General features: G+C 36.2%; 9 protein-coding genes and 2 long non-coding RNA genes across 14 annotated transcripts; 2 read left to right on the top strand and 9 right to left on the bottom strand.

The window, feature by feature from the left end:
• Window positions 1-9,397: 9,397 nt before the first annotated feature.
• Window positions 9,398-11,884, bottom strand: LOC137405435 (uncharacterized). The gene is made up of 3 exons (XR_010979756.1): window positions 11,845-11,884; window positions 10,840-10,994; window positions 9,398-9,423 (listed from the first exon to the last, which is right to left on the bottom strand). It is a non-coding gene; the product is annotated as an uncharacterized lncRNA (long non-coding RNA).
• An 8,314-nt stretch (window positions 11,885-20,198) lies between these two features.
• Window positions 20,199-27,363, top strand: LOC137403536 (uncharacterized). The gene is made up of 4 exons (XM_068089481.1): window positions 20,199-20,299; window positions 21,169-21,291; window positions 22,208-22,394; window positions 27,245-27,363. The coding sequence occupies exons 1-4, from the start codon at window positions 20,243-20,245 to the stop codon at window positions 27,313-27,315; spliced, it is 438 nt and encodes a 145-aa protein (XP_067945582.1). The 5' UTR covers window positions 20,199-20,242; the 3' UTR covers window positions 27,316-27,363.
• Window positions 27,364-36,382: 9,019 nt separating this feature from the next.
• LOC137404284 (uncharacterized) lies at window positions 36,383-39,331 on the bottom strand. Of its 3 annotated transcripts, XM_068090470.1 has the most exons (5): window positions 39,209-39,331; window positions 38,528-38,764; window positions 37,540-37,627; window positions 36,925-36,981; window positions 36,383-36,592 (listed from the first exon to the last, which is right to left on the bottom strand). In XM_068090470.1, the coding sequence occupies exons 1-4, from the start codon at window positions 39,266-39,268 to the stop codon at window positions 36,926-36,928; spliced, it is 441 nt and encodes a 146-aa protein (XP_067946571.1). In that variant the 5' UTR covers window positions 39,269-39,331; the 3' UTR covers window positions 36,383-36,592; window position 36,925. The 3 variants fall into 3 exon arrangements, 2 of the variants coding, with proteins under 2 accessions (XP_067946571.1, XP_067946570.1); XR_010979659.1 differs by having other exon boundaries at window positions 36,925-37,627; XM_068090469.1 differs by having other exon boundaries at window positions 36,383-37,627.
• A 25,186-nt stretch (window positions 39,332-64,517) lies between these two features.
• LOC137403612 (large ribosomal subunit protein uL18-like) lies at window positions 64,518-67,324 on the bottom strand. Its single transcript, XM_068089584.1, has 7 exons — window positions 67,252-67,324; window positions 66,818-67,006; window positions 66,559-66,741; window positions 66,186-66,340; window positions 65,441-65,549; window positions 64,927-65,084; window positions 64,518-64,683 (listed from the first exon to the last, which is right to left on the bottom strand). The coding sequence occupies exons 1-7, from the start codon at window positions 67,252-67,254 to the stop codon at window positions 64,587-64,589; spliced, it is 894 nt and encodes a 297-aa protein (XP_067945685.1). The 5' UTR covers window positions 67,255-67,324; the 3' UTR covers window positions 64,518-64,586.
• Window positions 67,325-70,014: 2,690 nt separating this feature from the next.
• LOC137404467 (synaptotagmin-1-like) lies at window positions 70,015-83,826 on the bottom strand. Its single transcript, XM_068090679.1, has 9 exons — window positions 83,792-83,826; window positions 80,956-81,171; window positions 77,950-78,319; window positions 77,151-77,295; window positions 76,846-76,987; window positions 76,046-76,261; window positions 74,642-74,768; window positions 71,153-71,298; window positions 70,015-70,560 (listed from the first exon to the last, which is right to left on the bottom strand). Exons 2-9 carry the CDS (start codon window positions 81,136-81,138, stop codon window positions 70,345-70,347), a joined length of 1,545 nt encoding a protein of 514 aa, XP_067946780.1. The 5' UTR covers window positions 81,139-81,171; window positions 83,792-83,826; the 3' UTR covers window positions 70,015-70,344.
• A 2,624-nt stretch (window positions 83,827-86,450) lies between these two features.
• On the bottom strand, window positions 86,451-93,715 carry LOC137404335 (glutathionyl-hydroquinone reductase YqjG-like). Its single transcript, XM_068090530.1, has 9 exons — window positions 93,604-93,715; window positions 92,165-92,236; window positions 91,109-91,290; window positions 90,887-90,974; window positions 89,458-89,647; window positions 89,189-89,282; window positions 88,577-88,712; window positions 87,046-87,140; window positions 86,451-86,741 (listed from the first exon to the last, which is right to left on the bottom strand). The coding sequence occupies exons 2-9, from the start codon at window positions 92,226-92,228 to the stop codon at window positions 86,646-86,648; spliced, it is 945 nt and encodes a 314-aa protein (XP_067946631.1). The 5' UTR covers window positions 92,229-92,236; window positions 93,604-93,715; the 3' UTR covers window positions 86,451-86,645.
• A 3,685-nt stretch (window positions 93,716-97,400) lies between these two features.
• LOC137404276 (glutathionyl-hydroquinone reductase YqjG-like) lies at window positions 97,401-104,906 on the bottom strand. The gene is made up of 9 exons (XM_068090458.1): window positions 104,787-104,906; window positions 103,021-103,092; window positions 101,965-102,146; window positions 101,743-101,830; window positions 100,311-100,500; window positions 100,042-100,135; window positions 99,375-99,510; window positions 97,955-98,049; window positions 97,401-97,691 (listed from the first exon to the last, which is right to left on the bottom strand). Exons 2-9 carry the CDS (start codon window positions 103,082-103,084, stop codon window positions 97,596-97,598), a joined length of 945 nt encoding a protein of 314 aa, XP_067946559.1. The 5' UTR covers window positions 103,085-103,092; window positions 104,787-104,906; the 3' UTR covers window positions 97,401-97,595.
• A 4,203-nt stretch (window positions 104,907-109,109) lies between these two features.
• Window positions 109,110-117,457, bottom strand: LOC137404278 (glutathionyl-hydroquinone reductase YqjG-like). Its single transcript, XM_068090460.1, has 9 exons — window positions 117,318-117,457; window positions 116,070-116,141; window positions 115,013-115,194; window positions 114,798-114,885; window positions 112,418-112,607; window positions 112,150-112,243; window positions 111,057-111,192; window positions 109,705-109,799; window positions 109,110-109,400 (listed from the first exon to the last, which is right to left on the bottom strand). The coding sequence occupies exons 2-9, from the start codon at window positions 116,131-116,133 to the stop codon at window positions 109,305-109,307; spliced, it is 945 nt and encodes a 314-aa protein (XP_067946561.1). The 5' UTR covers window positions 116,134-116,141; window positions 117,318-117,457; the 3' UTR covers window positions 109,110-109,304.
• LOC137404118 (dentin sialophosphoprotein-like) lies at window positions 112,745-114,328 on the top strand. The gene has a single exon (XM_068090271.1). The coding sequence runs from the start codon at window positions 112,745-112,747 to the stop codon at window positions 114,326-114,328; it is 1,584 nt and encodes a 527-aa protein (XP_067946372.1).
• A 5,130-nt stretch (window positions 117,458-122,587) lies between the features above and the next one.
• Window positions 122,588-141,296, bottom strand: LOC137403990 (glutathionyl-hydroquinone reductase YqjG-like). Of its 2 annotated transcripts, none has more exons than XM_068090143.1 (9): window positions 141,158-141,296; window positions 138,920-138,989; window positions 138,654-138,835; window positions 138,013-138,100; window positions 126,330-126,519; window positions 126,035-126,128; window positions 124,881-125,016; window positions 123,895-123,989; window positions 122,588-122,951 (listed from the first exon to the last, which is right to left on the bottom strand). In XM_068090143.1, exons 2-9 carry the CDS (start codon window positions 138,981-138,983, stop codon window positions 122,856-122,858), a joined length of 945 nt encoding a protein of 314 aa, XP_067946244.1. In that variant the 5' UTR covers window positions 138,984-138,989; window positions 141,158-141,296; the 3' UTR covers window positions 122,588-122,855. The 2 variants fall into 2 exon arrangements, with proteins under 2 accessions (XP_067946244.1, XP_067946245.1); XM_068090144.1 differs by having other exon boundaries at window positions 141,036-141,165.
• Window positions 130,071-130,619, bottom strand: LOC137403992 (uncharacterized). The gene is made up of 3 exons (XR_010979641.1): window positions 130,564-130,619; window positions 130,359-130,450; window positions 130,071-130,226 (listed from the first exon to the last, which is right to left on the bottom strand). It is a non-coding gene; the product is annotated as an uncharacterized lncRNA (long non-coding RNA).
• Window positions 141,297-141,527: the final 231 nt, after the last annotated feature.

Below are 141,527 nucleotides of genomic sequence, written 5' to 3'. Positions count from 1 at the left end.
TTAAAATTTGTCAGTCGGTGTGCTTATTACGTCAAAATAACAAAGACGCCAAAATATCGCCCCCCAAAAATATTTTTCAAACGCCCGAAAGAGACACGATGACTGATTTCTCTCAGTTCAGCAATTCTCGTGTGTAAAATGGTAATATACTTTCCCGCTAAAACCAGTAGCAAAGTTCGAGTTACAATCTCTTCAAACAAAAGGTCGACAACTTCTCTTAACCTGCTAACAAAGATCAACTTCATCACGAAAACAGTATTGAAGAAAGTTTTAAACAGACTCGCTTAAAGTTATAGCGAAAGCGAAGACTGAAACTAATAAGTGATAAAATTTTAGTGGTAAAATGTTGAAATTCAGTAAAATAGTTGAAAATACATCTTAAAGCTTAACTTTAAGTGTGTGTGTTTAGTAAGCTAAACTTATTTAAGGCAAACTCAAAATTTTTGTTTTCGTGTGTCTGTCTTGAAAGTAAGAACTCTCTACAGTACATTATAATGTTACATTTTATTGTAGATCATAACTACTAAATACAATGAAGTTACTGTAGGTAACTATAGTTACTAAGGTTAGCATATTATTTTGTTACTAATTTTTAATATGTACAGCACTTATATAAAGTTTTGATGATTTTTACCGAGGGATGTTTGCATTATATAATTACTATGGTTTCTCTACCTCTACATACGATTTTTCCATCATGCAATGCCAATCCTAGAACGGATCAAAATCGTATTTTGAGGGTGCACTGTATTGTGTTTTTAACAATGATTTTGATATTAGAATAACAAAAACCAGTTTTGAAGACACAAACACTCGGCATGCAAGCTCCAAGGTGTGCATTCTTTCAAACTAGCAAAAATGTCCAACTTCAGTTATCTATGGAATTTGTCATTTATCCTTTTATATTACTGCTCTTCACCATCCAAAACCTGCCACTATCTTTAGCTCAGAAATGTTAATAAATCAGTGTATTAGGGAAAAACTGACAGTAGGGCTATACACTTTTAGCTTTGAATAATCTTGTTGTGCCAAAAGCCATGTGCCGTTATAAATACTGTCTGAAAGAACCAGCTGCCAAGAGCACTGTTGAATTACAATACATTACTCTTGCAATTCTAAAAGCTTGATTTTAATTTTTTATTTTCTGTCAAGGAACTAGTTAGCACAGCAACTAGAGGTATATTTTGTCACATCATGTAAGTAATCCCAACTCCTGCAGCTACTGCTAATATTCCGCAGGACATAGGTCCAGGTCCTGGTAATCTGCTTCGTAAAGGCAAGACTTTTGGTGGGTGCACTGGAGGTAAGCTGCCCTGTTAATATACGACCAAGCATTAGAGTAATTAAAACACAATAGTCAACATGCAGACTTTATAAATTCATAAGATATGTAATGCATCAGAACATGGCTTCAGCATTGTTTGATTTCCTAGTTCTACTTTGGTTAATAGCATCAGAAAGCTACATGCTCACATACAAGCAAGGGCAAACAAGTTTAGTGACCACAGCTATAAAATAATCTAAATCCAAGATTATATAGAGCTTATCATTCAATGTGTAATCAATAACTACCCATAACTGTAATGACTAAATGACCTAATGGTGATTGTTTAGTTTTATATTGTTGGCGGGTTATATTGGAAATAATTCGTAGATACTGAGTGAGTAAGTATATAGTCAGAAGTTATTTGTAGTACCAAATGATCAGTGGGATTGTAGTTAGTTCAACAATTGTAAGGTGTTAGACTAGTTATACTATGATAGAACAGTTTCATAAAGTGTGACTAGTTACATAATATAACATATTATGTAACTATAATTAGTCACACTTTGTGTGACTAATTATATAATACATGGTGTTCAATGTTCAGCCATTGAAAACCTGTAAAAAAATTTCAATTACAATTTAGTCCAAAATTGTTTACAGGTTTTCAATGGCTGAACAGGGCATAAGTTTGATGAGTTCACTTTAACTGTCTTATCAAAATATTTTTTTATTGTGGCCCATTTTTGGCACGTATCAACTTATTCACATTTGAAACATAATATGTTAGCTATTTTTGTATTTACTAATTTATCTAATTGAAGTTGTGTCAGAGTTGCATCTTCTACAAGCTTACCCATTCTCCACTAGCTGTTATCCATTCTTCAAACAGATTCTCTTTGAAGTACTGACAACACCAGGTTACTGCGGCATCAATGCTAGCGTAATCTTCTTTCATCATGGCGTCTTCTGCCAGTTTTGCTGTCAGAACTAATACCTGTGTAGCAGGCAGATGTAGGGTTAATTATGACACAGCAGCAGGAGCAAAATGACACCGGAGCAAATTGCGACCGTCTGATTAGTAACTGCAACTTTTCATTGTCATACTAAGGTTACCTTTTGTCTCCAGCAGCCATGATTATTGGCCGTATTGAGGTAACAAGTGCTGGTGCTAAGGTAAGCAACAACTACCGGTTTTTCAGCATTTCAACTCATTTTTTTCATCACTGTTTCAAATACAGAATGTAAAATCACTCATAATTTTTAGATCTTTAATAAATATCTACATTGCTTAGATATAAAATTATTAACGCTTCTGGCAAATTTGATAAATACTACCAGGCGGTACAAGTTGAGACAATTCAAGTGGGGTGAATCTTGACATTGTTTCAAACCCGCTAGAGTTAATCGCTTGAATACACTGCTTCCAAGTCTTTAATTTTTGTAGATTAAATAATATTAAAGATAGGCAAAACAAACAAAAAATGAACAAAAGTAGTAAAAATGCAAAGGAAAAGCTTGAGTTAGCCTGCAAGCTGATGGATGAAGGTGGATTCAGTTTGAGGGAGATAACCAAAAATGCAAATCTTGATAAATCTTGCCTTTCAAGGCTAAGGAAATGGAAGTCTGTAGGCTATAGCACTGCAAAGAAAGTACCGTAAAACCTGTATTTGAATGCCACCTTTATTTGAACACCATCTCTATTTGAGTGCCACAATGGGAAAAGGGTTGAAACATAGAACTTCACCCTTTAATTGAACGGCACTTCTATTTGACAGCCCCAATTTGACATTCTTGATCTTTACGAGCCCATAATAGCAAGTGATCAGTAGAAAAATGTCCATAAAACTACTAATAATGACTCGATTACATCAATAACAATTAATTTGTTCACTATTTCTGTTTGTATCGAAGTCTGTTTTCCAACTCCAAGTATTAACGGCTTTTTCGTTAAAACATTGAATGCAACACCACAAAAATAATTAGTAACTGTATCGTTCTAACAGTAGTTCATGGTTTAACGCTGTTTTGAAACTTTGATGTATGTGAAAAAGGTTTTGCGCATTTATGATGGAATCTGTGTAACTAGATATTTTGAGGCTAAAAATTTGAGGCTGTTTTGATTACATGCGGTTTCTCTTTATTTGCATGAAAAGTGTAAATTAAAGCTAGTTAATACGTTAAAGTTTTGCTCTGCTAAACAATTGTTTGGAAGCTAGTATTGACTAGCTCAGCTGTGGGGAAGGAGAGTTGAGGTCAGAGGTCACTGTGGAAGGTATTGAACAGCCAGAAGAATATGAAATGGTTTCAAACAAAAGCAACAATCAGAACTCAACTGGCCGAGCAAACGATGGTAATATTTTTGTTTTTAAAATTCTAATTTTCGTTCTGAATGTATTACAAATATGATTTGCTTGTCTCTTGAATATACATTTGTAATATTTGATAAATTATTATTACATAACTAGAAGCTTGCAGGTTTATAGCATATTATTTGATAGCATCATTGTGGTTATATAAACTCGGCTTACAATGGATCGAAGCTCATGGCTCCCCTTTTATTGCGCATAAAAATCTAGTTCTGGCTGTAAACTAGCAAATATATGAATGAGTTCAATGAGCATCTATGTAACCTTGTTAAATATGGTTATAAAATGAAAATATGCCTTCAAATTTATAATGAACTAACAAATTTGGCAGCTCCAACAAATTGCAATTCAGGCTATAAGATCATCGTACTGTAGGTTAATTGCAAGTAATAGATATCAACTAGTAAAGACATGTATCAGCTTCCCCTTGCACATTTATTTAAAGATCTATGGCAAATTGGAGGTAAGTCAGCAAATTACTTGCATCCAAAAGGGTTCATGTCACTTTGCCCGAAGGAGAGTGAAAAATATAGGCGATATTCATTTTGTCCCTGGAAGAGTTAAATTTATTTTCTGAAAGTTCTGATGAGGTGTTTGAAAAATACAACCCCAACCTTTATTTGAGCGTCGCCTTTAATAAAGCGCCCCTTTAGAAAAAAAGTTGAAAAATGGGGCGCCATGGCGTTTAAATAAAGGTAATGCCAGAAAATGAATAAAAACACTGCTATTGTTGTTAAGGAGAAAGAGGTAGAGGCCATTTTCATAAAATGTGTTGGTTGTGATTTTATATAGCCAGAACAAGAAGACCAATATATTTTTAGGGTTCCCAGTTCAACTTGTATTGCCCCCACCCCACCCTTGCCCAGGCACATCTTGTAGTAGCGTTTGATATGGTTTTAGACATGGTCAATTAACATGGCCTTATCAAGAATTACTTATTCGCTCTATAGGTTTCTATCTGACGCTGTGTAATCACCAGTTTTTTATGACACTGTAAATAGTAGTATAAATACTCCAAATATTCTTTACTATAGTTTTATAATTTGATATTTTTCAATAAACAATTATGACAGTTTGTTCTGCTCATGTTAACATTGTCCAACATTGCTCCCATAATCTGTATCAACTTACCATAACTTGGGGTGCCTGTATCAACCTACCTCAACTTTGGGCAAGTTGAGACAAGTAGAGGTCAGAGTAGAGGTCAGTTACAAACATTGATGCAAAATTTTAAATAAAAATTGAAAGGTTAACAAAAAACATTTAGTAAATTATTTTCTACCCATTTTGACATACTTAACTATAACCAAAGCTAAAAGCAGTATTAAAAAATATAATTTTTTAATCAACTTGCCCCGTTTCTCTCTATAGATATACACTGCCTCGTAGCAGCATGTTAAGTTGTAAACTATAAACTACATGCCAGAACAAATGAAACTTGCTGAAGAATGTATTGACTATGGTAATATGAATTCGTTTGTTGGAACCATGTTATGCAGCAAAATCTGCTATTCATTTCAGGCTGAAATTCAGGCTATCAGAATCATTGCATTGCCTCGTGTAACCTGATAAAATGTACACTCCTGTTTCACTACTAACTTAAAAACATCAACATGTTAAGCCTGGTTCCCATATCGGCTGCGAGATCCCGGCGATAATCTTGTCCAGCAATACACTCGCGGCACTAGGGTCGGCGGCTTCTGCTCACATAAAGCTGCATCACTAATAATCGCATAAAAATGTTCGCTCGCCATGCCGTTTCGAAAATGCTAACCTTCACCTGTACAGCGCATTTCGGAAAGGTTTTGCCTGCGGCTCTTCACGAACGTTGAACAGCGCTGAACTTTTGCGTTGACCGCCGGCAACTACTGGCGGTGCTCGGCGCTTAGGTTCACATTTCACCGCTGATAGCTTTGCGGTGGTGTCGCTAGCGCTTGCTGTTTATATAAGAATGCTCTTGCATGTAATTTCTTCCAACATGCTAGTTCAAAAGTTTCAACTAATTTCAATACATTTACAGAGTAGCTATTGCTTGTTCTAATAAAGCAGCGACAATTCATACATAACAACAACAAGAGATTTTACTTTGCACGACAATCTCCACTCATACATTGCAAGCTCGCTCTTACATATTGGAGGTCTGAAAACACGTTTAAAGAGAAGTATTATTAAAATTACCAGTGAGCATTACAAGTAGCGTTGTTTTACATTCTGTTTAGCGTTACTCAATAAACTCAGAAATTTAGTTATCGGTCTTATCTAGATATTTTATACATGAAGTTGGCATACTGAGGTTTCATCGTTCAGCTGTCACTAATGCTTGAGTATAGGCATACATCACGGCTTACTTGTAGCATCTAGATATCTTTAATAACCAGTGCGAACGTGCATGTACATCTTATCAAATTAGTAGGACACCAGTTTTAGTGAATATAGATTAGTAGGACACCAGTTTCAGTGGAATATAGATTACAAATACTTTGCTTTTTAGCGTGATTTTAACGGAGTGTTTCACATTTTTGGTGGAATAAAATCTATGCTCAGCTATGAAGTTATAATTTCATCATGATTTTGTGGCATATTCCTTGGTATGACCCTGATGAGTAGTGAATTAGCTTAGTTACTAGGCGTAAAAATATTGTTTTTCTGCTAAAGTTGATAAGATGCTAAAGATGTAGAAGCCTGTCGCAGGCTGTATGACCCACCAATGCTAATCGTCCCCATGTGATTTGCTTGTCTTCAAACAGTGCGTTCAGCCAGTCATTGTAGCGGGTCTGCGCTTTGTCACTACCAACATTTATGCATTCTACGGGTTTGTCTAAAAACATTCTGTTAGCATGGTCGCTGTCTATCCGGTTACCTGCAAGGAAAACAAAAATCAAGTAGAACTAGAAATCATATTACAAAATGATTTCTCATAAATTTGCCTTTCTATTTTCCAAGCTTTCGCGTTTTTATTTGAAAATAGTTTACAGTTAATCAGTTTGCTTACCCAAATCGGCCAATATTTCCCCAGGTGCAGATGTGGTTAACTTTCCCACAAATTTAAACATCTGTCTGATAGCATAGACTTTATGGTCTTTTAGGTTGAAGCCCTTGTTTTCTAATCTACAATTTCATCATACCCATGCATGTGGCATCTTGTCTAGCCACAGAAGGTATACAATACTGCGAATTGCTTGGGCTCAAGGTATTACTATACAAGTTGTAAGTACACTAAAAACAACACAGTTGCCTATCTTCAACACCAATTGTCTGGCATTACAGATAAATACAACATTATGAATGCCGCATGCAAATAATGCAACATTTCAATTTTGCTCAAGGCAACTAAAAAAGTCATGTTATTCGTATGCAATTGAGTAGGGAAAATGACTGTCATTCTGTTTGACTCTGGTACATTCAAACATTGTATACTAACAACTTGCACCTAAACCATCTACCTTTTTTATGTAATGTTGTTTATCATACAACAGTTGACATCCGGGAAGTACTTTCTCCCTAATCATAGGATTGCATATCACTTCATACACTTTCTATAACTAATGCGTACGTACTACTTGCTAAGGTATAACTGATACCAGTGTCTTATAGATAATAGACTATAAACTCTAGACCTATTAGTATGAAGGTATCTTTATTGTAGTAAACAAGTTTTTAAAATTTATAAAAGGAAAGATTTTCTGACACTAGTAACACAACAGAATCTATCAATAGGCTTGACAGAAAGATTTCTGTCTGCACACAGCGATCTTAAATGATATCTCTTGTGCATGGAGCTGTAATAAAACAACATGAGTTCTTAACATATTATTGATTTCATTGATTGGCGAGCTTGAGCACTTTTTCCAACATGCATGCAGTTCATGTGAAAAAGCCAACGCCTACTCTTATGTATGATGTATGCCCCTTCGCTCTATCATGCATGTATGACTAGACATTGCTCTCCTAAGTGTTGGCTGATGTTGCTCTACGAGAAAACTCCAAGTAACATTCTAATTCTATTGAATACCTAAATTGATACCGGAGAGATGATATGTTTGGTATTCATGTCAACTTCATGTAGTTTTGCATCTACTGTAATTGCAGGTATCGAATATTTTGTATGATACCTTTTATATTTGTTTGATGACTCGCTTATAAGACAGATGGACTGACATGGCCATGTTCGATGAGGTACTAGACTAAGTTTTTAACTCTGCAATGATAATCTTAGTTTGTATGAGCCTGAATAGTAAAATGCTTATACCTACCTATAGGCTATGTAGTGTATAAGGATGTCTCTTGTGGTGGATACATCCAGCACGTTGCACGTCTCTTTGTTCACTTGGACATTTTTCAGAAGTTTAGCACTTTTCTCACAAAATGCGCTCAGTGGAGTAGTTTCTACTCGGTCACACCCGTCTCTCGGTGGCTTCCTACAGGATATACCATCTTCTTTGCCTTGAGACTTCAATTTCAGACACGCGGGAGGAGGTTTTGGAGGACAGTCCAAGTTGACTGTCCTGTTTGTGACGTCACCACAGGTTTCTAAATCGCTCATGTTTCTTTAAACTCAAAATGTTAGTGAATTCGGATAATGTGCTGCGAGACATTCATTACATTCCATGTAGATTGGTCACAGCTCCTGCTGGCAGCAGCATGGCAAAGATTATTATACTCAGGCCCAACCTAACCCACTTTTGAAAGAGTGTATTTAACTTAAGCAAAGGTTTTTGCTTTCCCTTAGATAGATATGGGAGATTTTCCTATAGTAGAATAAATCACCCCTATGAGCTCTGTGTTGCTATTCATTTCAGTGTGAGTTGCCTTCTTTTTATGAGCCATGGAACTGGAAATTATTTAAGGTCTTCTCAGCTCTCTAGTAAAACAATATCCTAAGTTGTTTGATAGGTTTTTACAATACATTTTATATAGAGAAAACCTAGCACAAAATATTCTTTAGACAAAGGACGATTTTTAGATATCTTTGGCGTGGGTAGTCTTATTTCAAAGGTGCAAACCATTGCCACAAAGTGAGCATAGGTTTGTAAAATTGGTGGTCAGGGCCGACACAGCCGACTTTTGACAATTATCAAAGTGACCGCTATATAAGATTCTGTTTAATAGTTATGGTAGTTCAGTGTTGACGGTTGATGCTGTGACACAATAATTTACATTTAAATATGCCCTTTTTTGTGCTTTTGGTCTATTGGGTATCACAAATATTCAATTCTATTCATAGGTAGGTTTTTACATGAGAATGCTTCACGGAATCATTTTTATTACAAGTGACAAGTAACAGAATAAACACATTTATTTGGGGCCTCGGAGTATGTAGTAGGCTGTTACTATCACTCCTGAGAGAAGAATTAGCCCCATGGACAGACTTGCTAATTCCTTCTTCCACTCCTGTTTTTGGCAGTCTCCTTCTTTGAGGTTCTTTATTTTGTCCTACATAAAATATTAGTATAATTAATGGACATAACCTTTATTATTTCTTTTGTTTTTTTCATGGCAGTTTTTTCATGTGATCAACATCATTGTAATGTTTGGTCTAGAACTATGTCAGCAAACATGCAGATATCACAAATATCACTGAGACAGGTTTGTATGGACTGTCTTGTCAGCCCAGATATGCTTCCAAGTATATGCTACTGCGTAACTTACCCATCCTCCATTTGCCTCAATCCACTGGTCTACGAAGTTCTCCTTGAAGTATACCTCACACCAGTCCACAAGGTTTCTTACTTGTTTCGTACAGTTCAGTCTCATCGCTCTCACTGCTAACCTTCCCGTGTATATCATTACCTATGGAGAGAACATGGTTTGTTACTAAGCAGGCTATAGTCTATTCTGAGTTGTATGATAGCTCCGATGAAGTCGGCAGGCATGTGATGCATTGTTACAATTGACTGTATTTTGGAACTAAGTAAATATTTTGTACATATAATATTCATTTAAATTTTATCAATTAAGTACAGAAAGTTTGTTATATAATTTTTGTAGATCTGAAAAAAAAAAAAATTTTTTAACGGTCAAGGCAATGGTGCTACAGCCAATTTTACAAAAGAAAATGTTTTCAGTTATATTATAATTATAGTTATATTACTGTTATTATTATATTATTGTGCATTTAGGGAGTCAAACTGGATATGAATGGTTATCATTTCCACTTACGACGGCTTTAGTTGATTTCCTGCTTATCCTTTTATGAATGTTTTCGATATGTTAGCCATATTAGAAATAAAAATTTACACTTTTCTTTGTCTTCTTAAAAACTGCAATACTTTTTTAACTGAAAAAAATTGACTCGACATGTAGATTGTATTACAAATTATGGAAAAAGGGTGTTCCTTTGCTTGACCAAATTGTTTTATTTGTAGAAAACTATTAAAAGTGCTAGTCATGAATTCTAGCACTTTCTCTAACTGTTGCCATTGAAATAATGAAAACGATTTGCTAGTTGTTCATCAAAAATAGCAGGCATGCTAAAGTTTTACAGTAAAGGTGTGTAAGGGTGTCTTTTGGTATTTTCTACGCATTTGAGGTATTTGGTATACAATTAGGTTACGTATGCAAGAGGTGTTCAGATTCCAATTGTGTTTGTCTCACAATTTGAGGAGAGCTTTGCCGTAATTGTAGTGTATGAGAATGTATGATAACCGCGCCAGCTAAGGTTCATTACCAGTGGATACACGCACACAGGTCAATAAATGTATCAATAACAGTTATGCCGCAAGATCTTTATAAATATTCTGATGTTTTGAGGCTATCATAACCAAACAGTTGTCCTATAATGAACGCATTTCGTGTTCTAAATACATGTATGTTTTGAGTTATTTGCAGGTCATCGTTGTAGTAATAGCAGTGTCAGTCACATATCACTGAGAGTGGTACTTAGAATACAACTCCAAATTACTCCAATACGTAGATAACTCCGATATCCCGCCAAGCATTAGATGAAGCAAGTTTATGAATACACATATGACTAATCAATGATTATCATTTATCACATACAACATTTGCTGATAGATTATTATTGGTCTTTCGTCACGCATTCCCATCCAGAATAAATAAAAAATGAATTAAACTTCAATGTACAAGCCACTGTATCAGTTTTCATTCTAACGATGCTCAAGAACTAACAGAGGGGCGATATGGCAAATTGCGAGTTGAGTTAATCTATTTTATCATTACCATTAGCCAAATCATGCTCATGCTCACCAATATTATGCGGCCCCAGTTGATCATTTTGTCCTCAAATATCTTGCTCAAAGTATTAATGTAGTTGGACTTGGCGTAGTCATCGAGCACGTCAAACTGCTGCTCTGATAGGTCTAGGAAGGCAGCATGATAGATGTTGCACTCCATTTGCTTCCCTGTAAAATTATTCTGCTGAATAAATATTTGCAATGACTTATTTAAGCAGCGTTATCATAGTTTTGTTTGGCCGTCAGAGAATTCCTTACTTATTTTTATAGCGTCCACAATTTGTAACAGTTCTTCAGACATGGTACAGCCTTAATTTCAAATGATAGTTGTATGCTATTAATGACTACATTTATGGTAGTAGCCAGGGTCACTCACTGCTTCAGACACCATGAGTCAGTGGAAGCGAGCTGTTAGTTAATTATATGAAACCATTCTGGAGCTTTAAAACCAATGGCTTGTCTAATTGTCTTTTACCGATACGAATTTGTTGACAAGATGTAGGTAGCAGTTCAACTGTCATACATGTCATACAATGATCTGTTACAAATATTTTTGAACAGAAGAATAGAATTTGTGCATCCAAAATATATTGGATACGACTCAAGTTTTGTATATTAAAAGTAATGCTTTCAAATATACAAACAGTAGCAGTCATAGTGGAACTAGTATATCTATAGTAGACCATTTTATAAAGTAATTTTAATGTAAGTTAATATTCATAACAGCAAACAAATTTTACATGTTTGGTGGCAGTAGCAAAGGTTTGCATTTGTTAATCAATACAATGTTGTCTACTTCATATTCTACACATTTTACCACTAGAGCATTAAGTCCCTCATTGTACACGTTACTATCGCCTAGAACTAAAATTGTTTATGGAAGCCCAATAGCTTTATGTAATGGCATCACCTTGAAATGGTTAGTACCAAGATAAATGCATATTTTAACTTGCCAACAGTAATTTAGGAGTTTGTAATTGTGCTACCATGTACTCAAGTTGTATCAGGACATACTCACCAACCCAGCGTAGCTCTTCCATTCCTGGTGATTCACCGAGAGGCAACCCAACGAACAAGTCTCTTATCTTGTTTATCTTAGTCCCACAGAATCCTTGCTCATAGAGTCTGTGTGAACACCACATTTTAATCAATTGTTTGTGACTTATTAGCTAATGAAACATGGAGTTATCCTCTCACATCTTATCCTTCATTTTCGCATAAAAGTCTGTTGTTAGATATTCTAATTTCGTGTTTAAGATTATTTAGAATTTGTTGTCTGGACTTCTACTATTGAATGGACTTGAAAAATCTAAAACCATGCGTGTTTGATCAACTACAGTATATTAATGTACCGTAAAACCTCTAATTGAACGTCATGGCGCTCTATTTTTCAACCCCTCCTTTCTGGTGGCTGACAATTGGAGGTGGCGTTTAAATAGAGGCTGGCGTTGTATTTTTCCAATGGCTCCTCAGAATTTTGGGAAGATAAATTTAGCGCTTTTTTGGGCGATGCGAATGCCACCTATATTTTGCCCTCTTTTTCCGGTGGAGCGATGTGAAACCTGTTAGATGCAATAAATCTTCTAGCTTACCTCTAACTTGTCAAAGATCACTAAATAAAGTTTGCATGGGAAGCTGAGCGATATCTACCAGTTGCTACCTATTGCTTGCAATTAGTCTGCCATGATATCGCCTGTGCCTTGCTTTGCTATTTGTTAGAGCTTTCAATTTTTTATTTTATATCTATATTTATTAATGTTGAATAAAAGCTCATTGCATTCATTGATATGTTTGCTACAGTTTGTAGCCAAAAATTAGCTTTTTATGTGCAATAGAAGAAGAGTTATGAGCGTCGATCCATTGTAAGCCGTGTGAAGATAACCACCAGGATGCTATTAAATAGTATGCTATAAATCCGCAAATTTATAAGTTATGTAATGATAATCAATCAAATGCTACAAATATATACCGTAGATATATATTCATGAACAAGTGACATAAACGAACCCTACTTATATTACATGCAGAAACGAAAATTAATGGAATTAAAACAAAAATATTTGCATCGTTTGTTCGGATAGCCGCGTTCTGATTGTTGCTTTCGATGGAACAAACATCTTCTAGTTGTTCTGTACCTTCCACAATGTCTTCTGACCTCAACACTTTTGCACTGCTGAACTAGTCGATATTAGCGTTCAAACAGTTTTTTTGGCAGAGCAAAACTTTTACGCATTGCATTTAGCGCAAATGCAACTCATAAAAGTTTTGCTCGCTAAACGTAACCTTCGCACCATCTTAAATGTAAACCGTTTTTTATATACAAGTACTTCAAACTATCAGGACTGTGTTAAACAAGGAACTACTATTAGCCTGAGGCGGCTATTAATTACTTCTATGATGTTGCTTACAAAGTTTTAACGAAAATAAAATGAGAAGCTTCAGAATTGGACATGAAGAGAATTAATTGTTATTGATGTAAATAATTCATTATTAATACGATTTTGTGGACACTTTTCAACTGATCAATTCATTTTATGGGCTCGTAAAAATCAAAGAATGCCAAAGTGGTAGTCAAATGGAAGTGCCATTCAATTAGAAAGTGGCGCTCTATTTTTCAACGCTTCTCTCAGGTTGGCGGTCAATTGGAGGTGGCATTCCGTTAGAGGTTTTACGGTATTTGTGTTCAGCTACATGTATATATAATTATTCAGTCAGTGTGTCAATAGTAATACGGTTTGACCAATGATGTATAAGTATTCTAGCTAGGATGAGTTATCAGTATATTCAACAAGATTGCATTAAATAATTTCAAGCTGGTTTCGATTGCAAGTATGACTGAACGGTTTTGTCACTATAGCAATGAACTTACTTTGAATGAGTTCCTGAACCTGAAAAATTATAATATTAGCTTGGAAAATACTAAACCACCCATTGCTGTAGACTTCCGGAACTCGTGCTAATGTTTTGCTTTGTCTAATTTTAACTAATGATTAGTATTCTGTATCAGATGTAGTCCAACAATATCTCTCTAGTAGTCAGCTATTATAACTAGTAACTTGTATCAGATGTAGTCTAACAATATCTCCCTAGTGGTCAGCTAATATAACTAATAACTAGTAACTTGTATCAGATGTAGTCCAACAATATCTCTCTAGTAGTCAGCTATTATAACTAGTAACTTGTATCAGATGTAATCCAACAATATCTCTCTACTAGTCAGCTAATATAACTAATAACTAGTAACTTGTATCAGATGTAGTCTGACAATATCTCTCTAGTAGTCAGCTAATATAACTAATAACTAGTAACCTGTATCAGATGTAGTCCAACAATATCTCTCTAGTCGTCAGCTATTATAACTAATAACTAGTAACTGTATCAGATGTAGTCTAACAATATCTCTCTAGTAGTCAGCTAATATAACTAATAACTAGTAACTTGTATCGGACGTAGTCCAACAATATCTCCCTTGTAGTCAGCTAATATAACTAATAACTAGTAACCTGTATCAGATGTAGTCTAACAATATCTCTCTAGTAGTCAGCTAATATAACTGATAACTAGTAACTTGTATCAGATGTAGTCTAACAATATCTCCCTAGTAGTCAGCTAATATAACTAATAACTAGTGACTTGTATCAGATGTAGTCTAACAATATCTCTCTAGTAGTCAGCTAATATAACTAATAACTAGTAACTTGTATCGGATGTAGTCCAACAATATCTCCCTTGTAGTCAGCTAATATAACTAATAACTAGTAACCTGTATCAGATGTAGTCTAACAATATCTCCCTAGTAGTCAGCTAATATAACTAATAACTAGTAACTGTATCAGATGTAGTCTAACAATATCTCTCTAGTAGTCAGCTAATATAACTAATAACTAGTGACTTGTATTAGATGTAGTCTAACAATATCTCTCTAGTAGTCAGCTAATATAACTAATAACTAGTGACTTGTATCAGATGTAGTCTAACAATATCTCTCTAGTAGTCAGCTAATATAACTAGTAACTTGTATATCAGATGTAATCTAACAATATCTCTCTAGTAGTCAGCTAATATAACTAATAACTAGTAACCTGTATCGGATGTAGTCTAACAATATCTCTCTAGTAGTTGTCATCTTTTCTCTTGCTCGTGTTGCCAATCAGCCCTGCTGATAATATTGCTACAATGGAGCCTTAAGGTTTCTTCTCTTTAATGGTGCTGTACTATTGAAATTGTTGTGCTCTATTCTGGTATGAGCGTGCAGTCTGATTGTTGCATAGCATGAATGCATTAGTTCACATTGAAACTTTTTACCACTTTGTCGCAAGCTATAAGGGTAAACTTGTCAAAGGCATGTATAGCATGAGTCTCTCATCTCCCCTTTTGCATTTCAGCATTCCTTAGCTGCAGCAAACCACTTCGTAACAAAGATACTATGGTTTTAATACAAACATGTACATTTGCATTCCCTTTTGCCAGTGCTACAATCAGACCTGTATTCACTGGTAGCAAGTTGGGGCGGCTAATGTTAGGCGACTAGTTATGAACACCTAGGGGTGTGGAGGGGCGGTGTAAGCCCTCAACAGGTTTTTCTCATGTAGGGCCTCAGCCGGGCCTCTCATGTGAAGTTTTAAAAATTTTCATCGGAAAGTATCAACATTTTTCAATTTTTTGAGATTTGTTTTGTTTTAGGTGATGTGACTGACGAGACGTTTTTAAATTAAAATAGGCAAAACTTGACTGCTGTTAAAACGCTCAGAAAAAAGACATCTTTTTCTTTTGAGCATTTTAACAAAGATCAATTTTGCGGATTTTATTTTAAGTTCATTTGGAGGTTTCCACGCTTTCGATGGGACATGGCCAAGTGGGTGTTTAGTAAAGCTTGATCTTTTGCAAACCTTTATAAAAGTCGTTAACAAGAGTATTTTGCCGCTGATGATGATAATAATGACGCCTAAGAACTACTAAAAGTTTATGTTTGTCTCTATGGCTTGGAATGAAGTGATATTCTACAGCGATGAAAACCGTGTTCATGGCCGTTGGGCAAATAACTTTTCGAATAAATGATGTTGAGGCCGAGTTATCTGAAGCAATTTATCATTGCGTTGGAACTGACCAAACAAATCCGTTCGAGTTAACCTTGTGTTTGAGATGAAAGGTTACATTTTATCCGAGGGTGAGTTATCCGAGTTTGACTGTACTTAGCCGTGAGAAATTCCCAAAAAGTTGGGGCGGCTCAGCTGGCCAGCCGCCCCAGGGAATACGGGCCTGGCTACAATTGTAATGTTACGACTATCAGCCTTCCTGGTACTGAAATGAGTAGGCAAAGGAAACAAACTAGTGGATACTTGAGATGTGGGGGGTCAGGTCAGCTTATTAAGGCAATTTCAAGTATTATTGTTTAGAATGTTTAAATTCTTGTAACACATCCAACTTGTTATATCATTTAATAGTTACAATATAATACTGTTGGTTTAATAGTAACATAAAAAGACATAAAATTCTAACTGAGCAGGAGATAAGTGTAAGTGAGCTTGTCATCTATCAACCATCCCAACCTGAATTATGCAAATATATGTATATACCCTATTTTTGTTTTATATTTTGGGTAAGTCATTGTGTGAGCTAGGCGTTAGAAAGTTTGTAGCATGCTGGGCGATGCTGCTTTAGATAGGCCTACTGCTTCACTAATCAAAACAAATTTGAGAACTTGCACCTGTTCGACGCTTTACATTACATGGATTCTCCTACGCAATATGATATAAAAACTTTGCATAAAATCTTTACACCAAGTGAATTTTGCGTTATAGATAGTTTACATTATATGAGCATCTACTGTATTGGTAAACTATGCCAAACAGGAGGGTATCTGGTATGTGCAACCACTAAATCGTCAGCAAGCTGCCTTTTGCCAAACAGCCAGTGTAGCAATGGCTATAAATACAGTGCAGGGACTATAACAGGCATTTAAATTTGATACAGATTTGCATTGCCATTATAATGGTGCAATTGTCAAGCTTTGATATATGTTGTGATGAGAAGGTAAACTTTGGTTGCTCATGAAAAAGCATGTCTTAATTGCTTTTGCAGCTCTCTATTTCCACGGCTGCCGGTTATGTTTTAACTTGACTTCATTGATCCTATAAAATAATTTAGACAGATTTCAACCTTCAACTCGTGTTCTTATCACTTATCCTTTTAGGAAAAAGAATTCATGTTCCGAGGTTGAGATGGCTCCGATGTTGAGATAGGCCTCGCATAGCAATTGTCCAAAGACTATTGCTTGTCACTTGATACCAGTAAATCATACCGTAATTCATATATAGCTTACGATTTTGCATGTCGCTCGTCAACAGATGAAATTAATATTCTGCATATTTGCTGCCTTTATCAGTACTATCTAAAATATAATGCAGATAATTTCAGTTTGGGTGAAAAACTTTTATTGGTGTTTATTGGTGTTAGTTATCTGCTCAACCTATATCATCACAATCTTACATCTGTCAGTTCCCATAGATAGCACTTTAAAGAACTGCTCTTACATTGACTCTTAAGTTTATAGAATTCAAAATAAGGATGAATGTCTTTCTCTTTCTCATTGTCCTTGGTGCTGTCAGAGCGGTAAGAAACTTATTCTTTTAGTTTCTCTGATTAGCTATTTGTCTCTTGAGTGGCATGGAAAATTGCTGATTAGACTGAAGACAGCGACTGGAGTCTCGGTAACAGTCTCATCTAGTGCTATAGCAGCCTTTGCTTGAATGGAATATAGTACAGAGGCAGTGGTAGGTGATGTGAGACTGAATAACTAGCTATACACAATTTGACAACAGAGAGCAGGTGATACCTCACAAAGTAAGAAGCAGTAACGAATAGCTCAGAAATTATTCATCTCAAGGAACTACTCCACACCAACCAATAAGAAGTAGTCATCATACATGTGCATAATTAGAGCCTGTGACCACTATATACATGTATTCTATTAAGCAATATTTAGGTCTTCCAGAATTCTGTCTATCTAAACAGATACCAAAAAATAAAGTAGTATTTCTTTTATAAACTGTGTCATGCCATCAGAGTCTAGTTACAGTGCAATTATTCAATATCGTATTTGTATTGTATATATTCAATTATAATAATATATTAGGAAGATTTAAAATGGAGCTCTCCAGTAAGTATTCAAAGTGCAAAAATAATTTTTGTGGTGCTCTACAAGCGAGTTGTCATCAAGAATGCTATCAAGCGAGTGTATCATTAGTTGGTCGCCATTTGTTAGAAGAGAAAGTCGTGCTCCCTGTCATTCTTTAATTTATAAGGCAGCTTTTTGCTATTAGTCTATAGGTGAATTTCTCCGCTTTCCAGCTGGCTATTCTATTCAGCCGCAAATACAACACTTAAAGTTATTGATGATGTCATACAACTAACTTCAATAAAAACCCGCTAAATATTTGTACCGCGTCAGCATAGGGCTGGAATAAAAACTTCAGTAACTACGTGTAATTGTTCTCAAATTACAACGACAAAATTTTTTTTATGATTCTGAAGCACATTCAAACTTCCCAGTAAACTCGGCACAAAGCATTAAGAATTTTACTAAATTTAAGAGCTGAATATAAAAACTTAAATAAAAGTAGCAATGAAAAAGTAAACAACTCGGCAGAAATCCGCTCGTATAACTGAAGTTTTAATCCTATTTTAATGCATTTTATCACTCAACATAACTTTTTATGTCAAAATGTAATACACGTAAGTCTTAATCAAATTGAAGGCCAAATATCGAAACTTGCATGTATCAAAGAATAATAAAAGTTAAAATAAGAAATTAAATACCTCATACACACTCATATCACTAAAAACCACATACATGTTTCCTTCTTAGAATACTTAACAACTTTCATTGGCGGATTTGGTAAAAAACATTGACAAACTTTAATAAGTTTGTGATGGCTCAAAGTCAAGTCACATGCTACCTAACTTTATTAGTGTTCAGGCATCAGTATGACCTGTACTGACCCACTGCCTATGGCGTTTACAGTTTGAATAATAGTAGCCTAATAGTTGAGACTAGTAGTTGAGACAACTCCTAGCATTCACTTGTAACACCCAATTTTATGACTAGCCGGAGACGTGGTGTTTGATGCTCTCTTGAATGCTCTACATAACAGTTTTATTATAATCAAACCAGCTGCATTCTGTGAAGCTGCTTTTGATTTCTCTGTGCCTAGAGGTATTTGCATACATTACGCATACAGGTTCAAGCAGCTCGCCTCTCTTAGCTTTGTAGGAAGTACTGCACTGTTTTAAGTGGAGGTACATGGTGGTATGTTACAGCTGAGCAGTGGCTAAGGGCACGTTTCCTTATACAGCATAAAAAAATTGTAAATTAGATTTGTTCGTGAGTCATCCTCTAATCAATAGAGTGACTATGGTACCATGTCAAACTCTTATTACCGGAAGTGGTATATGGAGGATAACTCCCATGTCTAGACAAGCAGGCATAAAAAATTGCTTATGGCATACCCTCATTCAATGATGGACCCTCCACATATGTTCTATTCTGGAGTGGGCATATAGGGAATCCAAAACCACCTAAACCTGGTGCTTTCTGTACATTCCCTGTGATTATACACAAACCACCTAAACCTGGTGCTTTCTGTACATTCCCTGTGATTATACACAAACCACCTAAACCTGGTGCTTTCTGTACATTCCCTGTGATTATACACAAATTAAATTTGCGCCTTTTATCTTCTGACGCTAATTTTTGTACTCTCGTAGTCACTAAGGTCATAAAGAGAGGCTAAAAACTTGATAGCTCAAATCAGCTAAAATAGAGACAAAGATTTAAATACGGTGTATTTGAAACTTTGCGCATTTTCTTACTTGCCATAGTTGGAATCAATATTTAATCAAACTGTTGATGTCATAAAAATGGAATGAACAGGTCTGTTTCAGCAATTGTGCGAAGAAATAGATCTGTAACTAGGTAGTGAACTGCAATATCAATCTGTGACACAAACCGCCCAAGTTTTTGTGAAGACCTATCCAACTGGTTGTAGCTATTGCTTGTTCAAATTTTTTAAGTCCTATCTTAAAAGCTTGTGAGTTTTATATTAAATTTTTCTTTGCTGATTGCGGCTGACAGATAGTAAATATCAAATAACGTTAGGATGGAGCTTTATTAAACAAATTTAATCCGGGTGACTTATATCAAATGTGAGCAAGAAGTTTGGAAGGCAAGTGTGAGACCAATGTAGAAGTTTCTAGAAGTTAGTTAAGTGCACATTTATGTCTTTAGTAGATATTTGTCTCACACTGTTTGTCCGTCTTTTACCACTTAGCAAGGAGGTTTCAATACAGCACATGAGGAGAAGAAATGGATGATAGACTCTTGTGGTGGCAGTGAATCAGTGCAGGTCGATGTGTCGATGGGCTTTGGCTATGTGAATTCCCCCAAACTTACTGTACTCATTGATTATAATACAGTGAGTATACAAGCAGTGTCAAGTTTGATGCAATGCTAACATATTACATGCTGATACATTTCTGTATCAAGTCTATTTGTGTTGCAGTTTATATGTTCATATTACTACTAGTAGTTTATACGTTCATATTACTACTAGTAGTTTATATGTTTATATTACTACTAGTAGTAGTTTATATGTTCATATTATTACTAGTAGTTGATATGTTCATATTACTACTAGTAATTTATATGTTCATATTACTACTAGTAGTTTATACGTTCATATTACTAGTAGTAGTAGTTTATATGTTCATATTACTACTAGTAGTTTATATGTTCATATTACTACTACTAGTAGTTTATACGTTCATATTACTACTAGTAGTTGATATGTTCATATTACTACTAGTAATTTATATGTTCATATTACTACTAGTAGTTTATACGTTCATATTACTAGTAGTAGTAGTTTATATGTTCATATTACTACTAGTAGTTTATATGTTCATATTACTACTAGTAGTTTATATGTTTATATTACTACTAGTAGTAGTTTATATGTTCATATTATTACTACTAGTAGTTTATACGTTCATATTACTACTACTACTGATAGTCTATCCATTCATACTCAAAGTGGGCTTATCTTATCACATTATCTTGGTATAGACAACTAGGCTTATCAACTGTATTCTTTAATAATCCTATAAAGTGGCAAACTAGAGTTGTAGGTTTCAGCTGAAGCAGGTAGCTAGAGCTTGCTATTTAACATACCATGTGATGGAATAGCATGCCTCACAAACAGGTGCATCTTCGCTGTGAAAGCATATGCTGAGTTGTGTAAGGATGCATAAGCTAATAAGATCTCGGGCTTCCTTCTCTACCTAGAAAGAAGCAGCCTTCAAGTTCCTTACAACCTCAAGATGTCTCGTAGTGTCCCTCAGCAATACCAGTCTATTTGCTAGCAAGGCAGATGAGCTCGAGATGAATGCAGCGCTTCTGACATTTCAGGTTGGTCCTATCACTATATCAGTACTGGTGGACAGTGGGCAATAGTTGCTTTGTCTGATACTACAACTATCTGTACTGATTGACAGTGGATAATAGTTGCTGTGTCTGATACTATAACTATCTGTACTGGTGGACAGTGGGAAATAGTTGCTTTGTCTGATACTATAATTATCTGTACTGATGGACGGTGGACAATAGTTGCTGTCTGATACTATAACTCTCTGTACTGATGGACAGTGGACAATAGTTGCTGTCTGATACTTCACTATATCAGTACTGATATCACTATGAACAGTTGTCTGAATATGGAGAACTCCTAAAAAGTTAAGCTCAAAAAATTGGCTTATACAGTTGGCAATCTGTCAAACACCCTTTATATTATTGTATTGTTAAAAAAAGATTATAAATACATGGACATGTAGAGCTAGTTGGTCAGTTTTGAAGTTGTCTGCTCATCCACATAAATTCCCTATAATCTTTATAACAAACAAAGCGAGTCACACTCTTCCTTTTATACTTTCACAATTTTATGAGTTCATGAAATAGTTTTTAGAAATGTTTATTTTGTTTTTATATAACATGTTATTTGTATGACGCTATCGATTTGCTCCACAATGATTTTTGATAAGTTATACATGATGTATGATGAGGCCACTCTACTGTCGCTCGTCTGTGTTACATGCCTCATAAAGGTTAGCTGTGGTAGAGCTGGCCTTAATTTCGTAGCCAGGTTGCTATAAGCTATGGTAGAGCTGGCCTTAATGTCGTAGCCAGGGTCCTATAAGCTATGGCAGGGCTGGCCTTATTGTCATAGCTAGAGTTCTATAAGCTATGGCTTAGCATAAATGGCGATATGGAATCCATCTATTTGCGGTGTTGACACTCATGAGCATTAGGATTACGTGTTTATGTGTAGCACAGCCCAATTGATTCCTCCACGTTCAAGAAGTTCAAGGTTATCCCTACATCTGACAATATTAATCCAAATACTCACTTCAATGAGCAATCGAGCGCAGACAAGATTCACAGTGACCTCATCATAGAGAGCTGTGAAGGTGTCAAGGTCATTGCCACTGCCATAATTCAGCTTATAAATGATAATGGTGAGTTTAAATCCAGATCTTTGAACACTTTATTCTCATCTTAGGATACATGCGCTGTATATCACAGTTATTACAGACATGTCTCTCGCAAACAGACGGCTCGCTCTATCCTACCTTGACATGAAGTTAGCTTGACTAAAGTGCTTTCAGATTCCTTGTGACTTCAGGAAAAGGTACCCGATTCCTTGCACCAGCGCGAATGAGTAAGCGATTTTTAATGCTAGCAAAAAAGAGTACACAACTCCTCACACCACTGCGAAGGGGTACATAATATCTTACGCCAAGGTGAAGGGGGCACACAATTTTTTGCTACAGCATAAAGGAGTACACAATTTTTTATGCCAGCACGAAAGGGTGCAGAGTTCCTCACACTAGCACAAAAAGGTACAGCCATACCTCTACATACGATTGCCCCAACATGTGAGTTTCGCGAGATATGAGCTGACTATCTAGCAAGTTTCTTTCTTGAGATACGAGTAATCTTTAAGATACGAGGCAGCTGTCGATGGCCATTATATGGCTAAGTATGCGAGAGGCCACTAAAGAGAACAGCATCGCTCGGTCTTTCTCTTCAAATCAGTTTTTAAAAGTTTGGCTAAAGGTTAAAGTAAACCCGAGGCAAACGCGGCCAACCAGAAACAGATAATAAAAAGTAAGACGACAAAATTAAAGTAAGTTTAGTAAAAAATTTAAACTCAGCTTCAAGTGTGTGTTTAGTAAACTAAACTCATTTAAGTTAAGTTCAACGTTTCTATTACGTAGCGTCACAAAAGTTTAGTGTACCGAACATGTTGCTCTCAAGTCTCTCTTAGACTGTCATTATCTACAACGCCTGTCTCAAAGGTAAAAACTCCATAAAGTAGGGTACATAGTGATGTTACATTTTATTGCAGATCATACAACTAAATAGGTACTTGTTACATTTAGCGCATGTAGGCTTAGTTGATTACAACAATTCAAAACACAATTTCCTACCATAATATCCTGTTTAGGTTTTTTGCATAGTATGCTCATGGATTAATTTGTACTTAAATATATTACATATCTATAAGAAATAGTGCCTTGAGATGCGAGGAAATTGACAAACGAGCTCAGTCCGTTAGTGTCAGAGCGTTTTTAATGTCATAGCTCAGCTCTGACATTAAGCTCATATGTTGAGTTATGAGTTTACGCGATTCCTTACACCAGAGCAAAGGGGTACATAACTCCTTACGTCAGTGTGAAGGGGTACATTACTCTTTCCACTAGCGTCAATATGAACATAACTTCTTCCACTAGCGTCAATGGGTACATAACTCCTTACACTAGCGTCAATGGGTACATAACTCCTTACACTAGTGTCAATGGGTACATAACTCCTTACACTAGCGTTACGGAGTACACAACTCCTTACACTAGCGTTATGGAGTACATAACTCCTTACACTAGCATTAAGGAGTACACAAGATGGTACACGTGAGACATTTTTTAGATTCTAATCGAGTATTCCTCACATTTTAAGGAAAATTTTAGTAGAAATTTTCTTGTTTGGTTTACTTGGTATTCCTTGTGTAATAATGAGTACATCCTTTGGTAATAGAGTCGAGTTCGCTTCATTAATAGTGAATAACCACTTGTATGACACAAAAGCCATAACCTGAGCTCTTTACAATTATTTCAATGTTTATGGGCTACTATGCTTGAACGCTTACCTTATGACGAACCCGTTTTGTGTGTGCTAAAAATTTTGATTTGTTTGTGAATCATTGCTAATGTATTTATTGCATCTGTCACACGACGCTCAAAATGGCATGGAAAGGATAACTCCAACTTCATGGATACCAACAAGTAGGATCAAGGGAATGCTGATCACATTCTCCATGATAGATACTTTCTAAATAATTTTCCACACGCATTCTCCATAGTATCTTTAATCAAACTTTCAATTATAGCTGTTGTCTGCTGTTGCTGTCATTGCTGCCGTGTTCTACGAACGATGAATAAAAATAATACTAGTTGATTAGCTAGTAGAACAGCGAGTAAACGAGCTTGTTTAACCGAGCCATCTGTGTTTTAGCTGAAACTCTTGAATGTCATTTCCATGAAATGATGTTATAAGGAAAAGTAAAACAAAGTAAACAGCAAATATAGAATCATTTGAAATGAAGTCCATAGCGTTTGACTTGTTAGATGCAAGTGTAGAGATATAAGAAGAAAAAAATCTACTAAGTTGTTTTAATGTAGGAAAGTTGGACTTTTTCTTTCAGCTGTCTTCTCAAAAAAACTCAAACTCAAATAATATTGATTAAAGCATTTTTTAAATAACCAGTTTTCTCTGTAATTTAAATTGTGTAAGCTTCCATAATATGCTACAAAAATATCTTTAATAAATTGTATATACATTTGTATTTGTACTACGCGAAGTGTACAGTCATACCTCAACATACAAGTTTAATGCCTTGTAGAACTGAGCTCATATTTCAATTTGCTCGTGTCTCAAGACCCTATCTCCTATACATGTATAAAATAACTAAATGCAAATTAATCCATTGCCTTACTATGAAAAACCCACCTAAAACAAGATATTACGATGGAAAAATGTGTTTTCAATTGTGATTCAGTACCTATGCTCACAAATTCGTGAAACACATACCTATTCAGTAGTTATGATCCATAATGAAATGTAACATTATTATGTACAGTAATGTATGGAGTTCTTACCTTCGAGACAGACGGTAGTTGCTAATGGTGTGAGAGAGACAGTCATAGTGGCTAAGGGCGGTGTGAGAGAGACAGTCGTAGTGGCTAAGGGTGGTGTGAGAGAGACAGTCGTAGTGGCTAAGGGCGGTGTGAGAGAGACAGTCATAGTGGCTAAGGGCGGTGTGAGAGAGACAGTCATAGTGGCTAAGGGCGGTGTGAGAGAGACAGTCGTAGTGGCTAAGGGCGGTGTGAGAGAGACAGTCGTAGTGGCTAAGGGCGGTGTGAGAGAGACAGTCGTAGTGGCTAAGGGCGGTGTGAGAGAGACAGTCGTAGTGGCTAAGGGCGGTGTGAGAGAGACAGTCATAGTGGCTAAGGGCGGTGTGAGAGAGACAGTCGTAGTGGCTAAGGGCGGTGTGAGAGAGACATGACAGCAACCCGTTAGCTGTACTAGACTTTTGGTGACGTTACGCAACATAACATAAACTTTGAATTTAACTTAAATGAATTCAGCTTATTAAACACACACCTGAAGCTAAGTTTCAATCTTTTACTAAACTTAACTTTAATCTTGTCATCATCTTAATTTTTACTATCTGTTTCCAGCTTGGCACTTTTCCCCTCGTTTTCACTATAACTTTAGCCAACCTTATTAACAGTTTTCTTTTAAATCGATTCGACGAGAAAGACTGATCGATGCTGTTCTCGAAAGCAGCCTCTCACATCCTCAGTCATATCCTTGGTCACATCCTTGGCCACATCCTTGGCCATTTAATGGTCACTGAGAACTGGTTCGTTCGCTCATATCTCAAAGGTTACTCCGTATGTCAAGGCAGAAATTCTTGCTCAAAATTCTGCCTGTATCTTGACTTTCATGTGTGTTGGGGCACTTGTATGTTGAGGTATGAATGTACGGTATGTGAAAGCATGGATGGATTGTTTGCGAAAAACTGCTACAAATGTTTTATCCTGCAAATTCCTATATTTAACAGGTTTTATTATTATGAGCTTTAGTTGTCAAAAAGCTTTTGGGTGTTTTGATTTATTTAGACATAGCTATAGTCTAGTAATCTTTTTTTTCAAGTATGTACAATGTATGTATAAAATATGTTAATCGGTTAACTCCCTACAAATTATATTCCAGGGTAAAAAATTCAACCGGTTAGGCACCAGAACTGCGAGGTTCACGAGCACATACTACATGATGCGTTAATTTCATTTGACTGTTCCAGCGGTCGCTTCTTGGATTCGTTTCATCCTATGATAAAACTTGAAGCTGTGAACGCGTTGCCTGCTTGGAAAATTTCGTTATGTTAAACTATTATAGAAGCCTGTCGACCTCATATTCTTGTCATACCTCATCACTGAATAGTTCCATTAGCAATAATGCTTAAAGTATTCGAAGGAGGTAGGAATGTTTGAGTAATGCAATGAGATGCAATGGTACCACTGCGTACATGTGTGCTCCCAAGCTGAACAGGCACGCGCCAGCCAGCTCATGACAGTTGCTTTCAGATGTGGAAATTCTGTCAAACATCAACGATAAGCTTTGAAGGTTACCTTGGTGATAGCTAGTTGAATTATAGGCATATAAGTAAATATGTAAAAGTGCAATTTTTTGCCTGTGTAAAAAAAACATCACTTTTCATTGTAAGTAGCTGGAACGATATTCACCACAGCAAATGCCTATATTGGTGATATCTCTATCTCTGTTTCTACTCAACCATCCAGAGTATTGTACATTGAGTCCTTATATCATGTTTGTAGTTATGACCTGTCTTTGCTTTTTATCAACTCTATCCTTCTTTTCATTGTTATGTGGAAAAAAATTCACCCGAACAGAAAAGTATAAAATGTTTCAAATGTGGCCACCAATGATAAGGTTTTAAAAATAACCGCCATCATTGAATCAATTCAATTTTATCTTTAAAAGATTAAAACAATAAGACATTTAATATCTTGTGAGACATTTTGTAAAACTTGATGGTATAACTAGTCCTTGCTTATCATTTCCTATCCTTATTCTCATCCGTTTTCTGCCTTGCTAGATGACTGCCTTGCTAGATGACTGCCTTGCTAGATGACTGACTTGCTAGATGACTGGCTCGCTAGATGACTGACTCGCTAGATGGCTGACTTGCTAGATGACTGATATTCATTCCTTTTTTTAACAGATGATGAGTGCACAAGCCTTGACCAGTTTCACTGCATCCTTAAAAACAAGATATGTGAGAGTGTGAAGTAGCCACTGCTCGTCTGATGTCATATCTGTACTTTGTCTGCCAGACACTAGGTGTTTTGATTCTAATAAAGTATTATATGAATTATATCCGCTACCGTGGCTAAATCTGTTCAAGTAAATAAGCAGAGGAGCATAAGTTGTTTGCAATTTTTTTGTATTTTATTAATAAAATTTGCGCTTTTTTTGCGATTTTTTATGCCTTTCCTAGATCTCATCGCTTCACTTCTTTCTTCAGCTCTCAATTGCTCTCATCCATTTATCTTTTCCAGTTGTACAATGTCCATCTTCCTTCCACCTCCATTACCTCCAATCAGTGTTGTAAGCGTTGTTGAGGCTCTTTTGCCAGGGGCTGCTTGAAACTCTAAAACACGACAGTATATGCAAGACATGTTAGTAGGTCATATGATCCTATGAAATGTTAACAGGTCATGTGATCCTATAAAATGTTAACAGGTCATGTGATTCTATGAAATGTTAGTAGGTCATGTCATCCTATGAAATGTAAACAGGTCGTGTGATTCTACGGAATTTTCGAAAGAGTCTTTCACCTACCTCACTGCCTGTCAGTTTAATAGTGATAAAACCATAATTGCTCATTTCTCAACATAACATCCGCTTACATCATCTGAATTATATCACAATTTATAAATTATTGTCATATTCTATAAATGAATGTGTTTTCTTCTAATTACTGTTCACTCCTCTGATATAATCTCATCCGTAGTGTGAGTAAACATAACTTATCTCCCTGAGCACCTCCTAAGGAAACACTGTAAATGGTCATTATGTGAAAACGACATTTAGCAAAGCCAATTAAAATGGTACTTCATTTATATATATAACAAATCTTTCTGCGCTAGCTTGCCTAGTTACAGTAACAATATATAGTCAAGTCTTTACTTACAATCAACTCAACATATGAATTATTCAACATACAATTGTGACAGTAACAATATATAGTGAAGTCTCCTTCCAATCAACTCAACATATAAACTATTCAACATACAATTGTTACAGTAACAATATATAGTCAAGTCTCTGCTTACAATCAACTCAACATATGAACTATTCAACATACAATTGTTACAGTAACAATATATAGTCAAGTCTCTGCTTACAATCAACTCAACATATGAACTATTCAACATACAATTGTTACAGTAACAATATATAGTCAAGTCTCTGCTTACAATCAACTCAACATATGAATTATTCAACATACAATTGTTACAGTAACAATATATAGTCAAGTCTTTACTTACAATCAACTCAACATATGAATTATTCAACATACAATTGTTACAGTAACAATATATAGTCAAGTCTGCTTACAATCAACTCAACATATGAATTATTCAACATACAATTGTTACAGTAACAATATATAGTCAAGTCTTTACTTACAATCAACTCAACATATGAATTATTCAACATACAATTGTTACAGTGACAATTTATAGTCAAGTATCCGCTTACAATAACCTCAACATATGAATTATTCAACATACAATGAAAAATTTACATTAGGAGTTATTTGCAAAAAATTGCCTTCGAAATTTTCTGACAAATGTCAGTTTTATAACCAGAAGGGAAGAGGCTGGTAAAAACTAAGAATACAAAAAACATATAAACTGGTTTAAATTGTAGCTAATCTAACTGGAGTGAGTTACACTGCGTATCTTTATTACCACTTCACTGAGCTGTGAAGTTCTTTTTCACAAATTAGTTCGTGTGAAAATTAGTTCTACTGAATGTAAAAACTAATTTTCACAAATTGATTTTTACATTTAATATTTTATGTAGTTTTATATAATGATACCATTTTAATAGTAGGCCTATGTTTAATTACTTGAATCATTGATTGTTAGTTTTCCGGCTATGGAGCGAACTAAACAAAGTGTAGTGCATTCTTGCGTCAATATTTGGTCTGGCATAATACGAGTTTAATATTAAGCCGGGTGCGGGAGACCCTCGCCATACGACATTAATTCCTTTTAGTGTTTGCATCGTAAGGCAAAAATGTCGAATAGAGTGATATAGAAACTCATAGCAATTATCTAATACAACACCCCCTTGTAAAAACAACAAAATTTTATATACAAGTACTGTACATATTCAAAATTACTAACAAATTAGTATATTAACCTTAATAACTATAGTTACCTAAAGTAACTTTAATGTATTTATTGGTTATTTTTCAAAAATTTTCATTTCATTCACACAATATCAAGCATTTACGAAACACGAAGAATGCTGAACTTAGAGAGAGCGAACATTGTATCTCTTTCAAGCATTTTGGGAAAGATTTTAGAGAATAGCATATTGGCATCTTCCTGATTTCAACATATTCAGCACACTGACTGCCGAACTTGAAGTTCGAAATACATTTTTGTTTATGTCATATGGCGGAAAAAATGCCACGAGAGGATGAAAAAACCGTAAAACAGGGACGCCGTAACCCGGAGGTGCACTGCACTAGAAATAATAAACTTCACATGTAAAGGTTTGACTAAACAGCATAAGTTGGGCATCACAAGTTGAATCTTGTGAGCCACAGAATGACACATTTAAGTCACACAGAATGACTTGAATGATGTGGTTAGGGGTGGGCATCAGTACATCGGTATAGCTTCCAGGCGAGTTGTTTGCAACGTTAGATGTTTCACTCAGGAGCACCAGAAGATCAGATCTGGCGTATTTCCTGTTTGATGTAGAATTTAATGACTTATAAAGCAAAAAGAAACATCCATATAGGATTTAGTTGACCAGAATGGCCAACAAAACCATGATGATGATCAGCATGGCTCTCAGAGCTAGATGCTGTTGTTAGCATTGCTAGATACATGTACATGTATGTAAAACAGGTTTATTGTCATGAAACCATGTTAATCCAGTCAACCACATTGCTTCTGCCTTCTCAGGTTAAGATTAACAATTCGGTGATTTGCCATGCATGAAATGGTCATATTTATATGAAATGGTCATGCATAAAATGGTCATGCATGTAATGGTCTGGTTTAAAATGATCATGTATAAAAGGGTCTTGTATGTTGGACTATTCATTGGACTATCAGAGTTGGATTATCCATGCCTAATGGCCATATATAAAGTGACCATGTATGTATTGGCCATGTATGAAATGTTCATACATGAAATATCAGCAAGTTGTTCTAGACAAAAATGAGGGAAATTTTTGGTCAATCGATATAAGATCAAACTAGATATCACTATCAATAAGTAAGATTTTTTTAAAGTCAATAAAACCTGCTGAAAGGGATTCCAGAAATAACCGAAGACTTTTAACACTCAAGTAAGACCAAGTTACTAGACTTAATATTGCGGCCAGAATTTGTACGATTCATATTACTAGTTAGGTATGCTATGAATTTAGCAAGGCATGGGTGACTGGGGCGAGATACATTAAAAGTTTATATATACTAGTATCGATGCTATTTAAATATAATACTAACTTTCCACGCTGTTATACAAACATGAAAATAATTGATAGCAACAGAATTTTGAATACAACTAGTAAAGCCTCAAAACTATTTTTGAACCGATCAAGTTAATACTGTCTCAATAGTTTGTATTGTATCACCAACAGGTTTGAGTTTTGTAGGTAAAGTTGTCTATATTATAATTAACTACAATACTTTGCTGTTTCACCGTGGCTTACTACTCCGCTGTGTTGTAGGTGCAAAATATGTGGAAATATGATTACAAGCTCTTAAAAGCTAAAAAATGAACAGTTAATCGCCGCCATCATGAAACTGCCGTAGATTAGAATCTCTTTCCAAAACGGCTCAAATGGGACGTAGTTGTACAAGATGGTTCCTGTTTACACTTTCACGCAACCTCATTTGTAGAAATATTTTCACAAATATACTTCACACATTCAATAAAACCATGTACAGCATATTGTTCTTACGTGTCTATTTTATCGTCATTGTAATGCGGTCACTTTCAGCACTGATATCTTATAACCTATCGTGAAAATTCGTTTAAGATTTTAACCTTAGCTCGAAGGAGTACATATCATTGTCTGATAATCATGACGAGCCTGTTGGTCACCTGTGATAATCGAAAATCGTTGCAGAAATTATTTGCTAAGCATGGGTCACATGATCAGATTACGACTAGACGATAAGACCAAGCCGCAACAAAACTGTCAAGTAGCGAGCATCTATATTTGATACGGGGTCTTCGGTAAAACCAGAAGTGTTTGTCATAAACTAGTGCTACGAAAAGTTTAATATTGAGCTTTATATTGGCCTTTCAATTTACGTGAGAACATCATGTGACATTACATCCCACAAATGTAATGACTACGTCAGAGAAATAAATTGATTCCAATCTTCGGTGGCTTTTCGTTTTTGAGCTTTTAAGAGCTTGTAATTACATTTCCACATACAGTGAAACTCAGCTAACTCGACCTTCACGGGACCGAGAGAAAGTGTTCGAGTTATCAGGGCGTTCAAGTTATGAGAACACTGTCACAAGTGCATGTATTATTGTATTTATCAGTACATATACAAACTATATATAAATCAAAAGCATTGATTGCTTGTTGCAAGTTAAGGGACCTCTCACCTCATGTAATGTTTTAACAATTTTTATCAGAAAGTATAAATATTTTCCTTTTATTACTTGAGATTCATTCGTTTGTTTGTTTTAGGTAATGTGACTGTCAGGACGTTTTCAGATTAAAATAGGCAAAACCTGATCGCGGTTGAAACTCTGAAACGGTTGAATTATACTTATAATACTAAATGTAGAAACAGAAATTAACGTTTTTAAAACAAAAATATTTGCATCGTTTGCTCGGATAGCTGTGTTCTGATTGTCGCTCTCAGAAAAAAGGCATACATGTATTTTTCTTTTGAGCGTTTTAACAAAAACCAGTGTTGCCGATTTTTCTTTAAGTTTATCTGAAGGTTACCTCACTTCTCCTTGCTTTCGGAAGGCTATCCCCAAGCAGATGTTTGGTAAAATATGATTGTTTGCAAACCTATAGAAAAGTCGTTAACGAAAACATTTTGCCGATAGTGGTAATAATGACGCCTAAGAACTACAAAAAGTTGTTGTTTATCTCTATGGTTTGGAATAAAGTGATATTCTAAAGCGATAACAACCGTCTCGGTAGCCGTTGGGCAAAAAAACTGTTCGAGTTAACCAAGTTGTGGTCGAGTTATCTAAAGCAATTTATCATTGCGTGGGAACGGACCAAACAAATCCGTTGAGTTAACCATGTGTTCGAGCTATTCGAGGGCGAGTTATCCGAGTTTCACTGTATTTTGCTCCTACAACACAACAGAGTAAGACATGGTGAATCTTTTGATACCAAATAACTGTAATTTGAATTTTGTTGCAAGTCAACCTTTAAGAGGTGTTTTTCAATCAGACCTACACATGATCGATGGAAGTTAGGCCATTCTGTGGGTGCCACTGATGACAGTGGACTATTCTCTCGCTTATGTCACCGGTGTCAAAAGACTATGAAGCACTATGAGCCACTGTAAGAACTCTTATGAATCACTGTTTTTCATTCTTGCAATAACTGTTCCAGCACGTGCCAGTGGGAAACTTCTACTCACCATTGATAACTATTTCCATTCTGTTTCCTAGAGTTTCCGTGTGTCGCAGCCAAAAATGTTAATGATTATTTATCTGGTTAACTTTAGCACTGAGTAATAACAAGAATATAGATATAGAAAACCTGTACGCTAGTCTGATGTTGTTGACATAAAATATTTTGCAATTACCAAATGATTTTCTACTAGATGAATTCTTCAGCGGACAACTAAAGATTTATTTGCGTTTGTAAACATCAAGTATTGTTGTAAAGAAGCAGTTCCTTTGCCTGTCATGGTAATTATAGTAAATTCAACAGCTCAAAATTGTGATAGGTATAAAATTAGAATTATCAACGTTGTTATCGCGTTCATCCTTTAAAAAACTACAGCTTAGTGATATTAAAAATAGAGAACTGAAGCTATGAAGGCGAGGTGTGGCCGTACTTACAGTTTATCATTCCTGAGTGTGAAAAGGATGCTGATGATGAGTAGAAGGCCTATTAAGATCCTCATCCCGTAGGACCACGTCGTGTCATGGTACTGCTTGATAAAGTACTTGGAGGTAGCCGTAGATAGGTTGGTGAGCAACATCGCACTCATGTTAGTTATCACTCTCGCCGAACCGTCAGCCATGTTCTCACAGGGAGATCTGTTTCTATTTCTGAGAATAGGAGAAAAACAGCAGTCAACTTCGCATGTCCGAGTGGTTCGAAGCGGTGTGGAGGTTTGACTGTTGATTGGTGTGAAAGATTGAGATTTCAGCTTTGGAGATTTTGAGCGATGTCTTGAGGAGGCTGGTGGTGACCTATTTCGAGATCTTGACCTAGATTGTGATGAGCCTGGTCGGCATGTTCTTTTATTAAAAACCATTTTTCTTGCTACCAGCTGCTTATTTAATAACTTTCCTTCGGTGATCTTAAATTCCTTTTGCTATGAGGCATGCTAGCTATGTATGTTAGTCATTACCTTGTCATGACTCGAATGCCGATGAGCAGGCTTAAGTGTGCATTGTTAAACACTCATAAACTCACTCTGAGATTTGTTAGTTGCGTATGCCTATCACCTTGAATTTTAGTCTCGACTCCGCAATGATAAGGTTGACTTTTTATGTAAAAAATATTTATATTTCTAATAAAATTTAGATTTTTCTTACCCGTTCTCTCAATGTTATTTTCTCTTGTAACAAGTAAAAATTAATTACTCTTTGTCAAATCATTACAGAATACTGGCGGCGTTCATTACGATTGCTTAAAAAAGCCCACATGTTTTTTTTCAGTTTTGCCCTACCAGCAAATGTTGGGCGGTGCCAGTTTTTGAACTAAAACCAGCATTTACAAGATGATAAAAAACTTAAATATTGTAGGCTATCTCTTCATTCTATATGAGTTATGATCTTGCATTACAATTAAAGCTCATCCTAATCAAATTAATCTGTAATTAATCATTTGCGCATGGATTACATTGTTATTTACTCCTGGATAGTTTAAGCAGGGCTTTCTAAACTTTTTAAAAATGTGAGTAAAACTAATTCTTGTTGAGCTCCTTTAGAATCAGTTTCTATTAAAACTACTATTAACGCAAAAGAATAGCCCTTTATTACCACCAGGTTCGACGCGATAACAAAGTTGTGTTGATAAAGTTGTAATCTTATGATTACCTACATCGGCAGCATTTTAGATTACTTTTTATAATCTTTATTTTGCTGTATATGAAAGCTTATGTACTTTCTTATGGCTAAATCTATATACATGTATATAAGTCTCAAAGTTTGTGTGTCTGTATGTGTGTCCATCGGTTTGTTCGGCTATAGCTACTAAAATCTTGGACTAAAAAGCTCGCTGCATGCTGGGGTTTGCCGTTTCATCTCCATCATAGAGATTGCAACCACAATCTCTATGATGGAGATGAAACCACGCATTTATCTATTGAGCTATACAGTCCTTAGCATTTTATCCCTCTTATCATAATATGATAAGAGGGATAGAATAAGAGCTATAGCCAGTATATTATACCGTAGGCACACGCTAAATGTGCACTTTTGATTATTAACTAAAATTACCTTTTCTTTTGTTGCTTTTTGAAATGATGTGAAAACTAATTTTTTGCTCGTATTAGGCCTACCTATTTTTTTAATTTGTAATTTTCAAATGTGCCGTTTCAATTTCAAATGTGCTGTTTTACTTCTATTTCCAGTTTTTCATAAGGTTTTATTGCTAAATCAGTAAAGGCTAGTACTTTTCACGCAGACAATTGTAGTATCTCGAGTACGAATAGCTTCTACATTCTCTCTCCATTCGGTCAAACAAAGACAGTCTGATTTCTCATTTTTACATTTGTACCAGTATCGGGAGATACCAGTATCATCGTATTGAAAGTTTGGATGGATAGCTTCTACTGGAACAGTAACCTTTTTTATACACACACTTTTATGCACGAATTGTTATTATTAATTCAACATATTCAGGATTTTTATTTTGTTTTCTCATCTGATATTAATTGTATCATTACCAAATCATCTTTTATTGTTTTTGTAGCAAAACAGACTTAATTTAGCTATTACTTGCTAATTGTTTCACATTTAAATTTAAATAAACACGTTTACAGTTGTTTTATTTTATTTCTTAATTTATTTGACCTGCCCAAAACATTTTCTTTGTGATATGAATTTTGAAATTTACAGTTGTTTGACAAAGCTTGAAAACCTCTACTGTTGTTTTGTTTTTTCTATTAATTTATTTAAACTGCACAAAAGCCTTTTCTCATGATATGAAGTTTGAAAGTTAGAATGTTGTTATATGTTAAATAGAAATAACTTTTCTGTGCAAACTTTTATTACCCAGGCAACGCCGGACATTTAGTAGTGTTAATATATAGTAGGACTATTTATGTTCATTTTCAGTAAAAAATTGAATAAAATTTTATTAAATATACACTAATTGCACTAAGAAAACAAAGTTTATTTTAGTTATATTGGAAATATATCTGCTTTAGCAAAGATTTAAAAAATCAACAAAACAACTTGGAAATTATATCTTATGGAAGTGTACAAATAAATGCATTGTTAAGAATTTCATTTTGTTAATTAATTTTCTGCTAGCATTCATTTTATTTCAGTTTAAATTATTTTGTAATTTCAATCACAGCTCAAAACTAAATGGAACTGAGTGTTTTTGGTTGCTGCTTGTAATAAGTTCCGTGGGAGGAGAATACAAGAACTAAGAGATCAAAAGTTCATAACTACTGTAGATCTGAATACTGATTTTATCCTCAACAACAAATCCCAGTTACTCGGGACAACGAAAGATAAAATGGCTGGGTCTGAGAATTTTGTGAGAGACAAATGCTGATAGAATTATGTTAGTTTTCTAAACTATAGATAGCACCAGCAACTACAATGCGGAGCTGGTAAAAATTGTGGCTATCTACATGTATTCCGACTCTTTGAAATCTTATGCAGAAGATTGGAATCTTTAACAAACATGAATACAACCTGTATCTCAACGAAACACAACATTTTTATTTTATAAATAAGGCAAACAACATTTAGTTTATAAAAATAAATATAGATTGTTGGGAAATGATTTGTTGTTCATGGGGTGCTTCGATTTGAGTATTTTAATAGTTTCCAGCAGACTAGCGTGTCAGTTCTAAGCCTGCCATGAATTCTTGCACCCCTCAATGGTTAGCTTCAATACGAGTCACTTGGACTGAAACAGAAAAAGAAAGAATAAGAATGTTTAATTATTGTATTTACTGTAATATTTTTTTATAAAAGAACTATTCAGTTTTCTAGTTCATTGCTAGTCTAATACATATAAATTACAATAAATATATAATGTATTAAATTGAATTTTATAATATAAAAATCATACCACCGCAAATTTGGTCTACTAGATGTAACAATTTGCATTTTTGTATGAAAATTATTGAGAAGCATAATAGTTTAATCACAGCTGTTAGTCATGCAGTCTGTCAACTATAAAAGGAGGGCGTGGAAGGCAGAGTGCTATAATAACTGTGTGATATTGTAGGCTTGTACCTTAGTTAAACACAATGTCAAGTCTGCTGCTTCCCGTCTCGACAGCGGTAGGTGCCTCTAAAATATAAGTAATAAGAAGTATCAGCATGCAGTCCTGATAGCAGCCACCTTCCAACTGTTGCCAGCTATCGCATTGAACATTTATCAAGATAATGTTAACTGAGCTGAACAGCTTTAAGAGAAGTGCTGAGATTGCTCTAGCCAGGGGTATGATTAAATATCCTCGTGTTCCTCAGTGGAAGTGATTCAGCTATTGGTGCTAGTGTGAGTCTGGCGCAAGGCTGTGTGAAATGATGCAGTTATGGCACCGAACGTTTAGGCCATCAGGAAGCCAACACTGGTCATGCCTATAGATTACTCACAATCAAGAAACTGTCGAAATTACTGGAAGTGGTTTTTCTTCGTGTGAAATACTGGCTGACAAATATTAGATGAAACCAAACGTAACACAAAAAACCTGAAGCGAAAGAAAATGAATCTCCTTGCATAACATTCTTTAGAGGATTTGGGTCATGAGTCAACATGAGGTCAACAGTGTCCAAAATTAAACCTCTTGTTCTTTGTTTCTGGTGTAAGAGAAGGAAATTGTTACAGAACAACTGTATACACTCTCACCTGTCGGAGATGGTGTCGTCTGATGTGAATCCACCGATATCGCCCCTTCTTCTAGGTTGATTGTGAGGGTACCTTGAGCTCCAATATTCTGTAAGTATTTAGCAACATTTTATCTTACGGACAAGGAGTATCACGGGTTGACAGATGTCATCAGCAGCCAGTTTTCAGCGAATTATTCCAGGAAGTGGTATTAGTTGTCTTGTTCTCAAATTTAATATGGTTATTTAGTACTGGTAGATTAACTAAACATCATACTACTTATGTTGCCATACTCACAGCAGCCTCAGAAACAGCAAATCAAAAGTAATTTTACTCCAACTTATCCTAAATATGTAGACTAAGAAAACCTCTAATTGTAGAGTAGTTCAAAATGGCAACACAGAAGATTTTTACCTACGAACAAATCATAACAGAATATTGAAAGACACCCTGAACATAAATTGCTGTGTCATCACTGCTGGTTTGATCAAATACTCGCACTGGTGGATATGAACTAGTTCACATGTTTTGAAATCACTTTGCTTTACTAAAATTAATACTTATAGTAGCAGATAGAACTAGTAAGCAAATCTAAGAATACCAACCAGTCATTTTTTCTACAATTATTTTTAGAGGCAAGAAATGACTCTACAATTTATAATCTAAAATGATATTAATATAATCTTAACAGCTGATAAAATATCTACTTCTTATCTACTTCATATCTATCTCCTATATACTTCATAAATCTTTTTATGTACACTAAATGTCTATGGTTAGCTCACACGTCTATTCTGTCGTGGTCATCTACACTATCAATGACAGTCTTTTATAATGATATATGGCTACTTTATCAACTACCTTGTAAACTACAGATATTTTTATTCAAATGATTCAGTTTCTGCGTGACAGTAAATAATACTGTTGGACAAGGATTTCTGTTGCTATTTTAACAAGATAGGAGCTACACCGTCTAGCATAGCATAAACTTTGTATATACAGCACTTACAGGCTTTGCTAGAAGTGCTCGTAGCTTGGCAATATCTAGTTGAAGTTTTAGGAGAGGCTGGTCAGCTGGTGCAGGCGTTGTAACGGGGTTGTCCGATCCTTGACCCGAAGTGCTTCCATATCTTGGTACCAGACTAGCGTGACTCGAATCACTCGCAGCTTGTTGCAATCCATTGCTTGACTCGTAGTTTGTCGTTGGCTCTGTCGGTCGCTTCAAGGCATCAAGGTCGAGAGTAAACTGCGGATAAAAAGTGTTACAGTCAGTTATGTCAGTTACAGTCAGTTACGTCAGATGTTATCATCTTATAAACACTAGTTTCAGTTCGAAAACTGGTATCATGCCATATTTGCTAGTACAGCAAATCTGAAGAGAAACATGAAAAATCATCACCTTCATCACCTCAGTTGTATCAATTTTACTCAGGAATGCAAATGTAGAGAAATTAGGGTTAAATATACCAGAGAACGGATAACTTTGCTCAGTAAATAAATTATAACTGACTATGAGAACAGTAAATAAAATATATTGTATGAACAAATAGAACTCTGCTACAGCCCATCAGAGGTTACTCCAAGAACTCTGAGGAACAACCTAAAGCAGGTGCCACCGAATACTCAGTTCCTTGCAAGATGCACCTTCCTACACCGAAGGCTAGAGACTAGAGATAGCTTATAAACTCACTGGTAGGAAGCTGGCTGATGCTATAGAGATGAGTGCAGCTAGAGCTATTGTCCTCAACATTCTGGAGTTTATCTTGAACTAATCCTGCGCGGCAACACTGGTAAATCAACTTACTGAGATCTTAGAGATTTAAGGTTGATGAAAAATTCCAAGGATTTTTATATCGAGTGGACAAGAGATTCAGAGTTACGGTTCACCACACACACACACATACATACGTGCTACTCATAGCACCAGAGTACACCATTCACCAATAATAGCTTTTGGTAACGTCATATCATAATGATAATATGTAGAACTATATATATATAGTTTGTTATGTGTACAAACATTATATATAACAAGTTATATCTAATGTTACCTAATAACATTATATGTTGATACACATATTTTCAAGATCAAATGTGGAAAACAAAAAGGTTATGCCTTTTCTTGGAACGATATCAGCGCTCAGTAGACTACACTCATCAGGCTGCCAGTGTATAGAGCTTAGATATTGTCTCAGGAACTAAATATTGTAGAGTCTAAATTACCCATTCAACATAAAGTATCGATGGATGGCAGTAATTGTGTTACTATTCTATGAGCTAATCTGCAAAGGTAACAGCCATCTGTGTCGAATTTACCACAACGGCAGCCCACCTGATCTGGGTAGTAGGTGTAAGGAGAGCCATTTAGCGTTCATTGCTGACACATTATCGTGAACCTTTATATAATCTCCCACATTATATCGCCAGTGTTTAAAAACATCAACAAAATGTTCAGCATTTAAAAGCCACATTAAAACAAATTGGTTTGAAGCAAAAATATTGAGACTTGAGAGAAAGAAATGGTCAAGGATAGATATCTGTGCAAAGTTGACTTTCCATGAACCAAATAGTTGACATCATAATTTGCGACGTGAAAGTATGAAGAATGCTAGGACTGCCCACCATTGTTACCAGCAAGATCCTGACAGGACGAGCTCAGTGCTCATATGTTACCTCTGCCAAATGCTCCAGGCAGATACCCCTGTCAGATACCAGTGTCTGATGTCTCTGCCAGCTACCGCTGCTAGATACCTCAGCCAGTTACCTCTGCCTGATAACCCTGCCAGTTACTACTATTAAATACCTCTGCTAGATACTACTATAGAAAGCTAAATGATTACATTATTAAAATAATTCTACAACAAACAAAATTTCACAATCTCTAATGTTTACATTTTTAGTCTATGAAGTGGGGTTATTACTTCGGCTAGTGGGCTAACTTGGAGCTATATGATTGGCTAATCTTGCTCTGCTTTGAGATGTCTTTTGCATAGATGGCTCTGTATGACGTTCACGCCATGGGTGTGCCTACCTCTAGCAGTTGTGGAAGGATAACAGATGGCTGGTTGAGCTTGCATGTGAAACCGCAAGGACGACTCAACCTGTCGTGTCAAAAACTAGATGTATGAACTGACAGGTACAGTTGAGTACATGGCTGTACCTCCAATCTCTGAGTAGGTAGTAAAATGCCACAGCTAATAATATATTAGACAACATCAGTTACCAAAATAGCTAATCACTGGTTCAACAGTTTATGGTGCGCCATTCTAAACAATTGTATATACATGTATTTACTAACCCACTTCCTGTTGTTTGTGCTTCAGCACGTAGGCAAATATCAGAATCGCCACTTGCTCATTCCAATATCAATTTACATACATGCGAATCCTAAACACATTATAAAGACTAAGTGTATACATATACGGTATATTCATAGTGCTTATGATAATTCCCTTCCCGAATAGACCAGGAGTGACTTAAAGCGTTACTGTTAGAATTTCCTCGCGTGTCAAGTTATGCTATTATCACAACTAGTTTTTAACTTGCTACAAGACTGTGATAGCCTTTGATGAGTGTCCAAAGCACCCATAGCAAGCAGACTAATTCAGTTATATATTATTTATAGCTATTAAATAACTGTTTTATCGCCTAACCTACCAGAGTTGCAGTAGCACAGGCATGCACATTCCACCTACGGCTAACTCTAATACAACTATCATACGGCTGGTTAATTTATGGTGAGACCAGCCCATAAATTTTCAGCAGCCATACTGAAAATAGAGCAAGGATTAACTGAAGCGCATGCTTCATCGTACATTTTAATACAGGAATATTTTCATCCAATATAAAGCTGCCAAACCAAATCATCCAACCTTCCACTAAGCATCATTTAAAGAAAATATACGGCCATATTACTGTTGTAATGTTACAGTAAGCCCAATATCTTTAACAGAAATCTTGCAAGTTAGTTTTAGATCTGTAAACCTAAAAATTTGTTTTTAGATTTTAGTAGCAAATTCATTTGTGTTACAATGTGATTATAATGCGGCTTACAGCTTGTGTTGGGTTGTTGAAACTATGGTTCTATCAGTAATCTACTGTCTACGATACAGGTTTGATCGAGAAATGGTCAATACATTGAGATATCAATAAAAATATAGCCATGGACCGACATTGTATCAGCAAAATTAACTGAAAAAACATGTGTAGATCAATACAATTTGAAAGGTCAATTCTGTCAGGAAAATATTTTACATGGAAGAAATCCAATCCTAAAAGATCAGTCCGACTGTAGCAGAAAATAGCCGTGACGTCACAAAAACAATAAATTTGGCAAGCAAGACACACAAGTGGACACACAAGGCTGAGTTATGTATTGTTGCTACTTGACACGCCCGTTTTGTGACAGCTACAATTATTAGTGAATGAGAGATTGTGGATTAGAGTATGGAGAGTCACTCTTGTGAAGTGATAAACCAACTGACAAATATCACAACTTTACATTTTACCAAAATCCATCTTTCAGAAGCCGATCATATTTTATTGGTAAATAATGGCTAATAATAGGAGCACTCAACAGTGGCTAACAGGGGGAGTACTCAACAGTGGCTAACAGGGAGAGCACTCAACAGTGGCTAACAGGGGGAGTACTCAACAGTGACTAACAGGGGGAGTACTCAACAGTGGCTAACAGGGAGAGCACTCAACAGTGGCTAACAGGGGGAGTACTCAACGGTGGCTAACAGGGGGAGTACTCAACAGTGGCTAACATGGGGAGTACTCAACAGTGGCTAACAGGGGGAGTACTCAACGGTGACTAACAGGGGGAGTACTCAACAGTGGCTAACAGGGGGAGTACTCAACGGTGGCTAACAGGGGGAGTACTCAACAGTGACTAACAGGGGGAGTACTCAACAGTGGCTAACAGGGGGAGTACTCAACGGTGGCTAACAGGGGGAGTACTCAACAGTGGCTAACAGGGGGAGTACTCAACAGTGGCTAACAGGGAGAGCACTCAACAGTGGCTAACAGGGGGAGTACTCAACGGTGGCTGACAGGGGGAGTACTCAACAGTGGCTAACATGGGGAGTACTCAACAGTGGCTAACAGGGGGAGTACTCAACGGTGACTAACAGGGGGAGTACTCAACAGTGGCTAACAGGGGGAGTACTCAACGGTGGCTAACAGGGGGAGTACTAAGCAGTGGCTAACAGGGAGAGTACTCAATAGGCGAATTAGAGAATTTACAGCAAACCAGGTGATTGTTATATTTTTTAAAAGAGACGGAGGAAAAAGAGCAGCAAGACTCACACAGCATGGCTATCATGTACTAAGTTTCTCAGTTTACAGCAAGTTACATTACCTTGCTCACTAAATACTTCACTAAGAAACTTTACATGTAGTATCATTAATTAAACTACTAGCCGCGTGCCCGGCATTGCAAGAGTAATAGAATAGCTACCTAATGACTGAGTAACTTATCTGGAAAACTAGATTTTTACTAAAATATTTACTAAAACGATGCCCATGTTTTGGGCCGGCTGAACAATCGTTACGCGTAACGGTCGACAGTGCTAGCAAGCGCTTCAAGCAAGAGTGTCTTAACCAATGTAATGACTATTTGACCAATGAATCTATTGTATTCTGTGTAGCTAATTGGTTAAGTTTGCTGCCTCTAGATCTGGAGGTCTGAGATCAAATCCAGTGCAGTGCGGATTTTTCATTGTTAGATTTTAAATGCTAAAACTAAACACATGGTTCGACAAAAAGGTAAAAAGAGAAATACTGAGAAATATAGACTTAGATCAAAAAATTATTCCAACTTTCTAAAGTCCAACAGTCCAACCTAGAAAAGCTCATTTTGAAGCTGGCTATTCAAATGCGTCACTTGCGAGGTAAGACATGCTCACGAGCTGGTACTTGTGTCGTCGACCTCTTGCCCTATGTAGTTAGGCTAATGAACTGTGGTGCTCTTCCAAGGCAATGATCCTAATGCACTGAAGGTATCCTGCTATGCACGCACATCAGGTATATTACTCAATGATATGCTTGCACTGGTGGTTGTGTAGAGCTCATTGTTTCTTGCTGGATAGAACTACTCTCTTGTCACAAAAACCAACAATTTTGACCACGAATTCGGCAAACTGAAATAAACTTCAAATATCATCACACACGCATGCATTAGTGCTACTAAATGAACATGAACACTTCAAGCACATCCTTCTAGAAAACTGTTATAAAATTACTAGTTTTAAAACCATTTCAATAAATTTGGCTTTTTTTGTTGCTCCGAGGCCTCACTAAATAAGATTTGTAGCGTCATATAGAGGAAAAGTAATAAGATGGTACACAGGTCAACAAGCTGTTGGTATCAATCACAGGATTCGCTCTTCGCGGAGTGGCAGTACCAACAGCAGACTCTGAGCTTATCCGCCAGCGCGGCTTATAAAATGTCTTATCATTATGTAGTGCGTGACCATGGCTTTCTCTGCTGCACACATAAAACCCTATAAATAATGCAAGCAAGTCTCACTGATCCATCTAATGAACAAGGCTGTATCAGGTGTTCTAATGAATAATACCAACCAACCGAAATCTAGCAACGTCACACATTCATTAAAATATTTTACTCGTACAAGCATATTGAATTACCTAGCACAAACTGTGAACATTGTGTATGCAGGTATACGGATTAGAGACAGATTAACACAGCAGGATAAATCTATTTTTCAGTCTATATGATGGCTTTCCAAGCACAATTTGGAAGATTCATTAATAGATGGATTAGTAGTCAACAGCAATTTCACTTCTCGAATCATGACAAAACTCTAACAATGAAAACATCCCAGTTGTGCTAGTACCTGCATGCCGAGCCTAAACACGAAGTATTAAAAATAATCAAAAATGCTGTTTTAAAACATTATTTAACCTTAAAAGAGCATCATAGCAACATCCAACTTAGTAAATGCACTGGAACCAGTCATCAATTTTGAAGAGATAACCTTTTCATTACTTATTATATTATATATGCATTTAATATATTATATAAATTATGATTTACTTACTTTTACCTGCAATATAACCAATATACAGAATCATTATAATATGAATGAACAGTGTATTTAATATCTTGAACAACCAACTCAAAAGAAGCACAAATAAGAGTTGGTCTTCTTCAATCAACAAAGTTATATAAAAACAGACTACGAGTCAATGCTCTCTTATTGCAGCTACCAAGATGGTGTTCAAAGGACAAAAATTTATATTTACTCATTAGGATTTATGGGTCAGACTCAAATATTCACCCTTCGATCTGAAACTGAGCCATGTTCAGGTAATCTTTCTCTATCGTGTGGACATCCAGGATTACTGCACTCACTGGCCTTCAAGCTTCAAGGATTAACCATTTTTAACTTGTCGGTACATTGAAACTCATATATCATATAAGTACTACCGATATTTAACTTTTCAAACGGACAAGTTTATGCTTCTCGTTATATTTATTCTTTGAAAGACTTTTTTATGGTTTGAAATAGTAATTGTCCAAGGTTTTATCTGGTTTGTATTCACAACCACAGTAATTGCGACATTATTTAGACAGGACATGAGAATAAAATATCATTTACTGCAATTTGAAAAACAAATTGATTACTTGGAATTGGTGAACAAACAATTGGGAATTTAATTGGAATTTGGTGAACAAACAGGATGTTCGAATAACCAGTTCGCTACACAATGTATTCTACATATGCTTCAGCTTGACAATCATCTAGGACTCATGTATGATCAACTCATCGACCGATGATCACTTCCACTTCACAAATCTTAAAGCTTATCACATAAAATTTGGCTCAACAGATAGTAGTTTCTAACATACGGACAGAAGGTTTTTGAATCAGTCTTTCGGAAGTCAGTATACAAAGTGTATGGTAGGCCTATGTGGGGCCTACGTAGTCCTATGGGATGGTTTGGTTCGATGGTGCTCAAATAATATTAAACTGCACACATTCCTTTTAGCTTGGTAACCATGGACACCAACAAGAAGACTAGTTGCTAGTAGTGGTAATAAGGAAAAATCAATGGTTTCCTTCTCGATAAGAGATCAAAAAGAATGAACAAACATTTTTCAAGCTGTTCAAAACAATGTAGACTGGCTAGGAAAATAATTCAAAAACCGACAATATACATAAATTGAGATTAATATGTATCAATCTTTAGCACAGAAATTTACAATTCACAGCAATTTCTCTGATTGAAGCTTGCTGTATGACTTTTATTACATACAATTTATTAAAAAGCTGGGAACCTGCTCTGCAGCCATGTTTGCTAATGAATCTCTATTTAATAACACTTGATAAACATTTTCTCAGAAGGGGATTGATTCTCAAACCCTGCCACAAAACCAAGCTCCCATACCAAGACGGTTCAGTTTCAATAATCAATTGTGGGTGTCTGCATGTATCGACCACGATCAAACTGTTTGTTGAATAAGAATGTTGCAAACATTAAGACTTGACAAAATGTATGAATAATAATTATAACTGTAACACAACTGATGTGAGCAGTGTAATGGGATGGAGGACTTGTGCATGGCAAAATGACTGCACACATATTTTATGAAGATTCAAGGTAAATGTGACGAGAATTTCTATTTCTCGCTAGAGGAATGATAACAATGCACCATTTATATTTGTAGAAACTTTTTCATTATACTAGCTCTTCTGAACAGCACTGCAATTCATGGATAGAAGAAATCATTGGCATAGAAATATTCGTTTGTCAGCTAAATGCGACAAGACCGGTAAAGCATTCCAAATGATTGTATCTTGCACCAAAAAGAAATTAATTTTCATGATTAAAATGAAGTTAGTCTGTCCAAATGATGTTCACAAAATGCGTAGACTACCGCTAAAACACCTCTGTTGAACATGAATACCATGCTAAGACCCATGGGAGTATTGATAAAGCTTGTGAATTATTGTTTCAACTCGCTCCTATGTCTTATCAAGAGATGAGACGTGATGACCGAGATGATCCTCTAGCCAACTTTGTACCTCCATCCTTTAAGCCAACCTACATGCTTGAGACATGTAATGACCTCTAAAATAAATGACTTGTGCCTAATTGCAGCAAGTTACACATGTCTTGGACATACATTTGGATTGTCTGAAAAAATTTAGTGGCAGTATTAAAATAAACTAATAAAGAAATCAGTAAAAATCAGCTGAACAGTCGTGGGTTTATGTGAGTTTCGATGAGAATATTTTACTCTTCTATCATCAGAACATTCCGATTTCTCTGCATGTGTGGAACATTGAAAGTAGAAAGAAAAAACCTTTTATTTATGCATGTAGAAAATATAAATAACATAGCTAAGTCACAATGCAAGTGGAAACCAAATAAACTAGCACTAAAGCCAGCCTGTAAATTCGACGTGGCCCGAGGCACAAAGAACATGCTTGATTCCATCGCACGGCGGTTTAGTGATGGCTGCGATCAACTGTTCATTTTTGAGCTTTGAAGAGCTTGTAATCACGTGTCCACATACTTTGAACCTACAACACAGCAGAGTAAGACATGGTGAACCTTTTAATACCAAATAACTGTAATGTAAATTTTGTACCAAGTCAACCTTCAAGGGAAACATTTTGCTTGGTTGTACATGTATGTACATAAGTAAAAAATGTACTTACTATGAAGTGACAAGGAGCCAAATCGAATTACTTATCCTTTATAATCATATCAGGGCAGAATAATCAGCAGCACCCTACATAACAAAATGAAGAAATCTTAGAAAAGCTGCATCCATCACTGTTCTATTCTCTGACAAGTCTGAGTAAACTATGAATCAGTTAGTACCATGTCATCAGCTGTTCAGAGAGCTGGGTTTAGTAGCAGGTTATAGATCATCACAATAGTCGATAAGAATACTAACACAGTAGTGATGTCTACAAACACCCACCTGGAGTAGTAAGGTATCATCTCAAGATATCCTGTAAGCACAAGAAATCATATTAGTAGTTTGTTCTTGATCATACATACAACTGTCGACACACGGTTCAATGGTCAGGTGTTCAATACTCAGTTCATATTCATTCAGAGTGAGCTAGTTTTATCATCATTTTGCAAATAGGTATGTCAGTAATGAAATTGAAAAACGAGAATTTAATGAGATGATCTACAATGAAGATGCATTCATTGGAAGTTAGAATTGGAATCACTTCACAATCAGTTAATTAATCACAATCTATTTACAAATAGAGATCATTTGGGTAGTTCATTCGTGAAGACACCAATACTATCTGGTGAAACTAGTGCAAGACTAGATCTTGAGTGACAAACTCCTGTAAAATATTTCATTCTTAGAGTTAAATAACACATTGAAAGAGTAATAGTATTGGAATCGGGAAGAGAAGATGCAAGTGAATGTAGCCATTTTATCAGCCTCAAACTTTACTTAGCTCTATTACTTAGGGAAGAATTCCCAAATTATTATATATATCAAACAAGGGAAGTTTTCGCTTTACCGGTAAAGTATACCCAAACAATAATTGACAGGGTGAAATTAAAAGATTGCGACACGAGGTTTTTTAACAACTCTTTATAGGAATAAATTCTTTATGCTTGTATTGATACCATTACACCTTTGAGAGATGAAATGTTAAAATACCCACCGACTATACGTAAGTAATGCAGGTATGCAATATTTCATACATATGCGTATAAAAAGGAAATGTGAAAAATTGGGTTTGTAAATTCTCAGACCAACTGATAACTAGTGATTTTGAATGTGCTGTTATAACAATAGTTTGCATAACAATTTGTTGCAATGCAACTTTGACAAAACCAAAACATTACTCGTCTAATACTGAACTTTGACGCCTCTTGAGCTATTACAATTACACAATGCTATTGGCGAACATGGATAGAGCGAGCGCGTGCAGTAGACTATATATCCCTAAAGGTTGACTTGCGATGTGTCATAAGTGACCGGCGTCATAAACGAGAGAATAGTCCGCTGTCATCAGTGGCACCCACAGAATTGCCTAGCTTCATCGATCATGAGTAGGTCTGATTGAAAAACACCTCTTAAAGGTTGACTTATAACAAAATTCACATTACAGTTATTTGGTATCAAAAGATTCACCATGTCTTACTCTGCTGTGGTGTAGGTGCAAAATATGTGGAAATGTGATTACAAGCTCCTAAAACGAAAAACCGCCGTAGAATGGAATCAGTTTATTTCTGTGACGTTGTCATTACATTCGGTTAAATTTGGTTATTGTTTTGTCACGTGATGTTCTCACGTGAATTGAAAGGCCAATAAAAGGCTCAATATAAAACTTATCGTAGCACTAGTTTATGACAAACACTTCAGGTGTTACCGAAGACCCCGTATCAAATATAAATGCTCACTACTTTACAGTTTTGTTTCGACTTGGTCTAATCGTAATCTGATCATGTGCCCCATACATCGCAACTAATTTCTTCAGCGATTTTCAATTATCACAGGTGACCAACAGGCTCGTAATGATTATCAGACAATGATATGTACTCCTTCGAGCTAAGATATAACTGTAATGTGAATTTTGTTGCAAGTCAACCTTCAACATTGCGCCGCCATAGAATTAATGGAATGACGATGTATCCATAGCTTGCTAACAAAATTTTGTTTTAGTGAGGAATATCAGGCTATCTTGCAAAAGGTTCTTCGAAGGCTTGAACAGAAAATTATACATGAATAATGTAGTGCTCAAAACATTTTTTGAATTTGGTAGAGTTGATAGTTTCTACAGAACCACGATGATAAAACTTTACACTTGCCATCAACATGCGTTACTAATTACCGCGCTACTGCAAGCAGGCCAAATAACTGTAGGTAAAATTGTCTGCCTAATAAAACTCTTTAAAAAATGTGTAAGCTCCGCCCGCTAACATACCTTAAATGAAGGTGCCTAGTGTACTTGATATCCATAACAATTGGTCATGCAATAGTGGTATTTACTATTGGATATCAATGAAGCAAAATGGGTTCGAGCTCATTCTCCGTGAAACTGCATTCCAATTATAGATTAGCCCTCCTACAAAACGAAATGAAGCTGTGAAAATTTGCTGTCATCAACAGACAGATCTAAAAACTGAAACTAATGGTGCTCATAGAGTATCCACAGATTTATCAAACATAAAAAACTGTATAAGAAGGATTCAGAGGAGGCAACAAGAGATGGGAGTTGCCAACTCATTCTCCTTCATCTTCTAGTGAGATGATAGGGACCGCCTTTAAAACGGAGAATAGACATTTTGATTTTGAGAACATCACTCACAATGGGTATGAAGAAATTGTGAGCCAACTTTGGTATATATAGCTCGCATGATAACCAATGAGCTAATGGAAAAAGGTTCACCCTGTCCATCTTGCACTGTTTTCCATGTAGAGTAGCCATGTTAGAGCTAATCAACTTGAACAGTCAGTGCTTGGGCAGAATCAGTGTACAAACACACACTAAGCAGGGGTTATCCAGGAAATCAACTTACACATGGAAAATTTCTCAATGTGCAATTTTCCAACTGAGAAAATATATCTGTACCAATGCTATCAAAGTAATCATCAAAGAAAAGGTATTGTCTTTCCCTAACTATGTGGAAATCTTCTAGAAAATTCTTTTCAACTCGTGAAAATGGGAGTGAAAATCACATGTGATCTATACACAGTTATAACAAGGACTTTCACAAGAATTGAAGATGAGAAGTCTTATGAATAGCTCATAACTCTATGACAAAATATAATAAGACAAATGCGTGTCACACACCAAACAATAAGTCATCCAAATATCATTGTGGTGTTAATTTGTAGAATCAATGCTGTTACCAGATCATCTCAACATAGCACTTTTGCGTTATGGAGGAACCAATTCTGTGAACATTACCTCTACATTTAGTAGCAAAGATCATCGAGCACTAGAGTAATGTTGTCCATCAAGCACTCATGACAGACGATAGTTGCCTTCCCTGCGGCCAGCTACAGGAAAAAGCATAATACATTTACCAAATGATAATAAATGTGCCATGAATAGCTTTTGCAAAGGATGAAGTAGATCAGAGTATTGGTATAGGTATCATCAGCCACATAGTCAGTAGCAGAACTGAAGACTCATCATATCTCTATAGTACTAACAGACAATACTTACTAGTCTAATGATGCATTGTTCTAATTTAACTAGTAAAAAATGCAAAAAGTAACAAACCCACTCCCCTACACTTTGCAATAAACATACTTTCATGAGTTGGCAGGAAGTTTTGTAGAACGACAGGTTCAGTTTCACAGGTAAAAGGAAGGGACAGCCATAGAGCCGTCACAGAATGCTATCTAGCGCACAGATACGGAAAACTATATCGAGGTGAAGATAAAATTAACCTTTACCATGGTGTTGAAGGTGGTGGACATATAGCAATATATTTCAAATGACCATCAGTCTTAGCATATAAGTGTGTACAGATAATAGCTGAACTATAATAATGTGAAGAGCCATTCAGTAAACCAAATCAAACAGCATGCCTCAGTCAGTCATCATTGTGGTTTTATAGGATGAGAGTGGATAAAGATGCGCTGAAGATACTCAGATACTCAATGGATGGTGGGCCATAGTCACTAAGCTATTCCCTCTTGTCAAACAGCAGAGTGGCTATGAAGACCATGATATCCTCGTAGCAAAGCAATGGTAGTGCATAACAAGAATCAACTTGCTTTATCACAAGGTGCTCAAACAATTTAATGACTAATGTGAAAATGGGCACGGAGAGTTAATCAGGAAAAAATCTAGGAGTGACCTTACGGGAAGCATTTTGCTCGGTTGTATGTACATAAGTAGAAAATGTACTTACTATGAAGTGACAAGGAGCCAAATCGAGTAACTTATCCTTTATAATCATATCAGGGCAGAATAATCAGCAGCACCCTACATAACAAAATGAAGAAATCTTAGAAAAGCTGCATCCATCATTGTTCGATTCTCTGACAAGTCTGAGTAAACTATGAATCAGTTAGTACCATGTCATCAGCTGTTCAGAGAGCTGGGTTTAGTAGCAGGTTATAGATCATCACAATAGTCAATAAGAATACTAACACAGTAGTGAGGTCTACAAACACCCACCTGTAAGAGTGAGGGTATCCTCTCATGATGTCCTGTAAGCACAAGAAATCATATCAGCAGCTTGTTCTTGATCATACATACAACTGTCGACACACGGTTCAATGGTCAGATGTTCAATACTCAGTTCATATTCATTCAGAGTGAGCTAGTTTTATCATCATTTTTAATGAACCTCAGGATTATCAGTGAAAAAATTTTCTGCCTTAGAAAAAAAGAACTTGGTGTTTTTGGATTACCTATGCACGTATAATCTATGTGGGTTTGGGCTCCAATCGCATACCTTGGCAATTGTAGTAAAATTGTGGTAGCTTTCTGTTTAATGATCAGAGACAAAGCCGTAGTATATGACATGATGGTGGATACGTATGCCTACGAATACAGTGAAAAATGGGACATGATCATTAATATTTTTTGCTTGCAGTCCAAATTAACCGCAAGCATGTTCATTCGATCCTTGAAATGTCGCTATTAGATTAAATCTTACAAATACCAAAAAACTGTTGCTTGAACTTAATAATCTCAATTAATTCAACCCATATCACACTGTAAAGCACTATCAACCCATATCACACTGTAAAGCACTATCAACCCATATCACACTGTAAAGCACTGTCACTCAGGCGTAATTTATTTGAAAACCTTCCTCATTAGGTAAGCAGTTTACAAAACAGTTTATATATAAGAGACTTCATGCAATTGTTTGCAGGCTATATAAGATTGGAGACACTCAGTATTATGTATGTATAATGTAAAGGTTTTACCTAAGTAATTTATAGTCATGTTCATTATGTATGGCATCCATCAAGCAGTTACGAGACAGATAGTAGTTGCCCTCTCTTGCAGCCAGCTACAAGTAAAGCAGAGGATTTTTACCACCAAATGATAATAAATGCGTAATGAATAGCTTTTGCTAAGGATGAAGTAGATCAGAGTATTGGTATAGGTATCATCAGCCACATAGTCAGTAGCAGAACTGAAAACTCATCATGAGGTATTGATGAAATGAAAGTTATTAGTACAACTAATAACAGTGCCCATTAGACTCAAGAAATATAATAAGAAATAGCTACCATCTACAGATTACACTACATAGAAAAATTATCATGAGCAGTGAATTATCATCTATAACAGTGGATTTATACACAATTTTAAATGTTCAGTTTTACATGCCCTGGGACAAAAAAGAACACTTACATGTATAGACCTATCCAAAAATCTTACATAACAAGCCGTGAAGAGCCAATTGTTTTCAGAGCGAGTCGCCTTAATTAAAGTTGACAAGTATAAAGAAAACACCAAGTGCATTCAAATACATTTTAATTTCAAATTATCTCCATTAATTGAAAGAAATGTGTCGAAGGTAATTTAGCTAAGGAATGTAAATATACTGAAAATACAATGAATTGGTAAGCATGTCTTCATCGCGTTTTAACCAGGTACAGGTGCAAAGGAAGGATGCAGCTAGACCCACTTACCAAAGAAATATGCACCTTCCTCAAACAAGGTTTCTATCTTCATGTCCTAAAACCAACCAGCAGCATGACAATTAGCACTACAATAATCTCACACAAAAGCAATGCACACATGAACAGCAGCATGTCATCAGAATCAACTCGAGTGTCAGCCTTGACCTGAGATTGCCATAGCAGCGTGTGGTTGAACTAGTTAATGATCAGTGTCAGGAAGGGCCAGGTTAGACAATTGGAAGGAACAGTAGCCGGATAGCTCAAGGTAACACCATTATCTCATGGTGAGTTGACAAGAGACAATCCAGAAAATGGTTTCCAGAACATGGGGGTGCCCCATCAACCAAAACACTCTCCCAAGACGCGTGGTTTGGAGCGTGTAGGTAATGGAATAAATGGGCACCGATGGCACAAGCTGTCATCGCTAATACAAGGAGGGCTCATAAGGGGACGACAACAGCAGCACCCATACCAAGGCCAGTAAACCAACATAGTCAAAGTGGACTCGACACTGAGCTCGTGTCATGACACACATGCTTCCAACAATCAGTCCTTTAACTAAAGGCAACTCCCTTGCTCCATGAATACATCCTGTGCCGAAAAACCCAGCCTGTCCGGTATGATCTATGTAGCTGGACACTTGGTAGGGGGCGAATTGAACCTCGCACGGTAAAATGAACCGATAATTAGCAGGCCTTGCCGCTAGGCACCCTGAACAGTTAACCGGACATTTCCATGTACAGATGATTCATATTCACCCCGACAGATAGGACAGCAGGGAGAGTGGACTATACAAGTAATGATAGGACGAAAAGCAGTGTGAGGTTCCTGACAAAGAACACAACTTTAGTCAACTAACAGCAGCGTATATTTGGCAATCTAGTCTTAATGACTATCTTTCCTCATCACATGGCATGAACTGCAGTGCTATCAGGGGAATAGTTTATTTATTTGTGTAAAAGTACTTACCATTAACGCTCTTTCTTTGCAGAGTTTCAATTCAGATGTAATCGTCAATGATCTGCAGAACAGGATATCGAAACGATAAAAACTCACTTCAACGGCCTGCCTCTTCTGTCAACATGCATGTTGTTTCTATGTCAGTAAGTACCATATCATCAACTACTCAGAGAGCTGGGTTTAGTAGCAGGTAATTGATCATCACTATAGCTGAAAGGTTTGATTGGACAATGTTTAAAACAATATGTTAAAACCATTTTGTTATGCTGGGTCTTCATGTGAATCACCAAATTTCAGATCATTTTAAGTACTAGTTCTCTTGCAAGGATCTAAAATGACGCTGTACCAAGCTGCACTACACGGTTTATGGTAGACAATTAGTTAACCAATCACACTTTGTTTATAAACAAAGATCTTTTGTTAGCAGTATGTGCGCAACAATTTGGTGGTATATTCGTGAAGACACCAATAACATCTAGTGAAATTAGTGCTAGCTTTATCGTGAGTGACGAACTCCTTTAAAATATTTAATTTTTAGAATTTAATAACACATCGAAAGAATAGTGATAGTATTGGAACTGACCAGGGAAGATGCAAGTGGATGTAGTACGAAGAATACTGAGCTCTATTCAATAGGATAACTGAGAAACTCAACTATTAATTTTTGCACGATCCCTCCATGTGCAAGGTTCGAACACCACTAAGTTACTGGTCATTTGCTAGAGACAATACGCATTCTTTTTACACATTAAAAGACTGATTAAACCCGTGGTTGGTTGCCGAGCCATAATCATGTGAATGTATATTTTAGCGAATTACATACAAATTTATGATTTAAATGACTAACTTAGGTGATTCTACATAAAAGACTGCTTGATAACAATGTTAACAGATTGTTTTACTTGAATACAGTCCAGCAATACCTGTAAAAATCCAAACACAAAAATGAAGTGTCTACAGACACCCACCTGGAGTAGTAAGGTATCATCTCAGGATATCCTGCAACCAGAATATAAATATCAGTAATTTGTTCTTGATCATACATACAACTGTCTACACATGGTTCAATGGTCAGGTGTTCAAGACTCAGTTCATATTCATTCAGAGTGAGCTAGTTTTATCATCATTTTCACTGCAAAATAGCCATATGGTACTAACAATGCCAAATCAAAACATTGGAATTTGATGGGACGTATGAATGCACTCACTGAATTGAAGGCTTTATATTACTACAGGTCAAACAAGAAGCCCACAATTGGAGGAGGGTGTTGACTTTTTACAAGTGATGGAAATCTAAACAATTGAGATGGGTGAACACAACTCCAAAACATCTAGTCAATATTAATACTTTGCTGAGTTTTGACGTTTCAACGTCATGTTTGATCTATAACATATGGCTATGCATTTGTTCCCAAATTCTATTCCGCTATACCGTTATAAATATACATAAAATTAGAATGAAGAGGCTGTGAGGCATGCTTTTATCATATTGTCTATTATCTCAAAAAAATGTATGGAATATATGTGAGTTAGTACCATATCAACAGTTATTTACCGAGCTAGATTAATAGTTTGATAGGATGCAAACAAACAAAACCATCACTGCATAGACGTACTTACCTTCTATGAAAGGCGAGAGTAGGATTAAGCTATAACCAAATAACCTGTAAACAATAACCACAGTTTACAAGCAATGATGTGCGACTGCTAGTTATCACTACCTGGAGTCTTTTCAACCTTTAACAGGAAACAGACTTGATAATTTTATGTGCAATGTCAATAACAATGAGTATGAAGAAGAAATTGTGAGCCAACATTGGTATAGCTCATATGATAAGCAATGAGCTAATGGAAAAAGGTTCACCCTGTTTATCTTGCACTGTTTTCCATGTAGAGTAGCCATGTTAGAGCTAATCAACTTGAACAGTCAGTGCTTGGGCAGAATCAGTGTACAAACAACACACTAAGCTAAGATATTTGGTAGATCAAATCACTTGTGAATACATTCGCAAGTGATACTTCAAGCTGAAAAAATGCATAAAACGATTCCGATAATCACCCACTATGAGCAAATATTCTAGTGAAGCTCTTTAAATCTAAATGAGAGCAAAGATCAGATATACAATGTAACCATATCCATCCGGTAACAAGTCTTTAAATGTTAAACAGAAATAAAGATTGACTCGAGGTTAAAACTTTCGACAAATCACACCAGAAAATAGGAATTCAGATGTCTGCCAAACAGTAAACAGCCATCAAACATGGGCAGGTAAGTTACTGTAGAAGTAATGCTCAGCGGAATGATACTCATATGGATCACATACAATGCACCCTCAGGATATGATTTTGATCCGTTCCAGGGTTGGCATTGCATGATGGAAAAATCTGATGTAGGGGTATAGAAACCATAGTAATAATATAAAATTTACAAGTGCTGTACATATAAAAAATTATTAACAAAATAATATGTTAATCTTAGTAACTATAGTAACATACAGGAACTTCATTGTAGTTAGTAATCATGATCTGCAATAAAATGTAGCATTATAATGTACCGTAGGGAGTTCTTACCTTCAAGACAAACGCACATATAACAAACTTCGAATTAGCCACAAATAAGTTTAGCTTACTAAACCCACACACTTCAAGCTAAGCTTTAGTATGTATTTTGAACTATTTCACTGAACTTTTCACTTTCTGAACTTAAAACTGAACTTAAAACTTTCTTCAACCTATCTCGGCAAAAAAGATCGAACGATGCTGTTTTCATAACGGAGTGGATTTTTGGTAGCAAGTTGAGACAAGTTGTCTGATCTCTTTGAAGAGATCACAACTCTAACTTTGCTACTGGTTTTGAAGGGAAAATATTACTGTTTTACTCGCAAAAATTGCTGAGCTCACAGAAATCGGCCATTGCGTCTATTTAAGGCGCTGTGAAAATATTTTTTCCAAACAGCATTTTTGCGTATTTGTTATTTTGACATCTGTAATAAGCACACAATCACTATGTTTCCATGGTGCGCAGTACTGCAAAGCAGCCCTCTCCGAAGTTGAGGGGATTGTACGTTTCCCTGCTGCACAGTGGTTTTCAGCAAATTAGCAGAGAAGAGAAATTGTATAAATCGAATCGCCTGATGGAGAAATAGAATCGATCACGGATACCGAACGCCAGAAACGGTGCTTTTGTCGTCATTATACTTTTATTTACAATACACATTCACGAAGTTTTAAGAACCTAAACACAAATTTTACAAAGCAGTATGTTTTAACAAGTATTTTCAAGTAATATATTATTTAAAAGTTAATTTAGGACTTGTCACCTTTTTTCGAAAAGTGTTGGCATCGATAACAAAGTCTAGGAAAGTAACCACCTCATCATCTTCGTGGGTGCAGACCATAATTAAACTTAGGTGAAAGAAGATCGGCAAAATAGAAGAAAACAATATTAGCGGGATAACCTTTGTACTAGTTTATGGCCCTCGAAGAATCCGTCTCCACGGCATGAGAGCTCTGCGCAGCCACTGCGCAATCGCTGTTTCCTTGATGCAAAATTGCACTGGCTTCGCACTGATCGGTGCGCAGTGATTTCAGTGCGAAGACGCCGTTTCCATAATTCGAAGATAGTGCAACTCCGAAGCACTGCGCATCATGGAAACGTAGTGAATGACTGCTAAATTTGAACTCGGCGAAAATTCTGCTAAATCATATGCTGAAAAAAGATTTGTATGGCAAGGTGAACAAAATCATCACATTCCACTCCAGGGCAATCGTATCCTGAGGATGCACTGTATAACATTAATCAAAAACGCTATTGACATTTCCGTACAAATAAATGGTCTATATTTTGTAAATACCTGTTTGCACCAATTAACTTGACGACTGAAAAAAAACCATCTCTACGCAACACGTTAACATTCTAGAGGAAATAGGTTCTATTGGCTTTACCTACGCATTCAGTAGCCAACATCTATCACCAACACCATCTATCACCAACAACATCTGGTGAAGGTCACGTCATTCATGAAGCATTTATAAAGCAGATGGTAGTTGCCATTCCCTGCAGCCAGCTACAGAATAAAAAGCAGAATACATTTACCAAATGATAATAAATGCGTAATGAATGGCTTTTGCTAAGGATGAAGTAGATCAGAGTATTGGTATAGGTATCATCAGCCACATAGTCAGTAGCAGAACTGAAGACTCATCATATCTATAGTACTTACAGAAAACTAGGATAATTCAATTCAGCAAGTTTATGTCTTTTCATTTACAGTGGTGATACAAATTATGGAACCGCCTTTGAGTTTTAGTACATAATGCGCTATAATGGCTCTCACATTAGTTATATTCAGTCCAGATATGAAAAGTTATATATCATTAGAAAGGAAATTTTATCAGCTGTCGCATTGTTTAATTTTTTTCTGCATCCAAACATAATTCCATCGCTAGTGCAATTAAAAGTGCAACTAGTCAGGGTGTCTCATAACAAGTCATTTTTTTCAAAAACAGTAGTCTGGTGAATGATGTCTAGAATTTCCAAATTCTTTGATCTGCCCAGTTTAACAATCATTTAAAACAACAATTGCATTGAGTGAGACGTTGTGCATTACGCAACATCACCCAAATAGTATTGAAAAGTCCTGCTCTCAGTAAAAGTCATTCTAATAACTTCATCATCATGCCTCAACATCTCACGAAAGAAAAGCGTGCTGTAATAATTCACCTTCATCAACGAGGGAAATCGCAGAGGGAAATTGCAAGGGAGGTAGATTGCTCTAAGAAAGGTGTATTTACAACAATCTGCAGATGGAAGGAAACTGGTCAAGTTGAAGAAAGGGCTGGTAGGGGAAGGAAAAAGCTAGCAACAGATCGAGTGACCAGACGCCTAGTGAGACTTTCTTTGGTTGATAGACATTTAACCAGTCTTCTGCTAGCCAAAAAGTTAAAAGAATCAACAGGTACAGAGTTAGCATCATCAACTGTTTGCAAATCATTGAGAGATAATGGCTTACGAGGCTGTAAAGCTCGTAGAAAACCTTTGTTATCATCTCGACAAAGAAAGGCTTGTCTCCAATGGGCAAAAGATCACGTGAATTGGTCACCAGAAAACTGGAGAGCAGTATTATTCAGCGATGAGAGCACACTTACTGTGCAAAATCACTCTGGCAACAATTATGTAAGAAGGAGACCTGGTGAAGAGTTTAAACCAGAATGTATTGTACCTACGATAAAGCATCCCACGTCAGTAATTGTGTGGGGTTGTTTCTCCGCTGCTGGTCCTGGTAGATTACTTTTGTTGATGGTATGACGAATGCAGAAAAATATTGTGGAGTACTACAGAGTGTGAGGATACCATCTGCTAGAAGTGTGTTTGATAAAGAGTGGCTGTTCCAGCAAGATAATGCTCTATGCCACACAGCCAGAAGAGTAAAGAAGTGGTTTGCTGACAATAACGTTAACACTCTGACTTGGCCTGCTCAGTCACTAGACCTTGACCCAATTAAAAATTTGTGGAGCAGAATAGGCAATCTCGTAACTAAAAAAAAACCATCTAATAAAAGAAGATTGATGGAGCTTATTGTGCACTTCTGGCATCGAATAGTGACGCCTGAAGAGCTTCAGACGTTGACAGATAGTATGCTCAGGCGCTGCCGAGCAGTGATTGAGAACAAAGACTGGCCAACCAAGTATTGATCATCTTAAGGACCAAAACAGGTCTTTTCAAAGCTACAAAACCCTGTCTTTAAGTTAATTCACAATAAAAGCCATTTCAAAGAAAAGAAATATGTTATTTTATGACTTTTGGTCGGACACTATTTAATAGAAATGACAACTGTACAGTAACTCTCTGACAGCTTTCAGTAAACCTCTAATAATATTTTTATAGAATATACAATGTGGTTTTAATTTAAATTCATCAAAAAGCCAACATTGTGACGATTCAAATGATATATAATTTTTTATAGTTATGTAAAATTTTGATTGTAGAAAAAATAAACACAACTCAGAATTCATTGCTATGTAACGAAAATTAGAGGCGGTTCCATAATTTGTATCACCACTGTATTATCAAACTAGTTAAATACAAGAACTACTTTATACCTTTATAACAACTGTTGAAAAATTGGACGTATAAAAATATATTCCTAGCCACCTTCATTTCAATACGAAGATGATAAGTCAATATCGAGAATTTTATGACATTCAGTAAATGGAATCCAACAAAAGCATGTTTTAGTTGTGATTTAACTCATTCGCACCCAGGCACGAGTTAACTCGCATATTTATAGCGTTGCTTTGCACCGAACGCGAGTTAACTCTCGTCTGAAATTTGCCAACTCCTTGCATCGTTATTTTTCAATTATAAAAGAATAATGTTGATTAGTTAAAAAGAAAAATTTCTGGCCAATCAGACAAACTTATGCCTCTATGACGTCTCCGACAAAAGTTATAACCAAATTAGTACACCCATCTCAGTTTCTACCAGAACCGGAAATCATCATGCCGACTTGAAATTTTATCGTTCGTGATAATTATTTTTCAACTCCAGAAGTAAATATGCAGATTCATAAGTGGTAAGACATTGAAAGACTGCATAAATCAAATCAAAACATTATTTTTAGTGTTTCAAAGTTTTTATTAGCTTTTAATTTTGCCAATTTGAATCGTTATGCTCGAATAAAAATGCACTCTTCACGCTGCCAGCCGTAGTCGGACTAACGTTATCTTTCAGTTTCAATAGGATCATATTGATTCTTAGAGCTGTCTATGAAGTCTGAAAAGTCAAGAACAGAGTTATTGAACATATTTTTATTATTTGGAACATTTTCATGATGTTTTATTTGAGTTATATTGGCATATAGATTTGCTATGATTTTTTTTGAAGGATGATGCTCATGAGGAAAAGTTCAAAGTTAGTTTCATGATTTTCAGGTTCATGACTAACTGCATATGTATAAATAATAATCATAAATATATATTGTCTGTAATAAATGAGTAATTTCAGTCAAACTTTGTATATTTTGTAATTCTTATGGTGCAAATCTAACTTTGTTTCAGCAAATGACAATTTTTTTTAAATTGGAAATTTCCTGAAACTACCTTTTTTGAGGCACGGATCTACATATAAGGGATACAAGGTGTCTATATGAATGTAATATATTTTGAAAGAGGATACTTGGTTGGTTCTTTTGAAATTTGATTGAATAAATTATCAAGTCCGTCTCCCATAGTAGTAATTTGAATTACGACAATTTTCTAAAAAATTAGCAGTATCTGGGGCTAATTGCCTAGAAATTCTTCTGGTGCGAATGAGTTAATAGGATGAAGGCGTATAGGTAAGGGATAAACAAAAGCCATTTCATGGATAGTGTGCCATCCTCAATCTATTCCTTTGAGACCGCGTTATTAAACAGTAGCGTGGCTATGAGCACCACCATTACCTCGTATCAAAACCTATGCAACATCCACGTTACTAGGTTGTGTGTTGTTTTTTGATATGCTGTATACTTTATTTGTTGCTTAGTATTGTTTTATATATTTAATTTGAAATTGCTAGTAAAATATCGCTTTCTCTTGACTTGTAGAGAGAAAAGTAATGATGGCATATACTCGAATGAAAACAATATACTGCTCCATCATATTCAGTTGAGAGTTGACATTGACTAAAACATTATAGACCTCCGCGTTTCATCCGTACGTGTCAATTGATATGCTACACCAATATAGTCATTATGATATTCATTATGTAATGTACTTCATCCTGTTTATTTATTATTTAATATTTTCCGACAAATCATACTCCCATGCGCAGCATTAAGAATCATGGGAGTCGGAACAATGCACATACACGGTAGACAGTTTTAATTCACTCGAATCAACAGATTTATGTTACAACTCGAACCCAAAAGATCAAAATTTTTATCATTCACAATTTCAAAGAAGATAAACCCACAATTTCAATGAGTTTCATCACCCTTGCCCAGCACTAGTATGCATCCTTGTATAGAAGAGGTATGGCCAGCAGGTAGTTTGTACAAAAGCAAAAGAGTGCAAAAATGCATTGTAACTTTAAAACTTACCAAAAACTTCTTGAGACAAACAGTGATACTAAGAATACAACTTCAACAGATAGTTAGTTGACAACCTCACCATGCTTCAACAAATGGCAAAAGCCGGGAGGGATGTATCTTAAAGGTTAACACGCAACAAAATTCACATTACCGTTATTTGATATGAAAAGATTCACCATGTCTTACTATGTTGTGTTGTAGATGCAAAATATGTGGAAAGGTGATTACAAGGTCTTAAAAGCTCATAAAAAAACAGAAAATCGCAGCCACACGAGACCGCCGTAGTTTAGATTCCCTTTTCAAAACGGCTCAAATGTGATGTAGTTGTGAGAGATGGTTTCTGTTTACACTTTCTTGCAACCTTATTTGTCAAAATATTTTCACAAATATACTTCACGCATTCAATAAAACTATGTCTATTGTTCTTACGCGTCTGTTTTATTGTCAATGTAAAGCTTTCATTTTTAGCACTGAAATCTTATAACTTACCGTAAAAAATCGTTAAACTTTTTAGCCTTACCTTGAAGGAGTACATATCATTGTCTGATAATAATGACGAGCCTGTTGGTCACCTGTGATAATCGAAAAGTGCTGCAAAAATTATTTGCCAAGTATTGGGTCACATGATCAAAGAACGACTTGACGATTGAATAATGTCAAAACAAAACTGTAAAGCAGCGAGCATCTATATTTGATAAGGGGTCTTCAGTAAAACCCGAAGTGTTTGTCATAAACTAGTACTACGATAAGTTTTATATTGAGCTTTGTATTGGCCTTTCAATTTACGTGAGAACATACGTGACAAGACGATAACCAAATTTCATGGTTACGTCATCGAAATAAAGAGATTCCAATCTACAGCCGCTTTTCGTTTCTGCGCTTTTAAGAGCTTGTAATCAAATTTCCACATATTTGGCACTTACAACACAACAGAGTAAGACATGGTGAATCGTTTGATACCAAATAACTGTTATGTGAATTGTGTTGCAAGTCAACCTTTAAAGAAAATTTTGTTCGAGTGTATGTGAATACTGTACTCACTGTGAATGGTCAAGCAGTCGAATCTAGTAATCTATCCTTTAAAATCATATCGAGGTAGAAACAGCAGCACCCTGCATAACAAAATGAAGAAATCTTATAAAAGCTGCATCCATCTTCGTTCTATTCTCTGACAAGTCAGAGTAAACTATGAATCAGTTAGTACCATATCATCAGCTGTTCAGAGAGCTGGGTTTAGTAGCAGGTTATAGATCATCACAATTATAGTCGATAAGAATACTAACACAGCCATGAGTGTCTATAGACACCTACCTGTAAGAGTAGGGTATCATCACAGGAGACACTGTAATACGAAGAATAATATTAGCAGTTTGTTCTTGATCAAACATACAACTGTCTACATACTATTCAATAGAGGGGTGGTCAAACTGCAAGTCATTAATTCGAATTAAGCTACTTTCATCACAACCTTCAACGTGATGAGAGAGATGTACGGACAAGTCAATCATCGAGCATTTATGAAGATTTGGTAAAATGATACGCGGTCAGTCACTAGAGGTTTCCTTGATAGGTGTTACAGGATTGCTCAACTAAATGTTTGCTCCCCGCGCAAAAAATAATCAAATAAATTCTTGTTATAAGAGATGACAAACAGAACACACAAAACAGATGACTAATTAACTTGGTAAATGTAAGTATGTAAATTTTAAGCTTGCAACTGAGTGACATGATAGTTACACCAATGTAAATTTTATATAGTTTCATTATGGCCATTTCCATTATCAATTGGCAAACCCAAAGAACAGACTGAAGAGAAGGTCATAGAAGATATGTACAGATTAGCATGATTACGGATCATCTTGTTCTAACAGTACCATCCGATGTGTTTACATAGTCACCTGTAAGTTAATGTAATGATAGTCTCCTGATAGTCTGTAATATGCACCGCAGATATTGCTCCAAAAGTGACAGGAATTACTTCATCAAGCTAGTGTAAGGTTGTGCACACAGACTGGCAGTCAATTCAGCATCTCTTTCAATCTACTGGTAAGATTCTTTCCAAGTGTTGCAAACAATGAAGCACTTCATTAGTCATGCACATGGTAAGTAAAGTGCTAACCTGCAAATGTGTTATGGACGCTTTCAAATTGCACATAACTAAAACAATACACATTATCAATATATTTTAATAGGTGAAAATATTTCTAAAAATGAATTTCACTGTTGATCTTTCGATGGGATTAGATTCAAAATGAAGTTAAAGAACTTACCTACTATAGTAGATGATACCAAAGAGGAATGATGATACCTATGAAATGATAGGAAAAATGAAGCAAAATAAATCAAGGAAAGCCTTTTCATATCTTTATTTGGTCACCAATCTCAATTATGTAAACCAAACAGAACCGCATCAACCGATATTACGCATCTCCAGCAGCAACCTTTTTGAGCCATGCTTCCTTCTTTTGCTTCACTCTGTCTTTGCGCTGTGCCAGATTCATCTTAGCGCGGTTCCACCTAAATAGATGGATATTGAGAAGCCAGATTGTTACAATCGCAGTAAAGGTTGTTGTAGAATGTTAGATAATCGACTGAAAAAGCACATTTAATGCGCATGCTTGTGAACTAAATGTGTATGGAAAAAGTCTTGGAAAACTAATGTTAGACAGGTTTGCTTCGCACACTCAGACCTAATTTTAAAAACCATTCATGATGGCACCGACAAGCCCAAAACTTTAGGAGATTAGATATTGGCCATACCTCTTTGTCTTAACCTCCTTTTTGGGAGCTGGCTTGGGAGCAGGGTCAGCCCTGATGGCAGCGTGTGTCTTTTTGTAAAGGTCTTCCAAACCATCTGCACTGACGCCAAGTTTGATGTATTTCCCAAACTGCCGTTGATAAGCCTCACTATCTTCATCCTATGTAAACGCTAGATCAGTGAGCAACTACCGCATGTATGACACCTAAGAACCAACAGAGTTAAATAATACCAAACATAAAATCGGTAAGCAGCATAAACAGTATTTGATAAACTATGCCACTCAGATTTACGAAGTAATTGTCACTGCAGTCAAATAAAAAAGATTGATAACATTTGCTAATGAACTTTACGACGCAAGTGCTACTGTAATCACTCGTTTCATGTTTGAGAAATGCGGGTAATAAAATTGTTTTATTTCCACAATTTGAATGAACAACAGTGCAAATTGGCAAAAATTCACCATTAAACATTGCAAGAAGCAATCCTTCAAAACACGCAAGTATATTGACAAACCTGAAGATGTCTCATGTATTCAGCAACATGGCCACCCATTATATGACTTCTGTGCACATCGGCATCGAGCTTATCGCTATCAGCATCGTATCCAGGAAACCTCTTGACACTAAATTGGGAAAACATTGATAGAGACAAGGACATATCATTGTTTTACAGGGAAGGTATGCATTGCATCGGACATAAGCTCCCCCAATGCAATCTATGATGCATTCTAATGGCTATTTTTAAATTGTAACAAATCTATGATGCATTCTAATGGCTATGTTCAAATTGTATCAATCTATGATGCATTCTAATGGCTATGTTCAAATTGTAACAAACAAAAATTAAAGAAAAGCATCATCGGTCAATTTAGTCAATGGTACACTCAGCCCTACACAATGTCAATGGTACACTAAGTCCTACACAATGTCAATGGTACACTCAGTCCTACACAATGTCAATGGTACACTCAGTCCTACACAATGTCAATGGTACACTCAGTCCGAACGGCGTTGAATGATAATATTCCTCAGCATATCAATCACCTCAATTATGGCATCAGTACAATATTCACGCCTGGTGAAATTCAATCAGTTCTACTAAATTATATGAACTATAGCGGTTATAGCAATTTACTTATAGCAAGTCTACTATAAGTAATCTACAAAGCCGTACCATCTTAAAAACTGCCTAAATCAGCAGTGGAAAAAAAATTTATAATTGAAAAATACATTTACAAATGAACAGCGTTCAGGCACACCTGTGAGGTATGTCGAGACCTCCATCAGCAGCACCCTTCATAGCACCGAAAACCCTGGCACCAGTGGTTGTTCTAACTAGGCCAACATCTAGGAAAGCTCTAAAAGGAGCCGACTCATCTTCCAAAGCTTCCACATTGTATTCATCACCATCAACCTATTACAACAGTATGAGCAAATGTAACTGCAATATAGGGTGAACGATGAGAAAAATGATAATATTTTGCAAAATTGTAGAAATAAATAAGCAATGGCTGTATTGCAATAGAACTGAACATGTTTACAAAATTATTTTAAGTGTCATGCAGTTTTATAGGTGCTACAATTAATGCTAAAACTCCATTAATTTAAGCGAAGATAAATGGCAGACATTACCTCTTCTTGTCCTTTGTACAGACCATCCAACTTGTATTTCTGAAGCAATCGTCTGGTCAAAAGCAATCCCGTGCAGTAAGCAGCGGCGTAGTTAGTCAACCCTACCTTCAAGCCATATCTCGGGAGCTCATGAGCATATGCAGCACATATGATAACGTCTCCTTCGATCTTGGCGTAAGCTACCTAAAATTACCGAGTTCAATTAAGGCATGCTAACTTTAAAACCAAGACACAAACAATACGTTAAGTGTATTATTACCTGACAAATGATATCCTTGTTAGTAAATCGAACAATCAATCTATATTTAGGTGTATTGTACTTGTTCTTTTCCTGAACTACAAGTCGACGACGAGCATAGTAGTCAGTCTTTCCTTCACGCCTTCTTCTGAATTTCACTTGAAACCTCTTGAAGTAGGCTTTGTTCTTGACAACTTTAACAAAACCTGGCTGCAAAGTAGCAAACAGGAATAAGTCAAAACGAATGTATATAAACGATGCCTTGTAAAACACCAAATGAACGAAGACGAAAGATATTGGCACAATCAATGAAAGAAAACGATTTATAAGTATATTCGTAATCGTTTAACATCGAAGAATCTTTTAAGGGTAAAAATAAAATAAACATGTGCACTACTTTACAAACAACTGATATTATTAATACGATTATAGCTACAGTTGTAAACAGCACACACCATGGTTATGTAGTCGTTTTTTGTGAGCTTGTTAACGTAGCATCGGTTTGGGGCTGGCTTTAGCCGGAAAAGGCCGTTTGAAATTTAGTGTGCCAACATATGCGTATTGCAGATAGTTAGGTTTTCTCTTTTTACGATCTAATTTCGGGAAAAGAAATTAGTAGACCGATGATAAGTGTTTTTCAAGAAAGGACAACTTCTTCCTAGTAGATCAATAATTTGCTAATCCAAAAATGCATCTTATATGTACATGTGTAGCCTTTTGAAACTTAAAACAAGCATATTTATTAAAAAAATTAGCTTATATTTGAGAGAAAATAAAACCTAGCAAATAATAAATAAAAACTACAAATAATAGCCACTAACAACACTTTCTGAGCAATATTATTTACAAAACTTAAATCAGAATAAGAATTATTGCAATGGTGTTATGGGTGACATGCAAAATTGTTTTATTAAATGCTCACTATAGAAAATGAGAATGATAGGCATACTTGCACTTGCAACCACTTACTTTGTTTATCAGATGCACTTCATTTGTCTTCTTAAATTGGGGCCAACATTTGCCATGATGAAAACTTCAGTATAATTCTTGCAGCCAGCTCAAAAATATATTTTCGCAATATAATGATTTGCACTATTAGCCAAACAACCACCAGCGTATGCAGTATTTATGTATAGATATACTTATGCATTTATGGTTTACTACGATATACGAGAAAAAAAAGCATTTTTGGTTACAATGTGCAAATAGGTTTTATATAAAATTACAGAAGAGACTCTAGTTTTTTCAATTGTCTCTATTTTAAATCATGGAGCCAATTACCTACTTTGAAAAATTGTTAGGCCATCAGCTCTCTATCTGGTTGTTTTTCACTTTGAGGATTATTTTAGAAATTAAATTGGAAGATATGCTACAACAGTTGTTCTCTTTTATCCTTATTTATGCAGCTTATCAGGGTCACCTCTGAAAACTAAAATGAGCATACTGGTCATAGCCATTTTATCAATGCCCTTTTATTATAACCATTTAATCATAGCCATTTTATTAAAGCCATTTTAGCATAGCCAATTGTATCATAGCCATTTGCATCATAGCCATTTGTACCACAGCCATTTGCATCATTGACTTGTATTATAGCCATTTGTATCATAGCCCTTTGCATCATTGACTTGTATTATAGCCATTTGTATCATAGCCCTTTGCATTATTGACTTGTATTATAGCCTTTTTATCATAGACATTTGTATCATAACCATTTTTAGCATAGCCATTTGTATCACAGCCATTTGCATCATTGACTTGTATCATAGACATTTGTATAATAGTACTTTGTATCATAGCCATTTGTATCATATGCATTTGTATCACAGCCATTTGCATCATTGACTTTTTTATAACAGCCATTTTTGTCACAGCCGTTTGTATCATAGCCTTGTAAATCCGCAAGACTATAGCATTTGTTCAAACAACATTGGTGCATTACCTGGTGTATTCTTGTTTGTTTATTGTTTGTTTTTTGTTTGCGTTGAGTATCATACATTCGCACTCTGTACACACAATGTCTTAGCCAAAAGAGATGGCATGATACCAAAACTTTAACAGATGTTTTAGCATGGTTGTGGCGCCCTTGGCTCAAGTAATTGTAAAACTGGCGCATTGGTAGATTGATAAATTTTATTGATGTTTTGTTACTATATTGGCATATAGATTAAGCGATATAGTAAGTAAGTTATCTAATACATGTATCACATCTAAATGATTAGTGATTGGCTGGTGTATGTACATTGCATCTGTTGCAGTAACATTCTCTCACCAGTAGACCAGCTGTGAAAGGCCATTCAATCATAGCTGTTCTGTGACAATCAATTTTTGCTAACTTTTTAACAAAAGTTTATACTACCTGGCAATTAAGCCATCACTATGTATATTTGTCACTTGCTGCACTGAGTGTACGCTATTAGCCTTTGATGGTCAGATACAAATGCGCAGCGAAGGTAAAGGACTTTAGCAAAGTTTAGTAGAATAAAGTTGTTACTAGCCAGTTTCAGTTCTGTATCAGCCAAATCTCAATATTGCCTCTTATAAGAAGAAGGGCTAGACCCTGTTTTATTAGTATAAATTGGAGTCGAAACATTCCATTCACTGTTTAGTTGCTGTTAGTTGGCCAGTAAGATATATAATTCCATATAAACAAAAACTCATCCAGGTTTTTTACAAAATTTTCATCCACATCAGCTGGGATACTTTGTACCTTCTAGTATTTATAAATGCTACTGGGCTGCCTTGCCTCTAGTTTTAAGCTATCTGGCTGTTACTTTTGCTAATATTATGTTTGTTTTGTTATAAGTTTGATGTATTACCTCGTCATAACACAATAAAGACCTCGCCATCTCACTTCACCAAAGTGATATGAAGTTATAAGTGATAATACATAGTGGAACGGTTGGCTGTTGAAGGGTCATGAGGCGTGGTAGGAGATTGAGAAGGAATGACAATTCTTCCATTTGCGGTGTCAGCAGAGAATGAGACTTGGCCAACGTGACACACACGTGCACACACACACGTGCACACACACATGCACACACACATGCACACACACGTGCACACACACATGCACACACACTTGAAACAGCTGCACTTACTAGAAACATTGGAGTTTCTTATAAGGTAACCTAAGCTTATATACAATGAGAATTGGTATATTCATTCTACCTTCAATATTCCAACCTCAAGCTCACGAGTTTTGTTTGTGAATTTCTATTTGATAAGTAAGAATATAGTCAACAAATGGGTACAGTGATTAGCACAGTTATTCACATTTGTACAAATATAATAAATATTAGTTATAAACCACTCAGCAGTCATCAAGTTGATTGACTTATCATGCTGAGACTCTGACAAAATAGAAATTAGCAACTTTTAACTAAACTATAACACAGACAAATAACCCCTAATTTTGTTTCAAATAGATAACGTTACTACGCATTTCGATGAGAATTTATTATAAAACCCACTAGTGAACTACTCCTGAGATGTGTTTGGTAGATATAAATGAAGAAGGTGGTTTAACAACTTTGCACCCTTTCTTACTACCTAAGGGTGAAGGGAGGGCCAGGCTTTGCTTGCACTGGTATGAGGTGAATGCAATGCCACATCGTGACTGGCTGTTCTATGTTTGGGTTGTTCATGAGTAGCCAATGACCACACTCGGTATCACTAGTTCCACTACCAAGTATCGTGTATCCAATAGTGTGCTGAGACTTATCTGGTAACTCTTCGCATAGCTCTATCAGCAGCTTGCTCGTCTGTAACAGTAACGATGATGTTAAAATACATATGCTAGAGTAAATGAGAGGGATGCTAGTGGCCGCTAGTAGAAGGAATAAAGTGTGAGTGTTGAATACAACTTGAAACAGCGATATATGACAATAATGAGACGCTGCTGAAGGTGCATAGCTGACTCTTTGTTCAGAAGTTTAACTGGGAGAATTAGTCAGAACAATTGCATCTGTTTTAATATTAGACTGCTATTACTTTCTGGAGATTTCCTGTATAGATGTTGTTGAAGTCTTAACGATTGTTATATTTCCTGTATAGATGTTGTTGAAGTCTTAACGATTGTTATATTTTTTGTATAGATGTTGTTGTGAAGTCTTAACAATCGATATATTTCCTGTATAGGTGTTGTTTAAGTCTTAACAATTGTTATCTTTCTTGCATAGATGTTGTTGAAGTCTTTACGATTGTTATATTTCCTGTATAGAAGTTGTTAAGGCTTTAACTGTCAAAAAGGATTTGTCAAAGCTCTAGTCGAGAGAATAAAAGTGCCCTAGCCATAGAACAAAGTCTATTTATTGTACAGGACGTAGTCGTCTACTCCTTCCTATTTGTACTTACTTGCAGACCCTGGCAGGAGCTGTGGAATACTAGTGACTGATCAGGAAGCTGCAGCTGAGAGGTGCCATTCTTTACCGGAAAGGTCTTCGTTTTTCTTTTTATAGCTTCTTCTTCATGGGATACCAGTGTGATATTCATATATAAAACTGCAAGTCATAAGATACCAGTGTGATATTCATATATAAAACTGCAAGTCATAAGATACCAGTGTGATATTCATATATAAAACTGCAAGTCATAAGATACCAGTGTGATATTCATATATAAAACTGCAAGTCATAAGATACCAGTGTGATATTCATATATAAAACTGCAAGTCATAAGATACCAGTGTGATATTCATATATAAAACTGCAAGTCATAAGATACCAGTGTGATATTCATATATAAAACTGCAAGTCATAAGATACCAGTGTGATATTCATATATAAAACTGCAAGTCATAAGATACCAGTGTGATATTCATATATAAAACTGCAAGTCATATCGTTACACTATAAATTATTGGTTATTAAAGCAAATCATGCTAGATTTTATCAAAAAGTATCAACATTTTTCTATTATTTGCGATTGTTGTTGATGTTTGAGGTGATCTGACTGTCAGGATGTCTCAAGATTAAAATTCCCAAAACACCGCGGTTAAAAAAAAAAGTGCCAAAATGACGCCATTAGTTGCTATAGTTGTTGTTGGCTATTGTGTTCAAGTTGGAGCGTCACACATCTCTCTTCTGTCGTTCTCTTTGAAACTATAGTCATCAGAATCGCACTATCACTTGAGCAGTGAGCAATTTAGCCGCGATCAAGTTTTATCAATTTTAATCTTGCAACATCCCGGGAGTCAGACCACCCCAAACATCTACCGGGAGTCAGACCACCCCAAGCATCTACCGGGAGTCAGACCACCCCAAGCATCTACCGGGAGTCAGACCACCCCAAACATCTACCGGGAGTCAGACCACCCCAAACATCTACCGGGAGTCAGACCACCCCAAGCATCTACCGGGAGTCAGACCACCCCAAGCATCCCGGGAGTCAGACCACCCCAAGCATCCCGGCAGTCAGACCACTTCAAGCATCTACCGGGAGTCAGAACACCCCAAACATCCCGGGAGTCGGACCACCCCAAACATCTACCGGGAGTCAGATCACCCCAAGCATCCCGGGAGTCAGACCACCCCAAGCATCCCGGCATTCAGACCACCTCAAGCATCTACCGGGAGTCAGACCACCCCAAACATCCCGGGAGTCGGACCACCCCAAACATCTACCGGGAGTCAGACCACCCCAAGCATCCCGGGAGTCAGACCACCCCAAGCATCCCGGGAGTCAGACCACCCCAAGCATCTACCGGGAGTCAGACCACCCCAAACATCACGGGAGTCAGACCACCCCAAACATCCCGGCAGTCAGACCACCTCAAACATCCCGGGAGTCAGACCACCCCAAACATCTACCGGGAGTCAGACCACCTCAAACATCCCGGGAGTCAGACCACCCCAAGCATCCCGGGAGTCAGATCACCTCAAACATCCCGGGAGTCAGACCACCTCAAACATCCCGGGAGTCAGACCACCTCAAACATCCCGGGAGTCAGATCACCCCAAGCATCCCGGGAGTCAGACCACCCCAAGCATCCCGGCAGTCAGACCACCCCAAACATCTACCGGGAGTCAGACCACCCCAAACATCACGGGAGTCAGACCACCCCAAACATCCCGGCAGTCAGACCACCTCAAACATCCCGGGAGTCAGACCACCTCAAACATCCCGGGAGTCAGACCACCTCAAACATCCCGGGAGTCAGATCACCTCAAGCATCCAAAACAATCGTAAATGATAAAAAGATATCAATACTTTTGGATAAAATCTAAAATGTTGTGTAAGTTCATCTAGATAACCAATGTAATCATTTATTTATTAACAGGCTAAGTATTAGCTCTCATTGTAAACTAGTTTAAGATAACTGAAGAGGTCAAGTGACAGCTAGCACGCCTTCTCTCTTATGGTTGAGTAACAGCAATAAATACTGTATTCAATACTGAGAGATCTCATTGACCAGCTTTTCATGGTCGTTCACTGCATTTTCTTAGTTCAGCAATACACAGTGAGAGAATGTTGAGGTCTGTTTGCTTAGTTTAGCAATACACAATGAGAGAATGTTGAAGTCTGTTTGCTTAGTTTAGCAATACACAATGAGAGAATGTTGAGGTCTGTTTGCTTACTTTAGCAATACACAATGAGAGAATGTTGAAGTCTGTTTGCTTAGTTTAGCAATACACAATGAGAGAATGTTGAGGTCTGTTTGCTTAGTTTAACAATACACAATGAGAGAATGTTGAGGTTTGTTTGCTTAGTTTAGCAATACACAATGAGAGAATGTTGAGGTCTATTTGCTTAGTTTAGCAATACACAATGCGAGAATGCTGAGGTCTGTTTGCTTAGTTTAGCAATACACATTGAGAGAATGTTGAGGTCTGTTTGCTTAGTTTAGCAATACACAATGAGAGAATGTTGAGGTCTATTTGCTTAGTTTAGCAATACACATTGAGAGAATGTTGAGGTTTGTTTGCTTAGTTTAGCAATACACAATGAGAGAATGTTGAGGTCTATTTGCTTAGTTTAGCAATTCACAATGAGAGAATGTTGAGGTCTATTTGCTTAGTTTAGCAATACACAATGAGAGAATGTTGAGGTTTGTTTGCTTAGTTTAGCAATTCACAATGAGAGAATGTTGAGGTCTATTTGCTTAGTTTAGCAATACACAATGAGAGAATGTTGAGGTCTGTTTGCTTAGTTTAGCAATACACAATGAGAGAATGTTGAGGTCTGTTTGCTTAGTTTAGCAATACACAATGAGAGAATGTTGAAGTCTGTTTGCTTAGTTTAGCAATACACAATGAGAGAATGTTGAGGTCTGTTTGCTTAGTTTAGCAATACACAATGAGAGAATGTTGAAGTCTGTTTGCTTAGTTTAGCAATACACAATGAGAGAATGTTGAGGTCTGTTTGCTTAGTTTAGAAATACACAATGAGAGAATGTTGAAGTCTGTTTGCTTAGTTTAGCAATACACAATGAGAGAATGTTGAGGTCTATTTGCTTAGTTTAGCAATACACAATGCGAGAATGCTGAGGTCTGTTTGCTTAGTTTAGCAATACACATTGAGAGAATGTTGAGGTTTGTTTGCTTAGTTTAGCAATACACAATGAGAGAATGTTGAGGTCTATTTGCTTAGTTTAGCAATACACATTGAGAGAATGTTGAGGTTTGTTTGCTTAGTTTAGCAATACACAATGAGAGAATGTTGAGGTCTGTTTGCTTAGTTTAGCAATACACAATGAGAGAATGTTGAGGTCTGTTTGCTTAGTTTAGCAATACACAATGAGAGAATGTTGAGGTCTGTTTTAAATTGACAGAACTTCCAGCAAGCTGCCAGAAATAATAAATAATAGGTTTATTTAATTCTGTTGAATCAGCGCCATCTTCATACCTTTAGATTTGTACAGTGGAGATGTCTGTAGTTTTAGGGAACGCAACTCCAATAGTCTGATATTCACCGTGTCAAGAGAGGTGTCAAGCATCAAGCTGACTTTAACGTCAGCGCATGAGCTCGCAGGCTATAAATAATTCAATGAATTTTCAGACAGAGTCTAAGTAGTAAACAACAGCGTATGGTTAGATTTGGAACAAATCTTGTTCAAACTTCACCAATGATGACTGAAATGAGGCATGAGAGGCTTTCTTAAACATTTTTCATCGTGTATCATCGGCTAAAGCTGTTGTATTTTAAGTAACTAATCATTAGGTTGTCAATTTAATTTTAACCAAAGAGCCTTTTGAACTCTGACCAACCCTTGACTGAGTAATTAGGTTTAATACTCCCCAAGGCTCTAACATCTCATCAATTCACTAGAAATCTTCAAGAGTTCAGCAGCATGGTTATGCAGATGTAGGTGGAAGAACGCCTCACAGTCCTGAGGCACACGCTATAGTGTTTTTCAGCATTTATTCGAATACGCTTGTATCCATACAGACATTCCATCAGGCCATGAACAACTGCACTAGAGACGGCCGGTCATGCAAATTAAATCTTCAGAGTGAAAGGTCAAATCAAAAACTTTGCAAAACAACAAAGCAAGACTGATAATTTGAACAGCTGTATTACAGTGAATGTAAAGCGCTTATCAACAACAGCAATACAGAAGACAGCTGCTCGGGTAAATATGAACAGTTACTGGCGCAGGAAGCTTATCCGATGGAGAAGCAAGAGGCATGATATGAGGCAAAGGGTAGAACTGGATCAGAAATGGATGACTAGCTAACTTCTTCCCAGAATGCTGAAGATTTATTGGTGAAATTAAAAGGGTTTGTCTAGTTTTACTTTTGCAGCCAATTTTCAAGAACTTCTTTATCGAACTTGCAGAAAATGTTAAGAACAAACAAATGTGATCAAATGTACAAATTTTGCTTGTTGCTTCTGTCATAATCAATCATTGCATAGTTTCAAGAAGAATGCTAATGCTGCCGCCTGGCTAAAAAAGATGACCTTATTACAGTTTACTGCGTTAGCCAACAATCAGTGGAGCAAATTTGTAAATACGCATGCATGAAAACGGGTAAAATTTCAATAATTCAGCTGAAATGCTATGAAAGAGCATCTTTTCAGGACAGACTGTTTTAGGGTGTTTTATTAAGATTCTAAAATGGCAGTCAGAAGCTGGTTGTTATCCAAAACAACCAGCTGATGGTATTTTTAGGATGGTCCCTACAATACTGAAGCAGTCTAGGATAAAAGTAATCCAATAGCAGGATGCTGCCATTATTGGCAGCATGTTATCAGTCACGCTTTAGTACGCGTGCATGATATTGGTGGCGGCAATGACCTTGAACTAACCTGGTGGTCGTAGTCAAGAATATTAGACCAGGTTCTATAGGCATCGGTGATGAGGAGAGGGTGGAGCTCAGCACATATCTCACCAACTAGTTTTTGCCTAGCATAGTGATCTCTGGTAAAGACTTGGAGGGTAATAGAGGCTGTAGCTAACTCACTATCCTCCACACAGAATATGAACCTCTCATTGAATACCGGGTTGGCAGTTGTCTTACATATCTTCAAAACAGCAAATACTATCTGAAGTCTGAATTTTTAAATAATCAGCCATTTCCTTGCAGCTTTCTTTAAGATGCCTGATATAAGGCACAAAAATAGCAATAAATCTGCTATTTGTATAAACATCAAACAATATCCAGCTTTTAATTAAATACTTGAAGTTACGGAATAATCAAATATAACAATCTTAGCGTGTCACCGTCGTTACGGATGGAGGGCCATACAATAGAGGTACACCCGTAGCCATACAATAGAGGTACTCAACACGAGTATATAATAGAGGTACAGTAGAGCATAAAATTATAGAGGCAAACAATAGAGATAAACAATAGAGGCATACCATGGAGGCATACAATAGAGTTAACCAACAGCTTATCAAAAACATGAAATAAGGGTTACAAATACTTTTAAAGATGAAAAATTTGTTGATCATTTGAGAGCACTGTAAAAGTTATCTGCCATTTGCGCAATTTTGGCTCAATTTTTTTCCAAATTTTATTTCTATAAATGCTATTCATTTATCATAATATACAGTAACGCTAATCTCAAAAATACGTAATTCAGCTAATAATAGTCTAGCATACCTTTGTTTGTTTCTTTGGATCATGGTCATTGCAGTCGCTGGCAAATGTTTTTATGAATGTGTCTGGAAGACTGGAATTGACGCCAAAATCGATGTCCAATTCTCTAGCTTGTATAATGTGCAGCACTAACTGTTTCTCATCTCTGTAATAAACGCACATGTCTACTAGATCATTCCATTTCAACTGCATCCTCAACATACTCTACCATTTGCTAAGTTACGCAAGTATGGCGATTGTGTCTATGTGTCTCATGGACGCTACCTGAGGTGTTGTAGTAAATACTCTAAGTGTCTAATAAATGTTACCTGTGGTATTGTAGTGAGTATTCTACTTGTCCTAACTCGGCGTCACTGGAGCAGAGGTGTAGCAGGGCAAGAGAGTCATCAAGCGATTTACACGACTCACTCCGACTCGAGGTGGATTCGCTACTAACCTGTGAATCCCTCATTTCTAAAACATGATAGAGCTTATTAAAGAATGCAAAAGCAAAAAGCAACAGTCTAGTAATATTTATACTATTTCAAGAAGCTATGTAAATTTTTGTTTGATAGAATTGTAGTGAGGGCAAGGTTATTCATCATAATACCTACAGTAATTGCTGGAAGATACACAGGTACTTTGTTTAGCATCATGGCTCAAAAGGAAATCAATAGCATAGGAGACAAGTCTCTGGGCTACACTCTACAGAGAAACAATTTCAGGCAAAGGTACGTGTTGCCATTAGAATGTCACCATAGAGAAATTAATTGTCAATCTGGTAAAAAGAAAAGTTTCTTTCTGTTGAACAGAAGCATATGGATGAAGGAAAATCAGATAAAATAAAGGAACGTAGCTATAAGCAGCAAAATGTGCTTTTTATTTCTAATTAGTACTGCAGGAACATACATGATTAACTTGGAACACCTAAGGTTCAACCTTGGTGTCTTCCAACCAAGGAAAAAAGACATTTTATCAGCTTTCAACAGCTCTAGTCAGCGAAGTGGTGATAAAGAAGGCATAGTGCTGTAGAAAACTGTCTCCAACTAACAGGCAATAGAACCACAAAAACCTTTAAACTGGGAAGTCAATCAGCCAGCTCTTCACTAACGGCGTGACTTTCCTCACCTGGTTGCAACTCAGACGAGTGCTGACTGCAGGCACTCCAAGCACCTGATTCGTTGCCTGAGATGTCACTAGACTCCTCATATATTGTGTAGCTCGTGTGAAATGTGTAGCCATTTGGCCTATCGCTGTGACTTTTACTGCGAGCTTTGGGTACTACTGGATACGAGGACTTCAACACTGTCATGTCGAGGTTATCTTCTGATGAGTCGCTTCTACTCAGGCTATTATTCTGCTGAGAGTATTGCAATCCTTCCTTGCTGACAGATACTGGCAGTTGAGTAATGGTGATGCCTCTTTCTACCGCATCATATCCGACGTAGTCTCCTCGCTGCATCCTTAGCATCAAGTCAGACTCTTGAGAAACGATGTTCTACAGAGGAATGTCAAGAGGAACTGAGAACTCTGTGATGACGATGGCTGACAAATATGGAAATGGCAATTAGATAAGTGCATATCTTAAAAGCTGTTCATAATGAACGCCCTCAAGGGAAATTTAGCAAGTTTTTAACATAATGTAACTTTGTTAGAAGGCAGCGTGCTAACAAGGAGGTGTTGTTTGTGGGGTTAGCAAAGTCACATGACTCGATCTCTCTGATGGCTGATTTGTATTTCCAAGGTCAGACAAATTCGTAACAGCTAAAGAGTATACATGTACAAAGATAGACTTTATTATTCTAGTTATGGAAAGATATAGAGTGTGTATATTCTCTACGGTCATTTTTACATCAGCTCATTTGTTGTGTAGAACCGGTCTAGTAACACCCCCTCTATACTACAGATACAATGCTCTCAGGCATTTAGCAAATCAGCGTGTCCTGGTGTTTTTGTAAACAAAGAAAAGACAAGTCATAAATATCGGAGCTGAACAAATGAAGCTGTTACTGGCAATGAGTCAACTTTCAACAGAGATTGGTTTTGTTTAATAAAACAAAATAAAAATTTTTGAATGTGAAAGCATAATTAAGGTATAATATGTTTCTGTTTTACTTTCGAATGGAGTTCATCAGAGCTTATTAAATTTCTGTTATAGCAACAACAACTCATTGTAAATTAATATCAGCTATTAAAACCAAAGGCAATCTTTTTTGGAATGCTGTTATACTAATAACATTGGGTAAATATTCACATTTCTATTTCAGGCTGCTAACTTCCTTTTATCTTAGCATTCACATGGGAATGCTCTACGCTTCTGGCTTGTAACGAACTTTATAGAATAGATGAGTCCTTATTGGTGAGCCATGCCTGTGTCTATCAGCTAATTGTTAGAATCTTCATAACACTCTATGAAGATAATCTGGTTGGTGAGATAGCCTGTTGCAGAATTGATTCTACATGCCTAACCTTTCATGACAGATATATGATCCTTCTAACAGTAGTGATAGCATGAACCATATACATAGTATGTATGTATAGTGTTCTATAGTATTCTGTAGTATTCAATAGTAGTCTAAAGTAGTCTATAGTATTCTAAAGTGCAGGTCCTAGACATTATGTTAAATAAGTAGGTATGCGGTGAGTTATTGAATACTTATTGGGAAGTTGACTTGCTAAAAATATTGAAGTTACAGGTGAGTTTTCAGTTAGGCATATGACTATTTAAGTGTGGGCAATTCCTTGAAGACTGACTATGCTGTCTCCTTAGCTTACTATAAGCAGAGTGTGTGTGTGTTTTATGAGTCATTGCTGCACAGACAATGACTCTGTGATCTTAACTGGACATATCTGAGCAGTGTCAAGGAATTCTCAACAGCTGAAGACATGCCCAGTTTCAAAAAGAAATTTAGGTTGGATGCTGTTCCTGTCACTACCAGGAGGCCTTTTTTAGGAATTGAACCCAAACCTGTTGTTTTCAGAGTCATTGTTACCCAAACAATGACTCTGTAAAATTGGCTGGACATGTCTGAGTCTAGTGGGAAGAGACCATCAACAGTTGGAGACATGCCCTGTTTCAGACAGCCTGTTAAGGTTGGATAATGTTCGTGTCACTACCATGGGCCTTTTTTGGAAACTGAACCCCAACATCTTGTTTGTTGCCTAGACCACTAGCGAGCACTAGGTACTTGTTATGCCTAGATCACTAGCGACCACTAGGTACTTGTTATGCCTAGATCACTAGCGACCACTAGGTGCTTGTTATGCCTAGACTACTAGCGACCACTAGGTACTTGTTATGCCTAGACCACTAGCGACCACTAGGTACTTGTTATGCCTAGACCATTAGCAACCACTAGGTACTTGTTATGCCTAAACCATTAGCAACCACTAGGTACTTGTTATGCCTAAACCATTAGTGACCACTAGGTACTTGTTATGCCTAGTCCATCAGTGACCACTAGGTACTTGTTATGCCTAGTCCACCAGTGACCACTAGGTACTTGTTATGGTTAGACCACTAGCGATCACTAGGTACTTGTTATGCCTAGACCACTAGCGACCACTAGGTGCTTGTTATGCCTAGATCACTAGCGAGCACTAGGTACTTGTTATGCCTAGACCACTAGCTACCACTAGGTACTTGTTATGCCTAGACCACTAGCGACCACTAGGTACTTGTTATGCCTAGACCACTAGCGACCACTAGGTACTTATTATGCCTAGACCACTAGCGACCACTAGGTACTTGTTATGCCTAGACTACTAGCGACCACTAGGTACTTGTTATGCCTAGATCACTAGCGACCACTAGGTACTTGTTATGCCTAGACCACTAGCGACCACTAGGTACTTGTTATGCCTAAACCACTAGGTCATGGTTGCTCTAAGTAACTTGAAACGTAACACATTTATAGCAGAATAAAATAGATCGTTAGAAAGAAGAATTTATCATCTGTACATTGATAATAAATAAAATACTCACAGTTGATCCGCCTTGATACTAGGAGCTTTAAACCAAAGATAGTTTTGACTGTCTTATAAAAAGTTTTGGGTACCACCTGTTTGATAACTGAGTAGCCATATGGTACTCGGTGGGTTATCAACCTAATAAAAATAACTTATTTCAATCACCTTGTTGTAAGTCTTTGGTCCACCATCATTAGCCTTGGAGGCCTTTGCAATCAGCCCAGCCAGCCGCTGAGATGTGTTACTGTTGAGACAGAACTTACAGATGAGACATGTTAGCATTATGAGAAAGCCCGTCACAACCACAGCTATAATCCCTCCATATAAAGCGGTCTGTTCGGCTGACATGTTACCTCAAACTTTTCATCAACGATGTCTGGACTAAAAAAACAAGTTAGAGTAAGTCTAGTTTAGCATGTAACTGTCTAGTGTAGCATGTAACTGCCTAGTGTAGCATATAACTGTCTAGAGTAACAGGTAACTGTCTAGTTTAGCATGTAACTGTCTAGTGCCACATATAACTGTCTAGTGTAACTTGTAACTGTCTGGTGTAACATGTAACTGTCTGGTGTAATATGTAATTGTTTAGTGTAATATGTAACTGTCTAGTGTAGCATGTAACTGTCTAGAGTAACATGTAACTGTCTAGTGTAACATGTAACTGTCTGGTGTAACATGTAACTATCTAGTGTAACATGTAACTGTCTGGTGTAACATGTAACTGTCTGGTGTAACATGTACCTGTCTAGAGTAGCATGTAACTATCTAGTGTAACATGTAACTGTCTCGTGTAACATGTAACTGTCTGGTGTAACATGTAACTGTCTGGTGTAATATGTAACTGTTTAGTGTAATATGTAACTGACTAGTGTAACTTCTAACTTTCTAGTGTAGCATGTAACAGTCTAGAGTAACATGTAACCGTCTAGTGTAGCATGTAACTGTCTAGAGTAGCATGTAACTGTCTAGTGTAACATGTAACTGTCTAGTGTAACATGTAACTGTCTAGAGTAGCATGTAACTGTCTAGTGTAACGTGTAACTGTCTGGTGTAACATGTAACTGTCTGATGTAATATGTAACTGTTTAGTGTAATATGTAACTGACTAGTGTAACTTCTAACTGTCTATTGTAACATGTGACTGTCTCGCGTAACACATACATGTAGCTGTCTTGAGTAAAATGTAATTATCAAACTTTTCGTTTATATACACACTTCAGAGACAGACCTAGACTAGAAGCATTTCATCGATGACGGGTTGTATGTCTGTACAAGCAGATTAATGACAGAACAGTTTTTCTATAACTCTAGTTTATGAGACTGGCAATTGATTCTTATGAATTCTGATATCAACATTAAACAAGCTAACTTAACTGAGGGCTGCCATCACAGACACCCTTATTTGTTCTGACTGATACAGACTGGGCCTTGTCCCTACATCAGAAATTGAGTGGTATACCGTACTGGACATTAAACAGCCCCTTAAATTGTCTCATACACATACTCCTAGACTACAATATGGTACAATATGCATATACAGTATATGTGAGAGGGTAACATATGGTTATACCCGCAATAGGGTACAGTATAATATTTATAGCAGCGGTAATAACAAATAAAAATTACAATACAACTCTCTGGCGGAAAACTCACACGCAAGCGTCACTTGTCTCTCATCTGTCATGAGAGCCACTTATCGCATCGAACAATCGTTCAGACACAGGACATTGTCCAGACATTTGAAAGTCTGGGGAAATGAAGTTCAAAGCACCGGGGTTTACTGTACTTTTTTGCTATATGGTTAACCTAACGCATACATGTTGAAGACGGGAGAAACCCTGACAACATGGACCTGTTTAGCTATTCTTAGTTTCAGATCAATCACAAAACATATAGCAAGCCGACTGTCTTTAAAGCTGCCTATTCCTGTGGGATGTCTTCAGGTATAATTGCTTTTATTAGCTTTTGTGACAAGCAAGATGATGATGGTTGTTTAGGCCTGCTAGGTAGTTCAGCCTATCATACGCAGCGTACCATCGAGTTACCTGCATTTTGGAAATTGGCCAGTAGGACCTCCAAGTTGAGTACAATGTATGTACTCAACTTGTCATTTATTATTGTGAATAAAAATGTTGTCTGCAAGTGTTGCTTGTAAGGATATGCTGGTATATAATATCTTATGCATGTACTCATAGCAACGACAAAGTATAGCAAGGATGAGGTATAGCAAGAATGAGGTATAGCAATGATGAAGTACAGCAAGAACGAAGTATAGCAATATTAAGGTATAGCAAGAATGAAGTATAGCAAAGACAAGGTATATAGCAAAAATGAAGCATTGCAAAGGTGAAGTATAACAAGGATGAAGTATAGCAAGGAAACGATATAGAAAGAATGAAGTATAGCGAGGACAAGGTATAGCAAGGCTGCGGTATAGCAAGGATAAGGTACAGCCTTCTTGGAATAATGAATTCTTAACCTACAAATGAACACTTTGCAACCAAATCTGAGCCCGACTCAGGTTGGCACACTTTGTATTGGTGTTATCTTACTCGTGCTCAAGACTTAGAGAGACATGAACATCTACTCGGAGTGACATGTAGTGACAAGTGCTCTCAAGTAGTAAAAATGTATTTTCTCCGACGTAGCTACTAATGTCACAAATGATTAATAAACTGGTTGTTACTGATTTCATGCTACACAACACTTCCTAAAACTCTGAATGCTCCATACCTAACAACTTATGACCTCTTAGCGGGAGATTATTATAGTGTAGGCGGAAAGAGGTGCATAAATAACTAGACAAAAAGACAGTAGAATGCTTATATTTTGAAAGAGAGGGCAACACATTACAACTATTCTCAAATAAAAAGTTGAATAAATGGGTGAATAAATAAAAGCTTCTCTTTCATCTGAGAAGAATAACTAGTGAGTGTTTACACTAGTTTTATGAACCAATGTGCACAAAGCTGCAGTAAGGCTGTCAGAGAAGGTAACCTACCCACAGACCTTTAGAGAGGAGTTGCAGTAGAGAGACTACTAGGCATTCTTTCAAGACTCTGTTAGTAGATCGCTAGTAGATGTCTAATATATGTCTAGTAGAGACTAGTATATGCCTAGTAGACGTCTAGCAGTAGACTGATAAATTGCTGATAAATCACAATTAGATTGCTAGGCTACTGAAGTAGAGTTACTTTGCTTTTAGTCTCGATTCAACTGGATCAACTGTTTATATTTGTATAGTTATTGATTGAAGCAGATGCCAACTTCATTCAAATCAGCACTGCAGCAGCAACTAAACAAAACACGGACTTCAGCTGGCATGAACTAAGGCTATTATCGATTGCATTGGCTTAAGGAATTGTCTTATCGATCACTTTCAGAGAGAATGAGTGTTGACAATTAGGTGAAGCTCATTAACAGTACACGTAATTGCATAGATTAGCTTAGTGGGTTTTATGGTTGAGTTCTCTATATTTATTTACTCAAATATGTTAAACTAGAATGAGTAGGGTCTTGCTGTCAGTTAGTTACATACCAGCACTTGACATTTGGAAGGAGCTCAAAATGAACAAAGAGGTGATAGAGGCGTTTTAGGCATATTAGCAAGGATCATACAACTGTTATGTAGTCTTTGAATATTTATGAAATAGCAGGCCAATGGCAGGTAATATTCAGAGAAGCAATGTGTGCTATTAGAGGTTGTTGAGTTTTACAAAAGACTCATAACAAACAGTTAACATGTCTTTAATATCTTTTATGCATTTAGAGTAGTCTGTAACAATATTTACATGCATTTAGAGTAGTCTAAAGTTGCTGGCTAGAAAAGAACTCGTTGGTCCTAAGAAGGCCACTAGTGGTGAAAAAAGAGCATGCAGCCTTAAATTTGTCATTCTGCTGAGTCAACAGTGCGGAGTAGCTCGTTGTGGCACCCCCAAATAGAGCTGTAAGTGGATCCATGGATCGATCTGTAGTGGCAATGGATAGACAAAAATTATACGCATTAATTAACTCCAATACTAATAAAACAAAATAACATATTATTTTGACCCACAGGCACACCAGCTTCATATCTCAAACAGTTTAAATTATATATTGAAAATATCTATTATTGAACATAGAAGTAATGACTACTCTCCGAGCATACAGAGTGCTAATGACTTATGGTATTTCTAATCAAATAGAGTTTAAAGATTGCACATAGGTCGTACTTGCAATTATGAGGGAGCAGAGTGCGCCTAATTAGTATCTTTTATACACTGCTTAAAATCGATTTGTGGCGCATTGTTATGAGCAGGGCATGTCAGCTAATGCAAAGTGTGAAGGGTGTGACAAGCATCAGCCTAATCACTAGTTGCCTAAGTTAGTCCACTAGTTACTTCAGGCATCTGTATAGCTTGTCGCTGAAGGTCTGCCTGTCTATTCAAAAATAGAATTTCTTTTTTAAGGGTGTGTAATACAGCAATTTTATTATTGGGCGAGTGTTTGAAACACTCGCCCAATAGTTAATAAGTAAGAGAGATATAGTTAATAAGAGAGATATAGTTGATAAGAGAGATATGGTTAATAAGAGAGACATAGTTAATGAAAGATATATAGTTGGTAAGAGAGATATAATTATTAAGAGAGATATACTGTAGTTATTAAAAAAAATATAGTTAGTAAGAGACATACAGAACTTGAATAGAACAGAACTTCAAACTAGATTGAGTCAAGGTGTACGACTTATGAGTGGCTCATGTCTGATAGCCGAATAAACCAAATCATAGTGACTTCACAGTGTACAGTAATCTACACTCTCAGTACTGTAGTCTAGTCCTTCTACAGTGTACAGTAAACAACACTCTCAGTACTATAGTCTAGTCTTTCTACAGTGTACAGCAAACAACACTCTCAGTACTATAGTCTAGTCTTTCTACAGTGTACAGTAAACAACATTCTCAGTACTGTAGTCTAGCCCTTCTACAGTGTACAGTAAACAACACCCTCAGTACTGTAGTCTAGTCCTTCTACAGTGTACAGTAAACAACACTCTCAGTACTATAGTCTAGTCTTTCTACAGTGTACAGTAAACAACACTCTCAGTACTATAGTCTGGTTTTTCTACAGTGTACAGTAAACAACACTCTCAGTACTATAGTCTAGTCCTTTTACATTGTACAGTAAATGACACTCTTAGTACTATAGTCTAGTCTTTCTACAGTGTACAGTAAATGACACTCTTAGTACTATAGTCTAGTCTTTCTACAGTGTACAGTAAATGACACTGTCAGTACTATAGTCTAGTCCTTCTACAGTGTACAGCAAACAACACTCTCAGTACTATAGTCTAGTCTTTCTACAGTGTACAGTAAATGACACTCTTAGTACTATAGTCTAGTCTATATCACCAACCCTCTTCATCAGAACTCTTTGTTTTTCTTTGTGTGCAAAACCTTGCTTATAATCTATTAGTAAGCTGGTGGCCTTTCTCGTGATTACATATATTATAGGTCACTTGTTGAAAACTTATCGCAATCCAGTCCAACAGCTAAACTCTCAGCTGTTTTATATCTCTGCAAGTCAACACAGATCAACGCCTGTTTCTTTTATTTATACACGTCTGTATATCTTTTGACTCCTTCCTATCAGTAGTTGTAAGTAATACGAATAGTTCCGAGTTCAAACGCAAGGCAGTTGTATTAAAGTACAATAATGTATCAAAATGTATCAGACAAGTTTGTTCAAAATTAACAGAATGTATCACAGTCTCTTGTGGTCAATGGGATTAATAAAGTGCAAACACGTAGATCTGTAGATGATTTAGCTGAGATATGCTTCTGTATATCTAGCTTGTGTATCTACCCTGTTTGGGTTTACATGTTCTCTCGGTTTGGTTCTTCATCATAGTTCAGCTCAGGCAAAACAGGAACAATTTTATTAGGGTTTATAGCCCTCATGTAATAGGACATCTGCAAAAATAAACATGGACCTGCTAATCAAGAATTTTAAAAGCTATTAAGTTATTTTGTATATCTATCGTCATGAGAACAAATTTACTATTTCTACTGCAACCCATTCAAAGGACTATTCGTTCTTATAGTAATCTCACTACAGAGATAGTAAGAGTTCTAAAATATATTGACAACAGTTTATATAATGGCTGCAGCCAATCTCAACCGCAACCCAAGACAATTATGAGAACAGCAAGCTAAAAACTCTGCTGATAAATGCTTATAAAATTTAAAGACAAACTTGGGAAGCAGGGCTACTCACAAAATATCCTTTCATGATCTGATCAAATACGACTGTGCTTTTGATATTTCCTGTCTGATAGATGTCCCTCGTGTATGCCCACAAAGCTGGATAGTCTGTCAACATAACAATAAGCTGTGACCCATAGTCAAAACATTGTGATTATTCGCCTGATGCGCGCTACTGAACATCTAAGCAAGAGCTAACAACTCCTAAGCAACTAAAAGCTCTTTCCGTTTTAAGTACAAATTAAATTTCTCTTTAGTTTTGTTTTTGTTCATTTAAACTATCATATAAAGTGTCAAACCTTTCCAAAACAATACACTGTAAATTCTTCCATCACAGAATAAACTATGATAACAAATAGTTCATTAAAATATGTAAAGAGAGTTGTAGAATGTAAGTTAATAAAAAGGTAATCTATAAAAGGAGAATTTCCTTATGTTTATTAATTTTATAAATATTTTATTATATTAATTTATAATTATGTCAATGTATAGGTGAAAGCATAGGTGAAAGTATAGGTGCAAGTTGAGGCATATTGTAGCATAGTATAATATATGATATCCTGTATTAGTGGTATAGTCATGAAACATTAATGATGAGGCTAGACGACTAAATGTTGCAGTCGGTGTACAACTAAAACATACATCGAAGCAGCATAATTTAATATATGTTGTTGTACCAATGTTAAGAGAGCCAGGTCTAAAACATATTACACAAGGGCAGACAAACCTCTACTTCCAATTTCCTTAACTTTACAACATAAGTTATTTTTAACACACGGTATTTAAAGAATCTCAATGCAATTTTATTATTGTTAAAAAATGAATGTAGAAAATATAGAACTTAAAAATAATAAACTGAGAAACTTAAAAGTAACCAAATATTAAGAAACTGAGTGAGTTTAAACTTTACCTATTCCATTTTTAGAGTGCACGACACAACGTAACCTCAACTTGCACCTATACTTTCACCTATGCTTTCACCTATACATTGATATAATTATAAATTAATATAATAAAATATTTATAAAATTAATACGACATATTATGTAGAATACATATATGCAAATGTCACCAAAGTATATGCTATAAATTATTCAGCAAATCAAAGCAAAGCACAGTTCCCATGAAGATAAATCTCCAATGAAACTTATAATGAAACCTATAATGAAATGCAAAATTCATTTGGGCAAAAATGATAAGGGTTTTAAGGTTGAGGTCAGCTTTGCTCAGGTTTTGTGACAATCAAGCAATGTTAGGTTTTATAACATTGGTAGAAGATAGCATCAATATGATTGGATAGTTATAACTTTTTTGCCTCCCTATTGAATAAAGCTAAATTGACTTATTGGTCAATTAGAGTAGCGCACACTATAGCTTGCATTATTAGTGACTGAGAATCAGTGCATCGGACGAAATGCTCAGACAAATGTTGGTGACGCGGAACCACCAGATGAAATTAATGTTTCGTCTCAGATTTCATTGGATATTTGTGTTCGCGTGAGCTGGGTATATGTTATGATAGCTAAGTAACAATAGACACTCACCAGCTATTCTCCTCTTACAGCACTTCAAGAAATAGTATACAACATCAAACCTGATGAGCACAACAAACAGCCTAACATCAGCCTCGGTTAGCTGTTTGCCCACCAGGTATCTGTTCTTTGACAATATGGCTTCTGCCTATAACCATATTTACAAAGTTATACCAACTTAATCAAACAGTGTATATTATTCATCAAATAATACATAAAATTGAAAAACACTTAGATGGCATGAATAAGATGGCCTATTGCACACACAACAGGTCTATAATGAACTAAAACGATACAACGTGACACAATAAAGGTAGCAATAAAGTGTCTGGCGTGTTTGTACGCATGTTTGTACCCGTACGCATGTTGGCACCCGTACGCGTGTTGGCACCCGTACGCGTGTTGGCACCCGTACGCGTGTTTGGCTCGATATATCATCAATGAAAGAAGAAAAGTTGCAGTATCAATTAGATATCTGGTGCTTTTTTCAGAGACAAGAAACAAGGTAAAAAAATGTTCCCAAAGCGGTTTTTGTATTCCTCAACTTCTGAGATATGTTTTATAAATAAGTAGCTAATTTGATTGATAGTTATGATATAGTCTAGGCTAGTGCTTATTGCTGACCTTGTCAAGTCCTGTAAAGAGCTTCTCTATGGCTGAATCATACTCCTCCTGATTTTCAGCCCTCCCAGGGCCATAGACACCCAAACCTATGGTCCTGCAATCATGCGTAATTGATAACTTTGTGATAGAACAGAATATATGCTATATACCATAGTATTATATATCATATTAATACAAAATTAATTTTTGATATGCTAAACATTTGGTAAAAATCTCTGAATCATAAAAAAGTGAACTGACAGTCAAAAAATGTTTTTTTTAGAACTCACATGTGAGTCCACTTCTCTACTTCCTCTATCTCGGGTCTGAGGGCTTCGGGGAAGAGATCGAGTTCTTTGTTCACGCAGAACTCATTGAACTCCTCGTTGAACATTCTGAGAATGTCTGCCGACTCATTGCTCACAACTCGCTGAAGCTTTTTGTCGTACAAGGTAGGAACAACAACAGTTCCAGAGAAACCTAGTATACATCAGTACTGTATATAAACATTACACGTATTATTATGTTACTATATACACTATGAATGTATATAGCTTGTATGATATAAACATTGATACAGAGGTACTATAAGACTCTGATATACAAAAGTGGTACATGTAATGACAGCAGTAATAATAGTAGTAGTAACAGAAGATGTAGTAATAGTAGTAGTAGTAGTGTGGTAGTAGTAATAGTAGTAGTAGTAATAGTAGAAGTAGTGGTGGTGATAAAAACAGTAGTGGTATTAATAGTTACTGTAGTAGTAGTAGCAGTAGTAGTAGTAGTAGTATTAGCAGTGGTAGCATCAGTGGTAGTAGTAGTAGTAGTATAATTAGTAGTATCAGTATCAGTTGTCATTCTCTATTTCTTTACTTCTCCTTTACACCCTACACTCTCAGGACTCACACAGTCTTCTTTCCTACATATAATTATTCTTTTTCATATAATTTATTCTTTCCCATTTCTTTGTTCATTGTAGTTCTAGTTCTTTTGCAGTACGTTTTCTTTATTTTTTGTTGATACGTAACTATCAAAGAGTTTACTTTCTAAGCTTCTCAAACCTCTCAATTACCCTCCATGCTCCCAGTCTCTCCGATATGCCCATCCTGATCTGGACTATTCTAGCCACTCTCATCACCATCTGCAGCTCTCCCTTTACTCACTCGTGTTAATATTGTCACAGTAACAAACCTCAGACAGTCCCACTCTTGTATTCCTTATTCTCATTCTCTTTAACCTCACCAACAACTTCCTCAGTCAAGCTCATCTGCCTCTAACCTTCTCCTGGTCTTTCTGTCCGAAGCGCTGAAGCTCTAATATTTTTAACTCCATACTAATCTTTTCTACGAAATGACCTGCATTCCTGCTATATTTTCATCGGCTGATTCCTTCACTTACAAGAACTCTGTCGTTATTACTCTTTTTATCCTAACTTCTCTCAGTTTTAATAACTTAATCTATGGTTAATTTGAGCTGCTAGCTAGGGTCACTTATTCCCACTTGTCACTGCTGCGAGTAGTGCTTGCAGTTGTAATTAGTACTACTAGCATTGCAGACTGTAGAAGTCACAACTAAGGTGTTAGTTGTTATTCCTGCTACTACTTGGCGGTTGGAATTATTATGGAAGCTTATTATTTACGGATACTTTAAAATGCGCCATATGAGACATCATAACAAAGCAACAGGAATTATGGGCATAGAATACATTGCGTTAGTTACCTGAAGCTCCAAGTTTCTTTGCAGAGGCGGTATAGGCTTCCTTCAGGTATTTGTAACCATTAACTGAGTCCGCGTCACATCCTTCTTTCTACAGAGATAGATCAACTATCTGCTCGAGCCAATCATTCATTTAATTATTTTATATTATGTTGTAGCGCAACGATGACCACGGTAAAGGGTAAAGGGCTATTTAAATTCTATAGTTATCAGGTATTGACATACGTCAGGGCTAAACTTCCAGCCTTCTCCCCTGTTAAGTTCGTAATCCATGTTGTCCATGCTGATAACATCTTCAAGGCCTTTTAGTACCCTTCCCATGGCTGCGCGATGAGAAAATGGACACAAGTGCTGACCATACAAGTGATAGCGGCCATTTTCTGGCTGAAAGTCAGTACTTCCATCCGCTGTAAAAATTATCAAATTGTGATGTTCACACATATTTTAGCTTATTTGAGATGGTTTGGCTCATAAACTGTCACCTTTTACAACAAGTAACTACAGTTGCTGTGCAACCTGTTTGGATCTGAAACCTGGGTTACCTATAGCCACAATCTCAGGTCACTACAAAAGGTTTCATGACCGGACTATTAGGAAAATTCTTGACATCAAAGAGCAAAATCGTCAGACGAAAGTGACATTGAAGAAGCTCACACTACATTGAGACAATGATGATTGAGAATCAACTAAGTTTGTCAGGTCATGTAGTTTGTATGTCTGATACTCTCCAAAGCAGGTCATGTGCTCGAAACTAAAAGATGGCAAGCGTACTCATGGAAACCAAAGAAAATTATACAAATATACCATTGACTATAGCTAGCTCAAAGCAGTGCTTTATCAGAATCAAAACCTACCAGAGGCTCGCGGCAGACAGAAACTTATGACGGCCTTCAGTACACAGAGGTGTGAAAATATTTGAAGAGAACAGACAATCTAAAAGGAAGCTGAAAAAGGCTGCCGAAAACACTAATCAAAGCTTAACTCCTGCAGCGGATGACAGTTACTCCTGCCTTCTGCGTTACAAGATTTGCATACGTCGGATTAGACCCACCAGCCATCTGACAGTACACTAGCAAGCAGACCGTAAATTGAGAAATCGCAGATGGCGACTGAACATGATTCATGCTACTAACAGAAGACTTGCCTCACTAACACACTCAAACACTTCATGGTTGTAGATATACCATCACTGATAATGCTTATCACATCCAAGCTAATGGTTTACTTATGCTATACTGAGTACTAGCTTACTCTCAGCTTATACTAGCTTAACCGACTTACCTTTCACCCAATCAGTAAAAGATTTGATGGTTCCATCACTTTCGATAACAGTCTGCGAAGGCATTTTCGGCTCTACAAAGAATGCGTAACGGCTCGAAACATGATCTGATATGTCAGTTGTTTGTTAGAAGTGTTGAGGTGTTGAAACGGTTCCATTTAAAAAGTACGATGCTAAAAATGTCTGTAGCCAGAACGCGTGACAATATTCAGAGACTTAATTTACGTACTACAAAAAGTGAAGCAACTGAGATGAAAAAAAAATGGAACTGACAATCCTTATAGTAAAACTAATGTTTCTTCATGCAGGGGTTTGGGTGCTCGTCAGACTTGTTGGACTCATCAGACTTGAAAACAAAATATCTATGAGTGTGCTTGAAGATTGCAAGAGCGACTATTATAGTACAGCTTTCCGGAAAAGAATGAAAGGGTGTGTGGAAATATCATCTCTTACACCTTTCCAAGTGTCACCAGTACACTAATATGTCATTCCAAGTTAGTTAATCTGGAATTTTAACTAGAGAAGAATTGAAATAACACTTTTAAGCCTGAAGAGGCGACGTGTAGCAATACTTAACATGTTTTGGTCTCCAGCTGATAAAATAACTAGTAACTTTTGCAATTGCAATCTATAGGTTACTGCAGTTTACTAGCAGCCGCAAACTACTAGCCACTGCAATATCCTAGCAGCTGCAATCTACTAGTCCCTGTAATCTACTAGCCACTGTAATTTACTAGCCACTGTAATTTACTAGCCACTGTAATCGACTAGCCACTGCAATCTACTAGTCAGTGCAATCTACTAGCAACTGCAATCTACTAGTCACTGCAATCTACTAGCGACCCCAATCTACTAACCACCGTAATGTACTAGCCACTGCAATCTACTAGTCACTGCAATCTATATACTAGTCACTGCTATATACTAGCAACTGCAATCTACTACCCACTGCAATCTACTAGCCACTGCTATATACTAGCAACTGCAATCTACTAGCCACTGCAATCTACTAGCCACTGCAATCTACTAGTCACTGCTATATACTAGCAACTGCAATCTACTAGCAACTGCAATCTACTAGCCACTGCAGTCTACTAGCAATTGTAATCTACTAGTCACTGCAATCTACTAGTCACTGCAATCTACTAGTAACTGCTATCTACTAGTCACTGCAATCTACTAGCAACTGCAATCTACTAGCAACTGCAATCTACTAGCCGCAGCAATATACTAGCCACTGCGATCTGTTAATAACGGCAATATAATGTACTGTGAGCTGTGATCAGTATGCACCATTATGGACACTGCTTGCGACTGCTAATAAACCATCCATGTTTCGGGTTCTTTTCATTGTAATAGCTTATACCTTTTACTCTGCAATATATGTAACTAACCACTAAAATCATTTATAAATCTGTACAATGTATATATGTATACTTACAGTTGTGGCGATACCAGCAAAGTAAGTTGCAGTCGGTACACAGTGGCTGTGTTGTTTCACGCTTGCGTGTTTTGCTTTTTATACACTGAGGTAGACATGGCTATCACACTCTATACAAAAGACTTTAACCTAGTTCCAACATAGCTAGGTGTAAAGGATGGGAACGTAGTAGGGATCACCGTTTATTGATATGGAGCTTGTGCTAAAGCTGCTTTGTTATTTCCATGCAAAGATAGATAAATGACAAAGCAGTTTACTAAGCTAGACCAATCAATGTTTATGTTAATGCTTGTGAGGCCCATATTGAGACCTACACACTCGGCTGACCACCCAATTCACCCCACCTCCACCTTCATTGCTAATTCTGCAATCTGTTTTTTATGATCAAAATGGTGCTAGTCATTCTTGGTAGGTAGATTTTTGGTTCATTGGTTCATCAGCACGAATGGTCAATAATGGGTTCATTCCTGTGTGTTTTAATGAACTCCTAGCATTGCCAAAGCGATCTATTACCAGCTCTTGCGGATAAGATGATAAATCATGGAAAGGCGTTGTTTAGCACAACTCATTCTAGGACATAGTAATGCTATCATTGGACATAGTATTGCTATCATTGGACATAGAAATGCTATCATTGGTCATAGTATTGCTATCATTGGACATAGAAATGCTATCATTGGTCATAGTATTGCTATCATTGGACATAGTATTGCTATCATTGGACATAGTATTAGTATCATTAGACATAGTATTAGTATCATTAGACATAGTATTAGTATCATTGGACATAGTATTAGTATCATTAGACATAGTATTGCTATCATTGGACATAGTATTAGGATCATTAGACATAGTATTAGTATCATTAGACATAGTATTGCTATCATTGGACATAGTATTAGTATCATTAGACATAGTATTGCTATCATTGGACATAGTATTGCTATCATTGGACATAGTATTGGTATCATTGGGCATAGTATAGGTATCATTGGACATAGTATTAGTATCATTGGACATAGTATTGGTATCATTGGACATAGTAATGCTATCATTGGACATAGTATTGGTATCATTGGACATAGTATTAGTATCATTGGACATAGTAATGGTATCATTGGACATAGTATTGCTATCATTGGACATAGTATTAGTATCATTAGACATAGTATTGCTATCATTGGACATAGTATTAGGATCATTAGACATAGTATTAGTATCATTAGACATAGTATTGCTATCATTGGACATAGTATTGGTATCATTGGGCATAGTATAGGTATCATTGGACATAGTATTAGTATCATTGGACATAGTATTGGTATCATTGGACATAGTAATGCTATCATTGGACATAGTAATGGTATCATTGGACATAGTATTGCTATCATTGGGCATAGTATAGGTATCATTGGACATAGTATTAGTATCATTGGACATAGTAATGGTATCATTGGACATAGTATTGGTATCATTGGACATAGTAATGCTATCATTGGACATAGTATTGGTATCATTGGTCAAAATATTGCTATCAATGGACATAATATTGCTATTATTGGAAAAGAATCGACTACAAGAAAACCATATCTCCCTTCAGACACTTCAACAGTTGCAATGAATCCAATAGATTACAATGTCATACGATAAATATAACAAAATAAGAGAGATATAGTTAATAAGAGAGATATAGTTAATAAGATATATCTATTTAATCAGAGAGATATAGTTAATAAGAGAGATATAGTTAATAAGAGAGATATAGTTAATAAGAGAGATGTAGCTAATAAGAGAGAAATAATTAATAAGAGAGATATAGTTAATAAGAGAGATATAGTTAATAAGAGAGATATAGTTAATAAGAGAGATATAGTTGATAAGAGAGATATGGTTAATAAGAGAGATATAGTTAATAAGAGAGATATAGTTGATAAGAGAGATATGGTTAAAAAGAGAGACATAGTTAATGAAAGATATAGTTAATAAGAGAGATATAGTTAATAAGAAAGGCATAGTTAATGAAATATATATAGTTGGTAACAGAAATATAATTTTTAAGAGAGATATAGTGTAGTTATTAAAAGAAATATAGTTAGTAAGAGACATACAGAACTTGAATAGAACAGAACTTCAAACTAGATTGAGTCAAGGTTTACGACTTATGAGTGGCTCATGTCTGATAGCCGAATAAACCAAATCATAGTGACTTCACAGTGTACAGTAATCTACACTCTCAGTACTATAGCCTAGTCTTTCTACAGTGTACAGTAAACAACACTCTCAGTACTATAGTCTAGTCTTTCTAAAGTGTACAGTAAACAACACTCTCAGTACTATAGTCTGGTCTTTCTACAGTGTACCGTAAACAGCACTCTCAGTACTATAGTCTAGTCCTTCTACAGTGTACAGTAAACAACACTCTTAGTACTATAGTTTAGTCCTTCTACAGTGTACAGTAAACAACACTTTTAGTACTATAGTTTAGTCCTTCTACAGTGTACAGTAAACAACACTCTCAGTACTATAGTCTAGTCCTTCTACAGTGTACAGTAAATGACACTGTCAGTACTATAGTCTAGTCTTTCTTCAGTGTACAGTAAACAACATTCTCAGTACTGTAGTCTAGTCCTTCTACATTGTACAGTAAATGACACTCTTAGTACTATAGTCTAGTCCTTCTACAGTGTACAGAAATAACACTCTCAGTACTGTAGTCTAGTCCTTTTACAGTGTACAGTGAACAACACTCTCAGTACTATAGTATAGTCCTTCTACAGTGTACAGTAAACAACACTCTCAGTATTATAGTCTAGTCTTTCTACAGTGTACAGTAAACAACACTCTCAGTACTATAGTCTAGTCTTTCTACAGTGTACAGTAAACAACACTCAGTACTATAGTCTAGTCCTTCTACAGTGTACAGTAAACAACACTCTTAGTACTATAGTTTAGTCCTTCTACAGTGTACAGTAAACAACACTCTTAGTACTATAGTTTAGTCCTTCTACAGTGTACAGTAAACAACACTTTCAGTACTATAGTCTAGTCCTTCTACAGTGTACAGTAAATGACACTGTCAGTACTATAGTCTAGTCTTTCTACAGTGTACAGTAAACAACACCCTCAGTACTATAGTCTAGTCTTTCTACAGTGTACAGTAAACAACACTCAGTACTATAGTCTAGTCCTTCTACAGTGTACAGTAAACAACACTCTTAGTACTATAGTTTAGTCCTTCTACAGTGTACAGTAAACAACACTCTTAGTACTATAGTTTAGTCCTTCTACAGTGTACAGTAAACAACACTCTCAGTACTATAGTCTAGTCCTTCTACAGTGTACAGTAAATGACACTGTCAGTACTATAGTCTAGTCTTTCTTCAGTGTACAGTAAACAACATTCTCAGTACTGTAGTCTAGTCCTTCTACATTGTACAGTAAATGACACTCTTAGTACTATAGTCTAGTCTTTCTACAGTGTACAGTAAATGACACTCTTAGTACTATAGTCTAGTCTGCATCACCAACCCTCTTCATCAGAACTCTTTGTTTTTCTTTGTGTGCAAAACCTTGCTTATAATCTATTAGTAAGCTGGTTGCCTTTCTCGTGATTACATATATTATAGGTCACTTGTTGAAAACTTATTATCGCAATCCAGTCCAACAGCTAAACTCTCAGCTGTTTTATATCTCTGCAAGTCAACACAGATCAACGCCTGTTTCTTTTATTTATACACGTCTGTATATCTTTTGACTCCTTCCTATCAGTAGTTGTAAGTAATACGAATAGTTCCGAGTTCAAACGCAAGGCAGTTGTATTAAAGTACAATAATGTATCAAAATGTATCAGACAAGTTTGTTCAAAATTAACAGAATGTATCACAGTCTCTTGTGGTCTATGGGATTAATAAAGTGTAAACACGTAGATCTGTAGATGATTTAGCTGAGATACGCTTCTGTATATCTAGCTTGTGTATCTACCCTGTTTGGGTTTACATGTTCTCTCGGTTTGGTTCTTCATCATAGTTCAGCTCAGGCAAAACAGGAACAATTTTATTAGGGTTTATAGCCCTCGTGTAATAGGACATCTGCAAAAATAAACATGGACCTGCTAATCAAGAATTTTAAAAGCTATCAATTTATTTTGTATATCTATCGTTATGAGAATAAATTTACTATATCTACTGCAATCCATTCAAAAAACTATTAGTTCTTATAGTAATCTCACTACAGAGATAGTAAGAGTTCAATTAGAGACAATTAGAGACAGTTATGAGAACAGCAAGCTAAAAACTCTGCTGATAAATGCTTATAAAATTTAAAGACAAACTTGGGAAGCAGGGCTACTCACAAAATATCCTTTCATGATCTGATCAAATACGACTGTGCTTTTGATATTTCCTGTCTGATAGATGTCCCTCGTGTATGCCCACAAAGCTGGATAGTCTGTCAACATAACAATGAGCTGTGACCCATACTCAGAACATTGTGATTATTCGCTTGATGCGCGACTGAACATCTAAGCAAGAGCTAACAACTCCTAAGCAACTAAAAGCTCTTTCCATTTTAAGTACAAATTAAAAAAATTTTCTAGTCGTGTTTTGTGCATTTAAAATATCATATAAGGTGTCAGACTTTTTCAAAACAATACACTGTAAATTCTTGCACCACAGAATAAACTATGATAACAAATAGTTTATTAAAATATGTAAAGAGAGTTGTAGAATGTAAGTTAATAAAAAGGTAATCTATAAAAGGAGAATTTCCTTATGTTTATTAATTTTATAAATATTTTATTATATTAATTTATAATTATGTCAATGTATAGGTGAAAGTATAGGTGAAAGTATAGGTGTAAGTTGAGGTTACGTTGTGTCGTGCACTCTAAAAATGGAATAGGTAAAGTTTAAACTCACTCAGTTTCTTAATATTTGGTTACTTTTAAGTTTCTCAGTTTATTATTTTTAAAGTGTATATTTTATATTTTTAACAATAATGAAATTGCGTTGAGATTCTTTAAATATCGTGTGTTAAAAATAACTTTAGTGTAAAGTTAAGGAAATTGAAAGTAGAGGTTTGTCTGCCCTTGTGTAATATGTTTTAGACCTGGCTTTAGACCTGGTTGGTACAACAACATATATTAAATTATGTTGCTCCGATGTATGTCTTACTGTAGTTGTACACCGACTGCAACATTTAGTCGTCTAGCCTCATCATTAATGTTTCATGACTATACCACTAATACAGGATATCATATATTGTAGCATAGTGTATGTCGAATACATAGATGCAAATGTCACCAAAGTATATGCTATAAATTATTCAGCAAATCAAAGCAAAGCACAGTTCCCATGAAGATAAATCTCCAATGAAACTTATAATGAAACCTATAATGAAATGCAAAATCTATTTGGGCAAAAATGATAAGGGTTTTAAGGTTGAGGTCAGCTTTGCTCAGGTTTTGTGACAATCAAGCAATGTTAGGTTTTATAACATTGGTAGAAGATAGCATCAATATGATTGGATAGTTATAACTTTTTTGCCTCCTATTGGATAAAGCCAAATTGACTTATTGGTCAATTAGAGTAGCGCACACTATAGCTTGCATTATTAGTGACTGAGAATCAGTGCATCGGACGAAATGCTCAGACAAATGTTGGTGACGCGGAACCACCAGATGAAATTAATGTTTCGTCTCTAATTTCATTGGATATTTGTGTTCGCGTGAGCTGGGTATATGTTATGATAGCTAAGTAACAATAGACACTCACCAGCTATTCTCCTCTTACAGCACTTCAAGAAATAGTATACAACATCAAACCTGATGAGCACAACAAACAGCCTAACATCAGCCTCGGTTAGCTGTTTGCCCACCAGGTATCTGTTCTTTGACAATATGGCTTCCGCCTATAACCATATTTACAAAGTTATACCAACTTAATCAAACAGTGTATATTATTCATCAAATAACGCATGAAATAGAAAAAAATTTAGATGGCATGAATAAGATGACCTTTTGCACATACAACAGGTCTATAATGAACTAAAACGATACAGCGTGATACAATAAAGGTAGCAATAAAGTGTCTGGCGTGTTTGTACGCGTGTTTGTACCCGTACGTGTGTTTGTACCCGTACGCGTGTTTGTACCCGTACGCGTGTTTGTACCCGTACGCGTGTTGGCACCCGTACGCGTGTTTGCACCCGTACGCGTGTTTGCACCCGTACGCGTGTTTGGCTCGATATATCATCAATGAAAGAAGAAAAGTTGCAGTATTAATTAGATATCTGGTGCTTTTTTTCAGAGACGAGAAACAAGGTAAAAAAATGTTCCCAAAGCGGTTTTTGTATTCCTCAACTTCTGAGATATGTTTTATAAATAAGTAGCTAATTTGATTGATAGTTATGATATAGTCTAGGCTAGTGCTTATTGCTGACCTTGTCAAGTCCTGTAAAGAGCTTCTCTATGGCTGAATCATACTCCTCCTGATTTTCAGCCCTCCCAGGGCCATAGACACCCAAACCTATGGTCCTGCAATCATGCGTAATTGATAACTTTGTGATAGAACAGAATATATGCTATATACCATAGTATTATATATCATATTAATACAAAATTAATTTTTGATATGCTAAACATTTGGTAAAAATCTCTGAATCATAAAAAAGTGAACTGACAGTCAAAAAATGTTTTTTTTAGAACTCACATGTGAGTCCACTTCTCTACTTCCTCTATCTCGGGTCTGAGGGCTTCGGGGAAGAGATCGAGTTCTTTGTTCACGCAGAACTCATTGAACTCCTCGTTGAACATTCTGAGAATGTCTGCCGACTCATTGCTCACAACTCGCTGAAGCTTTTTGTCGTACAAGGTAGGAACAACAACAGTTCCAGAGAAACCTAGTATACATCAGTACTGTATATAAACATTACACGTATTATTATGTTACTATATACACTATGAATGTATATAGCTTGTATGATATAAACATTGATACAGAGGTACTATAAGACTCTGATATACAAAAGTGGTACATGTAATGACAGCAGTAATAATAGTAGTAGTAACAGAAGATGTAGTAATAGTAGTAGTAGTAGTGTGGTAGTAGTAATAGTAGTAGTAGTAATAGTAGAAGTAGTGGTGGTGATAAAAACAGTAGTGGTATTAATAGTTACTGTAGTAGTAGTAGCAGTAGTAGTAGTAGTAGTATTAGCAGTGGTAGCATCAGTGGTAGTAGTAGTAGTAGTAGTATAATTAGTAGTATCAGTATCAGTTGTCATTCTCTATTTCTTTACTTCTCCTTTACACCCTACACTCTCAGGACTCACACAGTCTTCTTTCCTACATATAATTATTCTTTTTCATATAATTTATTCTTTCCCATTTCTTTGTTCATTGTAGTTCTAGTTCTTTTGCAGTACGTTTTCTTTATTTTTTGTTGATACGTAACTATCAAAGAGTTTACTTTCTAAGCTTCTCAAACCTCTCAATTACCCTCCATGCTCCCAGTCTCTCCGATATGCCCATCCTGATCTGGACTATTCTAGCCACTCTCATCACCATCTGCAGCTCTCCCTTTACTCACTCGTGTTAATATTGTCACAGTAACAAACCTCAGACAGTCCCACTCTTGTATTCCTTATTCTCGTTCTCTTTAACCTCACCAACAACTTCCTCAGTCAAGCTCATCTGCCTCTAACCTTCTCCTGGTCTTTCTGTCCGAAGCGCTGAAGCTCTAATATTTTTAACTTCATACTAATCTTTTCTACGAGATGACCTGCATTCCTGTTATATTTTCATCGGCTGATTCCTTCACTTACAAGAACTCTGTCGTTATTACTCTTTTTATCCTAACTTCTCTCAGTTTTAATAACTTAATCTATGGTTAATTTGAGCTGCTAGCTAGGGTCACTTATTCCCACTTGTCACTGCTGCGAGTAGTGCTTGCAGTTGTAATTAGTACTACTAGCATTGCAGACTGTAGAAGTCACAACTAAGGTGTTAGTTGTTATTCCTGCTACTACTTGGCGGTTGGAATTATTATGGAAGCTTATTATTTACGGATACTTTAAAATGCGCCATATGAGACATCATAACAAAGCAACAGGAATTATGGGCATAGAATACATTGCGTTAGTTACCTGAAGCTCCAAGTTTCTTTGCAGAGGCGGTATAGGCTTCCTTCAGGTATTTGTAACCATTAACTGAGTCCGCGTCACATCCTTCTTTCTACAGAGATAGATCAACTATCTGCTCAAGCCAATCATTCATTTAATTATTTTATATTATGTTGTAGCGCAACGATGACCGCGGTAAAGGGTAAAGGGCTATTTAAATTCTATAGTTATCAGGTATTGACATACGCCAGGGCTAAACTTCCAGCCTTCTCCCCTGTTAAGTTCGTAATCCATGTTGTCCATGCTGATAACATCTTCAAGGCCTTTTAGTACCCTTCCCATGGCTGCGCGATGAGAAAATGGACACAAGTGCTGACCATACAAGTGATAGCGGCCATTTTCTGGCTGAAAGTCAGTACTTCCATCCGCTGTAAAAATTATCAAATTGTGATGTTCACACATATTTTAGCTTATTTGAGATGGTTTGGCTCATACACTGTCACCTTTTACAACAAGTAACTACAGTTGCTGTGCAACCTGTTTGGATCTGAAACCTGGGTTACCTATAGCCACAATTTCAGGTCACTACAAAAGGTTTCATGACCGGACTATTAGGAAAATTCTTGACATCAAAGAGCAAAATCGTCAGACGAAAATGACATTGGAGAAGCTCACACTACATTGAGGCAATGATGATTGAGAATCAACTAAGTTTGTCAGGTCATGTAGTTTGTATGTCTGATACTCTCCAAAGCAGGTCATGTGCTCGAAACTAAAAGATGGCAAGCGTACTCATGGAAACCAAAGAAAATTATACAAATATACCATTGACTATAGCTAGCTCAAAGCAGTGCTTTATCAGAATCAAAACCTACCAGAGGCTCGCGGCAGACAGAAACTTATGACGGCCTTCAGTACACAGAGGTGTGAAAATATTTGAAGAGAACAGACAATCTAAAAGGAAGCTGAAAAAGGCTGCCGAAAACACTAATCAAAGCTCAACTCCTGCAGCGGATGACAGTTACTCCTGCCTTCTGCGTTACAAGATTTGCATACGTCGGATTAGACCCACCAGCCATCTGACAGTACACTAGCAAGCAGACCGTAAATTGAGAAATCGCAGATGACGACTGAACATGATTCATGCTACTAACAGAAGACTTGCCTCACTAACACACTCAAACACTTCATGGTTGTAGATATACCATCACTGATAATGCTTATCACATCCAAGCTAATGGTTTACTTATGCTATACTGAGTACTAGCTTACTCTCAGCTTATACTAGCTTAACCGACTTACCTTTCACCCAATCAGTAAAAGATTTGATGGTTCCATCACTTTCGATAACAGTCTGCGAAGGCATTTTCGGTTCTACAAAGAATGCGTAACGGCTCGAAACATGATCTGATATGTCAGTTGTTTGTTAGAAGTGTTGAGGTGTTGAAACGGTTCCATTTAACAAGTACGATGCTAAAAATGTCTGTAGCCAGAACGCGTGACAATATTCAGAGACTTAATTTACGTACTACAAAAAGTGAAGCAACTGAGATGAAAAAAAAATGGAACTGACAATCCTTATAGTAAAACTAATGTTTCTTCATGCAGGGGTTTGGGTGCTCGTCAGACTTGTTGGACTCATCAGACTTGAAAACAAAATATCTATGAGTGTGCTTGAAGATTGCAAGAGCGACTATTATAGTACAGCTTTCCAGAAAAGAATGAAAGTGTGTGTTGAAATATCATCTCTTACACCTTTCCAAGTGTCACCAGTACACTAATATGTCATTCCAAGTTAGTTAATCTGGAATTTTAACTAGAGAAGAATTGAAATAACACATTTAAGCCTGAAGAGGCGACGTGTAGCAATACTTAACATGTTTTGGTCTCCAGCTGATAAAATAACTAGTAACTTTTACAATTGCAATCTATAGGTTACTGCAGTTTACTAGCAGCCGCAAACTACTAGCCACTGCAATATCCTAGCAGCTGCAATCGACTAGTCCCTGCAATCTACTAGCCACTGTAATTTACTAGCCACTGTAATTTACTAGCCACTGTAATCGACTAGCCACTGTAATCTACTAGTCAGTGCAATCTACTAGCAACTGCAATCTACTAGTCACTGCAATCTACTAGCGACCCCAATCTACTAACCACCGTAATGTACTAGCCACTGCAATCTACTAGTCACTGCAATCTACATACTAGTCACTGCTATATACTAGCAACTGCAATCTACTAGCCACTGCAATCTACTAGCCACTGCAATCTACATACTAGTCACTGCTATATACTAGCAACTGCAATCTACTAGCCACTGCAATCTACTAGCCACTGCAATCTACTAGTCACTGCTATATACTAGCAACTGCAATCTACTAGCCACTGCAATCTACTAGCCACTGCAATCTACTAGTCACTGCTATATACTAGCAACTGCAATCTACTAGCCACTGCAATCTACTAGCCACTGCAATCTACTAGTCACTGCTATATACTAGCAACTGCAATCTACTAGCCACTGCAATCTACTAGTCACTGCTATATACTAGCAACTGCAATCTACTAGCCACTGCAATCTACTAGCCACTGCAATCTACTAGTCACTGCTATATACTAGCAACTGCAATCTATTAGCCACTGCAATCTACTAGCCACTGCAATCTACTAGTCACTGCTATATACTAGCAACTGCAATCTACTAGCCACTGCAGTCTACTAGCAATTGTAATCTACTAGTCACTGCAATCTACTAGTCACTGCAATCTACTAGTAACTGCTATCTACTAGTCACTGCAATCTACTAGCAACTGCAATCTACTAGCAACTGCAATCTACTAGCCGCAGCAATATACTAGCCACTGCGATCTGTTAATAACGGCAATATAATGTACTGTGAGCTGTGATCAGTATGCACCATTATGGACACTGCTTGCGACTGCTAATAAACCATCCATGTTTCGGGTTCTTTTCATTGTAATAGCTTATACCTTTTACTCTGCAATATATGTAACTAACCACTAAAATCATTTATAAATCTGTACAATGTATATATGTATACTTACAGTTGTGGCGATACCAGCAAAGTAAGTTGCAGTCGGTACACAGTGGGACAGTGGCTGTGTTGTTTCCCGCTTGCGTGTTTTGCTTTTTATACACTGAGGTAGACATGGCTATCACACTCTATACAAAAGACTTTAACCTAGTTCCAATATAGCTAGGTGTAAAGGATGGGAACGTAGTAGGGATCACCGTTTATTGATATGGAGCTTGTGCTAAAGCTGCTTTGTTATTTCCATGCAAAGATAGATAAATGACAAAGCAGTTTACTAAGCTAGACCAATCAATGTTTATGTTAATGCTTGTGAGGCCCATATTGAGACCTACACGCTCGGCTGACCACCCAATTCACCCCACCTCCACCTTTATTGCTAATTCTGCAATCTGTTTTTTATGATCAAAATGGTGCTAGTCATTCTTGGTACAGACCTGTCAACCTGGTGCTATGCAAATGAGGGAGAAATTAGGGTCTTAAGCCTCGCGCCAGCGGCCAAGTTGTTAAATGGGGACCAGGCAGGTTACCATTGGAGTTCAGCTCTAAAATTATTCCTAACTCACATCCCAACTACCCTTAGTGCTTGATGCAATGAGGGCAGGGCTGTATCTACCTGTTTGAAAATGGTACTGCGGGGAGAGTCCGAGAGGGGTGCCGAGCACCCTCTCGGTGGGGAAGGGGGTCCGGTGGTTCTCCCCTGGGAAATTTTATAGTATAACTAGTCAAAATGGTGCAAATCTAGCACACTTGGCTCCCGATGGGGCCCATGTTCGAACGGCAAAAGCAGTTTTCTAAATATAAAACTGTTTCTTAAGATTGTCTTTAACAACACTTATTAAAAATATAATGTCAATGAAAGCTGCTAAAGGGGTTGGCCAGAGCTAGCATGAGGTAGAATTATCACCAGGTACAATGCTGAATGGTGTAGGAGACGAGTAGTCTCCTATGAAATGGTCTTCAAACCAAAGCATAGCAATTCTACATGCCAATATAACTCAAAGAAACTGTCATAAACATGTTTCAAATAATAAAAATATGTTCTGTGACTCTGTTCTTGACTTTTCAGACTTCATAGGCAGCTCTAAGAATCAATATGATCCTATCGAGATTGAATGACAGCTTTAGTCTGACTACGGCTGACAGCCTAAAAAGTGCATTTTAATTCGCGCATAACGATTCAAATTGACAAAATTAAAAGTTAATATAAACTTTGAAACAGTAAAAATAATGTTTTAATTTGATTTATGCAGTCTTTCACTGTCTTACTCTTTCTGAATCTGTTTATTTACTTCTGAAGTTGAAAATATTGATTGAGAATGATAAAATTTAAAGTGACCGCAGTTATTTCTGGTTTAGCTAGATGTCAAAAAGGTTGTAGTATTTTAGTTATAACTTTTGCCATAGACATCATTGACGCATATTTGTACGTTTGTTTGATTAGCCAAAGTTTTTTTCTAACTAATCACAAATATTTTTCTGTAATTTAAAAATAACGATACAAGGAATAAATAAAATTCAGAGGCAAGTTAACTTACGATGGGTGCCTAGCAATGTTATAAATACGGGAGTGAACTCCGTCGGGTGAGAATGAGTTGCGCTCTCGCGGGCTACATAAAATGATGTGGTGGGCCACATGTGGCCCGCTAGCCCGTGACGTGATTGACACATGTGTTCTAGAGCACAAAACATAAATCCGGGAGTTTAACGAGAGGTTTTATTTTTGCGGGAGGGTAATATTAATTCCGGGAGGGTCCCGCAAAATCCGGGAGAGTTGACAGCTCTGTCTTGGTAGGTAGATTTTTGGTTCATTGGTTCATCAGCACGAATGGTCAATAATGGGTTCATTCCTGTGTGTTTTAATGAACTCCTAGCATTGCCAAAGCGATCTATTACCAGCTCTTGCGGATAAGATGATAAATCATGGAAAGGCGTTGTTTAGCACAACTCATTCTAGGACATAGTAATGCTATCATTGGACATAGTATTGCTATCATTGGACATAGAAATGCTATCATTGGTCATAGTATTGCTATCATTGGACATAGAAATGCTATCATTGGTCATAGTATTGCTATCCTTTGGACATAGTATTAGTATCATTAGACATAGTATTAGTATCATTAGACATAGTATTAGTATCATTGGACATAGTATTAGTATCATTAGACATAGTATTGCTATCATTGGACATAGTATTAGGATCATTAGACATAGTATTAGTATCATTAGACATAGTATTAGTATCATTGGACATAGTATTGCTATCATTGGACATAGTATTGGTATCATTGGGCATAGTATAGGTATCATTGGACATAGTATTGGTATCATTGGACATAGTAATGCTATCATTGGACATAGTATTGGTATCATTGGTCAAAATATTGCTATCAATGGACATAATATTGCTATTATTGGACATAGTATTGCTATTATTAGACATAGTATTGCTATTATTGGAAAAGAATCAACTACAAGAAAACCATATCTCCTTTCAGACACTTCAACAGTTGCAATGAATCCAATAGATTACAATGTCATACGATAAATATAACAAAATAAGAGAGATATAATTAATAAGAGAGATATAGTTAATAAGAGATATATAGTTAATAAGGAAGATAATATCTCTCTTATCAACTATATCTCTCTTATTAACTATATCTCTCTTATTAATTATATCTCTCTACCATATTATGGTTAATAAGAGAGATATAGTCAATAAGCGAGATATAGTTAATAAGAGAGATATAGTTAATAAGAGAGATGTAGCTAATAAGAGAGATATAATTAATAAGAGAGATATAGTTAATAAGCGAGATATAGTTAATAAGAGAGATATAGTTAATAAGAGAGATATAGTTAATAAGAGAGATGTAGCTAATAAGAGAGATATAATTAATAAGAGAGATATAGTTAATAAGCGAGATATAGTTAATAAGAGAGATATAGTTAATAAGATATATCTATTTAATCAGAGAGATATAGTTAATAAGAGAGATATAGTTAATAAGAGAGATATAGTTGATAAGAGAGATATGGTTAATAAGAGAGACATAGTTAATGAAAGATATAGTTAATAAGAGAGATATAGTTAATAAGAAAGGCATAGTTAATGAAAGATATATAGTTGGTAACAGAGATATAATTATTAAGAGAGATATAATGTAGTTATTAAAAGAAATATAGTTAGTAAGAGACATACAGAACTTGAATAGTACAGAACTTCAAACTAGATTGAGTCAAGGTTTACGACTTATGAGTGGCTCATGTCTGATAGCCGAATAAACCAAATCATAGTGACTTCACAGTGTACAGTAATCTACACTCTCAGTACTATAGCCTAGTCTTTCTACAGTGTACAGTAAACAACACTCTCAGTACTATAGTCTAGTCTTTCTACAGTGTACAGTAAACAACACTCTCAGTACTATAGTCTGGTCTTTCTACAGTGTACCGTAAACAGCACTCTCAGTACTATAGTCTAGTCCTTCTACAGTGTACAGCAAACAACACTCTCAGTACTATAGTCTAGTCCTTCTAAAGTGTACAGTAAACAACATTCTCAGTACTGTAGTCTAGTCCTTCTACATTGTACAGTAAATGACACTCTTAGTACTATAGTCTAGTCCTTCTACAGTGTACAGAAATAACACTCTCAGTACTATAGTCTAGTCCTTCTACAGTGTACAGTAAACAACACTCTCAGTACTATAGTCTAGTCCTTCTACAGTGTACAGTAAATAACACTCTCAGTATTATAGTCTAGTCCTTCTACAGTGTACAGTAAACAACATTCTCAGTACTGTAGTCTAGTCCTTCTACATTGTACAGTAAATGACACTCTTAGTACTATAGTCTAGTCTTTCTACAGTGTACAGTAAATGACACTGTCAGTACTATAGTCTAGTCTTTCTTCAGTGTACAGTAAACAACATTCTCAGTACTGTAGTCTAGTCCTTCTACATTGTACAGTAAATGACACTCTTAGTACTATGGTCTAGTCTTTCTACAGTGTACAGTAAATGACACTCTTAGTACTATAGTCTAGTCTGCATCACCAACCCTCTTCATTAGAACTCTTTGTTTTTCTTTGTGTGCAAAACCTTGCTTATAATTTATTAGTAAGCTGGTGGCCTTTCTCGTGATTACATATATTATAGGTCACTTGTTGAAAACTTATTATCGCAATCCAGTCCAACAGCTAAACTCTCAGCTGTTTTATATCTCTGCAAGTCAACACAGATCAACGCCTGTTTCTTTATCTATACACGTCTGTATATCTCTCGACTCCTTCCTATGAGTAGTTGTAAGTAATATGAATAGTTCCGAGTTCAAACGCAAGGCAGTTGTATTAAAGTACAATAATGTATCAAAATGTATCAGACAAGTTTGTTCAAAATTAACAGAATGTATCACAGTCTCTTCTGGTCTATGGGATTAATAAAGTGTAACCACGTAGATCTGTAGATGATTTAGCTGAGATATGCTTTTGTATATCTGGCTTGTGTATCTGCCCTGTTTGGGTTTACATGTTCTCTCTGTTTGGTGCTTCATCATAGTTCAGCTCAGGCAAAACAGGAACAATGTTATCAAGATTTATAGACTTCGCGTAATAGGACAACTACAAAAATAAACATGGAATTCCTAATTAAGAATTTTAAAAGCTATTAATTTATTTTGCATATCTATCGTTATGAAAACAAATTTACTATTTCTACTGCAATCCATTCAAAGGCCCATTAGTTCTTATAGTAATCTCACTACAGAGATAGTAAGAGTTCTAAAATATATTGACAACAGTTTATATAATGGCTGCAGCCAATCTCAACCGCAACCCAAGACAATTATGAGAAAAGCAAGCTAAAAACTCTGCTAATAAATGCCTATAAAGTTTGAAGACAAACTTGGGAAGCAGGGCTACTCACAAAATATCCTTTCATGATCTGATCAAATACGACTGTGCTTTTGATATCTCCTGTCTGATAGATGTCCCTCGTGTATGCCCATAAAGCTGGATAGTCTGTCAACATAACAATGAGCTGTGACCCATAGTCAGAACGTTGTGATTATTCGCTTGATGCGCGACTGAACATCTAAGCAAGAGCTAACAACTCCTAAGCAACTAAAAGCTCTTTCATTTTTAAGTACAAATAAAAAATGTTTTTAATCATGTTTTGTGCATTTAAACTATCATATAAGGTGTCAAACCTTTCCAAAACAATACACTGTAAATCCTTGCACCACAGAATAAACTATGATAACAAATAGTTTATTAAAATATGTAAAGAGAGTTGTAGAATGTAAGTTAATAAAAGGTACCAATCTATAACAGGAGGATTTCCTTGTCATATAAATAAACGTGGATGTCAGAAATTATATCAATGTATAGGTGAAATTATAGGTGAAAGTATAAGTGCGAGTTGAGGTTACGTTGTGTCGTGCACTCTAACTTGGAATCGGTAAAGTTTAAACTCACTCGGTTTCTCAGTTTATTATATTTAAGGTCTATATTTTTTACATTCTTTTTTAACAACTACGAAACTGCTTCGAGATTTTTTAAATACCGTGTGTTAAAAATAACTTATGTTGTAGAGTTAAGGCAATTGGAAGTAGAGGGTTGTCTGCACTTGTGTAATATGTTTTAGACCTGGCTCTCTCTCTCTCTACATTGGCACAACAACATATATTACATTATGTTTTAGTTGTACACCGACTGCAACATAAAATCGTCTAGCCTCGAAATTAATGTTTAATGACTATACCACACTAATACAGGATATCATATATTGTAGCATAGTATATGTCTGATATATAGATGCAAATGTCACCAAAGTATATGCTATAAATTAGTCAGCCAATCAAACCAAAGCGTAGTTCACATGAGGAAAATTCGTCAGCCAATCAAAGCAAAGTGTAGTTCACATGAGGAAAAACCTCCAATGAAGCTTATAATGAAACCAGGTAGCAAAATTCATTTGGGCAAAAATGATAGTTTTGTTAAGGTTTTGTGAGCACCGATATGATTGAGTAGTTATAACTCTTGTTGCCTCCCTATTGAATAAAACCAGTTTGAAGTTATTGGTTGATAGCACGCAGTACAGCACTACAGCTTGCATTATTAGTGACCGAATCAGTGCGTCGGATGAAATGCTCAGACAAATCTTGGTTACGTGGAGCCACCAGATGAAACTAACGTTTTGTCTCTGGTTTCATTGAATATTCGTGTTCATGTGAGCTGGGTATATGTTATGATAGTTAAGTAACAATAGACACTCACCAGCTATTCTCCTCTTGCAGCACCTCCAGAGATAGTATACAACATCAAACCTGATGAGCACAACAAACAGCCTAACATCAGCCTCGGTTAGCTGTTTGCCCACCAGGTATCTGTTCTTTGACAATATGGCTTCCGCCTATAACCATATTTACAAAGTTATACCAACTTAATCAAACAGTGTATATTATTCATCAAATAACGCATGAAATAGAAAAACACTTAGATGGCATGAATAAGATGACCTATTGCACACACAACAGGTCTATAATGAACTAAAACGATACAACGTGACACAATAAAGGTAGCAATAAAGTGTCTGGCGTGTTTGTACACGTACACGTGTTTGTACCCGTACGCGTGTTTGCACCCGTACGCGTGTGTGTACCCGTACACATATTTGTACCCGTGTTTGTACCCGTAAAAGTGTTTTTACCTGTACACAAGTTTGTACCTGTACACATGTTTGTACCCGTGTTTGTACTCGTAAACGTGTTTGTACCTGTACACATGTTTGTACCTGTACACATGTTTGCACCCGTGTTTTGACTTGTACAAAAATTTGTACCTGTAAACATGTTTGCACCTGTACACATGTTTGTACCTGTACACATGTTTGCACCTGTACACATGTTTGCACCTGTACACATGTTTGCACCTGTACACATGTTTGCACCTGTACACATGTTTGCACCTGTACACATGTTTGCACCTGTACACATGTTTGCACCTGTACACATGTTTGTACCTGTACACATGTTTGCACCTGTACACATGTTTGCACCTGTACACATGTTTGCACCTGTACACATGTTTGCACCTGTACACATGTTTGTACCTGTACACATGTTTGTACCTGTACACATGTTTGCACCTGTACACATGTTTGTACCTGTACACATGTTTGGCTCGCAATAAATCGTCAATAAAAGTAAAGTTGCAGTGGGAATAAGATATCTGGTGCTTTTTTTCATGGACGAGAAAGAAGGTTAAAAAGGCGTTTGTGTATTCCTCAACTTCTGAGATATATTTTATAAATAAGTAGCTAATTTGATTGATAGTTATGATATTTTCTAGGCTAGTGCTTACTGCTGACCCTGTCAAGTCCTGTAAAGAGTTCTTTTATGGCTGAATCATATCCCTTCTGGTTTTGAGCCATCCCAGGGCCATACACACCCAGACCTATGGACCTGCAATCATGTGTAATTGATAACATAGTGATAGAATTAAATGAAGGTTATATACCATAGTATTATATATCATATTAATACAAAATTAATTTTTGATATGCTAAAAATTTGGTAAAAATCTCTAAAATATAAAAAGTGGACTGACTGGCAGAAAATGGTTTCTTCAACACTCACATGTGAATCCACTCCTCTACTTCCTCTATCTCGGGTCTGAGGGCCTTGGGGAAGAGGTCAAGTTCCTTGTTCGTACAGAACTCATTGAACTCTTCATTGAACATTCTGAGAATGTCTGCCGACTCATTGCTTACAATTCTTCTGAGCTTCTTGTCATACAAGGTGGGGACAACAACAGTTCCAGAGAAACCTAGTATACATAGGTACTGTATATAAACATTACCTGTATTATTGTGTTACTATATGGGCCCTACACTATGGATGAGAGAGATTGCAGCCTGTATGATATACATGTAAGTATTGATATAGAGGTATTATAAGGCTATGATGTACAAAAATGGTACATGTAATAGTAGCAGTAATAACAGTAGTAGCAGTAATAGTAGCAGTAATAGTAGCCGTAATAGTAGCCGTAATAGTAGCCGTAATAGTAGCCGTAATAGTAGCCGTAATAGTAGCCGTAATAGTAGCCGTAATAGTAGCCGTAATAGTAGCCGTAATAGTAGCCGTAATAGTAGCCGTAATAGTAGCCGTAATAGTAGCCGTAATAGTAGCCGTAATAGTAGCCGTAATAGTAGCCGTAATAGTAGCCGTAATAGTAGCCGTAATAGTAGCCGTAATAGTAGCCGTAATAGTAGCCGTAATAGTAGCCGTAATAGTAGCCGTAATAGTAGCCGTAATAGTAGCCGTAATAGTAGCCGTAATAGTAGCCGTAATAGTAGCCGTAATAGTAGCCGTAATAGTAGCCGTAATAGTAGCGGTAATAGTAGCGGTAATAGTAGCGGTAATAGTAGCGGTAATAGTAGCAGTAATAGTAGCAGTAATAGTAGCAGTAATAGTAGCAGTAATAGTAGCAGTAATAGTAGCAGTAATAGTAGCAGTAATAGTAGCAGTAATAGTAGCAGTAATAGTAATAGTAGCGGTAATAGTAGCGGTAATAGTAGCGGTAATAGTAGCGGTAATAGTAGCGGTAATAGTAGCGGTAATAGTAGCGGTAATAGTAGCGGTAATAGTAGCGGTAATAGTAGCGGTAATAGTAGCGGTAATAGTAGCGGTAATAGTAGCGGTAATAGTAGCGGTAATAGTAGCGGTAATAGTAGCGGTAATAGTAGCGGTAATAGTAGCGGTAATAGTAGCGGTAATAGTAGCGGTAATAGTAGCGGTAATAGTAGCGGTAATAGTAGCGGTAATAGTAGCGGTAATAGTAGCGGTAATAGTAGCGGTAATAGTAGCGGTAATAGTAGCGGTAATAGTAGCGGTAATAGTAGCAGTAATCGTAGCAGTAATAGTAGCAGTAATAGTAGCAGTAATAGCAGCAGCAGTAGCAGCAGCAGTAGCAGTAATAGTAGCAGTAATAGTAGCAGCAGTAGCAGTAGCAGTAGCAGCAGCAGCAGCAGTAGCAGTAGCAGTAGCAGTAGCAGTAGCAGTAGCAGTAGCAGTAGCAGTAGCAGTAGCAGTAGCAGTAGCAGTAGCAGTAGCAGTAGCAGTAGCAGTAGCAGTAGCAGTAGTAGTAGTAGTAGTAGTAGTAGTGGTAGTAGTAGTAGTAGTGGTAGTAGTAGTGGTGGTAGTAGTAGCAGTAGTAGTAGTAGTAGTAGTAGTAGTAGTAGTAGTAGTAGTAGTAGTAGTAGTAGTAGTAGTGGTAATAGTAGTAGCAGTAGTAGTAGTAGTAGTAGCAGTAGTAGTAGTAGTAGTAGTAGTAGTAGTAGTAGTAGTAGTGGTAACAGTAATAGTAGTAATAATAGTAGTAGAATTAGTAGTACTAGCATCAGTATCAGTTCTCATTCTCTATTTCTACTGTTCTTTACTTCTACTTTACACCCTACACTCTCAGGGCTCACACAGTCTTCTTTCCTACATATAATTATTCTTTCTCATATAATTTATTCTTTCCCATTTCTTTGTTCATTGTAGTTCTAGTTCCTTTTGCAGTACGTTTTCTTTATTTTTTGTTGATACCTAACTATCACAGAGTTTAACTTCATACTAATCTTTTCTACGAGATGACCTGAATTCCTGCCATATTTTCATCGGCTGATTTCTTCACATACAAAAACTCTGTCGTTATTACTCATTTTATCTTAACTGCTCTCAGTTTGAATAACTTAACTTATGGTTAATTTGAGCTGCAAGCTAGGTTCACTTGTTCCCACTTGTCACTGCTGCGAGTAGTGCTTGCAGTTGTAACTAGTACTACTAGCATTGCAGACTGTAGAAGTCACAACTAATAACAGTAGCAGGAATAACAACTAGTTGTTATTCCTGCTACTACTTGGCGGTTAAAGTTATTACGGAAGCTTATTATTTACAAATACTTTCAAATGCACCATATGAGAAATCATAACGAAGCGGCAGGAATTATAGAATACAGTATGTTAGTTACCTGAAGCTCCAAGTTTCTTTGCAGAGGCGGTATAGGCCTCCTTCAGGTATTTGTAACCATTAACTGAGTCCGCGTCACAGCCTTCTTTCTACAGAGATAGATCAGCTATCTGCTCAAGCCAATCAATCATTTAATTATTTTATATTATGTTGTAGCGTAAGGATGACAACGGTAAAGGGTTACCTTAATTTTACTGTTATCCGGCATTGACATACCTCAGGGCTAAACTTCCAGCCTTGTAGCCTGCTAAGTGCGTAATCCATGTTGTCCATGCTGATAACATCTTCAAGGCCTTTCAGTACCCTTCCCATGGCAGCACGATGAGAAAATGGGCACATGTGCTGACCATACAAGTGATAGCGGCCATTTTCTGGCTGAAAGTCAGTACTTCCATCCGCTGTAAAAATTATCAAATTGTGATGTTCACACATATTTTAGCTTATTTGAGATGGTTTGGCTCATACACTGTCACCTTTTACAACAAGTAACTACAGTTGCTGTGCAACCTGTTTGGATCTGAAACCTGGGTTACCTATAGCCACAATTTCAGGTCGCTACAAAAGGTTTCATGACCGGACTATTAGGAGAATTCTTGACATCAAAGAGCAAAATCGTCAGACGAAAGTGACATTGGAGAAGCTCACACTACATTGAGATAATGATGATTGAGAATCAACTAAGTTTGTCAGGTCATGTAGTTTGTATGTCTGATACTCTCCAAAGCAGGTCGTGTGCTCGAAACCTGAAAGATGACAAGCGTACTCATGGATACCAAAGAAAATTATACAAATATACCATTGACTATAGCTAGCTCAAAGCAGTGCTTAATCAAAATCAAAACCTACCAGAGGCTCTCAGCAGACAGAAACTTATGACGGCCTTCAGTACACAGAGGTGTGAAAATATTTGAAGAGACAGACAATCTAAAAGGAAGCTGAAAAGGGCTGCCGGAAACACTAGTCAAAGCTCAACTCCTGCAGCGGATGACAGTTACTCCTACCCTCTGCGTTACAAGATTTGCCAACCTCGGATTAGACCCACCAGCCATCTGACAGTACACTAACAAGCAGACCATAAATTGAGAAATTGCATATGAAGGCTGAACATGATTCATGCTAGTACCAGAAAACTTGCCACACTAACAAACTAAAACACTTCAAGGTTGTAGATTAACCTTGACTGATAATGCTTATCTCATCCAAGCTAATGGTTTACTTATGCTATTACTGAATACTAGCTTACTCTCAGCTTATACAAGCTTAACCGACTTACCTTTCACCCAATCAGTAAAAGATTTGATGGTTCCATCACCTTCGATAACAGTCTGCGAAGGCATTTTCGGCTCTACAAAGAATGCGTAACGGCTCGAAACATGATCTGATATGTCAGTTGTTTGTTAGCGATGTTGAAACGGTTGCACTTAAAAAGTAGGATGCTAAAAATGTCTGTAGCCAGAACACATGACAAAATCCAGAGACTTACCTGAGGTACTATAAAAATTACAGACACTGAAAATAAAAAAGGTATTGATATTCCTTATAGTAAAACTAATTTTTCTTCATGCAGGGGTTTGGGTGCATACTCGTCAGACTCGTTGGACTCATCAGACTTGAAAACAAAGATCTATGAATGTGCTTGAGGATTGCAAGAGTGACTATTATAGTACAGGTTTCCGCAAAAAAATGGAAGGGTATGTTGAAATATCCTGTCTTACACCTTCTCAAGTGTCACCAGTGCACTAATATGTCATTCCAAGTTAGTCAACCGGGAATTTTAACTAGAGATGAAATGAAATAACACCTTTGATTGGAGAGTCTACGTGCAGCAATACTTAACATGTTTCGGTCTCCAGCTGATAACACAGCTACTAGCTTTTGCAATTGCAGTCTATAATATATTGGTTACAGCAGTTTACTAGCAGCCGCAGACTACTAGCAGCCACAAACTACTAGCAAACGCAATCTACTAGCAACTGCAATCTACTAGTCACTGCAATCTACTAGCAACTGCAGTCTATTAGTCACTGAAATCTACTAGCCACTGTAATTTACTAGCAACTGCAATCTACTAGCAGCTGCTATCTACTAGCAACTGTAATCTACAAGCAACTGCAATCTTTTAGCAACTGCAATCTACTAGTCACTGCAGTCTACTAGTCACTGCAGTTTACTAGTCAATGATATCTACTAGCAACTGCAATCTACTAGTCACTGCGATCTACTAGTCACTGCAGTCTACTAGTCAATTATATCTACTAGCCACTGCAATCTACTAGTCACTGCAGTGTACTAGCCATTGCAATCTACAAGTCAGTGCAATCTGTTAGTAACGGCAATACGCTGTGAGCTGTGCCTGTGCCTGTAGAGTGAGCTGAGCTGTGGACGCTGCCTGCAACTGCTAATAGACCATCCAAGTCTCATGTTCTTTTCATTGTAATTGTAATAGCTTTGACTCTGCAATATATGTAACTAACCACTAAAAGCATTTATAAATCTGTATAATGTATATATGTATACATACAGTTGTGGCAATATCAGCAGAGCAAGTTGCAGTTAGTACACAATGGCTGTGTTGTTTCACGCTTCCATATTTTGTTTTTTATACACTGAGATAGACATGGCTATCACACTCTATACAATCAACTGTAACCTAGATCAAACGTAACTAGATGTAAAGGATGGGAGCGTAGCAGAGATCACCGGCTATTGATATGGAGCTTGCGCTAAAGCTGCTTTGTTAATTCCGCCTAAAGATAGATGAATGGCACAATGACAATGAAATTTACTAAGCTAGACCAATCAATGTTTATGTTAATGCTTGTGAGGCCCATATTGAGACCTACACGCGCGGCTGACCATCAAAATTAAACCACCTTTATTGCTAATTCTGCAATCTGTTTTATGGTCAAAATGGTGCTAGTCATTCTCGGTAGGTAGATTTTTGGTTCATCAGCACGAATGGTCAATAATGGGTTCATTCCTGTGTGTTTTAATGAATTCCTAGCATTGCCAAAGCGATCTATTACCAGCTCTTGCGGACAAGATGATAAATCATGGAAAGGCTTTGTTTAGCACGACTCATTTTAGGACATATTAATGCTATCATTAGACATAGTATTGCTATCATTGGACATAGTATTAGTATCATTGGACATAGTGTTGCTATCATCGGACATAGTATTAGTATCATTAGACATAGTATTAGTATCATTAGACATAGTATTAGTATCATTGGACATAGTATTGCTATCATTAGACATAGTATTGCTATCGTTGGACATAGTAATGCTATCATTGGACATAGTAATGCTATCATTGGACATAGTATTGCTATCATTGGACATAGTATTAGTATCATTAGACATAGTATTAGTATCATTGGACATAGTATTAGTATCATTGGACATAGTATTAGTATCATTAGACATAGTATTAGTATCATTGGACATAGCATTAGTATCATTGGACATAGTATTGCTATCATTAGACATAGTATTGCTATCATTGGACATAGTAATGCTATCATTGGACATAGTAATGCTATCATTGGACATAGTATTGCTATCATTGGACATAGTATTAGTATCATTAGACATAGTATTAATATCATTGGACATAGTATTAGTATCATTGGACATAGTACTAGTATCATTAGACATAGTATTAGTATCATTGGACATAGTATTAGTATCATTGGACATAGTATTAGTATCATTGGACATAGTATTAGTATCATTAGACATAGTATTAGTATCATTGGACATAGCATTAGTATCATTGGACATAGTATTGCTATCATTAGACATAGTATTGCTATCATTGGACATAGTAATGCTATCATTGGACATAGTAATGCTATCATTGGACATAGTATTGCTATCATTGGACATAGTATTAGTATCATTAGACATAGTATTAATATCATTGGACATAGTATTAGTATCATTGGACATAGTACTAGTATCATTAGACATAGTATTAGTATCATTGGACATAGTATTAGTATCATTGGACATAGTATTAGTATCATTGGACATAGTATTAGTATCATTAGACATAGTATTAGTATCATTGGACATAGCATTAGTATCATTGGACATAGTATTGCTATCATTAGACATAGTATTGCTATCATTGGACATAGTAATGCTATCATTGGACATAGTAATGCTATCATTGGACATAGTATTGCTATCATTGGACATAGTATTAGTATCATTAGACATAGTATTAATATCATTGGACATAGTATTAGTATCATTGGACATAGTACTAGTATCATTAGACATAGTATTAGTATCATTGGACATAGTATTAGTATCATTGGACATAGTATTGCTATCATTAGATATAGTATTGGTATCATTGGACATAGAATTGCCATCATTGGACATAGTAATGCTATCATTGGACATAGTATTAGTATCATTGGACATAGTATTGCTATCATTGGACATAGTATTGCTATCATTGGAAAAAAACAGCTACAAAAAAACCATATTTCCTTTCAGACACTTCAACAGTTGCATCGAATCCAATAAAATACAATGCTTTCCTATTGAATGTTTATTAATCTGGTCTCTACTAACTTGGTAAATATAAAAGGTTGTCATGCTAAAAGATGAGGTGAAAAGCTAACGTGCTGTTGTAAACCTGCTGGGTATTTGAACTAGGAAATAGAGAAATATTCTAGCCTGCATTTGACTATCGTACATACTGCATTTACAAAACAGTGTTAAGAGCTCTTACCCACACTGTATGATGTAGAGAGACATAGTTAATGAGAGAGATATAGTTAATAAGAGAGATATAGTTAATAAGAGAGATATAGTTAATAATAGAGATATAGTTAATAAGAGAGATACAGTTAATAAGAGAGATATAGTTAGTAAAAGAGATATAGTTAATAAGAGAGACATAGTTAATAAGAGAGATATAGTTAATAAGAGAGATATAGTTAATAAGAGAGATATAGTTAATAAGAGAGATATAGTTAATAAGAGAGATATAGTTAATAAGAGAGATATAGTTAATAAGAGAGATATAGTTAATAAGAGATATATAGTTAATAAGAGAGATATAGTTAATAAGAGAGATATAGTTAATAAGAGAGATATAGTTGATAAGAGAGATGTAATTAATAAGAGAGATATAATTGATAAGAGAGATATAGTTAATAAGAGAGATATAGTTAATAAGAGAGATATAGTTAATAAGAGAGATATAGTTAATAAGAGAGATATAGTTAATAAGAGAGATATAGTTAATAAGAGAGATATAGTTGATAAGAGAGATATAGTTGATAAGAGAGATGTAGTTAATAAGAGAGATATAATTAATAAGAGAGAAATAGTTAATAAGAGAGATATAGTTAGTAAAAGAGATATAGTTAATAAGAGAGACATAGTTAATAAGAGAGATATAGTTAATAAGAAAGATATAGTTAATAAGAGAGATATAGTTAATAAGAGAGATATAGTTAATAAGAGAGATATAGTTAATAAGAGAGATATAGTTAATAAGAGAGATATAGTTAATAAGAGAGATATAGTTAATAAGAGAGATATAGTTAATAAGAGAGATATAGTTAGTAAGAGAGATATAGTTGATAAGAGAGATGTAATTAATAAGAGAGATATAATTGATAAGAGAGATATAGTTAATAAGAGAGATATAGTTAATAAGAGAGATATAGTTAATAAGAGAGATATAGTTAATAAGAGAGATATAGTTAATAAGAGAGATATAGCTAATAAGAGAGATATAGTTAATAAGAGAGATATAATTGATAAGAGAGACATAGTTAATAAGAGAGATATAATTGATAAGAGAGACATAGTTAATAAGAGAGATATAGTTAATAAGAAAGATATAGTTAATAAGAGAGATATAATTGATAAGAGAGATATAGTTAATAAGAGAAGTATAGTTAATAAGAGAGATATAGTTAATAAGAGAGGTATAGTTAATAAGAGAGATATAGTTAATAAGAGAGATATAGTTAATAAGAGAGATATAGTTAATAAGAGAGAAATACAACGGCTAGGGAAGAAGCACTGCTAGTTAAACTAGTTATAACCCAGATCTTCATTCTTACCCTATCATTTAGGATTAGCCATAATCCTTATCAAGAAGGTAGCAGACAGTGTTTTTGAAGTTTAATCAATTATTTCAAGTCTGGTGCTATTTATTAGCCATGTATTTTCTAATAGAAGCCAAATACTCACAACTTGAATCACTATGTGTTCAGGCTTTTTTATTCACACAGGACTCCATGAGTTACGCCATTATCTAACATCGAATATAATAAATTAAATAAGTAGATGTAAAATAGATAAATCGCTTATATCTACTATAAAAAGCATGTGTTTTATTATTTTATATTTCTATAGTGGTAAAAAGGAATACTGTTGTTATAGCTGTTATATAGCGAGCTTATTATTATTGTCAATGTAAAACCCACTCTTTGCCAAACAAATATTTTCCTATTTGAATGTTTCTGAACTTGATGCATTGTATTTGTAAAACAAAGTTGCTGATATACATTTGACAACAAACACCATGCTTGATTTAGTTTTAGGTTCGACATCCAAACTAACAAAGTACTTGAAAATAGTCACAACACACTTACCAGACAGCAGGTATATTTGCAGAAATTCAAATTGAATATAAGGATTCGGCAGACGGACCTCACAGGTTTCTCTTACACATATATAAGCATCTTCAGACTCTGCTTCAAACCCTGCTTTCTGCAGGCTTGTAAAGGTTGGAGAGTTTTAACTTATTGTGATTAATTCTAGACCAGTGGTTCCCAACCTTTTTTTCTTCTGAGCCCCTGAAAAAATTCTGTTCTAACCTCGCACCCCTAAAGTTAAAGTACCCCATAACTCGCACCTCCGTAAAATAAATAGCAAGTATGTAAACTACGAGTTGTCGATGCAACGTATATATTTTGGTAACGTATATATAATCAGTACAAAAATCGCCAAATTTTATGTTCGAGATAAAATCTTAGTCTTAGTCTTTTAAGGAAAAAGACGAAGAAGCATCGCGTTGCATATACTTATGTCCCAAAATGTTTCAATGTAACTGTTCACTCGAGAAGAATTGGCCTTGACACCAGATATACTAATTGAATCTGACGAAAATAATTCTTAACAAGGGTGTCGTAATGCGTAGCTGCATCGGTAAAGTAATCAGCGTGAGCAATAGCTGTATCTATAGCTGGACGCACAGACCAACATTTAGAAATATATAGCGGTATATATAGATAGATCACATAATAAAATTTTGTACATTTGGCAGTATCGTTCAGCAAGGACTCAAAGAAGTAACAACTCGGGAACTCTTTTTTCTGTTTGGTGCCATGACGGAATCAAGGAATCAAGAATCAAAATACTATTTACTTAGGATTTCCATGACGTTATCAACTTTAGGTTTTGAAAATTTTCTTAGAATTTCCTCAAAAGATATCATATCCTTTACAGTGCAAAACAATTCATTAAGCTAACGAAATTTCTTAGAAGTTGCAGCCCTGCTTCTCGCACCCCTGGGAGGATGTCTCGCATCCCCGTGGGAGTCCGAGCAACCCTGGTTGGGAAGCACTGCTCTAAACATACCATCAGGTACTATCACCAGACAAGTAAAATAAGGACATGGCTAAAGAGTAAGACATGACTATAACTTGGCTCTAAGCTTATCTCTAGTTACTCTCTACTGGTAGTAAGAGTGTCTCATAGATACAATAACTACTCTGTAATGCTGAGAGTTATAATGAATGTTGTATGAAGATTTTAATGATAATCAAGGCTTTAATTGAACGCATATTGCTTAAAACTCTCATAATAAAATGTTAGTTAGCTTAAAATAGTTTTTTGGAGACACAGGGAAAGGTTATGCTAGAAGCAGGTTTTAAAAGCGCCTTTAAAATATCTGTTTAAAATAGATCAAGACAGTGGTTTAGGCAATTCGTGATTATTTTGAAACCACAGTTGTGCTCCATACAAAACTCTTATTATAAGAAGTTTTTGTAGTTATGTCGTATTAACAATGTTTGTCGTTACATGTTCTCTCTGTTTGATGGCTCATCATAATTTAGTTCTGGTAGAGAGGGGACAATTCCATACGGGTTCCAAGGTTTCAAGATGTGCGATAACTACAAACAAAAGGTCTGCATGTATAAAATGTTAGAACAAGCAGGCAATACGTACCTACTGGCAGGGTGATGAGCAAAAGTCTGACAACTTAAGTACTGTGCACCAAGAATAGAAAAGAGAGAGTTAAATGTTGTTGTACATCAGCTCATTGCATCTGTGGATATAATGCATCCTACAGAGTACCTGCGTATTACATACCAGACAGTACCGGTGTATTACATACCTGATAGTACCTGTCTATTACATACCACCTAGTAACTGTGTATTACATACCATATGGTAACTGCATATTACTATACATACCATGTAGTACTTGTGTATTGATACCATACAGTACTTGTGTATTACATACTATACAGTACCTGCATATTACATACTATATAGTACCTGCATATTACATACTATATAGTACCTGTTTATTACATACTATTTAGTACCTGTGTATTACATACTATATAGTACTTGCATATTACATACCATTTAGTACCCGTGTATTAGATACTATATAGTACCTGTGTATTACATACCTTATAGTACCTGTGTATTACATACCATATAGTACCTGTATATTAGATACTATATAGTACCTGTGTATTACATACCATATACGTAGTACCTGTGTATTACATACTACCGGTATATAGCACCTGTGTATTAGATACTATATAGTACCTGTGTATTACATACTATATAGTACCTGTGTATTAGATACTATATAGTACCTGTGTATTACATACCATATAGTACCTATGTATTACATATCATACAGTACTTGTGTATTACATACCATATAGTACCTGTGTATTACATACCATATAGTACCTGTGTATTACATACCATATAGTACCTGTGTATTACATACCATATAGTACCTGTGTATTACATACCATATAGTACCTGTGTATTACATACCATATAGTACCTGTGTATTGCAATACTTACAAAGTAGCTCTTCATGATGTGATCAAATACGACTGTACTTTTTATATTTCCTGTCTGATAGATGTCCCTTATGTATGCCCATAAAGCTGGATAGTCTGTCAACATATATATGAATATGCAGTTCAGTGTCTAATAAATTTATACATGCATGTTGCAAACCTAGTGATTTTGGCACGATATCACAACTTGCATTCCATATAGATTCTCATATAACCCACCATATAGAAATGCATACAGCACTCTATATAGCGCTACATGCAGCACCTTATGTAACCCACCAAATGACACCTCATATAGCACTTCATATCACACCCAGTGTAGAACCTCATGTAGCTTTTTGGTTAAGCAAATTTTCTTTTTCTATTTGAAAGACTACTTTCCATAGTTCCACATAATTTATAGTGTTACGAGCTCAATGCCCAGCATTGCTCGGGTAGTAAAAAAGTTTTTGCCCAGAAAAGTTTCTAAAGTTTGGATAAAGTTTCTTTACCCGATGAATTTGAGTAACTTGAGCTAGTCCAAATCTTTACTATAATAAGGGATGTTATTATAAATTAAGCCATCAGCGTTAGGAAAAAGATTGTGTACTTAGTTCCCGCGCAATCATAATCTCTGCGCGTGATATCATGCCATCACGGTGTGCTAGTCAAAATGTGGAGCGGTAATAGCCGAAGCCATTGAAGATTGGCAGGTGCATAGGATCATAAGTAATACTATTTGCTGCGATCCGCTGGACACGTAGTTTAGTGGTTTAGAATGCCTGCCCGCAGGCCTAGAGGATTCAAGTTCAAATTCTTTTTGAATTTTTCTTCCTAAAACTTCATAGCTATAACTGGACACACGACAGGCAGACCAACAGTCAAACTACAAACACTGAGATATATATATATATATATATATATATATATATATAAATAGGTAGGACTCAAAAATTGCAAATCTACATGTTTCTGTCTGAAAATATTAAAAAAATGATAGGGACTCACCAGAAATTCTCTTCTTGCAGCACCTCATGATGAAGTAAACTGGATCAAACCGGATTAAGATGACGAAGAGCCAAATGTCGGCTTCTGTCATCTGCTCACCGACCAAATACCTCTTTTTGGATAACATTTCCTCTGCCTGAGAAGACAACTTCGAGCATTATTATGTATTACTTATCTTATTATGATTTCTACATACCAGGCTTGCACGTGTAATAGGTAACATACTGGTATTAGAGCAGCTGGAGAAGCACCTTACATACCAGGCTTGCACGTGTAATAGGTAACATACTGGTACTAGAGCAGCTGGAGAAACACCTTACATACCAGGCTTGCACGTGTAATAGGTAACATACTGGTACTAGAGCAGCTGGAGAAACACCTTACATACCAGGCTTGCACATGTAATAGGTAACATACTGGTACTAGAGCAGCTGGAGAAACACCTACAGGGTTTACACATGATGCTGACAGTTTGCCCTACACACAAACACATCATATAGAGATGTCCTGGTGGAAGTACTTAAAGACATTCTATTGTTTTAAAATATAACTAAGTGTAAAACAAGACGAGTTACTATAAAACAACTAACTAATCAAAACAAGGCAACAAATGAAAATATCCAGCCTCCTTTTACAATCATCCCTGCTTCCTAGAGTTGTTACTTCCTATAATTCATGTATTATGCCCATATATGCATGTGTTATGAAAATACAAGTTTTGGTATTTAATTAGAGGTACGCTATATTGTGTGAGAAATCCTCGAAGACTGACTATGATGTCTCCTTAGCTTACTATAAGCAGAGGCTGTGAGTGTTTTTAAGAGCAACTCAGATATGTTCGGCCAAGATCACAGAGCCATTGTTTGTACAACCAACAAGGCTCCGCGATGTTGGCTGGACATGTCTGAGTTCACTGGTCGGGAACCTCGATGACTAAAGACAGTGGCGGAGTGCAATTTAAGGTTGGATGTCATTCCTGTCACCACCTTGACCTTTGCTGGGAATTGAACCCAAACCTGTTGGCTGCAAGTCAGGTGTTCTAGACCAATAAGTCGTGGCTGCTCTCTATGGTCTACATATAGTCTACTAGGACAGGGATATTATCAAAAAAAGCTATTCTTGTCTGTAGTATGGAAATTATTAGAAAAACTAACCTTATCTAAAGCACTGTAGACTTTTTCGATTGCAGCATCATAATCTTCTTGAGTTTTGGCCCAACCGGGGCCATAGACACCATATCCAATAGCTCTGTTAAAGCAATACAGGATAGATGTCAATGCAAGATTTGTTTTAACAGAGAGTTCATTATAGTAGTCTTTATCAACCTAGTAATAGGTTGCAAGCAACACATTATCAATAGTTTCGATAGTAGATAATATGTAAACCTGATAGTGAACTACAGGCACTGTAGTAAGGCAGAGTTCTTTCTAAACTTTGGGAGTTACCTACCCTAGTACCCAGCCTTCTACTTTCTCTATCTCTGGTCTGAGAGCCTGGGGGAAAAGGTCGAGTTCCTTGTTTGTACAGAACTCATTGAACTCTTCGTTGAACATTCTGAGAATGTCTGCCGACTCATTGCTTACAACTCTTCCGAGCTTCTTGTCGTACAAGGTGGGAACAACAACGGATCCAGAGAAACCTGTTACAAACAATATGGTGGTAGTTTGCATGCCAGCAATAGCATCACAAGTTTGATATCACGGACAACACGTTTTACGAGCGATAACATTTATTACCTATGACCTGCTGTATATAAAAATTTTGTACTGATGATTGGCTAAAGAAGAGATAGTATATTTATCGCTCACGAACTTGTTCATATATGCTCACTATACACGTCGTGAATAAAGCACCCGCTTAAATTTGAGCATTTCAAAAAATGATCTCATTCAAAGGTTTATATCTCTGGACCAGGTTAGTCTACAAAGACAAAAAAGACATTAAATTGTAGCTGATGTTAGTAGTATGTAGAGAGCAGATCTACACAAAAAAGTGACGGATCCAGCGGGGGGATAGAAAAAGGGGGTTGCGAATTAAATTGGCTAGGGGTGTAGATTGAATTGCGTGGAGTTGAATGAGATGTTGGGGTTTGGGGGGAAATTGTGGTGTAGAGTAGGGGGTTGAATTCGAGGGGGTATGGATCCGCTCCCGGCGTAATCGGCGGATTATCTGTGGATGAGTCATCCGATTAGTGGGGGATGAGTCATCCGATTAAATGTGGATTATCGCGGGATTAGTCGGGGGAATCGTTGCGGATTAGTCGGCCGAATCGTCGCGGATTATCGGTGGATTAGTGGGGGGGTGAATATCTGGGACATCGAGGGCTGGTTGGTTTTCCGGAGTGGATCTCGCGGATTATCGAGGAGAGCGAGAGGAGAATGTCATATATTTGGTTAAATGAGAGATAAGTTTTTATTATAAAATATAAACTATAAATGTTACAAAAAATTCAAAATCATTCTGTCATTCGTTTTAAAAAGGAAAGTTTTGGAATACATCTTTCATCAATTTCTGTATCACATCGAAGAACTAAAATAAGAGTTGATTTTCCCAAAGAATTGAGAAACTGAACAGGAAGTAACAAATCTAACCCTTCATTTTTTCCAATATTATCATAAATGAAGGTATCTTTAGGTGTAGTAGAATTTGAAATAGGCTGAAGATTACAGATAAAGTCAATATCTTGAAAATTCGATCCTGGAGGACATTGCAACATTGAAAGAGTAGAGTTATATCCACATAATTCTCCTCTGTAGAATAATTTGAAATCAATTAGAATATCGATTGTGGAATTTTGAACTGAATATTCACATTCAGAATATGTTAGAATTTGTTCCGATGAAGCTGACACTATAGGATTAAGGTATAGGTTTTCTCCATCTGTTTCATCTTCATTTATTAGTTCTTTACATGCAAATCTGTGATTGCCTGGTAATGGATAACCACAATGAAAGTAGTCTGATGGAAATATTCTTCCACATGTTTCATTATTCTTGTGATATAAAGTAGTTTCTTCGAATGGAAGTAGTAATGAAACTTCAAATTCATTGAGTGTTCTGCTTAAGCAGCTATTCGCATCGGTAACATATTGAATTCTTTGATTTCCATTTATTATTCCCGTAAACCGTAAAATGAGAAATATTATAATGTGCAAATTCATTACAGTCATAGTGTCTTTTTAAAATACTACTCTCTTGACTGAAGTAGGCAAAGAAAATGAATAAAAAGTATGTCGATATAATATATATAGTTCATTCTTCAAAGTTATCTTGAAATAGTATACAAAAAAGTTATTCAATTCTGTTTGATGACTCAATCCTTCTTGGAAATGAAGTGAATAAATATAAAGAATTATGCAAAGTCTAACTGTGATGTTTATCAATTCTTCCCATTGATATGTAGGAGTTCACTGAAGTAATGATTTGTAACTTGTTGATCATTGGCTTCTCCTCTCAAATATGGATAAAGTCTTGATTCGGTTAATATTATGTTTGAAGGTGTGTTCCAATCAAGTGAGGATAATAATGATAGTTGGACTTTGTCACTCCTTGGTCCGATTTGAGCAGATTCCAAACACGTTCCAATATCGAGTTCGGCAAAAGTCTCATGAAGTTCTTGTCGAGTCAATCCTTCATTTCCATATCATACTTGCATTATTCTAATACAATGTTGACATCCTTGAGCTCCCTCGAAGCATCTACACTGACTTTCTAAATATGTTACGAAGCGTTTATAGATATAGAATCCGATAACATAGTAAAAAGTTTCTTCAGTAACTCTTCTGATGAATTTTTTTGTGTTTTTCTTTACAACCACTCTTGATAATTGTCCATCCTTAAGATGAGCTGGAATAAACTCCTCTAGAAATATAACCGACATTGTTTCTGTTTTCTTCGTTTTTGGTTCCTTCACCATCAGAGCTAAATTGAAGAATGGTGGAGAATTCTAGAGGAGTAGACTTAATAACATTCCGAATCTTTTATTATTTTCATCCAACAGTTTTTTCATCTATAATTACATCATCAATTTCATGCTCGATTTCCTCTTCCAGTCTTTCTCCGATTAATGGAAATTGTGCTATATGAAGGAGTCTTCTGAAGAGCAGTTGTTTCGTTTCTTCACGTTGTGTAGGATGAGTCATGTAGTGCCGAATTCTATTCCAAAGCATGGTTTCAAAAATCTTTTCTTCCATCGTTTTAAAATCGATCGCGATAAATCTGTTAATCCATTCTAAATCAACCTCTTTTCCAATTTTACCTTCTCGAATGGTAGCTTCAAGATCAACCCATTCAAAGATCATCTTCAAATCTGAGGGTGTTATCGATATTTGTTTTACAGATATTGTTGATTCCAAACATTCCCTGCATTCCATCGCACTGCAGACACAGTTGGACTTTAATCTTTTCAATGACACAACTTTTCTAAAAGCAGCTGTTCCTAGAATGTAGTATAAACATTCCTCGGTGAGATGTGTACGAATTTGTTCATTTTCGTCAAGTTGAACCAAGATGTTATCCGGGATTATTTCTGCAACCTCGAATGGAACAAAATCTTTAATCAGAATGTTTTGAGCCATGTTACTATGAGAAAGTCTACATTCGAAATGATTTTACATTGGATAGTATATTGAATTTATATGAGCTTAGTTATATATTATTGATATTGTATATACGAAAAGAAGAGTCAATGAAGAAAATAAAATTTTATAGTAATAATACATCGTGGAGCAAAACTCTACTATCATATATACTTAGCAACAAAATCACTTCTAAAAATTATGCTAAAATATATTCTGTGCTCACTCCATCGTTACATACTCTTCTTTTTGAATAAAAATATGTTAATCCTGTTCTAAGTTGAGTGTATGAGAACACTCTATTGTCTTTTTTTACAAAGCCTTTGTTTATCCCTTCCTTAGGAAATCTTGATTGTAATACTTTTAAAAAAGTGTCTTTTGTAAAACTATTCGTAGTTTTACTTAATCCTTTACTGCTATGCTTTGTAGAATGAGTTTCATCATTCCAGCAAAAGTAAGTCTTAGAATTTAAGGCTACTATTCCATGACCTGAAAATTCTACTTTGAATAAACCAGGAGTCCTTATATCATATTGATATACTTCTTTGCAACAATTTTGTAATTCCCACAACTTTGTAGGATCAGATTTACAGAGTTGGAAATCATCCGCGTGTCGTTCGCAATACATCCTAGGAAACCATTTTCCATATTCTTTGTAGTATATATCAGCGATCTCTTTTCTAACGATATTATCCATAGGTGCTGAAAGAGCCATGTAGGCACTATCTGTATCCATCGCCACATACTGGAAGTCCTTTCTGTCGAAGTATCTAAAATAAAAAAAATTTCAATCCTTAATTCTTGTTATCTTAGTATTATAATACTCTCATTTCAAAAATTTATCATTCAAATGTTTACCATTATACATATTTTTTCTAGAAGATACAAATGAGATTACTTACCTATCCATGAAGTCATAGTAGAACTCCAACATCCGAAGTTTAGCCAGTTGTAATATGGAGAATCCGATATGTACAGGTATATCCATCTTCATCTGAATAAATATATATATACAGTCTTATTAGATTCCTTTACATATATTACTCCAAGTAAATTTTTTATTATGATTCAATTATATCAATAAGATAATAAATATATACTACTAACCGAAGACTTGTGTTGAGTCAACTCATAGAAGCTATCATCGATTTCCTCCAAAGATTCAAATCTGTGTGATCGTATTCTCAAGGATGCTTCATAATCTCCTTGAATATACTTGACATTTCGATGTTTTAATTTCTCAGTGATTGTTTTCCCGTACGATGAATTTCCAATGAGTTTATTGGTTGTGGCTATCAACTCTTGGTCAGGATCTTTGTCACCAGCTCTTCTAGCATTTGAGACAGATTCTCCAAATGACTTGAAAACTCTTCTAGGGGTGTATTCTATGAGTTGATATATTTTGGTTATAATCATCCCATGATTAAGATACCATTTTGCTAAAGTGGTGAGTAGTAAAATTTTTTGTCCAAACATACTCCCCACCAAAGTTCGTTGTTCTTGAGGTAGCATTCCTTCCTTTTCAGCAAATTCTTTCATACTTTCACTAAGATGATTTCTATTCAAAGATGTATTCTTGAAAATGGGGCTCATTTCTGAAAACTTTTCGTATAAGTTTTCAGGAACAGATATATCGCATTCAATGAATCCATATATCTCCCCTTTTATAATCTGCTGAATAATCTCATTCTCGGTGGCAAAGGAATTGGAAGGATAAAACTCTTCGTTGAAGATACTAATAAAGTTCTTAATCTCGGTGTTATCCTCAATCATCTTGTCCCATTCACACTCCCAGATTCTTACTAAACGATATCCAAGTTCTTTAACATATTCTTCCTTCTTTTTCGTTTCCTCCAGAACTTCACTCATGGGTCGATTCTTATATGGATGTATACTTATTCCTTTGGTCTTGTTACAGTTATGTCCATGCCAGAAACATCCATGAAATTGAAACACTGTATTCGATTCTTCACAATATCCATCAACAGGAAGATTATGTTGTCCAATTCTAAATTCTTTATCATTGTTTTCATGTAAGATTTGAATATTGTCCTTCCAAGTCAAAAATTGTAACCATCCATGAGCAGCCTTGCTATTTTTTTGAGGATGAGTGTATGCAAATCCATTTTCGAATCGCCTTATTCTAGGGTTTCCAGTAGGCATTTCTTGCATCATACTCAACAAATATAATGCATTTGCATCAACTCCTAGAATAAGTTCACAAAGTTTGGATTCCTTTCCAAACTTTCTTTCTCGAATCAGTGTTTTCTTCGACTCATGAAGTCTGTGAAAAATAATGCTAGGTCCACCTACGATATTGTCCTTGATGGTAAAGTAAATATCTTTATCGTTTTCCTTGATCAGACAGACAGGTTGACAAGTTTTGAAATGATGTGATGAGATTGTCTGATGATGAGAACTCATAGGATGAGGAGGTGAATCTGAAAGTTTCAACATCCATTTTACCGCCAATCCAGGAAGTGAAATGGCGTCTTTCAACATATCGATTCCCATGGTTCTGTAAACTTTTTTTTGTTTTTCTACAGCTTCAACAAATGGTACTACATCGAGATTGTTGTACCATACTAGAAAATCTTTTAACGTTTTCATCTTCTCTTGTTTCCAAATGTTTAAACAGATTTCATAATCAGCATCCGAAATATGTTCATCTCTCAAAGAACTGTAAAAGCATTCTTTAGGTGGTAGAAACGGTTGTTTCAACTTCTCAAGATCATCCATATATTCATAAGGATAGAATCCTTTTTGTTGAGAACATTTGAAAGCTTTGAGATACTTTGCATAGGAAAATCCTGGAGCAATGAAGTTGGAAATATCCAAGAATTTGAATCTTCTTGATTGAATACAGCTCATCTTGTTTGTTCTTTTCACTACAAAATCAAAATCTTCATCTTCTGTGTCTTGAAGACATCGAAGTAGAGGTCCTTTCATCACATTCAGGTCGTAGTTTTGTGAATTAAATCCTAGAATCGGAATACATGAGATGAATTTGTCGAAACGTTCAAATAAATGACGAAATCCCTCTCTTGAATGGTATACTCGAGGATTGGAAAATTTGCAGAATTTAAATCTTTCTTCAACTTTTCCTTGCTTTTCAGCTTTTGCCTTCATCATCTGTCTAATGTAGTAAAGTTTTTTTTCAAGGATATCCCGGGCTTCATCAGCAATTTGGGAAATATACTGAACAAAAAAAGATATACAAGAATCAGTATCTCCCTCACTTACAAAACACTTTGGATCCTTAAATCCGGGTACATTTGAACAAACTGATATACTCATCAATTCGTGTCTCGATGTGAATGTAACCGAATTGGAATTTGGTGGAAGGTCGGATTTTGGAAGATAACACTCGATATCATAGGTGATTAAAAAAGGATAATAAGTATCTTCCTCAGCCACGGATATTCCTATCTCTCGTTTCAGTTGTTCGAAAATTGTAGGTGTTGCCTTAAACTTTCCTCCTTCGAAGATGAAGTTTGTTACTGTTTCTTGACTACATTTATGTCTCTTGAAATTTCCTCTTTTTGTAAAGCTCACTTCACAGGAAGGACAACTAAACCCTTTAGTATAAGCATTAACATCCTTGATGAAACTGAAATGAGAGTTCTGCAAATCGAGGAAGAGTTCCTTTCCCTCTTTTTGGGTCGATGTCCAGATGACTGTTGAGGTTTCATCAGCATTCAGAGATAATACGGTTATACGGATGTCAAAACACTTCTCAAGAGAAATTAAGTCTCCTAACTCAATTCCAGGAAAATTCTTCATCAGACCTTTGGAGGATGAGGAAGGAGAAGAAATGTGTTTCGAGTACTTTTGAAATAGCATCTTCACAAGTTGCTGTTTTGGTCTTTGTCTGGTGCAACTACATCGCTTTGAACACTCACACATCTCCTTCAATGCTAAACATCTGAAGAAACAGAGATTGTCTGTGTAAGGAGTGCAGCTCATAGTGATTACATGTCGATTGTTAAGAATGTGAGACGGAAGATCTGAAGCCACTCCTATTTGCCCCATTCCAATCAATTTATAGAAATAGAATGAAATATTGGTAATTACATTCAATTTCCAAGCTGTATTCGGGCGTTCTCGAATCGCTATAGCAGCAAGATCTTGTCTTGTCAATTCTTCAAAAAAATTCTGTAGTTCCTGTCTTGTTGTAATCAGTTTTGCTTTTTTGAAAATTGTAGCATTATTCGATGAAGCATGAAAATATCTTAATTCTCCTGAGGCTTTATGTTCAAGAATGCATCCCACACTACAATTTAATTTAGCTCTTGTTTGTAACCCATTCCGAGTTGTCAACATTTCGTTCCATATTCTTTCCGAATGGTTTGGAGTTGGAAGTTCTGCTTGAGGAATATTTCCATTCCATAAATTTACGTTTAACGTTTCAACAACTCTTCCTCGTCGTCTTTTTGTTTTCATAGCATTCCAATATCTTCTTATTAACTCATCCCATGCCTCATCATCATTAACAGGAATGATATCCTGATTAACTTGTTCTCTTTCATTTTCGATAGGAACGATGGGCTCGACTATCATTAATACCAACTAAATTGTCATCATCAGCGTCCACTTCATTTTCGTTTCTTTCGATTTGATTTGTAGGTTGATCAGATAAATATCTATTTTCTTCGATTTCATTTGTATTTTCTTCTTCTGATACATCTGATTCATCGGATTCATCATCAGCAAGATTTCGAGTAATAGGAGTTACTGTTATCTTAGATCGTCTAAGATCTCCTCTTCCAATTTGAGTTGAAGCAGAACGAAATGAAGAATGATGAGAAACAATCTTTACTTTTTCGAAAATGAAAGGGGGATTGAAAATTTGTATAATAATCGAGGCATCATCATCATCATCATATTTGTGATATTGTTCCGAAGAATCATTAGTTGATGTTGTAAACGATTCTGAACTTTCATTCGATTGGAGATGAATGTGTTTAACATGTCTTTTAAGGATTGATTTTTTGTTAAATGAAGTCGAACATTCTAAGCAGATATATTTATTAGCTGAAACGGATGATACACTTCTTTCCCTACTTCTACTTCTTTCTCTATTATCAATTGAAGTGGAAGGAGCAGAATTTTCCGATGAAATTAAATTATGCTCTCGTGAAAGCTTGAACATCTTTGAGGAAGATTTCCAGCTGCCAAGAATTAAAAATCTCATTTTACTATTCTCTCTACATTTATTCATTCATTAAAAATTTTTTCCACCAATTATTGTAAATCAACTCACCTCATCAGATTTGCTCCAGTCTCCTTCTGAATGGGAAGATGCCGGATACATTTCCTTGATGTATTCAAATTTCGGAAATATATAATCCAGTGAAACAGAGATAATCCAAAGTTCTGAGAGAAGATTATACATAGATATCCAAATTGTAGAATTAATCCAAACTTTTGTGAGATATATAATCCAGTTAGTTCGGAGAAATATAATCCAGTGAAACAGAGATAATCCAAAGTTCTGAGAGAAGATTATACGTAGATATCCAAATTGTAGAATTAATCCAAACTTTTGTGAGATATATAATCCAGTTAGTTCGGAGAAATATAATCCAAAGTTCTGAGAGAAGATTATACGTAGATATCCAAATTGTAGAATTAATCCAAACTTTTGTGAGATATATAATCCAGTTAGTTCGGAGAAATATAATCCAAAGTTCTGAGAGAAGATTATACGTAGATATCCAAATTGTAGAATTAATCCAAACTTTTGTGAGATATATAATCCAGTTAGGTAAAGAAATAGTTCGAAGATCTGAGCATTTCATGTATAATAACTCCAGGAAAAAAGTCTCGATAATGGTGAGCCCATCAAACTTAGCTGTATTTATACTAGTCAAGTTCAAGGAGGTGGAACCCGAACAAAAGTTATAAATCTCTTCTAATCCATCTTGTCTCACTCAACTTTCGTGAAAATTGAATTTCGCGAAAGTGAATTTCGCGAAATTGGATTTCGCGAAATTACACATTATATATATATTATATAGTCAACTTTCGCGAAATTGAATTTCGCGAAAAGTGAATTTCGCGAAATTGGATTTCACGAAATTATATATTATATAGTCAACTTTCGCGAAATTGAGTTTCGCGAAAAGTGAATTTCGCGAAATTGGATTTCGCGAAATTACACATTATATATATTATATAGTCAACTTTCGCGAAATTGAATTTCACGAAATTGGATTTCGCGAAATTACACATTATATATTATATAGTCAACTTTCGCGAAATTGAATTTCGCGAAAGTGAATTTCGCGAAATTGGATTTCGCGAAATTATACATTATATATATTATATAGTCAACTTTCGCGAAATTGAATTTCGCGATTTTCAATTTCGCGAAAAGTCTTCTGATATTATGGATGATGCAGCTAAATTTATCAAAACTCATTAATCATTTGATGAGGAGAATTGTATATAACCAGCAGAATTTTACTAAAACGATATCAGTTCTTCATTCAAACTCAGAGAATTAACACACTACACAACTATGGAGGATAATACTCAATCTGGAGTGATAAAACCTGGATCGAATAGTTCAGTGAAGATGACGAAAAAGAGAATTTCACCTGTAACTCTTTCTAACACGACTCCTTCAACGAAGAAGAAGAAATCCAACCAAATCGAAACGAATTTGGAGCAAAGGGCAAAAGATGTGGCAGACAAGTTAAGAACATTAAGTAAGGATACTTTAATGGAGGCAAAATCACTGCAGAAAATGACAGACCTTTCAGTAGGATTGATTATGGAGGTGACAAAAACGGAAGAAGCTCATTCGATCCATGGAGCGTGCTGTATCATTCACTTCAACTATGTGGAAAATGGGATTACTAAATCTACTGCTGTATTTGCTCCAAAACAATTTCTAGATGAATCGCTGTCTTATCCAAGTATTATGGTATATCTTGGATTAAAACCTAAGAGTAATGGACAGGGAAGTTACCATGACTTAAGACGAGTAACAGAAGGAACCTCAACTCCCTTGGACATGAAACGCACTCTAGCCAATCTGAGATCGAAGAGACTTGAAAAACTTATACAACTTTTCGAGACTCGTCATCTCAAGGAGTTCAAAGCACCATCTATTTTCTACTATCACAATGTTGGAACAAGTGAATACAAAGATGCTGAAAGCAAGGTGAATGTGGTACCAACTGTAGCATTTTCAACCAAAGTTGATGGAGAGGAAGTTCAAGGAACTTTAACGATGCCTTCGAGATATGCCCTTTCGTTGAAAGAAAATTATCCGGGTATCATTATATACAAGGGACTAGTAACATCTCACAATACTCGCGAATACTACGATGTAGTAGTCATGGGACATGAAGAAGCAAGCAGATTTTACGAGAGTTCACAATGCAAAAAGGAATCTGCTATCATAGATATTTCCGATGACGATGAGTGAATGATAAACAACTCGATACAAACTTCGTTATAAAGATTGTACATGAACATTTTCTTATGTATATATTCAATGTTTCATTTATACTATATTATCTTTATTGTGTCCTATCTACTTGAACATTTTCATATATTTCAAGTTAAACATAAACTATTTTATTTTTATTGAAACAAAATGATGATGGAAATAATGAATAATACATATAAATATATCTTTTAAAGTGAATAATTTTGTAATAAAACTGATCTTTCATTCAACATATTAATTTCTCCAACAAATTTCAATCTTACATACAAAAAAATACAAAAAAAAACCGAAAATAAATTCCTTAAAATTTTTAACCATTCAAGAGCTTCAACATTACAAAATCATCAAATCTTCAAAAAATAACTTTGTACATAAACACTTTCTCATATATATTCAATGTTTCAAATATATAACAATCTCCGGAAAATCAACCCCTCGGTGTCCCAGATATTAACCCCCTCACTCATCCGGTAATCTCTCGCTCTCCTCGATAATCCGCGAGATCCACTCCGGAAAACCAACCAGCCCTCGATGTCCCAGATATTCACCCCCCCCCACTAATCCACCGATAATCCGCGACGATTCGGCCGACTAATCCGCAACGATTCCCCCGACTAATCCCACGATAATCCACGTTTAATCGGATGACTCATCCCCCACTAATCGGATGACTCATCCACAGATAATCCGCCGATTACGCCGGGAGCGGATCCATACCCCCTCGAATTCAACCCCCTACTCTACACCACAATTTCCCCCCAAACCCCAACATCTCATTCAACTCCACGCAATTTAATCTGCACCCCTAGCCAATTTAATTCGCAACCCCCTTTTTCTATCCCCCCGCTGGATCCGTCACTTTTTTGTGTAGATCTGCTCTCTACATACTACTGATGTTTTAGCCTTATATTGGTCTTAATTTCATTTGAATGACTTCAATGGTGCAATCACATCTTTAACTATTAACATGAGATAGCCTTGAAAGGCTTGCTGACATTGGGCAGAAAAATATTTTTCTCACCAAGAGTAAATTAAAGATGGTGGCACACAGAAGTGCCAGCAGTATTACCAACACTAACAGTGCATGTACAAACCTGATGCTCCAAGTTTCTTTGCGGAGGCTTCGTAGGCCTCCCTTAGATATTCATAGCCATTGATTGAGTCTGCATCACATCCTTCTTTCTACAGAGAACCAGTAAGTGGTATTTTACTTGTCTTGTATTTAATATTTTATCAGTCCAACAGCATACATCAAGACGGAGTTATTCTCTCATGGCATTTTGCTGCATGATAGACAGAGCAAAGGTAACTTGTTTATGGAGCAGTCGTCTTATCTGCCATTCATCGAATGCTTGAAAGGAGCTCAAATGATGCCAGATAATAAGATAATCATGGCTAAAACAAAATGTAGGATGAATGAGACATGCTTTCCATCATTGAGAATGCCATCAATGACAGAGAGCAGAGTATGAGCTTTTGAGGTTAAAATCACATCTGTCAACAATTCATCCTATGTGTACCTGTGAAACTGCTTTATAATTCCTGAGAAACTCTCATGCTGACCAATACATAAATAGCTGAGTCAATGATCAAAACTAGGCCTGAGTTAAACCAAATTTGAGTTGATAAGCAAATTGGGCACTGATTGTGTGGTGAAGTTGTAACCTCCTTTCCTTTAGTCTCCAACCCAAAATGTTAAAGTTTTCTCTACCCCAAGCATAAAGCAAACTTGTACCTCAGGGCTAAACTTCCATCCTTTATCCTTCTCATTTACGTAGTCCAAGTTGTCCATGCTGATAACATCCTCTAGTCCCTTGAGCACCCGCCCTATGGCTGTCCTATGAAAGAATGGGCATACATGCTGGCCGTAGATGTGGTATCGCTCCTTCTCTGGTAGAAAATCCGTGCTGCCATCGGCTGTAAATTTATTCTTCCAGTACCATATATGCCTAATCAGATACATTTTAAAAATATGGGAATAATCTCTAGCATAAAACTAACCTTTTATCCAGTCTTTAAATGATTTTATAGTTCCATCTTCTTCTATAACAGTTTTTCCAGACATTTTCCCCTACAAGACATACATAGCTGCCATTGCAAGGCCATTGGAGGCGGGTGCTGGTGTTATATAATTGCTAACAAGATGCTTTGAATCAAAATCTGACCCAGAGGAGTCCATAATCAGTGACAAACTCTGAATTTATTAATATTTTGTGTAAGTTATACATACTAATCTATTTTACTAAAACTTTATGTCGCTCCGTGTATATGTCAGCACACCTGTCAGAACTTGTCATGTAGTATATTAGAGACTGGCTCATGTAGGTTAGTAAAAAGCTTATTATCTGTAAAGAAAGCTCTAGTTGTACCATATGGGCAGCAGCTCCTTCCTTTCCTCACACCTCGTTTATTTGGGAAAAGAGGTGTGTTACAGGTATGTGGTGTTTACTTGCCTTCTCACCTTTCAAAAGTGCTTCTTAACTCAAAGCAGCAGAAAATAGTGTTAATACCAGACTTTATGGAAGTGCACCTCTTAACTCATCAATGAGCCATCTAAGCTTCAGTAAACCTCATTAATTACCCTAGCTTCCTTTCTGAAGCACCTTTTTCTGCACTTCCTCTAAGCCTTCCCCTGTCTCTCAGCGCTACACTTCCAATTACGTATTTTGCTCTCATGTTTCTCACCAAACAGTTTTAGCAAGTCTGTTTGATTAGCGCTCCTTATCTACCTCAACACTAACCCCATTTCTATCCACCACTTTGAAAATCTTATGTTTCCTATGTTATGAAATGCTGATTAGCTCAGCACTCACCAGCCACGAACTCACCAGGTCGTGTGCAACGCTCAAGTTTTTGTTCAATATGACTTGATTAATCTACTTCATCCATTGCAAACAAACTTGTATGAGAAGTCTTCTACTACAGTTATGTTGAAGTAGCGGGTTGCATAATGATATCAAACAACAGATAGGCCTACTTGATGCAGTCTAGTTTGGTGGTCATATCAATATAACAAAGTATCGTTTGGTTTTTAATTAAGATATTCGAATCTACAACACTCTGACGTGTTGCAAGGACGACTGGATGATCTTTTGGCTGATATGTTCATCTTTCAAATCTTTCTTGTGAACCTGTATAACTCCTGAGCTCTTCCATTCATGTACCGAGTTTCAACCGTTGATTTAAATTTCAAAGAGCTTTTATAGACATCTAGTAGCAAAAGGAGAATCTGTCATGAGTTCACATTTATATCTGGTACTAATCACGAGGTACACTTTTCTAACAAATGAGTGATGAGCATAAGCAGTTTGTCATTAGGCAGATTTATTCAGTGGTAGAAACGTGCTGACTTTTTATTGTTGGCATTTTTCTAAAGGAAGGAGTAGTACCACTGTCTCATTTGAGATTCAATTTCGTAAACTGTGAAGGGTTCTGACTGCCATACCATAATTAAAGATACATGAAGAATGTTTTCTGATACAGGCCATGTCAAACCAGGCCAAGTACACCATATAATCGGCGTTACGTAACAGTCCCTTACTAAGAACAATAATGTCTATAGCATGATGAGCAAGTTCCACTTACAAGCTCTACCAGTACACCTGCTAATAATCTCTACTTACATGTACATATGCTACTCATACAACTGCCAACAATCTCTACTTACACATACATATGCTACTCATACAACTGCCAACAATCTCTACTTACACGTACATATGCTACTCATACAACTGCTAACAATCTCTACTTACACGTACATATGCTACTCATACAACTGCTAACAATCTCTACTTACACGTACACATGCTACTCATACAACTGTTAACAATCTCTACTTACACGTACATATGCTACTCATACAACTGCTAACAATCTCTACTTACATGTATATATGCTACTCATACAACTGCTAACAATCTCTACTTACATGTACATATGCTACTCACACAATTGCTAACAATCACAAATGATGCATAAAAAAGTCAATCATATAGCAAAGCTGCAATACTGATACTAATAGGTATATGTTTGAGGTATACACTTTCTCACTGTTCTCATATTGATCAGCAAGTGCTGTAGACATGAGCTATGGCAGTATGTACTTTCCTCTTACCTAGTTCAGCTTACTTGAATGGCTCAGTAGACTTCTTGTTAGCTTACTAGGCCCTATTTTAAAGCATATAAAAGCCGCATCTTCCTTTAACAAGCTATTTGGAACAGATAGTGAATACTCACAGTATGGCTACTGCAGCTTGGACGTCTTGTCACCCTTCGCTAGACTTCTGAAGGCCTGCTACTATCTACTACTTATCAAATACTGGATGCCAGCTACGCTAAAGCTGTTTACTTTTCGATGCAGTATTTTCCTTGTTAGCAGCTATTCAATATGAGAAACAAAAATGCGATGCCTATTATGAATTGATTCAATGTATGCATATCATGAGAACACAAGCTATAAAGCTAATCTCTCTCCATCCTTGCCCTTTGACCTTCACTAAAGCAGTTTCATTTTGAATCAAATCTGTTGCATGTCTGCACTGTACCTCTTCCCATGATATTTAGCAAAGTAATTATTGTTTGACATATTGCTAGAATGATGCAGCAG

This window comes from Watersipora subatra, chromosome 9 (genome assembly GCF_963576615.1).
Source record: "Watersipora subatra chromosome 9, tzWatSuba1.1, whole genome shotgun sequence".
NCBI lineage: Eukaryota > Metazoa > Bryozoa > Gymnolaemata > Cheilostomatida > Watersiporidae > Watersipora > Watersipora subatra.
Note: the sequence above shows the minus strand (reverse complement) of the source record. Positions and strands in the feature narration are given on the sequence as shown.

Bases quoted from the DNA above. Each gene is read 5' to 3' on its own strand.
- LOC137403536 (XM_068089481.1), top strand. From the start codon at position 20,243: ATGGGCTTTGGCTATGTGAATTCCCCCAAACTTACTGTACTCATTGAT. The intron at 21,292-22,207 runs GTTGGTCCTATC...GTTTATGTGTAG, and splicing joins CAGCGCTTCTGACATTTCAG to CACAGCCCAATTGATTCCTC. The intron at 22,395-27,244 runs GTGAGTTTAAAT...TTTTTTTAACAG, and splicing joins TCAGCTTATAAATGATAATG to ATGATGAGTGCACAAGCCTT.
- LOC137404284 (XM_068090469.1), bottom strand. From the start codon at position 39,268: ATGTTGAGGACAATAGCTCTAGCTGCACTCATCTCTATAGCATCAGCC. The intron at 38,765-39,208 runs GTGAGTTTATAA...TTTTATCCGCAG, and splicing joins CATCAGCCAGCTTCCTACCA to TTTACTCTCGACCTTGATGC. The intron at 37,628-38,527 runs GTAAGTGCTGTA...AAATACTTACAG, and splicing joins GAGCACTTCTAGCAAAGCCT to AATATTGGAGCTCAAGGTAC.
- LOC137403612 (XM_068089584.1), bottom strand. The intron at 66,742-66,817 runs GTAATAATACAC...CGGTAATTTTAG, and splicing joins ACAAGGATATCATTTGTCAG to GTAGCTTACGCCAAGATCGA. The intron at 65,550-66,185 runs GTGTGCCTGAAC...TTCCCAATTTAG, and splicing joins GGTCTCGACATACCTCACAG to TGTCAAGAGGTTTCCTGGAT.
- LOC137404467 (XM_068090679.1), bottom strand. From the start codon at position 81,138: ATGTCAGCCGAACAGACCGCTTTATATGGAGGGATTATAGCTGTGGTT. The intron at 77,296-77,949 runs GTGAGGAAAGTC...ATCATGTTTTAG, and splicing joins CTCGTCTGAGTTGCAACCAG to AAATGAGGGATTCACAGGTT. The intron at 74,769-76,045 runs GTTAGTTCAAGG...AATTATTTATAG, and splicing joins TTCTTGACTACGACCACCAG to CCTGCGAGCTCATGCGCTGA.
- LOC137404335 (XM_068090530.1), bottom strand. From the start codon at position 92,228: ATGCCTTCGCAGACTGTTATCGAAAGTGATGGAACCATCAAATCTTTT. The intron at 91,291-92,164 runs GTAAGTCGGTTA...TAATTTTTACAG, and splicing joins TTTTACTGATTGGGTGAAAG to CGGATGGAAGTACTGACTTT. The intron at 88,713-89,188 runs GTCAGCAATAAG...ATATGGTTATAG, and splicing joins TCTTTACAGGACTTGACAAG to GCAGAAGCCATATTGTCAAA.
- LOC137404276 (XM_068090458.1), bottom strand. From the start codon at position 103,084: ATGCCTTCGCAGACTGTTATCGAAAGTGATGGAACCATCAAATCTTTT. The intron at 100,136-100,310 runs GTGAGTTCTAAA...GCATGATTGCAG, and splicing joins GTAGAGAAGTGGACTCACAT to GACCATAGGTTTGGGTGTCT. The intron at 97,692-97,954 runs GTGAGTAGCCCT...TTATTTTTGCAG, and splicing joins AGATCATGAAAGGATATTTT to ATGTCCTATTACACGAGGGC.
- LOC137404118 (XM_068090271.1), top strand. From the start codon at position 112,745: ATGTACAAAAATGGTACATGTAATAGTAGCAGTAATAACAGTAGTAGC.
- LOC137404278 (XM_068090460.1), bottom strand. From the start codon at position 116,133: ATGCCTTCGCAGACTGTTATCGAAGGTGATGGAACCATCAAATCTTTT. The intron at 114,886-115,012 runs GTATGTCAATGC...CTATCTCTGTAG, and splicing joins GCTGGAAGTTTAGCCCTGAG to AAAGAAGGCTGTGACGCGGA. The intron at 111,193-112,149 runs GTCAGCAGTAAG...ATATGGTTATAG, and splicing joins TCTTTACAGGACTTGACAGG to GCGGAAGCCATATTGTCAAA.
- LOC137403990 (XM_068090143.1), bottom strand. From the start codon at position 138,983: ATGTCTGGAAAAACTGTTATAGAAGAAGATGGAACTATAAAATCATTT. The intron at 126,520-138,012 runs GTTTGTACATGC...TGTTTGTAACAG, and splicing joins AAAGAAACTTGGAGCATCAG to GTTTCTCTGGATCCGTTGTT. The intron at 122,952-123,894 runs GTAAGTATTGCA...TTTTGTTTGTAG, and splicing joins ACATCATGAAGAGCTACTTT to TTATCGCACATCTTGAAACC.